This window comes from Xenopus laevis, chromosome 6S (genome assembly GCF_017654675.1).
Source record: "Xenopus laevis strain J_2021 chromosome 6S, Xenopus_laevis_v10.1, whole genome shotgun sequence".
Taxonomy (NCBI): Eukaryota; Metazoa; Chordata; class Amphibia; order Anura; family Pipidae; genus Xenopus; species Xenopus laevis.
Genome location: NC_054382.1, coordinates 74,767,371 through 74,899,659, shown reverse-complemented (window position 1 = coordinate 74,899,659; position 132,289 = coordinate 74,767,371). Strand labels below are relative to the sequence as shown.

The 132,289-nt window shown below is 36.9% G+C and overlaps 2 protein-coding genes and 1 long non-coding RNA gene across 3 annotated transcripts; 2 read left to right on the top strand and 1 right to left on the bottom strand.

Annotated features, from left to right (window-relative positions):
- Positions 1-18,471: 18,471 nt before the first annotated feature.
- On the top strand, positions 18,472-20,252 carry LOC108720064 (protein phosphatase 1 regulatory subunit 3G). The gene has a single exon (XM_018269440.2). The coding sequence runs from the start codon at positions 18,687-18,689 to the stop codon at positions 19,758-19,760; it is 1,074 nt and encodes a 357-aa protein (XP_018124929.1). The 5' UTR covers positions 18,472-18,686; the 3' UTR covers positions 19,761-20,252.
- A 9,378-nt stretch (positions 20,253-29,630) lies between these two features.
- On the bottom strand, positions 29,631-80,596 carry lyrm4.S (LYR motif containing 4 S homeolog). Its single transcript, XM_018223631.2, has 3 exons — positions 80,511-80,596; positions 67,837-67,957; positions 29,631-30,829 (listed from the first exon to the last, which is right to left on the bottom strand). Exons 1-3 carry the CDS (start codon positions 80,594-80,596, stop codon positions 30,767-30,769), a joined length of 270 nt encoding a protein of 89 aa, XP_018079120.1. The 3' UTR covers positions 29,631-30,766.
- On the top strand, positions 71,702-81,806 carry LOC121395108. Its single transcript, XR_005962249.1, has 3 exons — positions 71,702-71,751; positions 80,295-80,365; positions 81,722-81,806. It is a non-coding gene; the product is annotated as an uncharacterized LOC121395108 (long non-coding RNA).
- Positions 81,807-132,289: the final 50,483 nt, after the last annotated feature.

The following is a 132,289-nucleotide window of genomic DNA, read 5'->3' as shown; positions in this document are numbered from 1 at the left end:
ATATATATCTGTAGAGTGTATATAGATGGATGAATATATATCTGTAGAGTGTATATAGATGGATGAATATATATCTGTAGAGTGTATATAGATGAATGAATATATATATATATCTGTAGAGTGTATATAGATGGATGAATATATATCTGTAGAGTGTATATAGATGGATGAATATATATCTGTAGAGTGTATATAGATGGATGAATATATATCTGTAGAGTGTATATAGATGGATGAATATATATATCTGTAGAGTGTATATAGATGGATGAATATATATATATCTGTAGAGTGTATATAGATGGATGAATATATATCTGTAGAGTGTATATAGATGGATGAATATATATTATATAGATGTATATATATATATATATATATATCTGTAGAGTGTATATAGATGGATGAATATATATCTGTAGAGTGTATATAGATGGATGAATATATATCTGTAGAGTGTATATAGATGGATGAATATATATCTGTAGAGTGTATATAGATGGATGAATATATATATCTGTAGAGTGTATATAGATGGATGAATATATATCTGTAGAGTGTATATAGATGGATGAATATATATCTGTAGATGTATATAGATATATATATATATCTGTAGAGTGTATATAGATGGATGAATATATATCTGTAGAGTGTATATAGATGGATGAATATATATCTGTAGAGTGTATATAGATGGATGAATATATATCTGTAGAGTGTATATAGATAGATGAATATATATATATCTGTAGAGTGTATATAGATGAATGAATGAATATATATATATCTGTAGAGTGTATATAGATGAATGAATATATATATATATATATATCTGTAGAGTGTATATAGATGGATGAATATATATCTGTAGAGTGTATATAGATGGATGAATATATATCTGTAGAGTGTATATAGATGGATGAATATATATCTGTAGAGTGTATATAGATGGATGAATATATATATCTGTAGAGTGTATATAGATGGATGAATATATATCTGTAGAGTGTATATAGATGGATGAATATATATCTGTAGAGTGTATATAGATGGATGAATATATATCTGTAGAGTGTATATAGATGGATGAATATATATCTGTAGAGTGTATATAGATGGATGAATATATATATCTGTAGAGTGTATATAGATGAATGAATATATATCTGTAGAGTGTATATAGATGGATGAATATATATCTGTAGAGTGTATATAGATGGATGAATATATATCTGTAGAGTGTATATAGATGGATGAATATATATCTGTAGAGTGTATATAGATGAATATATATCTATAGAGTGTATATAGATGGATGAATATATATATGTATCTGTAGAGTGTATATAGATGGATGAATATATATCTAATGAGTGTATATAGATGGATGAATATATATCTGTAGAGTGTATATAGATGTTTGAATATGAATCTGTAGAGTGTATATAGAATGATGAATATATATCTGTAGTGTATATAGATGAATGAATATATATCTGTATAGTGTATATAGATGGATGAATATATATATGTAGAGTGTATATAGATTGATGAATGTATATATTTAGAGTGTATATAGATGGATGAATATATATATATATCTGTAGAGTGTATATAGATGGATGAATATATATATATATCTGTAGTGTATATAGATGGATGAATATATATATATCTGTAGAGTGTATATAGATGGATGAATATATATCTGTAGAGTGTATATAGATGGATGAATATATATCTGTAGAGTGTATATAGATGGATGAATATATATCTGTAGAGTGTATATAGATGGATGAATATTTATTATATCTGTAGAGTGTATATAGATGGAGATGATATATGTAGATGTATATAAATGATGGATATATATATCTGTAGAGTGTATATAGATGGATGAATATATATCTGTAGATGTATATAGATGGATGAATAATATATATCTGTAGAGTGTATATAGATGGATGATATATATATCTGTAGAGTATGATATATAGATGGATGAATATATATCTGTAGAGTGTATATAGATGGATAATATAATATATAGTAGAGTGTATATAGATGGAATGTATATATCTGTAGAGTGTATATAGATGATGAATAATATATATATTGTAGAGTGTATATAGATGATGATATGAATATATATCTGTAGAGTGTATATAGATGGATGAATATATTTATATTATATATATATATGGATGAATATATATCTGTAGAGTGTATATAGATGGATGAATATATATCTGTAGAGTGTATATAGATGGATGAATATATATCTGTAGAGTGTATATAGATGGATGAATATATATCTGTAGAGTGTATATAGATGGATGAATATATATCTGTAGAGTGTATATAGATGGATGAATATATATCTGTAGAGTGTATATAGATGGATGAATATATATCTGTAGAGTGTATATAGATGGATGAATATATATCTGTAGAGTGTATATAGATGGATGAATATATATCTGTAGAGTGTATATAGATGGATGAATATATATCTGTAGAGTGTATATAGATGGATGAATATATATATCTGTAGAGTGTATATAGATGGATGAATATATATCTGTAGAGTGTATATAGATGGATGAATATATATCTGTAGAGTGTATATAGATGGAATATATATCTGTAGAGTGTATATAGATGGATGAATATATATCTGTAGAGTGTATATAGATGGATGAATATATATCTGTAGAGTGTATATAGATGGATGAATATATATCTGTAGAGTGTATATAGATGGATGAATATATATCTGTAGAGTGTATATAGATGGATGGATATATATCTGTAGAGTGTATATAGATGGATGGATATATCTGTAGAGTGTATATAGATGGATGAATATATATCTGTAGAGTGTATATAGATGGATGAATATATATCTGTAGAGTGTATATAGATGGATGAATATATATCTGTAGAGTGTATATAGATGGATGAATATATATCTGTAGAGTGTATATAGATGGATGTATATATCTGTAGAGTGTATATAGATGGATGAATATATCTGTAGAGTGTATATAGATGGATGAATATATATCTGTAGAGTGTATATAGATGGATGAATATATATCTGTAGAGTGTATATAGATGGATGAATATATATCTGTAGAGTGTATATAGATGGATGAATATATATTATATATATATCTGTAGAGTGTATATAGATGGATGAATATATATCTGTAGAGTGTATATAGATGGATGAATATATATCTGTAGAGTGTATATAGATGGATGAATATATATATTATATATATATCTGTAGAGTGTATATAGATGGATAATATATATATATATCTGTAGAGTGTATATAGATGGATGATATATATATCTGTAGAGTGTATATAGATGGATGAATATATATCTGTAGAGTGTATATAGATGGATGAATATATATCTGTAGAGTGTATATAGATGGATGAATATATATCTGTAGAGTGTATATAGATGGATGAATATATATATGTAGAGTGTATATAGATGGATGAATATATATCTGTAGAGTGTATATAGATGGATGAATATATATCTGTAGAGTGTATATAGATGGATGAATATATATCTGTAGAGTGTATATAGATGGATGAATATATATCTGTAGAGTGTATATAGATGGATGAATATATATCTGTAGAGTGTATATAGATGGATGAATATATATCTGTAGAGTGTATATAGATGGATGAATATATATCTGTAGAGTGTATATAGATGGATGAATATATATATCTGTAGAGTGTATATAGATGGATGAATATATATCTGTAGAGTGTATATAGATGGATGAATATATATCTGTAGAGTGTATATAGATGGATGAATATATATCTGTAGAGTGTATATAGATGGATGAATATATATCTGTAGAGTGTATATAGATGAATGAATATATATATATATATATCTGTAGAGTGTATATAGATGAATGAATATATATCTGTAGAGTGTATATAGATGGATGAATATATATCTGTAGAGTGTATATAGATGGATGAATATATATCTGTAGAGTGTATATAGATGAATATATATCTGTAGAGTGTATATAGATGAATGAATATATATATATCTGTAGAGTGTATATAGATGGATGAATATATATCTGTAGAGTGTATATAGATGGATGAATATATATCTGTAGAGTGTATATAGATGGATGAATATATATCTGTAGAGTGTATATAGATGGATGAATATATATCTGTAGAGTGTATATAGATGGATGAATATATATCTGTAGAGTGTATATAGATGGATGAATATATATCTGTAGAGTGTATATAGATGGATGAATATATATATCTGTAGAGTGTATATAGATGGATGAATATATATCTGTAGAGTGTATATAGATGGATGAATATATATCTGTAGAGTGTATATAGATGGATGAATATATATCTGTAGAGTGTATATAGATGGATGAATATATATCTGTAGAGTGTATATAGATGGATGAATATATATATCTGTAGAGTGTATATAGATGGATGAATATATATCTGTAGAGTGTATATAGATGGATGAATATATATCTGTAGAGTGTATATAGATGGATGAATATATATCTGTAGAGTGTATATAGATGGATGAATATATATCTGTAGAGTGTATATAGATGGATGAATATATATCTGTAGAGTGTATATAGATGGATGAATATATATCTGTAGAGTGTATATAGATGGATGAATATATATCTGTAGAGTGTATATAGATGGATGAATATATATCTGTAGAGTGTATATAGATGGATGAATATATATATCTGTAGAGTGTATATAGATGGATGAATATATATCTGTAGAGTGTATATAGATGGATGAATATATATCTGTAGAGTGTATATAGATGGATGAATATATATCTGTAGAGTGTATATAGATGGATGAATATATATATATATATATATATATATATATATATATATCTGTAGAGTGTATATAGATGGATGAATATATATATCTGTAGAGTGTATATAGATGGATGAATATATATCTGTAGAGTGTATATAGATGGATGAATATATATCTGTAGAGTGTATATAGATGGATGAATATATATCTGTAGAGTGTATATAGATGGATGAATATATATATATCTGTAGAGTGTATATAGATGGATGAATATATATATATATCTGTAGAGTGTATATAGATGGATGAATATATATATATATATATATATATATATATATATATATATCTGTAGAGTGTATATAGATGGATGAATATATATCTGTAGAGTGTATATAGATGGATGAATATATATCTGTAGAGTGTATATAGATGGATGAATATATATCTGTAGAGTGTATATAGATGGATGAATATATATCTGTAGAGTGTATATAGATGGATGAATATATATCTGTAGAGTGTATATAGATGGATGAATATATATCTGTAGAGTGTATATAGATGGATGAATATATATCTGTAGAGTGTATATAGATGGATGAATATATATCTGTAGAGTGTATATAGATGGATGAATATATATCTGTAGAGTGTATATAGATGGATGAATATATATATCTGTAGAGTGTATATAGATGGATGAATATATATCTGTAGAGTGTATATAGATGGATGAATATATATCTGTAGAGTGTATATAGATGGATGAATATATATCTGTAGAGTGTATATAGATGGATGAATATATATCTGTAGAGTGTATATAGATGGATGAATATATATCTGTAGAGTGTATATAGATGGATGAATATATATCTGTAGAGTGTATATAGATGGATGAATATATATCTGTAGAGTGTATATAGATGGATGAATATATATCTGTAGAGTGTATATAGATGGATGAATATATATATCTGTAGAGTGTATATAGATGGATGAATATATATCTGTAGAGTGTATATAGATGGATGAATATATATCTGTAGAGTGTATATAGATGGATGAATATATATCTGTAGAGTGTATATAGATGGATGAATATATATCTGTAGAGTGTATATAGATGGATGTATATATCTGTAGAGTGTATATAGATGGATGAATATATATCTGTAGAGTGTATATAGATGGATGAATATATATCTGTAGAGTGTATATAGATGGATGAATATATATCTGTAGAGTGTATATAGATGGATGAATATATATCTGTAGAGTGTATATAGATGGATGAATATATATATATATATATATATCTGTAGAGTGTATATAGATGGATGAATATATATCTGTAGAGTGTATATAGATGGATGAATATATATCTGTAGAGTGTATATAGATGGATGAATATATATATGTATATATATATATATATATATATATCTGTAGAGTGTATATAGATGAATGAATATATATATATCTGTAGAGTGTATATAGATGGATGAATATATATATCTGTAGAGTGTATATAGATGGATGAATATATATATCTGTAGAGTGTATATAGATGGATGAATATATATCTGTAGAGTGTATATAGATGGATGAATATATATCTGTAGAGTGTATATAGATGGATGAATATATATCTGTAGAGTGTATATAGATGGATGAATATATATCTGTAGAGTGTATATAGATGGATGAATATATATCTGTAGAGTGTATATAGATGGATGAATATATATCTGTAGAGTGTATATAGATGGATGAATATATATCTGTAGAGTGTATATAGATGGATGAATATATATCTGTAGAGTGTATATAGATGGATGAATATATATCTGTAGAGTGTATATAGATGGATGAATATATATCTGTAGAGTGTATATAGATGGATGAATATATATATCTGTAGAGTGTATATAGATGGATGAATATATATCTGTAGAGTGTATATAGATGGATGAATATATATCTGTAGAGTGTATATAGATGGATGAATATATATCTGTAGAGTGTATATAGATGGATGAATATATATCTGTAGAGTGTATATAGATGAATGAATATATATATATATATCTGTAGAGTGTATATAGATGGATGAATATATATCTGTAGAGTGTATATAGATGGATGAATATATATCTGTAGAGTGTATATAGATGGATGAATATATATCTGTAGAGTGTATATAGATGGATGAATATATATATCTGTAGAGTGTATATAGATGAATGAATATATATATATATCTGTAGAGTGTATATAGATGGATGAATATATATCTGTAGAGTGTATATAGATGGATGAATATATATCTGTAGAGTGTATATAGATGGATGAATATATATCTGTAGAGTGTATATAGATGGATGAATATATATCTGTAGAGTGTATATAGATGGATGAATATATATCTGTAGAGTGTATATAGATGGATGAATATATATCTGTAGAGTGTATATAGATGGATGAATATATATATCTGTAGAGTGTATATAGATGGATGAATATATATCTGTAGAGTGTATATAGATGGATGAATATATATCTGTAGAGTGTATATAGATGGATGAATATATATCTGTAGAGTGTATATAGATGGATGAATATATATCTGTAGAGTGTATATAGATGAATGAATATATATATCTGTAGAGTGTATATAGATGGATGAATATATATCTGTAGAGTGTATATAGATGGATGAATATATATCTGTAGAGTGTATATAGATGGATGAATATATATCTGTAGAGTGTATATAGATGGATGAATATATATATCTGTAGAGTGTATATAGATGGATGAATATATATCTGTAGAGTGTATATAGATGGATGAATATATATCTGTAGAGTGTATATAGATGGATGAATATATATCTGTAGAGTGTATATAGATGGATGAATATATATCTGTAGAGTGTATATAGATGGATGAATATATATATCTGTAGAGTGTATATAGATGGATGAATATATATCTGTAGAGTGTATATAGATGGATGAATATATATCTGTAGAGTGTATATAGATGGATGAATATATATCTGTAGAGTGTATATAGATGGATGAATATATATCTGTAGAGTGTATATAGATGGATGAATATATATCTGTAGAGTGTATATAGATGGATGAATATATATATCTGTAGAGTGTATATAGATGGATGAATATATATCTGTAGAGTGTATATAGATGGATGTATATATCTGTAGAGTGTATATAGATGGATGAATATATATCTGTAGAGTGTATATAGATGGATGAATATATATATCTGTAGAGTGTATATAGATGAATGAATATATATATATATCTGTAGAGTGTATATAGATGGATGAATATATATCTGTAGAGTGTATATAGATGGATGAATATATATCTGTAGAGTGTATATAGATGGATGAATATATATATCTGTAGAGTGTATATAGATAGGTGAATATATATATATCTAGAGTACATATAGATGAATGAATATATATATATATCTGTAGAGTGTATATAGATGGATGAATATATATCTGTAGAGTGTATATAGATGGATGAATATATATCTGTAGAGTGTATATAGATGGATGAATATATATATATATATCTGTAGAGTGTATATAGATGAATGAATATATATATATATCTGTAGAGTGTATATAGATGGATGAATATATATCTGTAGAGTGTATATAGATGGATGAATATATATATATGTAGATATATATATATATATATATATATCTGTAGAGTGTATATAGATGGATGAATATATATCTGTAGAGTGTATATAGATGGATGAATATATATCTGTAGAGTGTATATAGATGGATGAATATATATCTGTAGAGTGTATATAGATGGATGAATATATATCTGTAGAGTGTATATAGATGGATGAATATATATCTGTAGAGTGTATATAGATGGATGAATATATATCTGTAGAGTGTATATAGATGGATGAATATATATCTGTAGAGTGTATATAGATGGATGAATATATATCTGTAGAGTGTATATAGATGGATGAATATATATCTGTAGAGTGTATAAAATGGATGAATATATATCTGTAGAGTGTATATAGATGGATGAATATATATCTGTAGAGTGTATATAGATGGATGAATATATATCTGTAGAGTGTATATAGATGGATGAATATATATCTGTAGAGTGTATATAGATGGATGAATATATATCTGTAGAGTGTATATAGATGGATGAATATATATCTGTAGAGTGTATATAGATGGATGAATATATATCTGTAGAGTGTATATAGATGGATGAATATATATATATATCTGTAGAGTGTATATAGATGGATGAATATATATCTGTAGAGTGTATATAGATGGATGAATATATATCTGTAGAGTGTATATAGATGGATGAATATATATCTGTAGAGTGTATATAGATGGATGAATATATATATCTGTAGAGTGTATATAGATGAATGAATATATATCTGTAGAGTGTATATAGATGGATGAATATATATCTGTAGAGTGTATATAGATGAATGAATATATATCTGTAGAGTGTATATAGATGGATGAATATATATCTGTAGAGTGTATATAGATGGATGAATATATATCTGTAGAGTGTATATAGATGGATGAATATATATCTGTAGAGTGTATATAGATGGATGAATATATATCTGTAGAGTGTATATAGATGGATGAATATATATCTGTAGAGTGTATAAAGATAGATGAATATATATATCTGTAGAGTGTATATAGATGGATGAATATATATCTGTAGAGTGTATATAGATGGATGAATACATATCTGTAGAGTGTATAAAGATGGATAAATACATATCTGTAGAGTGTATATAGATGGATGAATATATATCTGTAGAGTGTATATAGATGAATATATATATCTGTAGAGTGTATATAGATGGATGAATATATATCTGTAGAGTGTATATAGATGGATGAATATATATCTGTAGAGTGTATAAAGATGGATGAATATATATCTGTAGAGTGTATAAAGATGGATGAATATATATCTGTAGAGTGTATATAGAGGGATGAATATATATCTGTAGAGTGTATATAGATGAATATATATCTGTAGAGTGTATATAGATGAATATATATCTGTAGAGTGTATATAGATGGATGAATATATATCTGTAGAGTGTATATAGATGGATGAATATATATCTGTAGAGTGTATATAGATGGATGAATATATATCTGTAGAGTGTATAAAGATGGATGAATATATATCTGTAGAGTGTATATAGATAGATGAATATATATATCTGTAGAGTGTATATAGATGGATGAATATATATCTGTAGAGTGTATATAGATGGATGAATATATATCTGTAGAGTGTATAAAGATGGATGAATATATGTGTCTAGAGTGTATATAGATGGATGAATATATATCTGTAGAGTGTATATAGATGAATATATATATCTGTAGAGTGTATATAGATGGATGAATATATATCTGTAGAGTGTATAAAGATGGATGAATATATATGTAGAGTGTATATAGATGGATGAATATATATCTGTAGAGTGTATAAAGATGGATGAATATATATCTGTAGAGTGTATAAAGATGGATGAATATATATCTGTAGAGTGTATATAGAGGGATGAATATATATCTGTAGAGTGTATATAGATGAATATATATCTGTAGAGTGTATATAGATGTATATATATCTGTAGAGTGTATATAGATGGATGAATATATATCTGTAGAGTGTATAAAGATGGATGAATATATATCTGTAGAGTGTATATAGATGGATGAATATATATCTGTAGAGTGTATATAGATGGATGAATATATATCTGTAGAGTGTATATAGATGAATATATATCTGTAGAGTGTATATAGATGAATATATATCTGTAGAGTGTATATAGATGGATGAATATATATCTGTAGAGTGTATAAAGATGGATGAATATATATCTGTAGAGTGTATATAGATGGATGAATATATATCTGTAGAGTGTATTAAGATGGATGAATATATATCTGTAGAGTGTATATAGATGGATGAATATATATCTGTAGAGTGTATATAGAGGGATGAATATATATCTGTAGAGTGTATATAGATGAATATATATCTGTAGAGTGTATATAGATGAATATATATCTGTAGAGTGTATATAGATGGATGAATATATATCTGTAGAGTGTATATAGATTGATGAATATATATCTGTAGAGTGTATATAGATGGATGAATATATATCTGTAGAGTGTATATAGATGGATGAATATATATCTGTAGAGTGTATATAGATGGATGAATATATATCTGTAGAGTGTATATATAGATGGATGAATATATATCTGTAGAGTGTATATAGATGAATATATATCTGTAGAGTGTATATAGATAGATGAATATATATCTGTAGAGTGTATATAGATGGATGAATATATATCTGTAGAGTGTATATAGATGGATGAATATATATCTGTAGAGTGTATATAGATGAATATATATCTGTAGAGTGTATATAGATGGATGAATATATATCTGTAGAGTGTATAAAGATGGATGAATATATATGTAGAGTGTATATAGATGGATGAATATATATCTGTAGAGTGTATAAAGATGGATGAATATATATCTGTAGAGTGTATATAGATGGATGAATATATATCTGTAGAGTGTATATAGATGGATGAATATATATCTGTAGAGTGTATATAGATGAATATATATCTGTAGAGTGTATATAGATGAATATATATCTGTAGAGTGTATATAGATGGATGAATATATATATCTGTAGAGTGTATAAAGATGGATGAATATATATCTGTAGAGTGTATATAGATGGATGAATATATATCTGTAGAGTGTATATAGATGGATGAATATATATCTGTAGAGTGTATATAGATGGATGAATATATATCTGTAGAGTGTATATAGATGAATATATATCTGTAGAGTGTATATAGATGTATATATATCTGTAGAGTGTATATAGATGGATGAATATATATCTGTAGAGTGTATAAAGATGGATGAATATATATCTGTAGAGTGTATATAGATGGATGAATATATATCTGTAGAGTGTATATAGATGGATGAATATATATCTGTAGAGTGTATATAGATGGATGAATATATATCTGTAGAGTGTATATAGATGAATATATATCTGTAGAGTGTATATAGATGAATATATTTCTGTAGAGTGTATATAGATGGATGAATACATATCTGTAGAGTGTATAAAGATGGATGAATATATATCTGTAGAGTGTATATAGATGGATGAATATATATCTGTAGAGTGTATAAAGATGGATGAATATATATCTGTAGAGTGTATAAAGATGGATGAATATATATCTGTAGAGTGTATATAGATGGATGAATATATATCTGTAGAGTGTATATAGATGAATATATATCTGTAGAGTGTATATAGATGAATATATATCTGTAGAGTGTATATAGATGGATGAATATATATCTGTAGAGTGTATATAGATGGATGAATATATATCTGTAGAGTGTATATAGATGGATGAATATATATCTGTAGAGTGTATATAGATGGATGAATATATATCTGTAGAGTGTATATAGATGGATGAATATATATCTGTAGAGTGTATATATAGATGGATGAATATATATCTGTAGAGTGTATATAGATGAATATATATCTGTAGAGTGTATATAGATAGATGAATATATATCTGTAGAGTGTATAAAGATGGATGAATATATATGTAGAGTGTATATAGATGGATGAATATATATCTGTAGAGTGTATATAGATGAATATATATCTGTAGAGTGTATATAGATGGATGAATATATATCTGTAGAGTGTATATAGATGGATGAATATATATGTAGAGTGTATATAGATGGATGAATATATATCTGTAGAGTGTATAAAGATGGATGAATATATATCTGTAGAGTGTATATAGATGGATGAATATATATCTGTAGAGTGTATATAGATGGATGAATATATATCTGTAGAGTGTATATAGATGAATATATATCTGTAGAGTGTATATATAGATGAATATATATCTGTAGAGTGTGTATATAGATGGATGAATATATATCTGTAGAGTGTATATAGATGGATGAATATATATCTGTAGAGTGTATATGAATGGATGAATATATATCTGTAGAGTGTATAAAGATGGATGAATATATATCTGTAGAGTGTAATAAGATGGATGAATATATATCTGTAGAGTGTATATAGAGGGATGAATATATATCTGTAGAGTGTATATAGATGAATATATATCTGTAGAGTGTATATAGATGAATAAATATATCTGTAGAGTGTTATAGATGGATGAATATATATCTGTAGAGTGTATATAGATGATGAATATATATCTGTAGAGTGTATAAGATGGATGAATATATATCTGTAGAGTGTATATAGATGATGAATATATATCTGTAGAGTGTATATAGATGGATGAATATTATATCTGTAGAGTGTATATAATAGATGGATGAATATATATCTGTAGAGTGTATATAGATGAATATATATCTGTAGAGTGTATATAGATAGATGAATATATATCTGTAGAGTGTATATAGATGGAATGAATATATATGTAGAGTGTATATAGATGGATGAATATATATCTGTAGAGTGTATATAGAAAAGATATATATCTGTAGAGTGTATAAAGATGGATGGAATATATATCTGTAGAGTGTATAAAGATGGATGAATATATATCTGTAGAGTGTATATAGATGGATGAATATATATCTGTAGAGTGTATATAGAGGGATGAATATATATCTGTAGTGTATATAGATGAATATATATCTGTAGAGTGTATATAGATGAATATATATCTGTAGAGTGTATATAGATAGATGAATATATATCTGTAGAGTGTATATAGATGGATGAATATATATGTAGAGTGTATATAGATGGATGAATATATATCTGTAGAGTGTGTATATAGATGGATGAATATATATCTGTAGAGTGTATATAGATGGATGAATATATATCTATGTAGACGGAATACTGGCAGAATACATGGGAAAAAATAGTCTGAATGTGTGACTGTGTACACTAAAATAGATGGTCTGTTAGATTGAATATATATCTGTAGAGTGTATATAGATGAATATATATCTGTAGAGTGTATATAGATGGATTGAAATACATATCTGTAGAGTGTATATAGATGGATGAATACATATCTGTAGAGTGTATAAAGATGGATGAATATATATCTGTAGAGTGTATATAGATGGATGAATATATATCTGTAGAGTGTACAAAGATGGATGAATATATATCTGTAGAGTGTATATAGATGGATGAATATATATCTGTAGAGTGTATAAAGATAGATGAATATATATATCTGTAGAGTGTATATAGATGGATGAATATATATCTGTAGAGTGTATATAGATGAATATATATCTGTAGAGTGTATATAGATGGATGAATATATATCTGTAGAGTGTATAATAGATGGATGAATATATATCTGTAGAGTGTATATAGATGATGATATATATCTGTAGAGTGTATATAGATGGATGAATATATATCTGTAGAGTGTATAAAGATGAATGAATACATATCTGTAGAGTGTATATAGATGGATGAATATATATCTGTAGAGTGTATATAGATGGATGAATATATATCTGTAGAGTGTATATAGATGGATGAATATATATCTCTAGAGTGTATATAGATGAATATATATCTGTAGAGTGTATATAGATGAATATATATCTGTAGAGTGTATAAAGATGGATGAATATATATCTGTAGAGTGTATAATAGATGGATGAATATATATCTGTAGAGTGTATAAAGATGGATGAATATATATCTGTAGAGTGTATAAAGATGGAATGAATATATATCTGTAGAGTGTATAAAGATAGATAAATATATATTATCTGTAGAGTGTATATAGATGAATATATATCTGTAGAGTGTATATAGATGGATGAATATATATCTGTAGAGTGTATATAGATGGATGAATATATATCTGTAGAGTGTATATAGATGGATGAATATATATCTGTAGAGTGTATATAGATGAATATATATATCTGTAGAGTGTATATAGATGGATGAATATATATCTGTAGAGTGTATATAGATGGATGAATGTATATCTATAGAGTGTATATAGATGGATGAATATATATCTGTAGAGTGTATATAGATGGATGAATACATATCTGTAGAGTGTATATAGATGGATGAATATATATCTGTAGAGTGTATATAGATGGATGAATATATATCTGTAGAGTGTATATAGATGGATGATATATTCTGTAGAGTGTATATAGATGGATGAATATATATCTGTAGAGTGTATATAGATGGATGGAATATATATCTGTAGAGTGTATATAGATGGATGAATATATATCTGTAGAGTGTATATAGATGATATATATATCTGTAGAGTGTATATATAGATGGAGAGTGTATATAGATGGATGAATATATATCTGTAGAGTGTATAAAGATGGATGAATATATATCTGTAGAGTGTATAAAGATGGATGAATATATATCTGTAGAGTGTATAAAGATGGATGAATATATATCTGTAGAGTGTATATAGAGGGATGAATATATATCTCTAGAGTGTATATAGATGAATATATATCTGTAGAGTGTATATAGATGAATATATATCTGTAGAGTGTATAAAGATGGATGAATATATATCTGTAGAGTGTATATAGATGGATGAATATATATCTGTAGAGTGTATATAGATGGATGAATATATATCTGTAGAGTGTATATAGATGGATGAATATATATATGTAGAGTGTATATAGATGGATGAATATATATATCTGTAGAGTGTATATAGATGGATGAATATATATCTGTAGAGTGTATATAGATGGATGAATATATATCTGTAGAGTGTATATAGATGGATGAATATATATCTGTAGAGTGTATATAGATGGATGAATATATATGTAGAGTGTATATAGATGGATGAATATATATCTGTAGAGTGTATAAAGATGGAATGAATATATATCTGTAGAGTGTATATAGATGGATGAATATATAATCTGTAGAGTGTATATAGATGGATGAATATATATCTGTAGAGTTTATATAGAGGGATGAATATATATCTCTAGAGTGTATATAGATGAATATATATCTGTAGAGTGTATATAGATGAATATATATTTGTAGAGTGTATATAGATGAATATATTTCTGTAGAGTGTATATAGATGGATGAATATATATCTGTAGAGTGTATATAGATGGATGAATACATATCTGTAGAGTGTATAAAGATGGATGAATATATATCTGTAGAGTGTATAAAGATGGATGAATATATATCTGTAGAGTGTATATAGAGGGATGAATATATATCTGTAGAGTGTATATAGATGAATATATATCTGTAGAGTGTATATAGATGAATATATATCTGTAGAGTGTATATAGATGGATGAATACATATCTGTAGAGTGTATATAGATTGATGAATACATATCTGTAGAGTGTATAAAGATGGATGAATACATATCTGTAGAGTGTATATAGAATGGATGAATATATATCTGTAGAGTGTATAAAGATGGATGAATATATATCTGTAGAGTGTATATATAGATGGATGAATATATATCTGTAGAGTGTATATAGATGAATATATATCTGTAGAGTGTATATAGATAGATGAATATATATCTGTAGAGTGTATAAAGATGGATGAATATATATGTAGAGTGTATATAGATGGATGAATATATATCTGTAGAGTGTATATAGATGAATATATATCTGTAGAGTGTATATAGATGGATGAATATATATCTGTAGAGTGTATAAAGATGGATGAATATATATGTAGAGTGTATATAGATGGATGAATATATATCTGTAGAGTGTATAAAGATGGATGAATATATATCTGTAGAGTGTATATAGATGGATGAATATATATCTGTAGAGTGTATATAGAGGGATGAATATATATCTGTAGTGTATATAGATGAATATATATCTGTAGAGTGTATATAGATGAATATATATCTGTAGAGTGTATATAGATGGATGAATATATATGTAGAGTGTATATAGATGAATATATATCTGTAGAGTGTATATAGATGAATATATATCTGTAGAGTGTATATAGATGGATGAATATATATCTGTAGAGTGTATAAAGATGGATGAATATATATGTAGAGTGTATATAGATGGATGAATATATATCTGTAGAGTGTATAAAGATGGATGAATATATATCTGTAGAGTGTATATAGATGGATGAATATATATCTGTAGAGTGTATATAGAGGGATGAATATATATCTGTAGTGTATATAGATGAATATATATCTGTAGTGTATATAGATGAATATATATCTGTAGAGTGTATATAGATGAATATATATCTGTAGAGTGTATATAGATGAATATATATCTGTAGAGTGTATATAGATGAATATATATCTGTAGAGTGTATATAGATGGATGAATATATATCTGTAGAGTGTATATAGATGAATATATATCTGTAGAGTGTATATAGATAGATGAATATATATCTGTAGAGTGTGTATATAGATGGATGAATATATATCTGTAGAGTGTGTATATAGATGGATGAATATATATCTGTAGAGTGTATATAGATGGATGAATATATATGTAGAGTGTATATAGATGGATGAATATATATCTGTAGAGTGTATATAGATGAATATATATCTGTAGAGTGTATATAGATGGATGAATATATATCTGCAGAGTGTATATAGATGGATGAATATATATCTGTAGAGTGTATAAAGATGGATGAATATATATCTGTAGAGTGTATATAGATGGATGAATATATATCTGTAGAGTGTATATAGAGGGATGAATATATATCTGTAGTGTATATAGATGAATATATATCTGTAGAGTGTATATAGATGAATATATATCTGTAGAGTGTATATAGATGGATGAATATATCTGTAGAGTGTATATAGATGAATATATATCTGTAGAGTGTATATAGATGAATATATATCTGTAGAGTGTATATAGATGAATATATATCTGTAGAGTGTATATAGATGGATGAATATATATCTGTAGAGTGTATATAGATGAATATATATCTGTAGAGTGTATATAGATAGATGAATATATATCTGTAGAGTGTGTATATAGATGGATGAATATATATCTGTAGAGTGTATATAGATGGATGAATATATATCTGTAGAGTGTATATAGATGGATGAATATATATCTGTAGAGTGTATATAGATGGATGAATATATATCTATGTAGACGGAATACTGGCAGAATACATGGGAAAAAATAGTCTGAATGTGTGACTGTGTACACTAAAATAGTTGGTCTGTTAGCTTGACTCCTTTCAGAAATAGCCTGATACAGTAGCTTTACTCCAGGATATCATGTTAATTTTTAGTACGTCGCTAGCCATGTATGAGGAACAAAACAAACTTTCTGACTAGGCCAGCTTAAAGTGGGAGGCGCGTAAGATGGGCGGGTCTTTCTGTGGCTGTTGCTGTGTGAATACCGAACGCATACTTTGTGGATATGGTGGCCAGTGTGTCAGTTACTGTGCAATGAGGGGGGTGTGCCTCGAGACACCGACATCACCAGCTGTGCCCAAAACAGCAAGTGAATCTGTTGGCATATAGATCAACCCTGCAGTGTGGAGGGGAGCAGAGTTCCTATGGAGCGGCCCGCACCCCAGCAAATCCAGGAGGAGCTGCATTCTACGTGCTATCTCTTTGACCCGGGAGAGCGTCCCGTTCATCCCATGGGGGCAGAAAGTATAAGTAACGTCCGGCACTCAGAAAGCCTTTCGGAAGGACAGTACATTCCGGGTCTTTATGAGCACAGGCCGGTAATGGTGCCACAGGATACAAGCGCGCACTTACTCGAAGTGCAAATGCACCTGGCGCAACGGGACGATGTGCAAGAGCTACGAGCGCGTATATGTGAACTGCATCTGGCGCGGGATGGTGAGCGTGGAGCGTACCAATGTGAAAATATGTGCGGACACCAGGAATACATTGACACTGATGTACTTGGGAGCGATTGTACACCCGCGGAAGGTTCCGTGCTCCGGAGGGCGCTGTCATTGCCCGTGCAGCAGTGCCACAGGCGGGGGGTGGCGGGAGCGCAGGGGGACGACACGCACTTGTGCTGCTGCAAACTGAAAAAAAAGGTCCAGTTCGCCGATTCACTGGGACTGTGTCTTGCCAGTGTCAAACACTTCCTCCCGTCTGAGGAGCCCTTGGTGCCTCCTTCTGTGCTGGCCCGGCTGCAGAGTTACCCCCCTACTGTATCCCTTCAAAGAGCCCAGTTCAGCCTGAACACAGAGAACGAGCCTGACAAGCCAGTGGCACAGGAGCTACGTGCTAAAGTGGAGGTGCGGGGGGTATGCCTTGAGCAGGCTTCTGACACACAATGGGGGGTTCGCGGGGTTGTTCTGGTGAGGGAGTCTGAGGAGTTTGTGCAGGTTAAAGTCAGGTATACCTTCAACGACTGGCTCTCACACTTAGACTGTCCTGCTTCTGCCCTCCCTGCCCCTGGGCCGCAGCGCTTCCTATTCACTCTGTGCTATCCTCCAGCTACAGCCCGGGTCCAGTTTGCCATTTGCTGCAACTTTGGTAATGGCCAGGAGTTATGGGACAACAATCAGGGTCTCAACTATAGTGTGTGCTGCCATCAGGAACCACTGCCTGATTTGCAGGCCTCCCACATGGAGCAAGAGGAGAGTTGCACTGACCTGCATTGGTAGAGAAATCTTTTGGGATAAAACACCTGCTTGTACTACAATTGCTAACTCTTGCCACATATTGACCTTTTTGCACAGGAAATCCATTGTATATATGTGGAAATACGCTTGCCCTTGATTTCACAGGGGTGCAACGCTTTTTCTTGCATAGAGGCACAGAAATTTCTCTGAATTATGTCACAATGCTGAGGGGGTGACAAAATGCCTTTATCACTAGCATTACTCCTGGTCTGCAACTGCAAACGTTTTTAGAAAAATGCCATGAAAACCATGCTACTGACATATGCTTCATGTTCATAAGGTTCTGCACACTATTTTGCCTTTTGTACAGGGGTATGAATGTAATATTTAGCAATGAATTCTGTTCAGATGTAGTTTAAACAATTTGGTGGTAAGATGTTTAAGCAAAACCCTACATATGATGAAATAATCCTATTGAAATTAAAGATGGGCCTGTAATGAACCAGATGCATACAAATATCATTTATACACGCACTCATGATTTTATCTTTCCATTTTATGGCTCGTTATCTTTTCTGCCATGTAGTCAGTTCCCATACTTGGAAAAAAAAATCTGAGGCAAAACGCCAAGGAATTTTGCGAAAACAGTCTAGGTGAGCATTGGTTATGTCACCTACTAGAGATTATCCACTCAAAATGTAATGCCAGCGTTTTGATTTCCAAGCTAATTGTTGTAGACTTTTCCCAGAGATACTTCCTTCTTTTTTTGTGTTTATTGTATTTTACCTAGTAAAAGTTGCTGAGGTGAAATGGCTTAAAAAATCTCTGTGACATAAGCCTAGGGCCAATGCCACACGCAGTGCTTTGTATTTGGCATGTTTAAATTGGGTGAAAGCACCCATGACCACCTTCCATGGTTTACAGTGATTTCAATAGAAAACACATGGAAGAAAATGTTGTTTGCATTTTGGCCTTAAAATGCTGTGTGGTAAGGCTTAGGTCATACAGAACACTTATACACAGGATGAGAAGCAGCCACTCTGCTGGCATCCACTTACTTGTGTATCTGAACCCAGAGGCACCGCATCAACCTGGAGCAGACACACAGGTGGATTTATACAAAAAAAATGCATACTCGCTCAATTCAGCAGAAATGTTTTCGGTCAGCACCCGTGCTGATGCAGTGCCTCTGGATGCAGACACACAAGTGAGAGGGTGCCAGCAGAGGAGCAGACAGAACGGATTTATGTGTAGCCATGGAGCATGCACCTAAACTAGCCACGTGGCCAGAATAAACGGGATGAGGTGGCAACCCTCGTGGAATCACTGAGCAGTCACGGGCATTTTTCTGTTGCCTGAATCATAAAGAATGTATACACACCATATTATCTATAACTGAAAACAAAATAATTCATGAGTGTTCAATAAGGTGAAAAAAATATCCAAAGTGAAAGGTGAAGCAATAAAAAAGGCCATGACATGAAGGTAGGTAAGTCAGATTTTGTACAAATTGGCCTCATGTATTGATTATTTTGGTCAGCTGATGTCTAAATACTTGTGCTGCTGTTGGCCTGGCCCTGGTATGTCTGATAGATAGTACAGGGATGGGATCCATTATCCAGAAACTCATTATCCAGAAGGCTCCGAATTACGGAAAGGCTGTCTCCCATAGACTCCATTATTATCAAATAATCCACATTTTTAGGTAAATCCACACTGTGCGTTTTGGGGAGATTTGGTCGCCTGGCGACTAATGGCCTCGTTTTTGTGTCGGCCAATTTCCACAAACGCCTTCCCTGACTCAGCGCCAGCTTAAAATGAAAAAAACGCCGGCGCTAATCACACTCGGCGGTTAGTTTTCCGTAGTTGCCTCACGAGGAAACTTCAGGCGACTTCGGAAAACAAGGCGATTAGTCGCAAGGCGTCCAAATCTCTCCAAAACGCCCCGGGGTGGCCTGAGCCTTAAAGTGAGTTCCCTTTTCTCTGTAATAATAAAACAGTAGCTTGTAGTTGATCCAAACTAAGATATTATGAATCCTAACTGGTAAAACAGTCCTATTGGGTTTATTTAATGTTTAGATAATTATCTAGTACACTTAAGGTGGCCATACACGGGCCGATAAAAGCTGCCGACAGACTGTGTCGGCAGCTTATTGGCCCGTGTATGGGGGCCCCCGACGGGCTTCCCTGATCGAGATCTGGCCGAAAGTCGGCCAGATCTCGATCGTATGGGTTTAAAAATCCCGTCGGATCGCGGCCGCATCTGTACGTTGATGCGGTCCCGCGATCCGACCGCCCGTTTGAGAATGCTAGGATCCGATCGTTGGGCCCTAGGGCCCACGATCGGATCTGCCCGATATTGCCCACCTCAAGGTGGGCATATCGGAGGGATATCCGCTCGTTTGGCGACATCGCCAAACGAGCGGATCTATCCATGTATGGAGACCTTAAAGGTATGAAAACTCATAGTACAGAAAGTTCTATTCAACAAGTCCCATACCTGTAATGTGATAGTGTGATAGGTCAAAATACTTTTCAGGACAGACAGAGGGTTTACGGCTTTTGGAAAAACAACCACGTGTGGGCATTTTAACAGTTTAGCCGGAATAATATCTATAATTTAGGAAAAAATGTGGATCATTCATTTATTTTGTTCTAGGAGCACTCTATGTTAAATATTTTATATGTTAATAGACCTTTAACTGCACTGCATATTAATGGCACGGTTGATCAGATTAAAGCCAGCTGCTCAGAAAATCCACAAACACACTGCTAATTTGCAATCGTTAGATTTGTAGCCATGCATCTAAATTAAAGGTCTGCTTAGGCTCTAAATATTACCCATAGATGTCATAATGCTGCTCTCTGAAGCAAGCTGTATATCAGACCTCTGGCTAGTGATAACTAGCCCTCTGAATTTTTGTCATCCTGTGTTTTTTTTTTTTTTTTTGCGCCGTAAATCAACAATGGATGGGTGATTTCACATCAATCACCAGAGGGTCTGGGCAGAACTCCTGGAGGTATGGTGGGTTTGTCTGTGGTCATAGGGACTGAACCTGGTTAGGGGGAGATGGGCTAAAAGGAGCCAAAAAGCCCTTCACAAGCAATTACATGCAAAGTGAAACCTTCTGAAAGAAGGTATTTACTTTTCTCATGCCACACACATAGCATTGCCTAAATACCAAAAATGAGTTTTTTAACTCTCCCATAAAGCACCATGGGCCCGAGACATGCAAATCACTCCTTACAGACATATCTAACTAATTCTGTATCATGGAGGTGATTGTGGTAACATGGATTATCATTTTAGGGAATCCTGTTCTCTTTAAATCTTGAAGTTGACTGATACATCTGCACAAAGCAGTCGTTTTTCCTACTGAACCTTAATAAAAGTTTGGTAAGAGTGGCTTGCTCAGGGTCAGAATTCAATGCCATACCTGTTTGCGCTGCAGTTGTTTGCATGATTATCACACTATTTACATTTTGGTTATCAGTTGATTCCTGTTCTGTTGCTAATCCTTTTTATTTACATGTTCATCACAGAAAACCTTTTAAATGTGATGAAGGGTACTCCCTTTCTGCTTTAGGCTAACGCCAGATGGGGCCAAAAATCAGCCCCTACTCAGGCATTTGCCTCCAGTCCAGCCTGCACCTGGAACTGTAGTGTCAGCCAAATTGCAGGCGCACACAGACTGCTGATTTTGGAGCAAGAATGCAAACTCTGGTTTACTGTGCCGAAATCTGCCCAGTATGCCTGTACCCAGGCCAACACAGTGGATCCGGTTGCAGGCAGGACAGGAGGATAATGCCAGTGTAGGAGCCAGTGTATGTTATGGAGAAAAATTATTATAGGAGCAGGTCCAACATGGCCTGACACTTTGAGGCACATTTATAAAAGGTTGAATTTCGAATTCATGTGAGTTTTTAAAAACTCCCATAAACTTCCTTGGACTGGAAATTCGACCAATTGAAATTGATTTAAAAAAAAAAAAATTATTAAAATTCAGGTAAAAAGTATCAACCGGAAAACTCGAATCAAATTAGATTTGAGTTTTAAAAACTTGATTCGAGTTTTTTCCCCTGGAAAAAACTCAAATGTCGGGAAGGCTGCAAACAACTCCAAATTAATCCAAGGACATCTCCCAATTGATCCAAAGACATCTCCCATAGACTAAAACAGCAATTCGGCATTTTTTAAGTGGGAGTTCTTAAAGGGGTTGTTCACCTTCAAACAACTAGTTGTTTTCAGATAGATCACCTGAAATAACTTTTTCCAACTATATTATTTGTGACCGTTTTGCTAATATTGAAGTGTAAAGTGTCATTCTGCACCTTCTAAAGCAGCTGTGTGAAAGGGGGGTCGTCAACCCCCCAAAACTGTTCTAAATTGATACATTTAATGGCTACATTTCTTATCTTTGTCCATACTGAGGGAATTGATACAATAGTTGCTAATACTCCAGAGATGCTTCTCAGAAATGTATCAACTGAATGTTACAAAATTGTAACAGTTCAGCATCTGCCCTGAATTACTGAGCTGCCAGACTGAAACACCAGAGACAGGAATATTAAATTTTAAACTTAGATTAAAAGTAATTGTAAAAAGTCTTTATTTCTGGGCAACAATCTGAAAACAACTGAACTGAAAAAAGTGTTTGGAAGGTGAACAACGTCTTTAAAGGGCCAGAGTATGATAGAATCGAATTTGAATTTTTAAAATAACTCAAATCGAATTTGAACAATTCCCTAGTTGATTTTGACAGTTTTGGCCATAAAAAAATTCGGAAATTCAAAATTCGAATTTTCAATTGGACCCTTGATAAATCTGCCCCTTTGAGTTAAAAATATGTAGTAATTTAGTAATTAACACTGGACTAGTGGCACACAAATATTTTTGCTCCAGAGTTTACCCTTTTTCTGTCTTCCCTTCATTTTTTATATTGTCCAGTATTATGGTAGACAATGTCCAGAATCCTACAGAGCTGTAGTGTTGCAGCAGGTTGGATATTTTTAGAGCTATTTATTGTGCAGGTCATTGGGTTTTTCATGAAGCCTAACTTTATTATATTTTTATATATAAAAATGAATGAAATATCTGGCTTAGTTTATTAATTTTGCAGTCTTCATGTGTGCAAATATAAGCCATAGCTAGTTTACATTTTATTTCTCCTTGCTTCTAAACTGCCAGCCATTCAATGCTGCATTATGAATTGTATGTGGTTGCACTTGGCTAATAGAAGCATTTGAGTCTTGAAAGGTGAGTTCTACTTCTATGTTAGGTTGTTGCAGAAACATAGCATTTAACGCTGTGGCACAGTATGACTTTTGGCAGAAAACGTTCAGGGGATGTTAATTTTTGTGATAAAAGGGAATAAATAGATTGGTTTCATAAATAAAAATGAACTGCTTTCGATATATCTACCTGAAAAGGTAGTGTTGCATAGATCTTTAGCTTCCCACTATTTGAAAAAACAAGGGGGTCCCAGGTCTGGTGATGTCACAGGAAATTGCAGATCTTATTTCCTGTGTACCAAAGCAAAGTATAGGGGGCTTCAGTATGCAGCAGTATTGTTGCTAGCTATACATGGTCAGATTTGGCTGAGTACTTTGGATGATTTCTATAATATTGCCCAACCATCTAGATGCCATCTGGAAGGTTGAAAGTTTGCATTTTGATGGTGGGTGGCAGATGAGAATATGTAAAAATAGTACTGTATTTAGCTCTAGTATGGCTACATTGTATGATATTCATCAGTTTGGTGTACTGGGCAATTATTTGGATACATTAAGGCAGGGGTACCCAATCTTTGAACTCGCGAGCCACATTAAAGAGGGAGTGCCGAATAAGGGTTGTGTTTGGCTATTTGGTAGAACCCATGTGTGCTGGCAGCCTACAGGAGACTCTCTTTGGCTCGCAGGCAAGTTTTTATGCAAACTTGCCCCCAAGCCAAGAATTTTCTCCAAAAAAAAATAGAATGTCAGGAAGGCTGCAAACAACTCCAAATTGATCCCTGGACCTCTCCCATTGACTTAAACAGCAATTTGGCAGGTTTTAGGTGGCGAATAGTCTAATTTAAATTCTTAAAGGGCCAGAGTATGATAAATCTCTGAAATCGAATTAGAACTTTTTAAGAAACTCGAATCGGAATTGAATAACTCCCAAATCGAATTTGACAGTTTAGACCATAAAAAAATTAGAATTTCGAATTCTCAATTCGACCCATGTACTTTGCCCCAAAAAAACCCCCAAAATAATATTTAGAAGAGCATGGTGTTTCCAAACTCACTTTGGGAGAGCTAGCAGGTAATGGTTGGCAAGTGTTGGCTTGACTCATGACTCTATACCTGCAGTCATTCATGTCACCAGTCTTATAATACTGATCCAAAAGTACTAGAGATTAAAAAAAAGGAGGGCCCACATAGCAATGATCATATTTCAGCCCTGGACCAGAATCAGGCAAAAGCAGAACAAGCATGTGCCTAGGGTGCTATATATATCTTGTGTCTTCCTTTCTACCCCTAGTTTGGGCCCCACTCCAGTGGCCAGGAGATCAGCAATTGAGTATCACTGATGGAGCATCAGGGCGGAGGGTTACATGAGTTGCTGACCGAGGGATGCAAGTGCAGGGCCAGGCGAGTGTTTTGGTCACAAATATTGTTTCTCTCCTAGCACTAGTTATGTCTAATACGAACTTAATGCTTTTCAAAATCTGCATCTGTGCTGCTAGCATTAAATGCAGTGTGATCGCTTATGGTTGTCTGACAAACCCTGCTAATCATATTTTTAAATAAAATACTTTGTGTTAGTTGGAGGGCAGCAGAAAATATTGTATAAATATGTTCTGCAATTATCTCTACTATTATGGGCATATTTGTCAAGAATCGAATTTCGAAGTAAAAAATTGGACCATCGAATTTGAGTACTTTGATAGTCAAAGTATTTTTTGATTGAAAACGTCCGTGTTCAATTGAAGTAAAATCGTTTGATCGAACGATTCGAAGGATTTTACAAAAAAACATTTTGACTTCTCAAAACTTGCCCAAAAGCCTCAGGTTCTAGGAGGTCCCCCATAGGCTAAACAGCAATTCCGCAGGTTTAAGGTGGCGAAGTGTCGAAGTTGAAGTTTTTTAAAGAGACAGTACCTCGATATTTGAGTGGTAACGTTTTTTACTTAGAAAATTCACTTCGACCCTTGATAAATCTGCCCCTTAGTATCTCAAAATTTAAAGGAAAAAGCAGTAATTATTTTTTTTTTTAATTGTATTTCATTTTTTTGCTTCTTCTTACAACCTGGAGTTTGTAATGATATGTTTGTTAGGGTCCTGGCCACCATAAAGCGAATTGTGAGGCTTTAAACTCCTGCCTGCTTGCTAGGTTCAGTGGGCCACATGGGGCCCAAATTAGACTTTGTTATTGAATATTATGACAACGGCCTAAGGCTGGTCATACACATACTAATAATCTGTTTCATAAGAACTTTGCTGGCCTGAATAGATATCCCACCTGAGCCAGGCTTGAATCTGCTAATGCACATTCTGGCTGCCATTGCTGTAGCATCTCTTCATTTCCTGGACTACTCATTTTTGGGGTTGCCGTAGGGCAACTTAGCCAATTCATTTCATTTAGCCCATCGCCAATAAGCTGGATACCAATACAGGATCAGTCAGTGAATGGTCACTTTAAGGACTTCTTTTAAATGTGATTAATCTTATTTGTTGCACTTTATATACTAACATACTGTTGTTCTGTTAAATTGTATAAGTTAAAATGTATATTGATGAATTAGCTTACATTGTTGCTTTAAAGGGGTTGTTCACCTTCCAATTTCCAGTTCAGTTGTTTTTAGATAATGTGCCAGAAATGAAGACTATTTTTAAAAGTGATTTCTATTTTTATGTATGTTTATGTAATTTACTTGAGGCTATTACAGGTATGGGACCTGTTATCCAGAATGCTCGGGACCTGGGGTTTTCCGGATAACGGATCTTTCCGTAATTTGGGTCTTCATGCCTTAAGTCTATTAGAAATTCATTTAAACATTAAATAACCCCAATAGGCTGGTTTTGCTTCCAATAAGGATTAATTATATCTCAGTTGGGATCAAGTACAAGCTACTATTTTATTATTACAGAGAAAAAGGAAATCATTTTTTAAAATTTGGATAGAATGGAGTCTATGGGAGACAGCCATTCCGTAATTTGGAGCTTTCTGGATATTGGGTTTCCGGATAAGGGATCCTATACCTGTACAATGATAGCAAAGGGCATGGCATTTTCAGGGAAATTTCTCACTTGCAGTAGCAAATTATTATGGTGCCCATATCTCCCTGTGTGTCAATGGCCTTAGAAAACGGTAAAAACTATTCTGGTTTCTGGTGTAAAAACTGAAACAAGTGTTTGGAAGATGAACAACCCATTTCAACCTATTCTGTCCCACATTAAAATGGTGGCGGGAGATTTGTTTTCTCTGCTTTTAAAGCACAAGATAAATGTCCATGGGGATGATATGATCTTTGTAATACTCTGCATAAGATAACATTGTCGTATAACACTGAAGTCTGAGCCTTATGAGTAAAATAAAAAATGCGTAAACATTTCTGGGACCAGAAGTTAAAAAGTAATGTCAGAGCTTCCAGTTTTATTGGCACTTTATTCTCATTCCAAAATATTAACTTTAAGGGAAAATGTTCACTGTTGCTGTTGAAAAATAAAACCATAAACACTTTTCAATCTTTCCATGCTTGTTTGGCATTTTTACAAAACCATCTTTGATGTTAAGGAAGGAATGAGTAAATGCCATTATTCAAATGTCTTACTACTCTAGTGGAGCTTACATTCTAAGGGTCCTATCACATTCATACACACTAGGGTCCATTTATATCATCATATGCTTTCATATTAGTTATGTAATTTAGATTAAAGAGAACCACTTAGGTTAAATATAAGGAAATAGTAGCCAATTACCCCACACATGTAATTAAAGGCACAGTGTTTTCCCAATAACATGTTTGCATTTAATAGGGTTATGTAATAAAGTCTGCAACATTTTTTAACTTTTAGCCTTGTCCTATATAAATGCAAATAAAACAATTGAATAGCTGAGCTCAGCTTTTTAGGTCAGTGGCTCATTGACTGATTACAGGTGTTTGCCTGCTGCGTTTTCCTGTAGCCAAATACCAGGACTAAAACACTTGCCCTCCGTTGTCCCTTCCCAGTGCTTCTCAGAAGGTTCTTGCCTGAAAATGTGCATTAGCATGTTCGGCAATCTTAACTAAAAAGTACAAATAAATCAATCTCAGAAGTTTAATATGTGTCAATGTGGCTATTTTTAATTTGAAAAAAATGGATATTTTAACATTTCCCCCACTGTTTAATTAAATGAATGTCCGTTTCGATCTAATATAACTTACGGGGGCTTCCTTTTCTAGCATATGAAACTGGAGAGCCGCTGAATAGTGATGAGCGAAATTTTGCCAGGTTTTGCCGCAAAAAAAATGGTTGCATGCCAAGTTTGTCGTCCATAGACTTCAGATTTGCTCATCACTACTGCTGAATAAAAAGCTTAAATAACTCAAAAACCATGATTAATAAAATATGGAAACCAATTGCAAATTGTCTCAGAATATCATTCTCTACATCAGTGATCCACAACCAGTAGCTCGTGAGCAACATGTTGCTCTCCAACCCCTTGGATGTTGCTCCTAGTGGCCTCAAAGCAGGTGCTTATTTTTGAATTCCAGGCTTGAAGGCAAGTTTTGGTTGTATAAAAAGCAGGTGTACTGCCAAACAGAACCTCAATGTAGGTTGACAATCCACATAGGGGCTACTAATTGGTCAATCACAGAACTTATCTGGCACCCCAGGAACATTTTTAATGCTTGTGTTGCTCCCCAACTCCTTTTACTTCTGAATGTTGCTCACGGGTTCTAAAGGTTGGGGATCCCTGCTCTACATCATAGCAAGAGTTAACTTAACGATGAAGAACCCCTTATTTAGTGTGTTATGGGATAGCCACACAGAAAGGCATTTACCCATGTGTATTATTTTAAAAAGTTATCTCTCCTGTTAAGGATCTTTGTTGAGTATTGTAGGTACATCTCTACCTATCAGGCATTTTGAGTTAGGTTCCTTCACCTCTGGAGGCAGGACTGAAGAAATGCTCCTCTATCACTTATAAACTGGTGCTCCACCTGAAATCCCCAGTATTTCTTCTTCTGTCCTTGTTTTGGCCTTAACCTTTTTTACACATCACTGGTCAGTATGTCAACCCTGAAAATGAAATTGCATTTACCCCGCCTTGCACACTTGAGGTCACAAGTAGGCCAAGTCCCCACCTTTATATAGTTTACATTACTTCCTCACGACTTTTAACATTCTTAAGGATTGAGTGAGTGTGCATAGAGCAGCAAAGACAAACAAAACCAATCATCAGAGCACTTCTATTAACCATAGATGGGTAAATGAATTCAGTAGCCCATTGTGTGAATGAATGGGTGCATTTCATCTGCTTCCAATGCTACCACAATACTTGCTACCTAGTATAACAGTCTGACCTAGGCATTCCATATTGCCTCTACAGACACACAGTGATGACATCAAAAGAGATCACTCCGAACATCAATTCCAATAGGATTTTTTACTACCAATATTGATTCATGCAAACTTAACAATAAGATTGCAATGAAAGAACTGAGAAATTTTAAAAAGGGTATACACAGTTTAATATATTATATTTCCATAACTTGATGCAAGGTTTTCAAAATCTTCCATTTAAGGGTAGGGGCACACCTACCTAATCAGTGTAGGACAAGCTGCAATTAGCCACCCACTTTTGATGCGAAAGATGGCTATATGCTGGGTCCTGTCTGCTGGCATATGTGTATCACTCAAAAATGCAAACTCCTGATGGTGCAACAAAACACCAGAAATTGCTTAGTGTGCCATTACCTTAAAGGGTTATGCTAAATAAAACAACACCAACATGTAACATTTATGAAGTTCTTCAATGAAGGCTCATTAATTTGGCTTCCAGAGCTCTTGTCCAAGTATCATTGGTGTTCTGAAGATTCAATGACCAGTTTGTGTGTGGCATACATCTGGCCAATGATAACCTGAAATCAGCACTGGGCAAATTTTCTGTCTTGGAAGATCATGCTGAAAATCTCACAGACTTAATATGTAGTGCCTCAGGACGTATATATATGTATGTTTCTATTCACATAGCGCCACTTGTGCTCGCAGTGCTGTATATTATCGCCCTAGTTTCTGAACTATATGATTCTAGGAAAAATACATTATTATCCCTAATACAGTGTCAGCATTGGAAGCAGAAATACCTCTGGTGCTTGTGTATGTATAGATAGACTTGCCCAAGAAATAAGAACAGTGTTCATACAATTCCTAAAGCAGTATGTTGAGTGGTCAGAAAAAATGTCAATATAATGCCCTTCAGTATGTTTATATAAATTTCTAGCCACATCAGGAAGTAAACTTTTTAAATAAATAATATGAGAAAAAAAACTCCAGTATAAATACTCCATATAAGTCCAGTACGATGCAAAAGTTAAACCAGGTCTGCAGGGCCAATTTACATAGCGGGCACCCCTAGGCCCACTGCTATTCGTCGCCCCCTCCCCTTTATTCGGGCAAATTTTTGTCATTGGGACTGGAGCATTGGTATTGGCGCATGGTAAATTTAAAAAACTATCATATCACCTGCGCATTCCCAGTGTTTCATAACCAATGTTGGTGTGGTTGCGCAACATGCCGCCCCCCCTAAAATCCTACCATCCTAGGCCTTGGTGGCCTTTCCACAAATCCGGGCCTGCAGGTCTGACATGCACTGTGCTATTTTGTGTACTTAATATATGTATAAACCCAGTTCAGAACATATATTTGGCGGTCTGCCTCAATTCAGGGAATCAATTTTCAAAGCAGTTAATCTGACAAAACACCACACAGTGCCTAATACAAGGCATGAGACAGTTGGTTTTGCATTAAATTAAGGGTGTAAACCTAAAAGCTTTCCAACACACAGTCATTGATTTTCAGGTTGTGTATAATAAAGTTATTTGGAATTGCTACTGAAAAAGAGTATTTAATGCTTCCCCTTGCTACACTGTTGGTTCTAACTACTGAAACAATGTAGCAGAAGCCAGTTAGCCAGGCTAACCGACTGCTGAAGAAGCATGTGAGGCACTGTTGGAGCTGGAGTTTTGGCTGAGGGACAGCTGGCTTCTACTACATTGTTCCAATAGCCAGAACAAGCTGTAAGGACAGAAAATAGCAATTGCTTTCAATAGAAATTACATTTGCAACTACATTTTAAAGAAGAACTTAAACTTAAGTAAAGATGTGGAGATATTGTAGAAATGCTATACAATATGTTTTGTGATTCTGTACCAGCCCAAGGCAACCACAGCCCTTTAGCAGTAAAGTATAATATGGTGTACACAGATACAAAGCCAAAAGATATAGAGGCTGAACGAAGTGTCACTGTATTTTTACTATTAGTAACACAAAAAGTATTTTCCTAATAGCAAATGGGTTATACTGGTTCACATACAGTGCAACCTCAATTTTACATCCCCTGATTTTAAGTTTTCCCTCATATTACATTATTTTGTGTTCCCACCTATATATTATGCATAATATATTTCCCGGATTTTACATTTTCCTGGATTTTACACCATTTATTTCTGGTCCCCTGTAAAAACTTAAAATGGGGGTTCTACTGTATATAGGAGTACTTTATTCTTATTGTTTGCACACCATACAATATATACATGTGCATCCATTAACTTGGTTTGCACTTATTATTTATAGTCTTGCAGATAAATGTTTAGCATTACTGGCTTGCACTACTGGAGTACACACGCAGAAGTGATGTATGGAGCGGGAAGATGCAAGTACGGGTGCTACAATGGCAAATTTCAGCAGATTAGGGTTGACTGTGATTTGAGTTTTTTCTGACCTGAATATCACTACTAGTCAGGACACTATGGGGAATATTTATCAATGATCGAATTTCTAATTGAAAAAGCTTTGAAATTCAAAAAGACCAACCGAAATTAAGTTGAAGGTTTTTTTTGGTCGAATAGGTCCGTTTTCGATCTAATAGTTCCATATTCATCCGAATTTGAATCGTTCCAATCGAAGGAATAGCACATTCGATCGAATTTGATTTGAAGTTTTTCCCAAAAAAAACTTAGATTTTTCAAAGTCCACCAATTGACTCCAAATTCAGTTTCCCTCCACCTCCATTGCAAAAACATACAAGTAAGTTGAAATCGACCCTAGTATGTGTGAATGTGAAAGAGACAAAACTGTAAACTCCACTTGGATATGGGCTGATGTAAATGATACATTTATTTGTAAAGCGCTGCTCAATATGTCAATGCAATATTCATTAAGGGTAAGGGCACACGGGGAGATTAGTCGCGACAATCTCCCCTATCTGCCTTCCCCTACCTTCCCGCTGGTTTCTTTTTCCGAGGCAACTTCGGGCGATTTAGGAAAACGAAGCAGCACAAAGGTAGGGGAAGGCAGATCGGATACAGATAATTACTACAGGGCAGCACAGAAATCAGTGCAACTAACCAACCCCAGCCCCACCTACAGGTCTGCCCTCCACACCCCACAGGTCCACCCAACACCACTAAAAAAAAAAAAAATGATTCCCACATGTTCATAAAAAAATATTGGTGGTCATGGCCTCCCCATTGAAAAAAACATTTGTGGTCAGGACCCCACATGGGAAAAAAAATTGGTGGCCAGGGCCCCCTACTTTATAAGAAAATTGGTGGCCCCCTTAAACGTCCATGTAAAAAAACTCCCCCCCCAGAAGTATAAAAAAATTTGGTGCCCAGGGACCACAAAGGGTTACCTTTAGGGGGGCCCTGCCATGTTACACTTCATTAGTGTGGCCCACCTGCTGTCAGTGAGCTGCCAACTACAGAAGGGAGGAGGGGAGCACAGGTGGCTGCATCTTCTTCCAGTGTCAGCATTTTATTCCACTATTGGTTATAGAATTTCAAGTCCTGGTAAAGCTGTATGGTGATTGGATGAGCTGGAGGAGAAATTCAAACCTCAGCTATCCAATCCCTGAGCAGCTCAACCGGGACTTAAACTCAGTGACCAATAAGAGGAAGTAATGGACAGAAGATACCTCCCCTTGTGCTCCTGCCCTGCCTTCCCGAAGTCAGCAGTTCTCAGAAAGAAGGGGTGCCCCCCTTACCCTCGGGCCCCCTACAACTCTCCCCCCTGTCCCCCCCAGATGGCTGCCCTGCTTGTAGCATCATCTTATATTACGGGCCAACCTCATCTTGATAATTTGTGATGACTCCTAAGCTTCTCAACAGCTGCTCAGAGCCCACTGAGCATGTGAGTGTCACACACACTTTCCAAGATGGTGACCGCATTGACAAGTTTGAAGTCTTGGATCATTGCTGCTATTGAGAAGCTGAAACTTTAGGCTGGTGCAATAAGTTCCGTATATAAAATATGGCATTTTTATCCACAGTAATTTTTAAGGTTTAGTTCTTTAAGAATAAATACTAATAATAGTGAGCTGACTTATTAATAGCAGTGTCAGTGTGCGAATGATATGTAATTAATTAGACTGTCTAGTGTGACAGTGAATAAGCAGCAATTTCAAGCAGAGTCAGACGCAGAATGAGAAATCTTATCTAGTAGGAAAAGTTACCCAAATGTACAAATATAAAATTACTTAACAGATTATTATCTCCGCTTCTCCACCGTCTAGCATTAACTTGGCAGCTCTAACACATACTTATCTCTGGCACTGTTTGCTCCCACTGTTACAAAACACAAGAAACATTTTGTTCGGCGATGCTGTGTTAATAAGTTTTTGGTGGGACTCTTTGTTCTGATGTGCTGTTTACCAGGCATTTAAGGGCATGAATATATGACCAGAGCACAACACAGCATCATCTAAATCATAGAACTATTCAACCAATGACAAAACTGCAGCTGCACCTCTCCTGGGCCAGTGACTGCTAAACAGGAAAGGACGTACTGATACCCAGAACACTTACTTTGCTTCATAAGATCTAAAACAGAATAATATAAAATGTAAATACATGCTTTTAAGTCACGGATGCTAAAGGGACCATATTTACAGATCATGGGTAAACTGTGGAGGGTAATATTCAAACAGGGGTCAGATATCTATGGCTCCCTACATGCCGGCAGGATGAAAACCTTTCAGATATAAAATAGGCCTTGTGTTAATTTGCAAATGACAGGCAGATAAAACGAATCTGTAAATAATATGGTAATTGTATGGTGTTACTGACTGACTCACCTCTTAAAACGTGTGTATAAACCTTCCTTGTTTCTTTGCAAATAGAGATGTGTGGAATTACTAAGGATGAGAAGAGAAATCACTGGCACAACATGGGTTATTTCTAGCAGGGAAAACCCTTGCTCATTTATTGCGGATGCATCCACAATAAATGAGGAAGGGTTTTCCCTGCTAGAAATAACCCATGTTGTGCCAGTGATTTCTCTTCACTTTGAATTTGAGGTTGCCACGCCTCCGTCATTGAGCACCTGGGACTCATACAGATCAGGAAGGCCAGGGTGTGCGAGGGTAATTTCTTCTTTATTTCTTTGGTTGAATTACTAAGGATGCACACACCTGGAGAGACTGAAACATCAATGGCTTGTATAGTTTTTGTTTTCCCTTTTGATGGAAGTGGGAATGGCCAATATCCACCCATCCCCTCATAAATTAAAAAGTGCATCAGCCTGAGTGAAATAGGATTTCGATCATTGGGGGCTGCCTGACATATTGGCATTCCATAATGGATCTGGCTTTCGATGACCTCTAATTCTTCTTGAAAATTTTCTGTTCTAACAAATATGTGAGAATATCATCTATCACTATTTAAACCGAATGCCAGCCTCGGTGTCTCTGTGGTGGCATCAAACAAGACATTTCAGGGTTTGAACAATGTAAATCTATTCCAAGAAACCTGCAGAAGTCAGCCAACCTTTGTCTTTTTGCTCATGCCACACACTGTATCAGACTATTAGTACAATGCCTTATTTCTGCTGAAATAAAGAACACGAGTTCCAAGACTTTGGTTGTTTTCTAAACATTCATACAATAATCATTAGTGGTGCTACTGCAGGAGACATCAGCCTCTATTCATTCCCGTAATAGTACAAGGTGGGTAGTATACACCTATTCTCAATCAGTTGGGCTTAAGTATGGTCATAAACCCTCTACATTTTCACAAAAAGCGTATTTATACGCATTTATTATTTAATATAGGCATACACAATCCCTCTCTGCATGTCTGGAATTGGTTGCAACCCTCAGTTGGCAGGTGGGGCATATACACAAAGGAGCAGCTGTAAATAGACTGGTTAGTCATGCACAGATATAAACACAATAAATGTAGGGAGTAGAAACAAGACTTTACCTAATGAAGGGCAAGGTTCATATTTTTCTCCTCCCACAGATAAAGGCAAAGTGACACATCCTGCAGTAACAAGTATTTTGATCTCTAAAAACGAAACCCTAAAACACATATAACTACATATGTCATATTTTATATACTGCACCAGACAAAAGGTTAAGCACCTCTTTAACAGTATTGATCCAGGCTTTTCAAGTTGTGCACAGGAGCTCACCATCTTGGATTTTGTTTGGAGTGTCAGTGACACGCACATGCTCAGTGTGCTCTGGGCAGCTGTTGAAAAGCTAAGCTTAGGGGTCATCGTTTGGCAGAAAATAATGTTCATATGTTATAGAGTCTGAAGCTACAGGGCTGATTATGTGATTCTGATGCAAATTGCTCTGGTTTCTGTGTTGATGTATAATGATAATTCTATTTATATACATTATATTGTATATTATTAACAGACAGCAGCACAGAGCATGTGCAGTGAATCAGCAGAAAAGAAGATCAAGAGCTACAAGGGCATCTTCAATGCACACTTCTTTCCTATAAAAGGGTTGTTGGGGCCTTGGGCTAGCAGACAAGCCCAAAACATAATGTGCAACATTTCTACCCTACTACATTCTTAACCTTTAGTTCTCCTTTAGGAAAGAGTCACTGATTGATACAAAGATCCCACTTGTGTGCCTGATCTACAGGCCTCTAACTGCAGCTTCATAGCAGGTGTATATTCTTCTGGCAACTCACATGTTAACTTACATTATGTTTCCCTGTCGGCCTATACCCAATTCTAGGCAGTGTCATTTTGTGGCTATAAAGCAAATAAAGTTCTGTCTTGCATAAAAAAGGGCATAAATTCATGGCATGAAAACATAATTATGCCTATTTATAGGTCTTTGGTAAGTCCTCATCTGGAGTATGCAGTGCAGTTTGAGCTCCAGTACTTAAGAGGGATATAAATGAGCTGGAGAGAGTGCAGAGAAGTGCAACTAAACTGGTTAGAGGGATGGAAGACTTAAATTATGAGGGGAGACTGTCAAGGTTGGGGTTGTTTTCCCTGGAAAAAAAAGACACTTGAGAGGGGACATGATTACACTTTACAAGTACATTAGAGGACATTATAGACAAATAGCAGGGGATCTTTTTACCCATAAAGAGGATCACCGTACCAGAGGCCACTCCTTCAGACTGGAAGAAAATAACTTTCATTTGAAGCAACGTAGGTGGTTCTTTACTGTGAGGTTGTGGAATGCACTGCCAGGTGATGTTGTGATGGCTGATTCTGTTAATGCCTTTAAGAATGGCTTGGATGATTTCTTGGACAAACATAATATACACTAACTATAGAGTTTAGTATCATGTATGAGTATATATAGTTTATGTGAGGGTATAGAGTGGTCATTATGTGTATGTATGTATGCTGGGTTTCATTTGGAGGGGTAAAGGTGAAATAACTGGTGGGGGGGGGCTCCAAATCTTAGGCACCTCCCAGTGATTATAATGATTTAACTGATACCCTGGGCCAGTGCTCCTGTTAACAGAAACATGCACCAACCTGGGGGGGTGTATTTTTTTTTGTAGGAGCACCACAAAACAATATTCTTCTTTGCTTCTTCATTCTTCAATAATAGGCATGGGTACTGGAAGCACAGTACAGTGAGAAAGCTGGCTTTTTGTTTAAAGATAGATTTTTACTCTACTGTACATACACTGCCCAGGAAAATGAAGAAATGCAAGAGGATTGCACCTCTTAGGCAACTGATTAAAATCACACCCAGTGTGATTTCACCTTTTCTCTTGCTTTTGAAAAACTCACTGACTAACTCAGAGTTATAGGAAGTTGTATTCTGTTCTGTTAGACATCCAGTCACCCCAGCCTTTATAGATTACATATTTGGCTAACTAACTATATTAGAAACATTTTTTATTTTGCACAGCCTATTTACCCAGTTTTTATTTTTATACTGAACTGTTCCTTTAAAGAACAATTTACTACTATGTAACATTCCTGTTATAGGGAGAGAATTTGTATTTCAGATAAAGCTTCCACGCCTCCAATACACACACACTCTTATCTTTTACAGTAATGACTACTAGATGGGAAAGACACTGCAATAACCGAAATAGCACAATATTTGTTTCTTTCAAGATGAAATCCTATGTAATATCAAACCAGATAACTGTCTTTGTAAGAGAACACAAACTGTTTATTAGGGCTTTCTTTTCAGCATCATAAAGCACAGTGTATAACCTCTGGGTTGAAAAATAGACTTTTTGGGGAAAAACTGTATTCTGGTAAGTTCACATAGGGGCAAATTCACTAACCTGCGAAGTTGCCCTAGCGCAGGCTTCGCCACACTTCGCCAGGGCGCCGCTAATTCACTATAATCCGAAGTTGCGCTCAGGGAGGCGAACGGTAGTGAAGTTGCGCTAGCGTTAATTCGTCACGCAAAGCGAAGTTACCAAGTTAAAGTACAATGGACGTATATGTAGCAGCAAATACATTACACTACACAAGCCTGAGAAACCTTAATAAAATAAAATAGAGTTGTTATTTTGCCCTATACTTGTGCCCACTGTATAGTTTAGGTGCCATATGTTAGGAAATGTAGGGGGGAAGGAGGGTACCCCCAAAAAAAATTTGATCTTTTTCATCCTATCACCCATAAAAAAAGAAAAAACGCCAGCGTTTTTTGGGATTTACAAAAAATTTTAACTTTTTTTTAAGCAATCCCTATCTACTCTATTGCACTTCGCCTGGTCCAAGGTAGCGAAGGAAGTCTGGCGTAAAAGGTAGCATTCAGACAAATTCGCGCGTCAGTGAATTTGCGTAGTTACGTCCGTTGCACAAATTCGCCAGGCGTAAGGGTGCGAAGTAACACTAGCGAATTTACGCCAGCGTCCGTTGCTGACGTGATCAAGAAAGCTTGCCGGACAGTTAGAAATCAAATTGTTGACTCAAGGCTTGCACATGATAAACATTTTCACAAGCACAGCAATGCCAAATGTCAAAAGCAACAATGAAACACAGGCTGTGGCCTCTAGATGGCAGTAATGTTCTGCCAAAACCATTCCCCACAATTTTTTTTAATGACAGGAAAGTCACTTGTTGGAAATTGTAGAACTCCCTCCCATTAGTATTATACTGCTAGGATCCTTTTCACATATTTATGAAGCACCAACATAAACCACAGTGCTGTACAATAAATATAATAATTAAATAATATAATGAATGGCTATGGAACAGGTAAATAGGGCCCTACCCAAAGGAGCTTACAATCTAAAGATATTGTGTTACAGCTGAATCTTTAAACACACTCAGGTTGAAGTCATTATGTACAGTAGTTCAGAAACAGTCCATGTGTTAATTTATTGAAGCAAAGTATCAACCAGTTATTATTAAGCAATCACCCCTTCTTCCTTCTTAGAATGGTTGCATAATATCTGTTTGTGGGTATGCTTATTCGCACGTAGGCATGAGTGATGCTTTTTGCCAGAGGCACTCTCCAAGAGGTGCATGATGCCATGTGAAAGGGAGCAAAGGCACAGAGCATTTAAAGCAATGCATTTCTATTATTCACATCCCATACAAAGAAATGCATATACATGTTTATCAGAAAGACAAAGGAAACAAGGATATTCTTTAAGATGATCCTGGGAATTTCACTTTTGCAATGTGTCAGCATCGCTGTAAATGTTTTGATTCTCCTCGCTCCTGCTTGTTCTTGGCTCAGGCCTTCCTGCTGGAATGGTGGCTGCAGTGATCTAGAGTCTCTACAGCAGGGGGGTGAGTTGGCGCAAGTAGCGCAATTAATTTTTGAACATGCCCATTTTTGTGTTCACACCCCTTAATTACCATTTTACAAAGTTTGGCAGGTTATGAAAGTTTGGACATAATGTATTTCTGTGGGTTTTTTTCAGTTATTACAGTTTTGCTAATGAAGGTGAATTGCCCTTTAAGCGGCGAGTCTAACTTTTCCCAAGGGACCTGTTATCTTATATTGTTACAATTACTTGAAATTGTTAAAAAGTATCTTATCAGCTGCTCTGGCTGTTCTGGGCTCTCTACCAAAAGTCAATTAAGTTAGAAACTTTGTTTCTTTTTCTGGCTGCTCAGTGCAGAGAAAAACGGGACTGTGGGTTGAGCTGTCAAAAGAGGGACTGTCCCTCTAAAAACAGGACAGTTGGGAGGTATGCCCCAGCCCAGCATGGAGGCTGTGAACTCACTGTAGTCACTTAACCTGCAAAAAGACTGCAGTACACACCTGCCGTTATGGAAAAGTTGGACGAAAACAAATTAAATACCAGTATGGGATCCATTATCTGGAAAGCTCAGAATTACCAATAGGTTTCCCATAGACTCCATTTTATCCAAACCCACATTTTTTTACAAGTTTTTCCTTTTTCTCTGTAATAATGAAACAATACCTTGTACTTGATCCAAACTAAGATATAAGTAATCCCTACTGGAAGTAGAACCAGCCTTTTGGGTATTTTATTGTTTACATACAGACGGCAGCACCCCCTGGCTGCCAGGGGCGGCAAAAATGGCGCTCCTGGTAACTAAGAGCCAAATTTCCGGTTTTCAACCCGGAAATTCGGCTCTTCTAGTGCAGAGAGTGCAAATGCGCTCTCTGCACTAGCGTCGTGCAGAGCCTGACCCCCTCCTGCGCAGAAAATGTGAGCGCCGTGAGGAGGGGTGGGGGCGGCATAAAGGCGTGGATCGACGCTGTGTCTTTGAATGCTATTTATAAAATAACTTTTAATGTAGATTCATATTTTGAAAAGAAAATATTTAATGTCAGTATCACTTTAAGGCAGTGGTCCCCAACCAGTAGCTCGCGAGCAACATGTTGCTCACCAACCCCTTGGATGTTGCTCCCAGTGGCATCAAAACAGGTGCAAATTTTTGAATTCCAGGCTTGGAGGCAAGTTTTGGTTGCATAAAGACCAAGTGTACTGCCAAACAGAGCCTCCTGTAGGTTACTAGTCCATATAGGGACTACCACACAGCCAATCACAGCCCTTATTTGACATCCCTATGAACTTTTTCATGCTTGTGTTGCTCTCCAACTCTTTTTTACATTTAAATGTGGCTCACCAGTAAAAAAGGTTGGGGACCCCTGCTTTAAGGTATGAAGCTCCAAATAACGGAAAGATCCATTCTCCGGATAACCGCAGGTCCCATGTCTGAATTAGCACAGGACAGGGTATAAAGTGATAGACACACACATTCCTATAAATATTTAGAAAATATAATCACTTAAAGGAGAACTAAACCCTAAAATGAATATGGTTAAAAATGACATATACTACATACTGAACTTGTAAAATGTATAATGAAGCAATAGAATTCTTAATGAATCAGATGCAATTTGATTGAAGGACTGGCCAGATATGGGATGACTTTGACGTAGTTGGCCAGCTTAAATATATTGCAATATATGGACAAACAATCCCTGTTTTGTTTAAAGGGTAAGGCATTTTGCAATAGCAGTATGCACAAAATGTTTCAATGTCTTAAATATATTGGTAATGGGTTGAGTGCAGAGGACTCTTGTATTTGTCTATATGTATTTTGTGGTCACACCCTCATTGCACCCCCGCCTAATGGTTTTAAAAAATAGTGGTGAGCACAACTTTCCCTTGTTTGTTATAGTTATACATGAGCAGTGACCAGCTCCATGTTGTAGCTCCCACCCCTCCCAGCTATAGTCAGGTGATCCCACTGGTGTCTAATAAAAGGGCAGCCAAGTTTGGGAGTTTTACTTTGAAAGCAGTTAGTAAGTTGCAAGTAAAACTTAGTCCCTTTGTAAAATGCATAATGAAGTAATACAATTCTTAATGAATCAGATGAAAATTGAGCATAGGACTGGCCAGATATGGGATGACTTTGACGTAGTTGGCCAGCTTAAATATATTGCAATATATGGACAAACAATCCCTGTTTTGTTTAAAGGGTAAGGCATTTTTTAGTAGCTGTATGCACAAAATTTCTCAATGTCTTAAATATATTCATAATTGGTTGAGTGCAGACGACATAATACGCAGTCACGGGCCTTTGTTCACAGAAGGCAAATCGGCAGTGGAGAAAATTCATATGCACTATTTTTATTTGGGGTTAGCACATGCTAGCTGATTTTGGTATATCTATGCATATTGGGCATCAAACTGTTCAGTAGACACTTGGCTTCAATATTTAGGGTGTTTGTACAATTGTATGTAAGAAATTGGGTGAGATAAATGCGGCCAATTGCAATATTTTTAGACGATTTTCAGAAATGTTATAAAAACCGCTGCCTTTAGTGTAACTTTGCAGTATGATAGTTTGGAGTAGAAAGACATAATTACCTATTTTTGATTCGACAGAATGTGTACTTTCCAAAAATATATGGTTTTGGGGGTCTTTGTGCTGTTAGGAGGGTCTTGTGGCACATAATACACAGTCACTTTTCTTTGTTCACAGAAGGCAAATTGGCAGTGGAAAAAATATGCATTATTTTTATTAGGGGTCCGTACATGCCAGCTGCTTTGGTTTATCTATGCATATTGGGCATGAAACTGTTCCGTAGACCCTTGGTGTCAATATTTAGGGTATTGTATGTAAGAAATTGGGTGAGATAAATGTGGCCAATTGCAATATTTTTAGGCTAGTTTAAGTAAAAACCGCTGCCAAATTTAGGAAAGGTTTGCAGCTTGATGCTTCGGAGTAGAAGACATGCATACCCAATTTGGATTCAGAGGAATGTGTAGATGTAGTAGATGTTCGCGTTTAGGACAAATTGGCTGCAGGAAAGGGTTAAAGTCATGGTTTTGACCTGGCCATTCCAGAACATTCACTTCATTCTTATTCTTGTGTGTTTAGGATGGTTGTCTAGCTGCATAACCCACTGTCTCTTGAGACTAAGTTCACTGAACAGATGTCCCACCACCATGTTTCACAGATGGAATAAGGTTCTTATGCTGGAATGCAGTGTTTTTCTTTCTTCAAACATAACGCTCCTCATTTTTGCCAACAAAACACTCGCAGTATTCTTCTGGTTTGTGCACATGATTTTTAGCAAACTGTATACTGTCAACAATATTTTTTGGGGGAGGAGATCAGTGGCTTTCTCCTTGCTACCCTGCCATATACACCATTGCTGTTCAGTTTGCTCCTGATGATGGACTCACAAACATCAACATTTGCCAATGTGGGAGAGGCCTTCAATTGCTTAGAAGTTACCCCAAATTCTTTGTAACCTCTGGACTATTTGACACCTTGCAGTTTGAGTTATCTTTGATGGTTAACCACTTCTAGGTACTTCTTCCATTTGTACAAAATCTGTCTGACTGTTGATTGTCCAAACTCTTTAGAGATAGTCTTGTAACCTTTTCCAGCTTTATGGGCATCAAAAACTCTTTTTCTGAGGTCCTCAGACACCTCCTTTGATCAAGCCATGATAGAGATCCACAAATGTGTTGTAGGTGTGATTAGGCTTTGCTTGATCCCTGTTCTTTAAATAAAACATGGTCTCTCACTCACACCTCATTGTCATCCCACTGACTGAAAACACTAGTCTCTGATTTCATTAAATGATAATGCTAATGATTCACTCACTTTTGCTTAGCCAAAATAAGTATCACTTCTACAATACTTTGATATTTATTTGTTCTTTAATTTGTTATTTTTGCTACTTTTGCTACTTTTACAGTGGTACTTTCAAGTACCACTGTAAATATATATATTATATATTGTGGGTCCCTAAGCTCAGTAAGTGACAGCAGCACAGAGCATGTGCCGTGAATCAGCAGAAAAGAAGATGGGGAGCTACTGGGGCATCTTTGGAGACATAGACATAGCTAAAGGGCTGTGGTTGCCGTGGGCTGGTTCAGAAGCCCAAGACATAATGTACAACATTTAAATAATGTCACAATAAATGCTACGGGCAGTTCAGGAGAATGAGCAGCTAAGAGGGGAACAGGAGTTGATATCTAGATCGCAGGACATTTTCCTGCTGAACTCATGCCAAGTTATTCACATTTCAAAATTGATCCCAAGACCTCTGCGGTTACTAATGAATTCAGTCTGCACATACAACCTTCTCTACATAACAGGTAATGGGAATAGTTATTGACAGCATCATACATGCTATCATATGCCACCATTTCCTAACCCTTCTAATTCAGCAAAATCATGTAGTGAGAATTCCATATTTTATTTACTGCAAATTTATCTCAAAGCAGTGGTTGCCAAACTACTAACACCACTTGAGAATTCAACCGTTGGGTTATACAGATATAGGAAAATATTGCTGCTTCAATCAGTCAATTATAGTTATAAGAATATCTAGGACAGCAAATATATATCTTCCTTCAAGGTGGGCTTTCAGGAATTTATAGGAGCTTAAATACCAAAATCCCAAATGTTCACCCTAATTGGCCTTTAGGATAATCACCACCATACCATTGCTACAAGATGCTAGTTTGGCAACAACTGCATTAAAGGCTTCTTTTAGCATTTGCACTTACTGTATGTAACTGCTCTATAGTTATAACGCATATACTGTGTTTAACCACATTACTTGATTCTAATATTAATTTGAATCACTTATTTATCAAAAAAAAAACAGCTGCCACATCTAGAAAGATTAGTGGCCTGGGTGATGGTCTTAACAAATATCCACATCCTTTTATAACTTGTCAGTTCAAACAGACTGCACAAGAAGCAAGATACAGTATCCACTACACTAACCTTCATAATCCTTTCAGCTAACATGACGTAGGCTGTAAAATATGACCCAAAGGTAAAAGTATTTGTTGATTATACTACATATAAACTACATTTTTTCCTGTTGTCTATGAATGTTTATATTGTAAAATCATTTCAGGCTAACAATGTTGTATAAGAGACAGAATCACTAAGGACATTAAATTATGTTCTACATTGAAATACAAGCATCTTATACATTATTTGAATATATACAGCTGTGTTCAGAATAATAGCAGTGTGAATAAAGTGAATAAATCTCCAAATCCTTATAATGGCTTTTATTTCCATACAATGGGAACACTGCACATTCAAATGATCAGATTTGAGTTATTCCTTTACAGAGTGAAGAAAAGGGAATATTAGGCTTTTAAAAAAAATAGTGTCTGTGTGGTGTTTATACAAATGGCCTGTAGATGTCACTGTGCCCAGACTTATATGGGACAAATTCACTAAGATTCGTAGTTGCGCCAGCGTCCGCTTCGCCGCACTTCGCCAGGCGTATTTTTGCCAGCGCTACGCAAATTCACTAAAATCCGAAGGGGAAGCATAAGGTTGCGAAGTTGCAATAGCGTTAATTCGCCAAGCAAAGCGACGTTACGCTAGCGATGCTTAATTTGCATACGGCGCCAAATTGAAGTTACAATGGAGGTATATGTAGCATCACTACACAAGCCTGGGAAACCTTCAAAACAGCAAATACATTTTTTATTTTGCCATACACATGTGCCCACTGTATAGTTAAGGTGCCATGAGTTAGGAAATGTAGGGGGGAAGGAGGGTAGCCCCAAAAAAAATTTTGAACTTTTTCAGCCATAAAAAAAGAAAAAGCGCCAGCATTTTTTGGGACTTAGAAAAATGTTTAACTTTTTTTAAAGCAATCCCTATCTACTCTATTGCACTTCGCCTGGTCTGAGGTGGCGAAGGAAAAAAAAATGCGCGCGTCAGTGAATTTGCGTAGCTACGTCCGTTGTGCAAATTCGCCAGGCGTAAGGGTGCGAAGTAACACTAGTGAATTTACGCCAGTGAATCGGCGAATAAACGAAAATGCGCTACGCTAACAAATTAATGCTAGCGTTAGGCGCTTCGTCCTTTAGTGAATTTGTCCCATACTGTGCATACTTCCTGACAGCTTAAAAGTGAAAGTTACTGTTGTGTAATGGTTGCATGAGTCTCTGCTAATAAAGCACTGTTATACTCTACTCATCCTCGGCTACCCAAAACATAAAATGACGACGAGATGGCTCTTCTACCTCTGCAGCAGCCTGCACCTTTTCTTCCAAACCCTGGTGAGCCTACCATACCTTTTACTGCTTGGATCCGTATGTTTGAAAATTACATTATTGCTGCTGACTAGTTATGGGCAAATTTTACCCGTTTCATTTCGCAAAAAATTTGCCGCTAGCGAAATGTTGCAGACACCCATTAAAGTCTATGGGTGTCAAAAAAATGTTGTTGCGCGGCAAATTTTTTTTGACACGCGGCGAAAATTTTTTGTCACACAACACCATACAAGTCTATGGACGTCATTTCCGTGGTGAAGCAAGGCGAAAAAATTCGCCCATACCTACTGCTGACCAAGGGGAGATTTCTGCTGCTAGAAAGCATGCTTTGTTTATTCACTGCCTTGGAACAGAGGGACAGAGTATTCTATACATTACCATTACCTGATGATACTTATCATCATTATAAAGAATTTTTTCGTGCAAGGGTAAATGTGGTTGCTGAAAGATATCAATTCCTCCAAAGTGGACAACGTAATGGCGAATCCACAGAACAATTTGTAGCAGCTTTGAGAGAGCTGGTTGTTACCTGTGAGCTTGGGACTCTAACAGATGAAATGCTAAGAGACCAAATAGTGGAAAAAACAAACTCACCTCGCATTAGAGAGAGACTGCTCCTAGTGCAGGATTTAACCCTTGCAAAGGCTATTACAGTTGTTAGCCAAATTGAAACAGCAGTGGCAGAGGCTAAAACTCTCAGTCAGGGAACTGCTGGGAATGTACAGATTGTGAATTCAGCACTGTGGCCTAATAATGCACAGTCACAGGCAAAATACAGTGCTAAGGAAAGGGATTCACCTACACTGCAAAACCATACAGCAAATACAAATAGAAAATACTGCTTTCGCTGTGGTTCAACACAACACACAAATCATGTTACATGTCCTGCAAAGGCTATACGGTGCCACAAATGCACAAAGTAGGACATTTTGCTTAGATCTGCCGTAGTTCTGCTAAAGATGTTCATGAAGTCACTACTACAAATGTCACAGTATTAAGTGTGGATAAAGCTGGTACATTTATTCCAGATAAGTTTATATGCAATGTCAGTGTCATTACTGCTTCTGCTGACAAGGGACACTCCATTAACCTGATGCTTGATACAGGTTCAGCTGTTTCTATACTACCAAAGGATATTTTCTTGAAAACTTTGCAAAAGATCCGCTTGTTGCACCGGCCTTGAAACTGGTCAGTTACTTAAAGGATCCAATTCCTGTGCTTGGTTGCTTGTCAGTGACTGTACATTTTGAATCAAATACTGCAAAATGTGACTTTTACATTGTGAATAAGGGTACTGCTATACTTGGAAGGGATCTTTTTGCTGCATTAAACCTACAATTAATTGATGGTCTCATTACTACAACACCAGTGCCTGCCACACAGCCAGTGTCTAAAATTTCACCACAAAGCAAGACTTCACTGGGTTGTGCAAAGAACTTTGTACACAAAGTTAAGTTGAGACCAGATGTAAAACCAGTACCATTTTCCTGATTTAGCATGTCGGTCCTTTTACAGATGATCCTAGAGACTGCAGATTTGCTATAACCTTGACTATTACAGTAATGGCCTGAAATTGCATTTGTTTCTCAAATAACATCAGCTACAGTAATAACTTTTCTGTCTACAGTCTTCAACAGGAAAGGTAATCCAAAGGAATTAATATCAGACAACAGACCACAGTTTGTCTCATATGAGTTTGAATTCTTTCTGAGAGAGAGGAATATTGTGCATAGGAAATCTTCAGTATATTACCCACAAGCAAATGGAGAAATCGAACGATTCAACAGTCTGAAAGAAGCACTACAGACAGCAAATCTTACTGGGAAATCTTGGAAAGTATTTACAACAGAGTTCCTACATAACTACAGAGCAACGCGCCATGCAACGACCCAATCATCTCCTGCTGAATTATTACATGGCAGACAGATGTGCACTAAGTTACATGTTGCAGACATCAAACTTTAGTCAGAATTAAGAAACCAGAAATACTGAAACAAGGACAATCTAAATTTACTACACCACTTGAAGTGAGATACCAGCAAGGACCATACACATATGAACTGTCTGATGGACGCATATGGAATGTAAGTCGTCTTGCTCCTGTTAGATATGACTTTGGAGAAGCTCCATTTGATGAAGGACATTTTCCTACTCATACTGATGTCAACTGCAATAGGCCTGAAGAAAGTGAACCTATAAGGTGTACTAAGAGAATCAGAAAACTACCTGCATGGACCCAGGACTATGTTATGTGAATAATGTATATTATTGCTTTAAGATACATTGTTGTTGTTTATTACATTTGCCCAAATGCTTTCCTACTATAAAGGGAATATGTGGTGTTTATACAAATGGCCTGTAGATGTCACTGTGCCCGGACTTATACTGTGCATACTTCCTGACAGATTAAAAGTGAAAGCTACTCTTGGGTAATGGCTGCATGAGAGCCAGCTAATATAGCACTGTTATACTCTACTCATCAGGCAGATGTTATTAGACTCATCCCTACACCAGGTTTATCTAAATACTTTCACTAATTTTTAATAGTTTATTTTGCTGTGTTTTGAGAAAATTCAGCATCTAAGCAAAGTGTCTGTATGCTTTAGTATCCTATATTCACAAGGCACATTTATCTTTCCTAGTTATATTCCAGATGTAATCAATCTTCAGGTTACACTGGGAGCAATGAGTTCATGCCTTGGGCATAATTTGGTTCTGCAGTTACAGCTTTTGAGCCATGTTAGGCAGATTGGGGCTGCTGGCCCATTATTCATTGCTCACTGCTGTGTGACTATATTGGTGCAAAGCCCCAGAGGACTCCTGCATTATGGAATTATAGCTCCTGTTTTGGGATTTTCGTATGTCTGAACAAGAAATAGCTCTTCTCCATTTATTGCACTGCCTTTGGGACAGAATATTAAACAACAAGTACGGATAATTGTGAACCAAAAGAACCAAAAAAAGCATCACAGCAGGACTGTGGCACAGCCTGGGTATAAAATGCAAAAAAATAGGTGCAATCCGCCATGATTTTGGAAATTGCACCATTTCCCAGCTGCCCCAAGTCATGTGTCTCGTGCTCTGATAAACTTCAATCACTCTTTACTGCTGTACTGCAAGTCGGAGTGATATCACCCCTCCCTATCCCCCCCCTGCAGCCAAACAAAAGAACAATGGGAAGGTAACCAGATAACAGCTCCCTAATACAAGATAACAGCTGCCTGGTAGATCTCAGAACAGCACTCAATAGTAAAAACCCATGTCTCACTGAGACACATTCAGTTACATTGAGAAGGAAAAACAGCAGCCTGCCAGAAAGCATTTCTCTCCTAAAGTCCAGGCACAAGTCGCATGACCAGGGGTAGCTGGGAAATTGACAAAATGTCTAGCCCCATGTCAGATTTCAAAATTGAATATAAAAAAATCTGTTTGCTCTTTTGAGAAATGGATTTCAGTGCAGAATTCTGCTGGAGCAGCACTATTAAATGATTCATTTTGAAAAAAAAAATGTTCCCCATGACAGTATCCCTTTAACTCTATAGTTGTACAAACTACTATTTTTGATATTTTCGAATACAGTAGAACCCTGATTTTATGTAACTGAATTTTAAAGGGGACCTGTCCCTCAGACATAAAAAGCTGAATAACAAAAGTCTTTTTTAAATTATACATGAAATCCCAATTATTTGTTTTTTTATTAAAACATCCATGCATTATAAGCTTGTTTAAAGATCTCAGCTGTCAATCATATATCGCCTGCCCCTCCTCCATGCATTAGGCAGGCAATTACTTTTACTATCCATTCTATACTTCCTAAATGTCACTGCACTCCTCACATTCCCCCTCCCTCTTCACCATCTAACTGTGAAGCCAATGCATGGACATGGGGTATCAGGGACCCATATTAAGATTTTGGCATGATGCAAAGCTTGCCTTAGTAATAGGGGCCACAAAATGGCACCTGTCTGCTTGATGCTAATAGAAATGACACTTAAATAATTTATATAGTTTAAGTGAAGTTTATTTTGCTTGACTAACATCATAAAAGAAAAGAATTTGGAATGATTTCTAGGGCGACAGGTCCCCTTTACGTATTTCTGGAATTTATACTATTTTTTTACGCGCCATGAAGGCAAGCAACATCTTTTTTACCCTGGAATTTACACTATTTTGAACCCTGCTCCTTGTGAAAATTTAATCTAGGTTCTACCGTAATAGGAAATGAAAGATGAAAATATTTCCTTTCATTCAGGTGAGACGTTGTACAACAGCTAAGTGTTCATTTTCCCTAAGGCAGTAACCTTTCTCGGCATGTTGCAATGAAAGCTGGAGCCTGCTCATCAGTCTTAGCTTTCTACAAAAAAAAAAAATACATGGTCTCATTTGTATTGTTCTGATATCAGGTTAGTCTATGAAGAACACAAAACACATGCATATTTGTTATCTAATGGAACTTAAATGGCAGCTAAACACCAATACTGCTACTCAGGGAACACTTTGAGGGATTTTTACTAAAGTCCAGTCGGCTTTTTGGTGGAAAACTCAAAATCTTTCATTTTTTTGTATAAAACCTGAATTTTTTGGGATTTATTAAAGTTCGATACTGCAAAAAGAAAATCTGAAAATCCGCCATCTCAGATCTTGTTGTATATAAGTCAATTGGAGAGATCACTATCCTATTTGTATTTCTGTGGTCTGCGCTGGAAAATCCGACTATTTCAGGCAAAAATCCGAAAAATCGTGCTTTTCAGGAAAAAGCCCAAAAACAAATCATACGATTCAGGAAAAACCTCTTAAAAAATCGTACGATTCAGGTTTTCTCTCTATTTATAGAATTTTCCCCCGATCCGATTAAATCGTGCTTTTTTAATAAGTAAGGTCACATTGTGGATTCTAGTTTGGTCTGACTTTAACTTAAATAATCAGAAAAATTTGGATTTTAGTAATTAACCTTTTAATATTTGTTGGTGTACAAACACACATGGGTATGGGATCTGTCAACGGTTATCCAGAAAGCTCTAAATTATGGGAAGCCTCCAGGGCCGGAACTAGGGGTAGGCAGAGTAGGCGCGTGCCTAGGGCGCAAAGCTGGGGGGGGCGCCAGGCACATACCTGTTCAGTCGCCTACCCCATGTCTGGTCCCGTCTCTACCCGACTGCCGCTCCTACTCTTTGTGTAAATGTGTTTCTGCGCATGCACACGCAGCTTTGCGCATGCGCACTGGAGAGCAGTTTCGCACATGCGCTATCGAGTGCGCCGGCTCAGTTGCCTAGGGCGCCTGGCCGGGTTGGCCCGGCTCTGGAAGCCTCCCACAGATTCCATTATAATCAGATAATTCAGTATCCTTTTTCTCTGTAATAATGAAACAGTACCTTGTACTTGATCTGAACTAAGGTATAATTAATCCTTATTAGAGGCAAAATAATCCTATTTGAGTTTATTTAATGTTTGAATTAATTTTAAGTAGACATTATATGAAGATTTGAATTACAGAAAGATCCCTTACCCGGAAAACCCCATGTCCTGAGCATTCTGGATAATAGATCACATACCTGTATATTGTTGCAGCTGGATGCTTAAGCAAACAGGCAAGCAAATAATCAAACTCCTAACAATGTGTCACAAAGCAATCATGCCTCAGTCTGTTGATTGATTCATTTTCAAAAAATGTGTTTACAGATGGAAACAACATATGGAGACTATTATAATTCATGCAGGATATATCATCTCTACAAGGCATTCTCAACAAAACTGCCAATGTATATGTAAATGGCTAATGAAATTCAAAGTACACAAAATATGGTTAATAGTAATAGCATTAGTAGTAGAGCATTAAGGGCCACAGTTGTGGGAGGACTTATATTGTACAGAAGTGCTGGTCATGAGATGCAGTACAACAGTCCTTATGCCATAAAATTAGTCATTTTAACCCTTGATTTCATGGGCATTAATTGCCTGAAGGGCCATAAATACTTAAGAAAAACAAACAAGAGTCTGTCTGTGATTGCTTTTAAAGGTATTTTGTGGCCATAAAAATTCATCTTGGGTCAGCACAATTTGCAAGGCATATAAAGGAATGTGCTGGCAGAAGAAGATTGAGATGAAATAATTTGGGAGTTCTAATCTAACACTCAATAATCAAGGTAATAATGGCTGTAGTGTACATATAAATGTTCCTTTAGTCTATCCACATGATAAATTGTGCTTTTAAAAATAAAGGCCATTGTTAAAAGGCAGAATACTACACAGACAGTCACATCAAATCAAAAATGATGCTGAACATTATTATTATACCATCAGAAATAACAGTGCTAAAGAAGCTTAAATAGAAAGTGCACTTTACCCATCTACAGCTTCCTTCAGTAATATTCACCATTCCCCCGATTCAAATACAGTATATTCATCCTATCTAGCTATCTGAATGCATGTCTGTCTAAATTAATACTGTAGCACTTTGCAACTTGCAAAGCTACGATCTTGCAAGATATTAAATAAAGAGTAAGGAAATAGTGAAATAGGCTTTACATGTCCAATAAAACCCCTGCACTACAGATACCCAACTGTAATTTAAAAGGGACAAATACTGTATACACTGCTCGAAAAATACCACTCACATTGGCCTGTAGTGTACAGGTATGGGACCTGTTATTCAGAATGCTTGGGATTTTCCGGATAACTGATCTTTCTATAAATTGGATCTTCATACATTAAGGGGCACGTTTACTATTGGTCGAATATCGAGGGTTAATTAATCCTCGATATTTGACCCTCGAAGTTAAATACTTCGAATATCGAAGTCGAAGGATTTAGCGCAATTCGTTTGTGCGAACGATCGAAGGAATAATCATTCGATCTTACGATTAAATCCTTCGAATCGAACGATTCGAAGGATTTTAATCCATCGATCGAACGATTTTCCTTCTATCAGAAATTGGTTAGAAAGCCTATGGGGACCTTCCCCATAGGCTAACATTGGTGCTCGGTAGGTTTTAGTCGGCGAAGTAGGTGGTCGAAGTTTTTTTTAAAGAGACAGTACTTCGACTATCGAATAGTCGAACGATTTTTAGTTCGAATCGTTCCATTCAAAGTCATGGTCGAAGTAGCCAAAAAAAAAACTTCGAAATTCCAAGTATTTTTTATTCTAATCCTTCACTCGAGCTAAGTAAATGTGCCCCTAAGTCTACTGGAAAATCATGTAAACATTAAATAAACCCAATAGACTGGCTTTGCTTCCAAAAATTATTAATTACAGTATATCTAAGTTGGGATGAAGCTACTGATTTATTATTACGGTACACAGAAAAAGGAAATCAGTTTTAAACATTTGTAATATTTAGATAAAATGAAGTCTATGGAGATGGCCTTTCCGTAATTCGGTGGTTTCTGGATAACGAATCCCATACCATCCCATAATTCAGTTCTCCATATAAGACTGAAATAATACCATACACAAAGCATATAAACATTAGCATTAAGCAATAGTTGCCTAGCAGATTAAATTTAGCAGTTGTAGCCAGCACTGTTTTAATCCCATGAAATCATGAATTACAATGTAATGCTGATGCATTAATAACACCCTCTTTAAATGCCTGTCTTCAGAAACATGTAGTGGAAAATTCTAGCTCTTTTTGGCCATCTATCCTTTTGTCCCAGTGTGTAGCAATATGAATTTTCCAGAGATGTAATGAAATACAGTGTAGTATATGCACCAACACGTTTGCTAATGTCAATATATTAGTTTAACCTATCATCAGTCACAACAGCAATTCCAGCCAGACACCAACCATGCATTGGAATATACAACTGCACTTTAAATGCAGAGATGGTTTTCTCCATAATGTATTACTTCTTGCAAGTCACTGAGAACTGAATTAGGTATAACAAGTAACAAAGCAAATGGAGTGAATATTGTTATACCGGTAAATACTGGCAGTTTAATTTGTATGTTAATCTAAACCAGGACAATGCGTAATCCAAAAACCCACCTGGGAGGATTCCCCCTCTTCTGTTTAATTATTAGACAGCATCCATGCCGTTTTAGAATATTAATCTTATTCACCTCCTGTGGCAACGAAAGTCAGCTACTCATTAACCATTTCCTGGCTATGCTGCAGTTACTGCGTGTACATTATGTTCCCTAATGTATTAGGATTGGAATAATTCTCTCCAAATGAAGCCCTGCAAAACAGAACTTGGTCTTTCAGGTATGAAAACTCGTAACGGTCTAGTTATTGATATACAAAATTCCTCACAACAGGCCTGATCTTGATTTACAACATCATACCACTACTGTAGCACATTGAACAGTATGATTTTTTTTTGTTTTTTACCCCGAATTGATTGATATATTTTTGGTCTTTTTCCCTAGATTTTTTCCTGAAAAGGTCAGCTTTTTAGGCTAATTCCAGTGCAGATCACAGAAACGTCAAAACAGGATGGGGACCTCTGCCACGGACTTATATGCAACCTCAACAGGTCTGAGATGGCGGATTTTCAGATTCGGGCTTTTTGCTGCATCTGGCTTTAATAAATCTCAAAAAATTTGAGTCTTATAAAAAAAAAAAACCAGACCGGAGTTTAGTAAATAACCCTCTCAATATTTAAAAACAAAGCAGATATCAGACACATGCAAATGAAAAACAGTTTTACTTACAAATGGAAGCGAAAACATGCAGTGTTTCAGGGCTCCCAATTAAAGTATGGCTAAGCTATGCACAATAGAATCCAGCGCTAACATTATGTTCTATGCACATTCAACGTTCTAATCATAGTGACTTCAGTATATACCAGGATCTAGAATGGATGGATAATATTAATACCAGCTCAGCTACAGAATCATACAAATAAATGCATATCATACTTGTGATTTAACCCTTTGAGTTACATAATCTGTGCCATGTGTAGCTGAAGCTTCTTGAGCTTCTCTCTCTCTCTCTCTCTCTCTCTCTCTCTCTCTCTCTCTCTCTCTCTCTCTCTCTCTCTCAGCTACTTATAATAGAAGTCTGTGCAAACATTATGTTCTATATATATATATACAATGTGCACATTACAAGTTATAATAATGCTAATTCAAGTAAATATCATGTTTCCATTTAGGCACTAAACATATTTTAGCATTATCACATGCTCAGTTCATTTAGCAAAGGTGTACCTTTTAAGGAGGGTTGTGGACAGTACAGACATGAAATAGAATGCTCGCTGAATGTTTCTTCCGATTTTTTAAAGGGAAAATAAACCCCTGTCTTTGACATGAGCTCTTGAAGTAGCACATATACTGACAAGCAAAAGGTTAAGTTCTCAGTCAGAGTCAAAACCATAAAACAACCCTCTGTTACTTTCCTGCATTGGACTACAATAACTTAATTACCATGGTATTGGAAACAGGCCATGAATACTTTAACGTAGAGCCCAAAAGCTCAACGTCACAGCTGTATGGAAACACACATACTAGTTTCCTTGTCAGCTTATTTTTATCATTTCATTTAATACAGATTTTTCAGAATTTATATTAAATTGAAATGTACCGGGCATATATATATATATATATATATATATATATATATATATATATATATATATATATATATATATATATATGATCCTTTATGGTGGAACATTCAACCCTATGACTTTGCAGGCTCTCGCCATAATTTATTTTGTTGATTCTGTTTAAGAATATAAAGACCTGTTATCCAGAATGCTCGGGACCTGGGGTTTTTCGGATATTGGATCATTCCATAATTTGGATCTTCATACTTTAAATCTACTAGAAAATAATGTAAACATTAAATAGACTCGGTTTTGGTTCCAAAAAGGATTAATTATATTTTAGTTTGGATCAAGAACAAGCTCATGTTTTATTATTAGAGAGGAAAAGGAAATCATTTGCAAAAATGTAGATTATTTGCATTAAATTGAGTCTATGGGAGACAGCCTTTCTGTAATTCAGAGCTTTTTGAATAATCGATCCCATACCTGTACAGGCATTTAGTTCATTAAAATCCTGCGACTTTCCAGGAGGCTGAGAGTTAAACACAACAGCAAGGGAAAACGTGAATACACTAATGCATAATTTATCCTTAAATTGTTTACATGTGACTAACACGCCTCTGTTTACTGCAATTTTTGGCAGTCACTCAATGTCAATAATAACAATTGCTCAGATAGGTGTTGGGAGCGGTATATTGCTATCCAATGACTTGTTGGTACCATTTTGCCTCAAGGATCTATCAACATTAATGGGTGAATGACATTTTATTCATATCCAGCTAATAAACAAAAAGGTGAGCAGGATTTAAACCTGTCTCCTTTAACACCCTGTACTCTTATTTCTGTGGCCAAGGTCAGACAGAGGGGTCCTTGTCTAGGTATTTAAAATTTACAGCACCAAATATGCATTCTACAGCTATAGCCCCTCAAATATATAAATGTCATTTGAGACGCAGTACAGCCTGTTAACATCCCCTTTAGGCCACAGGACTTTTCTGGGCATTTTACAGTGTGAATAATAGGCAGCAATTTGGATGGCACAAATATAAAAAAAATAATCAAAGCCTTGATGTCCCACTGCATAATCCTCTCTACATGTATTAGGCCCACCCCTGCTACTGTAACCTATAGCATCCCTATATACTGTATAAAATAGTCCGCATCAATTGTCTAAGTCAGCAGTTCCCAACCTTTTTTGGCACAGGGACCGGTGTAAGGGTCCTTTTCGGTGCACCACGTTAATTCCGGGCTAGGCTCGGCAGCCCAGTTCAGGATTGGCCCGTGGTCCAACGGTTGGGGACCTCCGGTCTAAGCAAGCTAAATTACTGGTAAATAGGGTCATGTATAGGTCTCCATATCATAAAGGGTCATGGATTGAAATGACTGCAAAGTCCAATTTCAAAAGGTTATTTAATGTTTATAATGATAAACCATGTTTTTTTTTATTTAGTATCCTACAATTAAGATAAAACTTTTATGTATTAACTAGGTCTATATCATGAAAGCTAGACTTGGCACAATTGGTCAATTCATCAGGGTCTGTGCATAAATATTATACAGGTATAGGATCCATTATCCAGAAACCTGTTATCCACAAAGTTTCGAACTACGGAAAGGTCCCCTCCCATAGACTCCATTTAACCAAATAATTAAATCTTTAAAAAGTATTTATTTTTTCTCTGTTGTAATAAAACAGGATCTTGTGCATGATCAGAACTAAGATACAACTAATCCTTATTGAAAACAAAACCAGCCTATTGGGTATATTTAATGTATACATGATTTTCTAGTAAACTTAAGGTATAAAGATCCAAATTATGGAAAGACCCATTATCCGGAAAGCTTCAGGTCCCGTGCATTCTGGATGACAGGTCCCATACCTGTACATGTAAATGTAAAGTATTAGGACATTAAACATCACCTTGGAGTTCCAGCACCTATATAAAAACATATAACCTTTGACCATATGCCTTTATATGATCATGGAGCTCCTCAGTGACTTACAATAGCCTAATATTTTACAATAGGGAGTACATTATTTATACTATAAGGTTCTGGATGGTGCATAGGAAAATACCCGTCTTGTTAATTATAAGGGAATACATTTGAACAAACCACCTTCAGACAAAGGACTCCAACAATTTTACTAAGCAAGAAAACAACTTTTAATCCAATAATAGGCTTCAGTGAGATAGGGAAATAATATTTCTATAGTTTAGGACGTGTTCTTATATCAATAAGTAAACTAAATGGAAATGAAATTTCCTTTGGTCAGTCACACACTCCATGTAATTAAGAAAAATATAATTATGCATAAACTGTGAAACGCCAGGTATAAAATATTGAAAAAATGGATGTTATCTATTGTTAGCTAGTTGCTGCTAAAAAGCATTTCCTTGAGTCTTTCTGCATTGCAGCGTTTTGCATCTGGCTGCTATACTTTAGAGAAAATCAAGGTTGCCTAGCAAACAGCATTGTAATGGAGGAATGGAAACTTCATATTTGCTTGGAGGTTGCAGCATGAGACAACTTTTTGTAAGAAATCTGTTCTGAATGAAAACAAAGTAATTACATATAGCTAGAATAAAACAAGCAAATATTAAGCAATAGTCTTCATGAAACAATGCTCTACAGCACAGCCCTCCTACCCATCCTCAGGATCAGCACATGTGTATAGCGGAAAGATATGTTTGCCATTAGACTTACCGTATATACTCGAGTATAAGCCGTCCCGAGTATAAGCCGAGGTACCTAATTTTACCTCCAAAAACTGGGAAAGCTTATTGACTCGAGTATAAGCCGAGGGTGAGAAATGCAGCAGCTTCTGGTAAGTTTCAATCTCGTTTTTGGATGACTATTCTTAGGCGCCGGCTACTATTCTAAGCGCCGGCGAATATTCTTAGGCGCCGGCGACTATTCTAAGGCGCCGGCGAATATTCGAAGGCGCCGGCGAATATTCTAAGGCGCCGGCGAATATTCTTAGGCGCCGGCGGATATTCTTAGGCGCCGGCGACCGTTTTTTGCGCTTGACCCGAGTATAAGCCGAGGTAGAGTTTTTCAGCATATTTTGGGGGCTGAAAAACTCGGCTTATACTCGAGTATATACGGTAAGAGTTACCGTACTACCAACACAAGTGACATGCAGATCTAATAATTCTGGGACTTATTTTGTTCATACAACCCCAAGCACTGCCAAGCTTTCTACCCCAAAATTTGTTCTAGAGTTATAGTCTCATCACTGACTGTTATCCCAGGCCAGTGATACAGGATGATATGGAGGAGCAGGATCTCTGGACAGCTGAGGAAAATTTAAAGGCAGACAATCATCTAAAATTGCTTCCCCATTTCCCCAGGCTAACAGAGCCCACACTCTGGATGGGGAAAACAAAAGTAATTTTCTGAGTTAAGCCCCTATTGAGTGCACTGGTCACCACAACATGAGAGCATGCCTAGTGCATGCAGCCATGTTGTGACACACGCATTTTCATAATGAGTGAGTATCCAGCTAACGTGTTATACAAGAGCATATGGCATAGGATTTGGGGACGCGGCAAACGATGTATATAAAACACATAAGTAAATAAAGGGCGTGCTGGAGCACTCATTCCTTATGTGCATCATTTACATCAGTAATTTTGTGATTTATAGTTGTTATTGCCATCAAACCCAAAACTAGAGGTGTCAATATCCCTTTAAAGAAATGCATAGTTTTAAGATGGTGATATGTAAAGCACGTATCACTGAATTCAGATTTTAGGATGCATGCAGGATTAAACAAAAAGATATATTTTTTGATAAAAAATATGGCACTTTCTTACTTACCAGATACTAATATCATAGAAATACTGGAAAAGTATATACCTGAAAAATTTGATAACTGCACTTTAGCTCCTACAGTTATTAATGCCATGATTTATTATTGAGTTTTGAATGTTAAAGCCTGACAATTAAGCATTATTGATAAATCTAAACACATTATCGATGCCAAGATTGATTAGCCACCCAGAGGTGCCCTGGGATAAGGAATGACCATCAATAAGGATTTGCAGCTAAAACATACTGGGAGCACTTAGAAAGCAAAGTGAGGAATTTCGAATAAAGACAGGAGAGTTGTGAAATGCAGGTTCAGCATTAATCGTTCTCTTAGTTGTTGGCTGTGAAGGTCACACATATAATGAGAGATAACACGTGAACACACAGCAAAGTGCTAGATAAGTCAGCAATAAAATATACTCTAAGCAGGCCAACAATAGAGAAAGGAATCTGCATGCTCATTCTTGCTAAAATCAGGGTTTTGGACATGTTATATGCTGATCAAACTTAGTACAGGTATGGGATATGGAATGGCCGTCTCCCATAGACTCCATTTTATCCAAATAATACCAAAATCTTTCCTTTTTCTCTGTAATAATAAAACAGTACTTGGTACTTGATCTAAACTAAGATATAGTTGATCTTTATTGGAGGCAAAACCAGCCTATTGGGTTTATTCAATGTTTACATGATTTTTTAGTGGACTTCGAAGATTCAAATTACAGAAAGATCCATTATTCGGAAAACCCCAGGTCCCAAGCATTCTGGATAACAGGTCCCATACCTGTAGTTCATGTAAAATAAATGGAGGTGACATACAGTGGCGAGATTATAGGAATAATTTCTGGCTCTGGTCAGATGTCCAAGAGCACAAAGTCGTTCAAGGGCATGACCCTTGGTGTTCACATTTTTGCCTGGAGTCTGGCTGAGAACTGCATCTCATGCCAGCTAAATAAATCTGGTGCAAGACACAGAACACATCGTTGGCAGACACAGGTCAGCCCTGTCCTTACTACCTGTCATAGGTCAGAAGGTAACTTCTACTATTATCTAAATTTGTCACCAGTCCCTAACTTTTTCATTTGAACGATGTGCAAGTTAGGGAAATGGGAAATTACTGCATCCCCCTCTACTCATGAATACAGTGCATGCTGTATATAAAGGAGAAGGAAAGCTACCAAGGTAGTTTATTGCCAATAGATTAGCAACAAGAGCACAAGCTAGAACTCTATTTATTCTGCAGAATGATTTACCATATACAAGACAACACAAGAAGCTCTCTCTGTTTATTTAGGCTAGCAGCTGACATATTAGCTTGGTGTGACATCACTTCCTGCCTTATTCTCCCCCCTGTTCACTCATAGCTCTGGGCTCAGATTACAGGGAGGGGAGGAGAGAGAAAGGAGCAAACGGAGCATGCTCAAGCCCTAGCCCTGGAGGTTAATGCTGAAAACAGGAAGTCTGATACAGAAGCCCATGTGTACACACTAGGAGCAAAGAAATGCTGCGTTTCTTTTAGACAGAGGACTCAGAGCAACACTACTTTGAGGGTTTACTTGTGTATTTAAATAGACCTTTCTAATAAAGCTTACTTAGTTTTAACCTTTATTTTTCCTTTAAGGGGTTGGCTGCAGGTCTCTGGTATCCAACAGAGAGCACATAGACCTGTGGTGCTTCAAGTAGAGTGGAAGGCCGGATGCAATGTGCAAACTTGTTTTTCTGCACTTGGCACCCTACTGTGACATGCAAGAAGACAACTGTGGGGAGGGGAAAGAAATTTGTATTTCATATTTCCCACAAGTTACTGGAATGCCAGATCACATGCAGTTGGGGATTAGAAATTCCCATAGATTCCCATAAAGAAAAATGTGCATAAAACTGAATGACTGAGTATGACAACAAAAGAATTTCATCTAGCTACAGCAGGGGTCCCCAACTTTTTTTTACTCGTGAGCCACTTTTAAATGTAAGAAACGGTTGGAGAGCAACACAAGCATGAAAAAATGTCATGATGTCAAATAAGGGCTGTGATTGGCTGTTTGGTAGCCCCTATATGGACTGGTAGCCTACAGGAGGCTCTTTTTGGAACTACACCTGTTTATTTATGCAACCAAAACTTGCCTCCAATCCTGAAATTTAAAAATAAGCACCTGCTTTGAGGCCACTGGGAGCAACATCCAAGGGGTTGGTGGGCAACATGTTGCTCGCGAGCTACTGGTTGGGGACCACTGAGCTACAGTATACTGATCAACCCTGTAAGTCTTACAAGACAGATGAATGTCATTGATAGGTATATAGAAATATTAAAACATAATCCGTCTATCAAAACATTAGACTTATATACAGTAGCACTCACCATAAAGGTCAACACTCATGAATGATTAATTCCATGAAGAAAATGGCACAAATATTTGGAAGTGCTGTATATGATGATAAAAATTGATATTTGCCACATTTATTGAGCTCTTTATTAAGTGTCTTATTTCCTTTCCTGCACGTATCAGCAAAATGCAATAGAGCTGCTAAAGCTTGCGGTTTCCAGCTGATGCATAACTCAGTTATGTTATTCAGTTATTTGGTGCATATTGACAGAAACTGGAGAAAACAGCCACCAATTCCATTTTTTTTCTTCTGTAAATTGCTGCATGTTCGCATAACTTCATTACAAGTGTGTATCAACTGATCTGCAGTTTACTGCAGCAGCCCAGTAATTCACTGACAATTCTTAACACTTTCTCTCCCTGCTTGTTCTGCATTGCAGAGGCACTTTAGAATGCAGTATTTTTACATGTGCCGAGTAAAACGCTTGCAAATAGAATTGTGCCGGCTGCACCAAATTGCTAACAGTACTGATGTAGAACAGCTCAGTCTATACAGTACCAACATATGCAAATCATCAGCAGAAGTGATTCATGTACCACACACCATTTCTTTGCTTTCCATTTTTTGTGAAAAACACAGGTGGTTCTCTCTAATAGACCGCTGGAAAAATGTACTGTACTGAAATTATAATACAGGTATGGGACCTGTCACCCAGAATGCTTGGGACCTTTGGCTTTCTGGATAACAGATCTTTCTGTAATTTGGGTTTTCATACCTTAAAGGGATACTGTCATGGGAAAACATGTTTTTTTCCAAAATGCATCAGTTAATAGTGCTGCTCCAACAGAATTCTGTACTTAAATCCGTTTCTCAAATCTTTTTTATATTTAATTTTGAAATCTGACATCTGGCTAGACATATTGGTAATTTCCCAGCTGCCCCATGTCATGTGACTTGTCACTCTTCTGCTGTACTTAAAATTTGAGTGATAGTCCACCCCTCCCTTTCCACCCAGCCACTTAACAACAGAGCAAGATAACAGCTGCCTGGTAGATCTAAGAACAGCACTCAATAGTAAAATCCAGGTCCTACTGAGACACATTAAGTTACATTGAGCAGAAGAAACAACAGACTGCCAGAAAGCAGTTCCATCCTAAAGTGCTGGCTCTTTCTAAAAGCACATGATCAGGCAAATGACCTGAGATGGCTGCCTACACACCAATATTACAAATATATAAAAAAACAATTGCTGGTTCAGGAATGAAATTGTAGAGTGAATTATTTGCCATGTAAACAATGTAATTTAGAAATAAAAACGACATCATAAAAATCATGACAGAATCCCTTTTAAATCTACTAGAAAATTGTGTAAACATTAAATAAACCCCATATGCTGGTTCTGCTTCCAATAAGTTACATAGTTAAATCGGGTTGAAAAAAGAGTAAGACAAAGGGGTATATTTATCAAAGAGTGAAGTTAATAGTGAAGTTCCGCCACTAGAGTGAAATTCCGCCACTTCCCATTCATTTCTATGGGGTTTTTAAAGGCGTATTTATCAAAGGGTGAAATTTCACTTTCACCCATTGATAAATACGCCTTTCAAAATCCCATAGAAATGAATGGAGAGCTGAATTTCACTCTAGTGGCGGAACTTCACTCTTTGATAAATTTACCCCAAAGTCCATCAAGTTCAACCCCTCCAAATGAAAACCCAGCATCCATACACACACACACCTATCCATACTTTCACATAAATTATATATACCCATATTTATACTAACTATATAATTTAGTATCACAATAGCCTTTGATATTATGTCTGTCCAAGAAATCATCCAAGCCATTCTTAAAGGCATTAACTGAATCAGCCATCACAACATCACCCGGCAGTGCATTCCACAACCTCACTGTCCTGACTGTGAAGAACCACCTACGTTGCTTCAAATTAAATTTCTTTTCTTCTAATCTGAAGGGGTGGCCTCTGGTATGGTGATCGTCTTTATGGGTAAAAAGGTCCCCTGCTATTTGTCTATAATGTCCTCCAATGTACTAGTAAAGTGTAATCATGTCCCCTCGCAAGCACCTTTTTTAACAGGGAAAACAACCTCTACCTTGACAGTCTACCCTCATAATTTAAGTCTTCCATCCCACTAACCAGTTTAGTTGCACGTCTCTGCACTCTCTCCAGCTTATTTATATCCCTCTTAAGGACTGGAGTCCAAAACTGCACTGCAGACTCCAGATGAGGCCTTACCAGGGACCTATAAAGAGACAAAATTATGTTTTCATCCCTTGCGTTAATGCCCTTTTTTATGCAAGACAGAACTTTATTTGCTTTAGTAACCACAGAATGACACTGCCCAGAATTGCACAACTTGTTATCTACAAAAACAACAAGATCCTTCTAATTTTACGGAAACTCCCAACACACTGCCATTTAGTGTATAACTTGCATTTATCAACATTGAACCTCATTTTCCAGTTTGCTGCCCAATTTAGACAAATCACTCGGCAAAGTCGCAGCATCCCGCATGGAAACTATAGTTCTGCACAATTTAGTATCATCTGCAAAAATAGAAAAAGTACTTTCAATGCCCACCTCCAGGTCATTAATAAAAAAGTTGAAAAGCAAGGGACCTAGTACAGAGCCCTGCGTTACTCCACTAACAACACTGGTCCAATTAGAAAATGTTCCATTTACCACCGCTCTTTGTAGTCTATCTTTTAGCCAGTTCTCTATCCAGGTACAAATACTATGTTCCAGGCTAACGTTCCTTAATTTAACCAGTAGCCTTCTGTGCTAAACTGTATCAAATGCTTTAGCAAAGTCTAAGTAAATCACATCCACTGCCATCCCAGAATCGAGGTCTCTACTTACCTTCTCATAAAAAGAAATTAAGTTAGTCTGGTTAGTGCTGGATAATTATATTTTAGTTTGGATCAAGTACAAGGTACTGTTTTATTCTTTCTGGATAATGGGTTTCTGTATAACGGATCCCATACCTGAAATCTTATTCTATGAATTATTAACCACTGAACCAATTTTTCTTTGAGTGTTGAAAAGTTGCAAAATAGGTTTGAGGCTAACTATGCTATAGTACTGTAGGAAGCAATCACAATTCAAGTGCTGAGCCAATGCAGTGCTAGGACCATAAGCCAAATGGGTGCATAGATAAAATCACCATCAGGGGGTACTTCAATCATGGACTTCATGGCAAAGTGTGCCCCAAGAAACACAAAGATGTGTATCACAGGTGGCAAAGAGAGGAAGGGCTTGTGGCAGAGTTTTAGGTGGATCATGGATATGGTTTAGCATAACTGGGCATGGTCAGAGCAGATCAGGCATGTTTGTGCAGGACATGTTTTATGGCCCCCATTCTAACTGTTAGCAGAACCCCGGGAGGCAGGGCCCATGTCCCATGATTACTGTTGGTGGCCCTGTTTGCAGATATTATCTTATTGCCTTTTTGCATGAGGCGTGAGCATGTGGTTCTACTTAATTCTTCCATGCTCTAATTTTTATATGCTCATTAGGTGTAGATTCAGTTCTAGATTTGCCCAAATTCTTCATGAAACATTCACGATTTGTCCAAAACCTAAAAAGTGGATTTGTTGCATCCATAATTATAAGATTGTACAGCACTGTGTATCCTAGTAGCACTTCATAAATTTATATACATACGTTATTGATTCTTAAAGTTGCCACACAGCTAAACTGTAGCAGGCTTGTCTATACTACTGTACTACAAATAAAATCTATTTTGCAGCCTTTTTGGCCTCCAAGTAAAGCGTATTTTATTAGTTAATCCGTGTCTTTCACACTTATCCTATCTGTAAATATAGCACATGGTTACACAGCAAGTTTGACATTATTAAAAGTAATAAACCCCTTTATTGTACCATGATTTGGCCTCTAAGCGACTTCTTTAATATTGCTGTGTCTTTTCAGTCTTTCCTGATTACTAATACTATTACTGTTCACTAACTTTTTGTTCTGTTTTTTTTCTGCACTTTTCCAAGCTTCATAATATAACTTTTATACAATTATGTCCAAGCCTGTTTGGAGTTCCAGTTTAATATTTTGAAGAAAAGACCCATTATTCGGAAAGCTCCAAATTACAGAAAGGCTGCCTCCCATAGACACCATTATAATCAAATAATCCAAATTTCCAAAAATTATCCGTAAAATGATCCAGAAAGATCGGTTATATGGAAACCCCCAGTTCCCTAGCATTCTGGATAATAGGTGCCATACCTGTACTATATTTTCCATTAAAGGTTGCCAACTATTAGCATTGGATGATCTGACTTTATAGTACTGTATATTTAGTTCCATCTACCTAGCTTTTCTATTGCAAGACAGCTGAAGGCCCACGTTCAAGAAGTAGGGCTCTCTAGAGTATAGACATTCTTTTGAAATATATACATACATAATGATGTTGTTTGTAAGGATGCATAACAATCAGTAGAGTCAATTTGATGGCCTATTTGATGGACTTTTCTTCAGGACTGCAAACTGTCACCCGCAGTTGCATAGCTTTGCTGTATAGAGCCCTGTTTCTTAACCTTGAGGTCTCAAATGTCGTGATCATTTCTCAACATATATTTAAAGGTTAACATATATTCGAAGTTTTAGCCCAGCAACATATGGCAACTGAAGTTAAAGAAACGGGAAAAGAGAGAAATACAGATTTAGAATAAACCAATTATTAAACATAGTTAATAACCTTCTGTATGACTGCATGGCAACATATACGTTTTACCAAAATGACATCTGAAACATTTGCAGAAAGGCAATTTGCAAAGGACATCTATTACCATAAGCAATTAAAATAAATGAAACTTAATTTCATAAGAAGGTGCGTGAGAGGTTAATTGCACAGGCAGTCATTCAGTTATACTAAAAAATTAGAAAAGTGTAATGAGCGATTGTTAACAGGATTGATCTTCCTTAAACTTAAGGCTTAAACTTCTATGATCTACAGCTCACTTCTGAACGTTTATGCTCTATTGTATATCAATGGAACATTAGCATTCACAGCTCAGTGTCTAATTAAATATATTTAGGAAATATTAAAAAAGCAAAAAGGCAAATTAATAATAGAAAAACACAATCAAGCTATTTGCAATCGATTATGGTTAAAATCATTATAGGAATTCTAGGGCTTTTATTTGTTTAGAGGTTTTATTTCTGTTTGTTGATGTATAGTACATGGTTTGCTTCTGTGTTTTTGTTTTGCCTTCCTCTGGAACAACTAGCAGTTAGGTAGGTTATATATAGACTAAAGAGTTTGACCTTGATGGATGTGTGTCTTTTTTCAACCTAACTTACTATGTTACTACGATTGAGTGCTCTGTCTGTATAAGAACATGAGGTTAATATATTACATTTAATAGTGCATCTAGTACAAGGCAAACATTAGGTGCAAAGCTCCATTTTCAGAATGATTAATTTCACTTTTCCCAGGTAAGAGGCATTCGTGGAGTCACCCATATCTTGCCCCTTTCTCTTGTGCTCAGCACTAAGGCATTCACAGTAAGTTGACCTTTTTTCAAAGATTTGCACCTAATAGAGAAAGATGGGGAAAATTTTGGGAGGAAAAACGTTATACCAATTTTTGTGCACAATATTTTTTGTCTCTTAATGAGCCCTTCATTGTTTCATGTTACGCTACTGTTCAAAACCAGTTGATGGAAGAACCTTATTGGTTTTGAAAAAGGAAATGAAATGTTCTGAAAGCTTAGCACCACTTTTGTTATACCTACATTTTACCTAAATTTTTTATGTTATGGTCATGTTTTTCTTATGGGACCTATTTAATTGCATATGTTCTCCTTATGTGCCTATGTTCAAGTGTTCTTTTTTTAACTGTATATATTTTTCAATGCTTTTTTATGCCTAAACACCTTTTTTTCCCTAATGCTAATAATAGTAAATTCTGGATATCTATTTTTGCAAATGTTAATAAATAAGTCTCTGTCAAAAATGTAATTCTGGTCATCAGTGATTTCAAATTTTGAAGGATCTTACTTGACGCTGAATGACACTCAAGTTTTCTTTTGCATGGTGAAGCGAGGTTTCTATTTCATGAAAATCATCAACATTTTTCTTTTCTCTAAAAGCATCTCTGATTCTTCTTATGGAGTATATCCTGGAGTGAGAAAGATGCAAATATAAATTTAGTTTTGCTAAAATATATTTTACAGTTTATTACTATACATTTGCCATGCAGACAGTGAATTGCAATCAATTCCCCATTTTGGCTTGTTCAGTTATTTTTAATGTAAAAAACGGTGCAAAACACTATGTAAGCTGCACGTCTACATAGGCCCACTGATTGATATGATTGCTGGCCCAGCAGATCAGAACAATTTGGCCCAGTATATAAGAAGCCAAACTGGGCAGAAATCTGCTTGTTAGAAGAGCTCACCGAACAAGGGGATCTCACATGTATGGCCTTATGATTCTTGCAAATTGTCTGAGTATTAACAAATTGTCTGTATATTAAGGAATAAATAGTAACATTAACAAAAATAAATGTGTTTGAGATCAGTCTTTGTGCCTAAAAATATAGCCCTGGTCTCAAGTAATCACAAAATAGACCTGCTTATAAATCAGGATATCAGCAAGCATGCAACAAAATACCCCAGGAAAAAAAGGCATAGACAAACACCATAACATTCTCTGTATAGATTTATGTGTAGTGGAAAAAATTACCCTCTGTAACCACTACCCTGAATAAAAATTGTGCTGCAATCTGCTAAAGTTTTTCTTTCTGTTTTAGTCATTTTGCTGCTAAGCCTGTGAGCAGCACAGAGCACTGTTAAAGGAGAAGCCCTAAAAATGCCAAATTTTAAATACTGCACTTATTTCACCAGTCTAAAGTTTCAGCATCTCAATAGCAGCAATGATCCAGGACTTCAAACTTGTCACAGGGGGTCACCATCTTGGAAAGTATCTGTGACACTCACATGTTCAGTGGGCTCTGAGCAGCTGTTGAGAAGCTAAGCTTAGGGGTCGTTGCTAATTATCAAGCAGAAAATGAGGTTGGCCTCTAATATAAGCTGATGCTACAAGGCTGATTATTAAATTCTCATGCTAGTTGCACTGGTTTCTGTGCTGTCATGTAGTAATGATCTGTATTAATTACTAATTAGCCTTATATTGTGACATTTCTATTCTATGTGTACTGTATATTTTGAGTCGGTCCCTCAACTCAGTAAGTGACAGCAGCACAGAGCATGTGCAGTGAATCAGCAGAAAAGGAGCTACTGGGGCATCTTTGGAGACACAGATCTTTACTGCTAAAGGGCTGTGATTGCCTTGGGCTGGTACAGAAGCACAACACATAATTTACAACATTTCTAGTCTTCTCCTTTAGTTGGACTTTAGTTCTCCTTTAAAGGAATTGAAAACTTTTTTATTTTTTGCATTACTCAATTGGACAGCCCACTATACATATTTTTCTGGATCAAAAATGCACCTCTGACCTTGATTCTCAATATTATTTTCAGAACTCCGATACATTTATAATGTTCCAGATTTACAAATAGAGCACACATGAATGATGCAACTGGTAATATGGTGCACACAACATGCACAGCTCATTTCAAGTTTTTTATTTATATATATATATATATATATATATATATATATATATATATATATATATATATATATTCCAAGAAAGACCAGCAACACCAGGGTTTCTGTGTATCAAAGCAAAAGTGTATTCAAATAATGCATGAATAGCCGACGTGACGTTTCGGTCCACGCAGGGACCTTCCTCATGGCCTTCCCTGCGTGGACCGAAACGTCACGTCGGCTATTCATGCATTATTTGAATACACTTTTGCTTTGATACACAGAAACCCTGGTGTTGCTGGTCTTTCTTGGAATATTCGCATTTCTTACCTTGCACCCAGGTAACATGACGTCAGCAGGGTGCTGTCCTAGTGAGGATATATATATATATATATATATATATATATATATATATACAGTATATATGATTATGCACCGAAAAGCCACAATAATTTCTGTACAAACATATTTTCTGACATTTTGTCTCCCACTCTGGAGTAGATTTATGTGCCCTAAGGAAAAACACAAAATAAGGAAGTTAATAGTTCCATCTAAAAAAAAAAAAAGAAATAAAAAAGAATAACAATAGATGTTTATGTACAATCAATATCATATGCTGCCTGCTTAATAACTGAACAGGCGTGGTCAATCAACAATAATTAATTTTTATTATTATGGTTAATTTTTATTAAAAGCTCAGGAAGCCTTTTCCTCGGTTTATGTATGTAAGCATATCCAAGTCCACCTTTCAGCATCCTACATAGGGATTCTGGGAGTTTCAGTTCACCAATGAGGGTTGTAGCTTCTCACTTGTTGAACAAAGTTTGCAGCTGGGGTCAGGGAGGGAGGTGATGAGAAGAAGTTCAGGGATCTGGTCTGGGCCGGCCCAGTCTGACCCTGAAAGTGTGAATATATAAACATACATGCACTATAGTAAATGATGGGCATTAGTGGAAAATGCAGTAGCTATAAACATGACTGAGCAACAAACAAGATAATAACTTTCACCCACACTATTTCCCTGCATGTCATACTGGTATGATTTGATTTGATTGCATTTAACTGAACATTTAGGGGCAGATGTATCAAGGGTCGAATATCGAGGGTTAATTAACCCTCGATATTCGACTGCCGAATTAAAATCCTTCGACTTCGAATATCGAAGTCGAAGGATTTTGCGCAAGGATCGAAGGATTTTAATCCATCGATCGAAGGATATTCCTTCGATCAGGAAATTGTTAGCAAGCCTATGGGGACCTAACATTGGCCTCGTAGGTTTTAGGTGGCGAACTAGGGGGTCGAAGAAATTTTTAAAGAGACAGTACTTCGACTATAGAATAGTGGAATAGTCGTCCGATTTTTAGTTCGAATCTTTCGATTCAAAGGTCGTAGTCGAAGGTCGAAGTAGCCAATTCGATGGTCGAAGTAGCCAAAAAAAACATTCGAAATTCTAACTATTTTTCCTCTATTCCTTCACTCGAACTTAGTGAATTGGCCCCTTAGCATAGGGCTAATGTTACACACCAGGTGTGTTAGAAGCTGCAGCACACAACGGACACGACATGTAGGCACAAACACCTGGGTAAAATGTACCTTAATACTTGCAATCTAAAATAAATGTATTGCTTTCTTTTTACAATTTTTTTATTTGTAAATGACAAAGCCTAATCACAGCTGTGCCCATTAGATGGTGCTAAGCAGCTTTCAGACATCCTTCCATGGGCTCACTGACATTTTCCAGACACAGCTCATACATAATACATATTCAATCCCAAGGAGTGTGCTGGCTGTGGTGCGCCACCCTGCTGCCATGCTCCAGCAGATGGTGCGTGCTTTTAATTAGGGCCTGTTCACCTAGAATGTGACATGGGGGGTGTATTGTTAATAGAATTTATTAAATATGGAAGCTCACTCATTTAACAGCTGGTACCCTAGGAGGATTTTTTTTATTATTCTTGCGGAGGGAGGAAGTGTTTCGCTTTCAATTATAACTGGTGATGTTAGAAGGCTTACTCTGTTTGTCTTACATTGACTGAAAATTGTGTTGGTTTAAAAGAAGGTAATAGTAATTGACAGTGATAAATAAACATATTGAGAAGAGAAAAAAGAATAAATTACATAAAAAATACTGAAGCATTTTAGTCTATTATCTAAATATGTAACTACACATATTACACTACACTTTGGCTATTGTTTAATATGCATTTTCCTAGCACAAATCACATTTTAGGGTGTGTGATAGAGACCGTAACACATTCTAATATTGATTTGTACTGTACAATTATTTCTGTTTCTAATTTTTTATCTAATTACAGGGTACCTTTCTATAACTGGGTGAACTCGATCTCCTGACCTCTCAAGGTAATCACCAGAGCAAAACCATTGTCAAGTCATTAGGTAATAGGTAATAATCAGATCACAAGTTCCAACTGCATGCAAAAATAGCTCCTTACCTTTTTTGCATGTGGGCAACCCAGATAATGCTAAACATGTAAGGTAAAAGGAGTGTGCATTAGTGATGTTCAGGATGAGAAAACCTCAAAATGCACCCAACCCCTCCTGCACCCGGCTTTCCCCCTCTATTGATAGACCTGTGCCTACCTGCCGATGACATCAAAAAAGGAACAGGGCTCGCACATGGCCATGAAACCAGAAGCCAGCAGTGTAAGGTCACAGCGGGGAAAGCAGCCAGAAGATCTCAACCAGAACCCACTTGTGAACCATAAAAGTTGTGATCCAAATCTACCTGGCCCGCACATCACTAGTGTGCTTCTGAAGGCAAGTTTCTAACCATTTTGCTCAGATACCGGGTACCCAATTTCTTATGTTAATTTTGATTACAGGCATTTTCTGACAATAGCGTTTTTCTAGAGTGCTGAATTGTTGCTATGTTTGCAGCTATACCTAAAGCAAAGAATACATTGCTAATGAGCATATATTTGTCCATTTGGATGCCCAGCCACGTCCTGGTCTAAATTGGGTCCCAGGGCCTATTAAGACCCGTTGGCAGATATCTCTCAGACAGGCCACAGACAGGTGAATACAGTAATGTATGCAGCTAAACCTCTGATCAACTGCTCCGGCAGGCCCCGAGGGGGTGTGGGATTGCACTCTCGCATCCCTGGAAGTTACTCCACTTGGGGAATACGCAGACAACTCTTTATGGGCCAAAACAACAGGTTATATTGGTCCATGTATGGACAGCTTCATTTGTAATGGTGAATTTTACTGGGATATTGCAGACTTAGTAAATTGCTTATAAAAAGTTTACATGCCCTTTGTAGCCCTCTATTATTCAGTATACAGTAGGATGTCGGTTATTATTCTAAACATTTTTTAAAATTCAAGTTTAAAACGTGGCCATACATGGGACAATTTGATCCCATACTGAGTTGGCATCTTACTGGGCCAAGTATGAGGTCCTCTGATGGTCAAGCCCAACGGAAATATGGCCAAAATTCACTAGATATTTATAGAGCAGGTTTAAAAATTCCATCAAAGACCGCATCAGGTCCTTGCCAGAACAGCCTGTATTTACTGTTGCTGTGATATGATCTTTTGGCCCAATATTACAAAGAAAGATCAGCTTTAGTAGCTTTAGCAATTTTGCTACTTCACAATACAAATATTCATCAACAAACACACAACTTACTGATAAGTCATTTTGCTCTAAGGTAAGTATAGACCATAGCAATGACTTCATTAACAGTGAGCTTTTTTTAAGTAAAAATGTTATACAAAACAGAAAAATGAACAGAAAAATGAACTTAAAAGAGGAAAATCATTAGTTCTGTAAACAAAATGCATTTAAAGTCCTCATACCTTGTTGACATAGAGCTTTTAACAACATTTTAAAGGTAGGCAATATGTTTATGTGAGAAAAGAGGAAAGAAAGAACAAAACTCTGTTGATCCAGTGACTAGATTAGAAGTAGATCCATAAAAATAACTACCCTAAAAGGCTAACTACCCTAAATTTGAAATGTTCTAATTATAATCAGTTACATAGCTAAGTTGAGTTGAGGACCAAAGTCCATCAAGTTTAACCCCTCCAAATGATAATGATACCCATACCTACACACACCCACTGAAACGATCCATTTTATGGAAAAACTGATCTTCCTTTAACTGTCTATAGTGCCCTGTAATGTACTTATAAAGAGTAATCATGTCTCCCTGCAAGTGTCTTTTGTGTTCTTGACAATCTACCCTCAACATTTAAATATTCCTTCTCTATAACCAGTTTAATTGTACAACTCTGCACTCTCTCCAGCTCATTGATATCCCGAAGCCCAAAACTGTACTGCATAATCCAAGTGAGGCCTTACCAGGGACCTATAAAGAGTCAAAATTATGTTTCCAGCTGATTGCTTAGTTACTAGTACAGGTACAGTGTTGGCTATTCAGAATGCTTGGGACATGGGGTTGTCCAGATAAGGGATCTTTCTGGAATATGGAACTCCATACCATAAATCTGCTATCACTCCAATCCAAGTAACTCCAATCGACCTAATCTTATTAGTAAAACCTGCATGGGGTCAGAGACCTCATGGATTTAATTGTATTAGCATTGGTTGGAGCTATGAGGTTTGCTTAAACCAAGGTGCTAAAACAGCAGTGTATGTGGCAAACGATAGGTGTCGCACCCCTGACTATGTTCAAACTTGGTTTTTCTTGGCAGTCTTCAAACGTGTCCTTTTTCCTTTAGATGTTGGTACACATCTTGCTCTTTAGTGCTGAGCCATACGTTTGGGAAACGGTTATTTAGTTTCTCCCGCATACAAGTCTGGGCACTCATCACTGCACTGCATACATAATGTTACTCTGAAAAGAATGGTCATCTGAAAAGAGAATAAATTGAATATTCTATTCCACAATCAATGCCAATATTTTCCAATAATTTGTACAGAGCAATATCATAAAACTATGCCCTTATAGGTATTACCCTTAATCCACATTTGCAGTCTATAATGGCCATACAAACAGCTCATAAACTTTTTGCAGACTTGTTTCTTCAAGATATTACTTGGTGAATAACACCAGAATTATTGCAACACTTTTTTGAACATAAACTTCAGTTTCACAATATAATTGTTTAAGGAAGACAACACAAAGGGGCATATTCATCAAAGGTCGAGTGATACAACCTCACATGAATTTGAATGACCTCGAAACTCGAACGGTATCTTATTTAAGAAAAACTTTAACGTCTAAAACTCAAACTAATATTATCAACACGAAAACTCAAATCAAATTCTCAGAAAAAAAGGCAGGCTATTAACATCTTCAAATAGATCACTGTACCTCTGCCATTGACTTCTACATGAACTCGCCAGATTTTAGGTGGCGTACTATCGAATTTGACTTGTTCCCAGGGTTGAGGTATGATGAATCTCGAATTCAAATTTGAGAAATTTGTGAAAATTTGAATTCTAATTTAGCATTCGAAACTTAATAAATCTGCCCCATAATGTTTCACCTGGGGCTTTAGTGCTTTCTACTCAAAGGCAAGATGCTGGCAACACAGCACAATTCACCAGGTGACAGGCAAACTCTTCACAAAAAGCACAATTGAACATATATAATTACGTACTAAACATCATTTCTTACAGTTGCCACAGATGTATAATTAATCTTTAAAATCTAAATTCATTAAAGTGAGCTTTTTATAAGATGTTTTCAAGGAATTTCTGGGAAGTATGCAAGTCAGACAGGACAAAGAGCAATGAAGAATACATAAAAATCACCAGCTACACTACTGGAAAGTATAATGAAGACAATCACAGTGCCGACATTATTGGAAAAGTAGAGGAAAGCTAACAAAAATCATGAGAAGCAGGTGGATATCCAATTTGTTACATGATGGAGAGGGTAAATGAAATCCGCCTGAATCATCAACATGAACTGTAAGAACACAGAGAAAAACAAGTTAATGGTTTTATGGTTCACATTAGAGAGAAATAGTGGAGCACTTGAACAGCAAGAGGACAACGTAAAAAAAAAAAAAGCATTAACACTTGAAAACAGCAGAAGGTGCGCTTATTTATTCATTACTCTTGATCTGTTGAGAATGAGTGGCATAACTGCATATGAAGCATCACTATACAAGCATAGCACAATTCACATTAGATTTGTTCGTTTAGAATATACATCAAAATTGTATTACAAAAATGTAATATATATTTGAAGGGTCACTTGTGAGAAGACTGACTCAGCAAGAGCTTGGTCAATGCAGCTATTGTATGAGTTGAATTGTTAATGTTGTGAAAAGGAGATAAAAACTCTTTCAAAATTGTCATTTTTGTAACATGCAGTGCCCATTAAGCCAGTTGGCTCTAAAGTGTCATCCTGGAGCTTACGTAATTAATTACCCACACCAGCCAAGACAAATTACTTTAAGCTAAATCTCTATCTATTGCAACAACAGTGGAAAATATACAGAACTGCTAACATATTAAAGCTACTGCGACTGTTGATCTTTTACATTATACTCCACCAGAAAAGAAATATACTATGTGCTTAGAATATGCATATTATATCTAAAATTGCTACTCTGAGTTCCTAGGATAACCTACTGCACTGTAGAGAATAGGGAAATCTTGCTGAATGCTACCGTACTAATATGGAAAAACTTCTTTGCTGCAGTTCCCTCAGAGCAACACGCATCATCCGCTAGTGCACCATTTACCTGAAGCTGTTCCTTTCACATCAGGCAATAAGAGGCAGAAAAATAACCGTTTAACAAAAACAAAAAAAGTACAGGTCGGAACATATTACAAACCAAGTCTGACCCTAACTTAGCCAAGCCCATCTGCAAGGTGCAGACATGCTATGGACCCAAGTACAATTCAAATACCTCCTTCTGTGGTATCACAGAAGGGGAGGGAGTAAAAAGGTAAAGCGCTAAAGTCTAGCAATCTTCCATTGTGGTGACACTAAACACTCCACATCCTCCTGAACTCACATGGAACAATTTTATTCAATCTGAACTTGATCATCTGACTGTTAAACTGAGGGTACCATGGCTTTTTGGCTCACCCATGTTCATTAATATTTTGACGCGGTTCAGTAGAAACCTAAACGTAAAAACCTATTCTCCAAAATAACATGTATTTAATAATTTATTAAAGGTTTGTGCTTAGGCAATGAAATGTTATTATATATACCAGTACTAGGTCGGGTTATGCAAGCAGAAATAGTCAGGAAGTAAACAGTGACAAAGAATTATGTGGGTCAGAGGTGGGAAATACCTTACAAAATAATTGAGAGTTTAAGATCTATGGAATAAAAACATGGAGTGAATATATGAAGAAACACACTGATACAGCCTAACCTTTTCATAAAAAGAAAAACAAAAGAAATCAACAACATGCCAATTAATCCAACTTTCTTTTCATGTAAACTGAAAGGTCAAGATACATTTTTGTTTACACTCATGCATTTGCCTATCTGTTATTGTCACACAGTGAAATTTGCTGACATTTTAAGATCCCCTTACAGCAGTTTTCTATATGACTTAATGCTGAATATGAAAACTTGACATTAAGGGGCAGATTCACTAAGGGTCGAATTTCGAAGTTAAAAATACTTCGAAATTCGACCCTCGAATTGAAATCCTTCGACTTCGAATATCGAAGTCGAAGGATTTAGCACTAATCCTGCGATCGATCGATCGAAGGATTTTTCGTTCGATCGAACGATTAAATCGAACGATTCGAACGATTTTAATTCAACGATCGAAGGAAAATCCTTCGATCAAAAAAAAGATTCGCAAACCTATGGGGACCTTCCCCATAGGCTAACATTGACTTCGGTAGGTTTTACCTGCCGAAGTAGGGGGTCGAAGTTTTTTTTAAAGGGCAAGTACTTCGACTATCGAATGGTCGAATAGTCGAACGATTTTTCGTTCGATTCGTTCGATTTCGTTCGAATTCGAACGAATTTAACCAATTCGATGGTCGAAGTACCAAAAAAATACTTCGAAATTCGAAGTATTTTTCATTCGAATCCTTCACTCGAGCTTAGTGAATCGGCCCCTAATTGTATAAAATTGATATACTGTATATATATATATATATATAAAACAATGTCTTAGGACAGCACCTCATGCCATAAAGCTACCACGTAGCTGCCCCTGTGCAAGGAAATGTGTTAGATATCAATGAAAAATAAGCCAGCACCAAGGGTCTTATTATGAGAAAAATGTGTATTAGTTACATGGTATGTATAACCGACATTTTGGTCCCACTTGGGACCTTTTTCAAGGTAAAAAAAAAGTGGGACCGAAACGTCGGTTATACATACCATGTAACTAATACACATTTTTTTCATAATAAGACCCTTGGTGCTGGCTTATTTTTCATTGAGATATATATATATATATATATATATATATATATATATATATATATATATATATATATATATATATATATATATATATATATATATATATATATATATATATATATATATATAAAGCGTCCATGCCTGGGTGCTATCAGCAAAGTAAGTAAGATATCCTGGAAAGAGGCGAGCACTCACAGGTCTTAAAATGCAAAAAAACTGTGAAATTAATTGAAAATAAATAACTGACGTTTCGGTTAATCCTATAGCCTTTCTCAAAGTGCAACACACAGTGAAGACCAAACATTTAAACTCCAAGAGGCGGGAAAACAAACGTGATGACATCATCAGGTGTCAAGGGGCGTGGAAAAGAGTATACAGCACAAAGAAAAATAAAGCCTGAACATACAATAAAGATAGAATAAAGATAGAATAATATAATATTGCCCACATGCAATCAGTAGTCTCATAAAGAAATTATATGGTTCTTAAGTGCAGATAAATGCATAATCTCAAAACACAACATAATAGTTGAGTAATCATTAACATAGTGTGATTGAGAAAGGCTATAGGAGTAGCCGAAACGTCAGTTATTTTCATAAAATTTCACCGATTTTTTGCATCTTAAGACCTGTGAGTGCTCGCCTCTTTCCAGGATATATATATATATATACACCAATCAAAAAAACCGCACCACACAGGACTTGTAAATGCAAAAAGTGCTAAAAGTATTAATTCGACGTTTCGGTTCCAAATACGAGAACCTTCCTCAGGTGGGGTACACAGTGCACAACAAACAAACTGAATTTAAACCCTAAAATGGCGCCAAACACCCAATCAGTGACGTCATACAATCATTAGTGAGTCATAGTCAGAGTGTATATAGTTTAACCACCACTGGGGCCACTTCCCCTTATAGTGTCGTAACACATGTAATTGGTAAGTAGTGAGAACATACTGTCCATGGAAAGAAAAAAGAACTCATAGTATTGAGTTCTTATGTTTTTAATATTTTTTCTTTCTTTCATGGGATGGCTGGTGGAAAACAGGGATGGCTGGTGGAGGAGTAGAAATAGAAGGACGGCCAAAGTCGAGCCAGGCTCACCCATGGTGCTTGGCTCCCCTGATGTAAGTTTGAGCAGCATGTTACCTGGGGTGTGTGCCTCCTAATATCTAGGAGATTGGTGCAGTGTGTTTCCGATACAAGTGATTGCCGAACGGAACCCTTGGGCCTAGCCTTTCCAGCGAGTCCTCCACAGAAGATCGGGAGTTAGGAAGTGGTTATACCACCCGCGCTATGCCGATTGAGTAGGAGGTTCTCTTCGGACAGAGGCAAGAGGAGCCGGATGATTCATGGCTGGGTTCTGGAGCGGTCCTGGGTACTGACAAGGAGACATAAATAGGGGTGATCCGGAGAGGACACGAGCACTCACCTGATGCATGAGCACACTTTCCCCGCAGAGGTATCGGCTAGCCAGTTGCGGTCGGGTTCAGGGGGAGCCTCGCACTAAGATGAAGGGGTAAGGATGCCGGCTTTACATGGCGATAGATGTGTATCCGCCCGCTGCTCCTCTCACTGGCGCCCCTGTGGAGCGGTCGATCGATGGGAGAAGAAAGGTTTTTTAGAAACACGAGATACTTTTTTCTGCTAAACACTATGTGGATTCTATTTTGTTACAGTTTAATTAGCATTGTCACATTCACGGGTGAATATGGACAGTATGTTCTCACTACTTACCAATTACATGTGTTACGACACTATAAGGGGAAGTGGCCCCAGTGGTTAAACTATATACACTCTGACTATGACTCACTAATGATTGTATGACGTCACTGATTGGGTGTTTGGCGCCATTTTAGGGTTTAAATTCAGTTTGTTTGTTGTGCACTGTGTACCCCACCTGAGGAAGGTTCTCGTATTTGGAACCGAAACGTCGAATTAATACTTTTGCACTTTTTGCATTTACAAGTCCTGTGTGGTGCGTTTTTTTTGATTGGTGTATATGTATGGATTTTTAACCAGCACCCAGGCAGTTGATGCGCTTGAATGTTGTGCTCCAGTATAGGACCTAGTATATATATATACAGTATATATATATATATATATATATATATATATATATATTCATGATGAAATATATATATATATATATATACACACATACACACACATTGTATACTGTACTCAGTTGGGTGGGATTAATTACCCACTAAAATGTATTTTAAGTAATGAAATCATTAAATATCCAATATTTCTTTACTGCACAGTTACATAATTAAAATGAGTTGAAAAAAGACCAAAGTCCACTATGTTCAACCCCTCCAAACGAAACCCAGCATCCATACACACACACTCACACTGACCCCTCCATACACCCACATAAACTAAATATACCATATCTATACTAATTGTAGATTTTAGCATCATGATGGCCTTGGTTATTATGCTTGTGTAAGAAAACATCCAAGCCACTCTTAAAGCATTAACAGAATCAGCCATGAAAAAATCATCTGGCAGGGCATTCCACAACCTAACGGATGTTTTTTTATTATTCTCAGATACTTCTTCATGAAAGTTCACTCTTGCATTTTCCAAAACGGAATCTCTTTTTATCACATTAAGCAAATTGGTGAGTTTGTTTAACCCTGCTGAGTCCAACACTTTGCATATTTGATATTTCTTTCCTATGCCCATGCATTTGTTTTAAAAGGAGTCCCATATTTTACCATGTCACAAAGTGTAACTTAATAAGGGAGTATGAGAAGAACATTTACCTGTTATTATAAGAACTGAACCTCTGGCTTTCTCTTAACATAATCTTGTAGAGAGACAATACTTGTGACTGGCTGGAGGCTGCCATTTTTCAAAGATCATGTGATTCTGCTTGAATACAAAAAGTTTTCATTATTGTGAGACTCCTGTATTAAAATTCTCTAATTTAAGGCAAGGAAACAGACAATGCAACTGTAAATCTCCAAAAAAATCATGGTAACAATGTGGCAATTACCAGTTATAATATTTATTTTCTTATATTATATTCATTGCTATAATATTTTTCTTGGTTTTAAGGTTTTATGGTTTTAAGTTTAATATATATGGAAAAAGAAGGCCAGGTATCTTAGTTGATTATTTCAAAATTGTTTGGCCATCACTCAGTTTGGCTTATTTATTCCATTTGTGTTATCCCAAAAAGGTGGCATAAAAAAGGATATTAAAAAGAGAATTTAAAAATATAACTCTCTTTTACAAAACGTCAGCATGTTTCTATTTCCTGTTGCTTATGCTATATGGATGATGTGGAGATGTGCTTGACCTACAGGAAGTGGAGTGGACATGATGATATTTTGAATCATGGCAACATCATGGGCATGTGCATGTCCTGTCATGGGAAATATGTTTTTTTGTGCAACCACAGTCTAATAATTCCAAAACCTGTTAATGCCCCCTTTAAATTGGCTGTTCAACTTTAAACAAAGAACAATTTGTTTTCAATTTTTATTTGAGGTGTTTGAGTTATTTAGCTTTTTATTTAGCAACTCTCCAGTTTGTAGTTTCAGCCATCTGATCGCTAGGGTGCGATTACTCTAGCAACCATGCACTGTTTTTAAGGAAATATTGGAATATAATTAGGAGAGGCCTGAATAGAAAGATGAGTAATAAAAAGTAGCAATTGTAAAATTGTGTAGCCTTACAGAGCATTTGTTTTTAGATGGGATCGGTGACCCCCATTTGAAAGCTGGAAAGGGTCAGAAGAAGACAAAATTCAATTATAAAAATGAAGACCAATTGAAAATTTGCTTAGAATATGCCATTCTATAATAAATTCATACTGAAAGTTAGCTTAAAGGTGAACAACCCCTGCAGCAGTAGATGATGTAAGTTGTAGTGAGGCTTCATTTTACAGTGACAGTTGCTGAATATTGAGACTACTTAGCTTTGACACAATGAACCGAGACAACTTGGTAACTGACTTTCCTTTCCTCAGCTCAAAGACAAAGTTCAATGTCAACGTAATATGGGGTTAACACACACCCCCAAGGTTCAAGCGTGCAGTGGGATTATACATTGGAACATAGGCAAGTTTCCATAATAAATGCTGATTATTGCACTACAAATAGCGCTGAGAAGTAAGGAGATACAATACTGTAATAGAGGAATAGGTAGGCACTCACACTTTATACATTTGGTGATAGCATACCATACCTCCCAACACTTTGGAAATAAAAAGAGGGGCAAAAATGTTTGGCCACGCCCATTTTTGTGACCACACCCCCTAATTACCATGTTCATTTTACAAAATTTGGCAGGTTATGAAAGTTTGAACATATTTCTGTTTTTTTTCCAGTTACAGTTTTGCTGCTGAAGGTGAATTGCCCTTTAAGCTGTGAGTCTAACTTCTCCCAAGGAACTTGTTATTTTATATTGTTACGATTACTTATTTGCTTATCTCAAAATTGTTACAAAAGTATCTTATCTGCAGCTGTGGCTGTTCTGGGCTCTCTGCCAAAAGCCAATTAAGTTAGAAACATTTTTCTGGCTGTTCAGTGCAGAGAAAATCAGGCCTTTCCAGTACAAACGAGGGACTGTGGGTTGAGCTGTCAAAAGAGGGACTGTCCCTCTGAAAATGGGACAGTTGGGAGGTATGTGTGAAGTTAACCAGTGTGAATGTTCCCCACTCACATTGTCAATCTTAGAAATACAATTGATACAATTCTAAAATATTAGAAAAGCTGAAATCAGTGAGCTTTGGAAAATAAAAATATAGTAGTTATGAGCGCTTTAGCTATGCCGGGACTTCCTTTTATTTTCGTTGATTTTTTGTATCAATAATTTTTATTGAGGAAATCGTGCATAACAACAAAGTCGGCAGCATTGTTACAGGTACTACATAAATACAGGTAGTATCGAAAATGTTTCTGTAGCGAACAATAAAACAGCTGTAGCCAACCGTAACAACAAGCATAGTACAGAGCATGAATACTGAACATGTGTCAAGGCTAAATAATACAAAGAATAAACAGTACACGTTTCCCTTTTTACATAGAATGCAAGAGAAAAAGGAAAAGCTACAAAACATAGGGCCGAGAAAAGAAAAGCAAAAAGAAAAGAAAAGAAAGGGAAAAAAAAAAAAAAAAAAGGGGGGGGTGAAAGTCCACTGCCGTAGCAACCCAGGTTATATGAGTGGGAATTAATCAATCAATATCTGCCCACCTAGAAACATTGCAATCTGTACTCAGTAAACTAGTGCCGATCGATTAAGCCCAGTCGGATAGCGGTAGGTGATCCAGGGGGCCGGGACTTCCTTTTAACATTGTTTCTAGATATTGTTGCTGTTACTGTGAGGAAATATAGGAAGTAGAATGCCAGTAGTATTTTTGTCCCAGGTCCCCTCCCATAGCTGTGACACCAAGGGCTTGTGTGATAGGAGCAGCTGAAAGTGCCGAAAGAGGGAGAGAAAAAAATGAGACCTTCACTGTGTCACATAGATTACCTGCTGCTTAGGTCGTGTGAGTGTTTACACTTTTAGCATATTAAGATGTGTAATAACCACATTATAAGATCTCACTGGTTTATATACTGTATCAATATATTTAAGACAGAGACATTTTGTGCATACTGCTACTGAAAAATGCCTTACCCTTTAAACAAAACAGGGATTGTTTGTCCATATATTGCAATATATTTAAGCTGGCCAACTACGTCAAAGTCATCCCATATCTGGCCAGTCCTATGCTCAATTTTCATTTGATTCATTAATGAAACCATAGAATTCTTAATGAATCAAATGAAAATTGAGCATAGGACTGGCCAGATATGGGATGACTTTGACGTAGTTGGCCAGCTTAAATATATTGCAATATATGGACAAACAATCCCTGTTTTGTTTAAAGGGTAAGGCATTTTTCAGTAGCAGTATGCACAAAATGTCTCTGTCTTAAATATATTGATAATGGGTTGAGTGCAGAGGAATCTTGTATTTGTCTATATGTATTTTGTGGTCACCCCCTCATTGCACCCCCGCCTAATGATTTTAAAAACTAGTGGTGAGCACAACTTTCCCTTGTTTGTTATAGTTCTACAGGAGCAGTGACCAGCTCCATGTTGTAGCTCCCACCCCCTCCAACTATAGTCAGGTGATCCCACTGGTGTCTAATAAAAGGGCAGCCAAGTTTGGGAGTTTTACTTTGAAAGCAGCTAGTAAGTTGCAGGTAAAACGTATTTGTCCCTTTTATAAAATGTATAATGAAACCATAGAATTCTTAATGAATCAAATGAAAATTGAGCATAGGACTGGCCAGATATGGGATGACTTTGACGTAGTTGGCCAGCTTAAATATATTGCAATATATGGACAAACAATCCCTGTTTTGTTTAAAGGGTAAGGCATTTTTCAGTAGCAGTATGCACAAAATGTCTCTGTCTTAAATATATTGATAATGGGTTGAGTGCAGAGGAATCTTGTATTTGTCTATATGTATTTTGTGGTCACCCCCTCATTGCACCCCCGCCTAATGATTTTAAAAACTAGTGGTGAGCACAACTTTCCCTTGTTTGTTATATACTGTATCATGTTGACTGTAGCAGACTTAGGGGTCCGTTTACTAAAGCGCGGTAAAAATATTCGCACAAAATATAGACAAATTTGTTGCAGAATATGTTTTCGTCAGTTTACTAACCTGCGGTAAATATAAATTTGCAAATTTTCTTGCGCAAGAATATGTTTTCGCCAGTTATCGCATTCGCTGAAAATAACGTTACCTACACATTAAAGGCTGGTTTGCTAAACAGCGAAATGTGCAAAAGACAAAATTTACGCAAGAATATTCGCAAAATTTTACCGCCACCTATGTAGTGGTGTAAAAGTATTTTTTCGCTAGAAAATTCTCAGGGTGCAGGAAATATTCCATAATACAGTTTTTTTTACCCATCATTCTTTTCTGACAGGAGAGAGATCTGTAGCTATTACTGGCAGGATGTTTTGGCTTCTGCTTCTATCTGTTGCAACAGCAGCAGTTTCAGCTCAGAGTCGTATTATTGGGAGCGGCATCACAGTCCAAGGATTCGTCAGCCTCTACACTTTTTTGGTTTCATTGTGATTGGCTACATTAAACTGTGCATTTCTATGAAGCAAAGAGATTGACTGGTATGATTTCTTGTTCCTATGATTCTATTGGCCGAAGGGTTTATATGATGCAGACATGTTTGATTGGTGTTACTCTGGTGATGTTGTTGGATGGTATAATCATCAGTCAATAAAGTTTATGAGTTTTGAAGATCCATTTCTGGTCATAAATGTCACAGTAAAAATTGCCATAATACTTGCCATAAAACAAGACTATTTTATAGCATAAATATTCGCAAAAACTTAATTTGTCGTCAGAAAACTGGCAACTCGCTAAAATTACCGTAAGCTGGTTCGTTAACATAGTTACTGCGAGTGATCACAATGACTTCTGAGCGCATCGCTGTTTAGTAAACTTAGTCGCTGCGAAAATTCTGGTGGAAAAATATTCTCAGCGATAACATGCGGAAACTTAGGGGCGTATTTATCAAAGGTCGAAGTTAAAAAAACTTCAAACTTTGAATTCAAACAGACCAATCGAATGGAGGTCGAAGTTTTTTTCGGGTCGAATTCGGCCTACTTCGAATCGTACGATCGTACTTCGATTCGAAGTTTTTTTAACTTCGACCTTCGATCTCCCAAACTCCCCCAATTTCCTCCATACAGGTTGTAGGAGGTCCCCCATAGGCTAAAATAGCACTTCAGCAGCTTTTAGGTGGCGAATGGTCGAAGTTATAAAGAGACAGTACTTCAAAAAAATTCGACCTTCGAATTTGGAAGTTTTTTCAAATTTGAATCGAAGTATGACTATTCCCTAGTCGAAGTACACAAAAAATAGCTCAAAATTCAAAGTTTTTCACTTCGAAACTTCACCTCGAGCTTTGATAAATCTGCCCCTTAAAGTCAAATTTACCGCACTTTAGTAAATGGACCCCTTTATCCCTAGCCCAGTGCACTTATCATATTAGATGTCTTTTTAAATGCTTTGTATTACACAATTTACAAGCTGGCTAATCAGTTCCTCCCAATCTTTAAACTGAAATGGTTGTAAATGGTTTAAATAGGCAGTTGTGTACCTAGAAAATCAATTTTACAGTGTTGCTGTAAAATATTACACTACCAATACGGAGAAGTAGGCAACATTCTGCAATTGTAGACTTTCTTCAGATCGGTCCCGGTATTAACTATTTAATGGGAACTCCACCCAAATTTTTTTGCCATAATAAAAAGAAAAGTAACTGATCCATGTTTTTTTTATAAAATACAGACAGTTCATAAATAAAGTGCCACCACAAGCAGGCCAGTTACACCATTACTCAGAAAACTTATTATATCTGCACACATGCATTTAAAAAGTAGGTATATGTATGATCTAGATTCTCTATGTGCTGCTATAAAAACATTTGGCAGCCAAGTAGCCTATACAGGTTTTGTTTATAAATTAAAACCAAGTTTATGATTTACTAATAGAGAGAATTTTTTGGGACCATATTCACGTGCAGCCCATATTGCCATGTGCATTTAGGTAGAAAACTAGATCATACAAGCACCTAGCTTTGGCTCTGTAACAGGTTAATATACCACAGTGTTTTAGATGAGTCAGACATGCCAGTTCTGCTTTCTTTGCCTCTTCATTAAAATTTGGAACCATATTTGCAGGGATTTGAGTATGCCACAGCCAGCTATTTTTGTAACTAATGAATAGGGATCTACAGGATTGGTCCAAATACTGAATCTGGCACAAATTATTTGACTGAATCCCAAACTGAAGCTGAACTCTGATTTCCATATGTAAATGAGCGCACACACCTCCAAAAATTTGAGGAAAGATTCGTCAGATTCAGTTTTCAAGTAGTGTAAGTGTACATATGATTAAGACTTCATATTAGCTTTTGGTGAATCAGAACCCTAAAAAAAGGCTGAAATTTGGTAAACTGATTACATGCCTTGTAATGATGAACTGTTAGCTGTCTCGGTATGTAGTACTTTTAAAAATAACCAGCAGCTGCAAGATATATCTTTTACACTGCTTGAATAATTGAAAATATGTGTGCCATTATAATTTAATGACATTTGTTTGTATTTAGTGCATAAACTCCAATATCATCTGTTTTTCTACAGATTCAGGCAGCAGGAAGCATTTGTGGTCTTGTCATTCAGGAATTGGTGGAGTAAACTTAGGTAAGAAAGTAGTTTTATAAATGCATTGTCTACATATAGTTTGAGATTATAATTGTCTTTCATATTTCTCTACACTACTGACAACACCACTGTGCATAGGATATATATAACTTAATTCTATACAATATTACCTTGCATTAAGATGGATGTTTAAAGAAGTGTTAACACAGATGGTAGTCAACATTAACAGGGCTTTAATTTGCTATAATGGGGCTTTGTACTACTTATTTAAAAAGTCTCTAGCCCCTATTAGCACACTTCCTACCCTGCAAACTAAGTAGAATACAGCCCCTAATTGCAAAGAAAAAAACCTTACTATTATTAAGGCTTGTCCATGCCCCTGATCCACCATGGCCGCAACCTGTAATGATTAACCACAGAGGTGTGAATGGCAGGTAGGAACCTACGTTTTTGCTAACCTGGTATATATTCATAAAAAGCAGGTCTAAGACTGGATGTGTTGATATGGTTAAAAACAATGCTTTAAAGTGGACCTGTCACCCAGACACATAAAGCTGTATAATAAAAGTCCTTTTCAAATTAAACATGAAATCCAATTTCTATTTTTTATTAAAGCATTCATAGCTGTCATACCAGGCTAACTTCCCACAGGCTACAGTGTAGGGCAGTGTAGGGCAGGCAGAGTATGGCACACCCAGGTAGCATAGGGCAGGCAGAGTATGACACACACATGGAGCATAGGACAGGCAGAGTATGACACACACAGGGAGCATAGGGCAGGCAGAGTATGACACACACACAGGGAGCATAAGGCAGGCAGAGTATGGCACACCCAAGGAGCATAGGACAGGCAGAGTATGGCACACCCAAGGAGAGTAAGCAAGCAGAGTATGGCATACCCAGGGAGTGTAGGACAAGCAGAGTATGGCACACACACAGAGCATAGGGCAGGCAGGCAATGACACATAGGGAGCATAGGGCAGACAGAGTATGACACACACACAGGTAGCATAGGGCAGGCAGAGTGTGGCACACTCAAGGAGCATAGGGCAGGCAGAGTATGGCACACCCAAGGAGAGTAGGGCCAGCAGAGTATGGCATACCCAGGGAGTGTAGGACAAGCAGAGTATGGCACACACAGAGCATAGGGCAGGCAGGCTATGGCACATAGGGAGCATAGGGCAGGCAGAGTATGACACACACACAGGTAGCATAGGGCAGACAGAGTGTGGCACACACAGGGAACATAGTGCAGGCACAGTATGGCACACACGGGGAACATAGGGCAGGCAGAGTATGGCACACACAGGGAGCATAGGGCAGGCAGAGTATGGCACACACAGGGAAGACAGAATAGAGCAGGAGAGAGGGAAAACTATCAGGAGTCTAAGATAGACAGTTCATACTGTGCTACATACAGTGACATAATGCTTGTGCCTTTCCAGCTGTTTGTATGAGGCTTTTGTGGTGTGAACAAGGTGTTACACACGTGAACAAGGTTTTGCATGTGTGAACAATTCAGGAATTTACAGTCTGAATTTGAGGTGTAAACAATGCAGGGGCTAGTTAATCTCAGTACTGATACCTTTTAAAGCTCACACAAAATAAGGAATCAGCAGGCAAACTTTCATGTGTGGGGCAACAATAGCACTGGCCTCCAATTGGACAGCCCTGTTCTACCATATGAAAGATTAATTTATGTATGTTTGAGCCAGGATTGCAAGCTGATGGCACTCACATTGAAGTAGCTCCCTGCATTGCATTCTAAAAACTTCCTGCAAATCTTCAGCAGTCTACCAATTTTTAAAAAGCTTGCCAGAATTTGGAATTGCTTCTGGTACACAGTGAACTATGTTCAAACACGTTGATCTTAATGAGCTGAATAGTAGACTTTACCACAACCTGCACATGAAATGGTATGAGAATTACTCCCTCACCAGAGGGTCTGGAAAAAGAACCAGATAATTATGAAACAACTTCATGAGATGTCTGCAAAAGCAGATAATCTTGAGAACCTCGTGCACAAATGAGTAAAACGCGCGTCAGGCGCTACAATTTTTTAAACTTTTAGGCAGGGAGACGGACCAATAATATAATTGCATGGTTAATGGGCGGAAGGGTGGAAGGGTTGGTGTGGGTGGAATTGGGTAGCACATGCACTGATCGGTAGCATAATTTCTATCTACCTAGAATCTGTAACTTCACTCCTTAAGCATTGGTGACTCTGTACGAATCAATCCGTTTGGCTGCATTTTACAGCGCATTAGGAGAGTGGTGCAGGTGGCTCCACTGGTGTAAAACCCCAAAGCGGCAACACCCGCTGAATTGCGTACACCTTAAATATTGTACGGATCGGCCAGTTGGCTGTATTGAACAGTACATTAAGGCTGCTGTGTTGCACAGCGTAATGGGAGATCGGTGCGGGTGGAAACTGCTGTGTGTTATTTTGTAGCACAGCACTGGGATGGACATGCCGCAGGTAGGCCGACGAGATTAACTCTCAGCGCTTGTGGCACGGGTATGTTTAAGGCATTGTTCGAATGTAATGTGAGTGGCTTGGACAGAGTGCATTCAGATAAAGGGGTGTGTGGAAACGACAGGGCACATTTTGAAGTGCACTAAATGCAATATGCGGGCTGTATATATATATATATATATCTTCCAAAGTAAATGAGTGCACACTGGGAACCTATCGGCAGTTTAGTTTAAAAGCATAGTTTTATTTAAATAATTAAAAAACAGGCCTGTTTTTTAATTATTTAAATAAAACTATGCTTTTAAACTAAACTGCCGATATGTTCCCAGTGTGCACTCATTTACTTTGGAAGATATTGATTATGCGGATTCTGAGTAGCACCTGGGTTGCTTGCTGAATACAGTGGAGTGCGGATAACCAACGTTTTTCTATATATATATATATATATATATAATACACAAAAGCCATGAATATCCTGTAAATTATATCCTTATAAACGGTGAGTTCTGATGTCATCAGTTATAAACGGTGAGTTCTGATGTCATTTCTGTCACATGACTCACTGAAATTTGTGTATTATAATAAATAAAGTACCCCCAGTTGTAAAATATGAGGATATTAGAAGTAACCTCGGAGTTCCATGACCTGTATAAAAACACTCGGCCTTCGGCCTCGTGTTTTTATATGGTCATGAAACTCCTCGGTAACTTATAATATCCTTATATTTTACAAGAGGGGGTACTTTATTCACTATATATATATATATATATATATATATATATATATATATATATATATATATATATATATATATATATAAAATATCAAACAGAATGGAATGCACAATCATAAGTATGCAGAAACCTGGGTGCTAGTCTGAGAAGTATGTAGACAAAATGCAGGGATTGACATCAATACATCAAGGAAATACATCAAGTCAATAGTCAACGAGTGACTGGTGAAAACTAATGGTGTTGAATTTAGGGAGCCGTGTGGGTTAAACTCATGGTGCTGAAATTCAAGCACATTAAGGAGACTATATGTGGGAGGGAACCAGCACTGAAGGGACACTAGCACGCATCATAAAATAATAGAGGTGTGCGGGTGCCAGGCCCGGACACCTCTGTGTACCTGAAGTGCCAGGGCCTATTTTGAATCTCAGTCCAGACCTGGTGGGTGCTGATTCTTGGATCTACCAAACACAAGGTTAATATCCTCATAAATATCACGTTTGATTCCACCTCGCATACACATCGCCATTACTGCATGACATAACCGCAATTAATCTATTTAACGGGAGAACAAGTTGTATCTATTGAGACTACTAATCAAGATACAATTTAACTCAATGTCCTCCTTCTATGAGCTGATCACCTTGGGTCGAGACAGCTCTTCCCTCCTAATCTCTTTTTAAATTTATTACGGTTTTGACATCTATTTTAAGTATTATAAATAAAGGTTAAGTTTTACCTTATTTCTAAGTGGGAACTCAGATTCATACAATGGGAGCCTGCAAATCTATGGGTCATACTTTTTCCTCTTTTGATCTACTTAATCTTGAGAACCTACTGCACCAGAGCAAACCACAACACATTGGGCTCCCAGTGGTTTTGGAAGGTGGAGATCCAGAGAATTTTGCCAAGGACTGGCTAAAGCAGGTGCTTGTGCTTATTGAAAGAGTACACAGCATACTAACAACCAATCCATTTATTTCCAGAAAATTTACAGAGTTTTTTAAAAAAGGTGATGCAACACAGTGGGGAGCATTCCCATGTCCCAACCTTTTTTAAAGTTGAAACATTCACATATTTTTAGAAAATAATAAAGTGTTTTATTTTCTAAATTTTATATGCTGACTTTTTTGTTCTTTTTACTTATGAGGTTTAAATGATTTGCAAATCATCCAAATATCTTTTTAGTTAAATTTTTTACACAGTGTCCCAATTTTTTTGGAAACAGGTGGTACATTGTTTTACTCAAGCCCTTGATTTATAATACATTTTCCTGTACAATGTGTAAAAGTACTCTACACAATGAGAGTAAACTTTATTTGTCTAAGGAATACAATAAGTTCTCAGTACTCAGTATATCAAGCCCTGGCAAATGTTAAATTGATTACAATGTTATTTACTTGACTCCTCCTTTATGTTTCTAGTATTTTAAATGTAAAAACAACAAGAAGAAACTTAGAGTAATCCATGTGATGTAGTGTTTTTATTTTTTGAATTAACTCTCTTTCCCTAGAAGAGCAATTGACATAGAAATATGCTGTTATTTTGTTAGATCATAGACTTTGAAACGGGTAGGGTTGGATGGGACAAATTTACACCAGTTCTGAGTCATTGCCGGAGAGCAGGTAGCAGCGACTTAGGGCCCTTACTCACGGGCATTTGAAGGCTGAGCTCCTCTGCGTTTCAGTATCATACGTTCAGCTGCAGGGAAGTGCAGGAGTAGATGCACTGAATTCATTTCAATGCGCATGTAAGCGCAGAACGCAGGTAAAATGCAACATGCTGCATCCCAACCTGCGTTCGGCGCTTACATTCGTCTGTGTAAGATGTTCATCATGTTTCATAAAACTGATCAAGTGTCATTCCTGTCCTCTAACTTATTACTTCTCCTGTATTGTGGATTTCTAGAATAATACAGGGAAACTGTGGTATACCAGAAGGCTAATTTAAATATATTTGAAATGCTACTGATGCACGTCTTACACAGACGAATGTAAGCGCCGAACGCAGGTTGGGATGCAGCATGTTGCATTTTACCTGCGTTCTGCGCTTACATGCGCATTGAAATGAATTCAGTGCGTCTACTCCTGCACTTCCCTGCAGCTGAACGCATAATACTGAAACTTTGGGCAAGCGATCAATATCTGAATGGACATAATTTGATATCAATAAAAGCAATCATTTTTGTCCTGTAGATGGTTGGCAATTGGGCAACATAATCCATATTGACATAAAGGGGCAGCTTTATCAGGGGTCAAAGTGAATTTGAGGGAATTTTCGAAGTAAAAAAATTCGAAATGCAAAGTAATTTTTTTGGATACTTCGACTAGGGTACTACGACTTCAACTTCGAATTCGATTCAAAGTAAAATTGTTTGAATATTCGACCATTCGATATTCAAAGAACTGTCTCTTTAAAAAAACTTTGACTTCAATACATCGTTAAATTAAATCTGCCGAAGTGCTATGTTAGCCTATGGGGACCTTCTAGAGAAGTTTTCTAAGTTTTTTGAAGTCGAAGAAAAATCGTTCATTCGATCACTTAAATCCTTTGAATCGTTCGATTTGAAAGACTTAATCGTTCGATCGAACGATTTTACTTCAACTGCAAATTACTTAGAAAACTGCTCTAGAAGGTCCCCATAGGCTAACATAGCACTTCGGCAGATTTAATTTAGCGAAGTATTGAAGTCGAAGTTTTTTTAAAGACAAATTTCGATGAAAAATTCAATTCGATGGTCGAATTTCGAAGTATTTTCAACTTCGAAATTTGACCCTTGATAAATCTGCCCCAAAGTATCATTTTGTCTATGGGAACGTTTAAATATTCCATTAACTCGGTGCTATTACTAGAGGCCAATGTTTCCCCCATCACTCCACTTGCAAGTGCTCACTTGTACATTTAGCATTGCCTTGGAATTGCCTCTGTGGGTTATTGATCCTAGGTGCAGTCAACCACCCTCGTCCCCTATGGTAGTTACGCTGATGCATTAACTTTACCAAACTCCAAAAACGTACAAGGATGTTACTTGGCAGTGGATAAAATAGCCAGTAATATGTATGCAAGAGTTTGGGAATTTAGAATGTAAGCTTGACTAGGGCACTGACTGGTAAGAATGATATGTAATCTCTGTAAATATGCTAGTGCTGAATGGAATCTAATCTAATCTAAATCTTAGCCATAAAACAGTCTCATGTTAAATTTACAACACAAGGAACAAGCAGTTCACTCAATTCAGTCATTTTTAACTAAATTGGCATACTTTAGATCTAATTAAAGTGTAAGTACAGCTGAATTTATTGCTGAAAATAAAATGCTTGATTGGCAGTAGGGATGTCGCGGACTGTTCGCCCGCGAACTAATTCGCGCGAACATCGGCCGTTCGCGTCCGCCGAATGTTCGCGAACGTCACGCGACGTTCGCCAATTTGGGTTCGCCTTAGCTGGCGCTTATTTTTGCCCTCTCACCCCAGACCAGCAGATACATGGCAGCCAATCAGGAAGCTCTCCCTCCTGGACCACCCCCACACCCCCTGGACCACTCCCCTAACATATATGAACTGAAGCCCTGCAGCGTTTTTTCATTCTGCCTGTGTATGCTTGGAAGAGCTAGTGTAGGGAGAGAGCTGTTTAGTGATTTGAGGGACAGTTGATAGTAACTTTGCTGGCTAGTAATCTACTTGATACTGCTCTGTATTGTAGGGACAGAACTCTGCAGGGATTTGAGGGACAGTGAGTTTAGGTTAGTTAGCTTTTCTGACTAGTAATCTACCTTCTACTGCAGTGCTCTGTATGTAGCTGCTTTGGGCACTGCTTCTGATCTCATCTGCTGACTGCTGTAATAACCCAATAGTCCTTGTAAGGACTGCTTTTATTTTCTTTTTTGTTTTTTTACTTTGCTACTATAAGAGCCCAGTGCTATTAGTCTAGCTGTGTTAGGGAGTGGGACTGGTGTGCTGCTCCTCCTAGTAGTTCACCACCACCAGCACCAACCAGAGTCAAAATTGTTACAAAGTATCTTATTTGCACCTGTTAGCTGTTCTGAGCTCTCTGCCAAAAACTAATTAAGTTAGAAACTGTTTTTTTTCTGGCTGTTCAGTTCAGAGAAAAGAGGGACTGGTGTGCTGCTCCTCCTAGTAGTTCACCACCACCAGCACCAACCAGTGTCAAAATTGTTACAAAGTATCTTATTTGCACCTGTTAGCTGTTCTGAGCTCTCTGCCAAAAGCCAATTAAGTTAGAAACTGGTTTTTTTCTGGCTGTTCAGTGCAGAGAAAAGAGGGGATTTCCAGTACAAAAGAGGGACAGGGGGTTGAGTGGTCAAAAGAGGGACAGTTGGGAGGTATGCAAGTGCCACCTAGCTGTGTGAGCTTTTTCACATTCTGTCTAAATAACAATAATAATTCCGTGTCCGTAAACATCACCTGAGTGATGTTTTTACAGCAGCAATAATATATTCCGTATCCACTACTGTATACGTTGCCCTTGCAGGCATTGTTTGCCCAGTCTTTAACCAAGTGCCACCTAGCTGTGTGAGCTTTTTCACATTCCGTGTCCAGAAACATCACCTGAGTGACGTAGTGTGATTTCTGCCCTTTACAGCACAAAACTCAGCGCTGTGTCAACAATGTATTTTTCAGATACATTTTTGCCCTTGATCCCCCTCTGGCATGCCACTGTCCAGGTCGTTGCACCCTTTAAACAACTTTAAAATCATTTTTCTGGCCAGAAATGTCTTTTCCAGCTTTTAAAATTCGCCTTCCCATTGAAGTCTATGGGGTTCACGACGTTTGCGAACCGTTCGCATTTTTGGACGCAAGTTCGCGAATATGTTCGCGAACATTTTTTCCACCGTTCGCTACATCCCTAATTGGCAGATACCCAACCTTTAGGCCTGTCTTATTGCAATTAAGCTATCCTCATGCACAGGCCAAACTATCCTGTCTATAAAATCAGCTTCGGTATACCCAGGTTTCCTCTTTCACCAAATAGCTAATGGGAAATAACAAGCGCAGAAATCCTACATCAAAAGAGCCATACTGCCCTTTGCTCCCTGTATGTCCATACTCTGCCTACCCTATGCTCCCTGTGTGTGCTATATTCTGCCTGCCCTATGCTCTCTGTGTGTGTCATACTCTGGCTGCCCTAAGCTCCCTGTGTGTGCCATAACCTGCCTCCCCTATGCTCTGTGTGTGATCCATACTCTGGCTTCCTTATGCTTCCTGTGTGTGTGTGTGTCATACTTTGCCTTCCCTGCGCTCCATGTGTGTGCTATACTCTGTCTGCCTTATGCTCCCTGTATGTGCAATACTCTGTCTGCCCTATGCTCCATGTGTGTGCCATACTCTGCTCTGTACCCTGTGGAATGTGAGCCTGGTAGGGTTTTTTCTGGGGGTTTGTTAGCATTTGGAAATTGTTGTTAGGGGCCCCTAAGGTTTTTAATCATGTGCTGGGGGGGGGGGCTGTGTTATCCACAAGGGAGGAGGTGGCATATGGATTAAAGGGTATTTTATGGTATATATAAGGGTATTTGAGTGATGAGTGATATCCATGTAGTGAGCACCAAAGTTTTGATTTTTTTGGTGTGGACATGGTCTTGTCAAGTCTTGTGATACCATGGGTGTGGTTTAAATGAGGGAATGGTCATTGCTGGCTTCCATTATTGACCCTCCACCACGTAGCCCAGACATGCCCCATAAGTCTAATTAACTTTCATGATGACATTTCACCTTGAAATTTAAAGGTCTAATCCCAGAAGCCAGTACCTTTTTCCAAACATTTCTTTATTGCAGTTTTGTTTTGAAGTGGACTGCAGATTTTACTGGAGGAGTCTTTTTATGGAGTAATCTGCAGTGGTAGAAAAGTATCAGTAAACTGAACAAATGTGTCCCGAATTGTTGGATAAAAAAATCATTAGTGTTCATGGCGAGCAGAATCGATCACATGCCTTAAAATTTCTGTTTCATTTGAAAAAAATAATGTTGTGCCATTGATTTCCTATTCAAGGCCTCATTAGTGTTTGACATTATTAGTCAGCTGCTTAGTAACAGATTATAGTGTGTCATTAAAATCCCTTTTGAGATTTGTGTGATTTAATGAAAGGCCAGAAGTTTGATAGCAAAGCGATACAATGCATTTGTAGGACAGCCAACCCATACATTTATGAAAGTAATAGCGTGTGAATACCAAAGCATTAGCATTTTTATCATAATAAATGTCCCCCAACATTTGATACTAGATATTATCCGAGGAAGAAGTAATGGCTTTAGCAGGAGGTTATACTGTTCTGTATAACCTTCTGTATACTGTTCTGGGTATGGTAGATATATTAGTTTGTTCACAGCCTTTATGCTTGTATACCTATTTGTATGGCTTACCTTCCAGTTTAAAAATGGATGGCATTTCTCGGGATGATAAATAAAATAAACTATAAAAATTGAGTTTTAGTAAAAACTATGACTTTTTCGGATTAATTCCATTCAGAGATATGCAGAGAAGTAATTCACAAAGTCTGGACTGTCTTGAGTCTGGGACTAGACAATGTCCTTTTAAAGACTTTTTCTTCTGCAAACATTTTAAAGTGTTATTGAAATGTCCCTATTAAAAACCAAAGGAACATGTCAGTATTAGCGAAGAGTTGTGGCACAATAAGTGTTGTAGCTAGAAGCCTCCGAAAGCTGTCCCCAGCCCAGCGACACTTCCCAAAGGCGACACTCAGATATAGCTAAAGTCTTTTCCACAAATGTTTCATTTACCCTGGGCTGGGGGGGAGGGGCAGCAGCGCTATTGTAAATACATTTACAGGAAATTATTAAGAAATTTTGGCTATATTAGGTATGTGATGCCGTGGAAATAAATTTTCCAGAAAGCTCCAAATTACAGGATGTCCATCTCCCATAGAGTCTTTTTTAAATAAATAATTGTAGTGTTTAAAATGATTCCCTTTTTTCTGTAGTAATAAAACAGCATCTTGTACTTAATGGTAACCAAGCTGTGTAAATCCAAATACGAGCCTATTGGGTATAAAGGGTTCATCTAAAAACAATTCTTTCAGTTCATCTGTTTTCAGATATTTCACCAGAAAAAACTTTTTCCAATTACTTTCTATGTTCTATTAGTGACCATTTTTTTAAGTCTAAAATTTCATTTTTTAAATTTCTCAGGGGGGAGGGGTCATTGCTAACTCTAAGGGGCAGATTTATTAAAATGTGCGATTAGAACTCACCACAGAAAAACTCCCCCATGTTTTATTCATTCCTATGGGATTTTTAGAACGGAATGGAGTTCACCATTCGATAAATATGCTTTTAAAAATTCCATGGAAATGAATAGAAAATTAGTGAGTTTTAGGGGGTTATTTACTAAACTTCGAATATAAAAATCATGAGAAATTTGATTTTTTTTAATAAAATTGGACTTTTAAAAAAAACCCGAATTTTTCGGAATTTATTAAACCCCAACGATGGAAAAGTCAGAATCTGAAAATCCGGCATCTCAGACCTGTCAAAGTTGCATATAAGTCAATAGGAGAAGTCTCAATGATTTTTGATGTGTGCTGGGTTATCAGAGTTTTCGGCCAAAATTCTGAGTTTTCGATTGAAAAATCCGAAAAAATCTTGAAAATCGGATGAAAATTCCAAAAAAATAGTGAAAATCTGTTTTTCAAGTTTTTTTCAGATTTTTTCCCGCAAACAAGATTTTCAGGAAAGTGTATAATTAAATAAGCCCTGTGCGAATTTGATCGCAGTTTTTTTCAGAAAATATTGAGATAAATTTGGACTTTGATAAATAACCTCCTTATTGTTTTGAGTTCACAAGCTGCCCCTAACTGTTCTAAATTGATACATGTGGAGGCTTATTTATTAAACGTTGGATTTTGTGGTTTTTGAGGTTTTTAAAACCACGACTAAATTCATGAACCACAATAGTCATTGAATTTATTAAAAGATCCGAATATAAAAAGTACAAACAAAAAAGGTGCTGGAGGATTCACTAAATAATATGAATACCTCAAAAACCTCTAAAAATTTAGTTTTTGGACAATTCCTAGTTAAAAAAAAATCAGAAAACTTCAAAAAGTCTGACTTGATCTGAAGCGAACCGATAAGATCAGCACAGCTCCCATTGACTTCTATAGGACCTTGACAAACTTTACTTGGTGAAGTTTGGCATTAGAGGTTTTTGTGGTTTTTACACTTAATACATTTCAGATTTCTAGAACTTTTAAGAAATATAGGAAAACCACAAATTTTTCGAGATTCATGCCAAAATAACACAATTCGATTGTTAGTAAATGGGCCCCTTAGTTGATACATTTCTTATCTTTGTCTCTGCTGAGCTGAATACTGAGCTGAGTTTCATTAATGGCAGCTGTTAGAACTGAACAATCTTTCTTCTACGTCCCTCCATGTCAGTACACATGGGGCATTGCCCCTCCCAGACCTGGAGGTAGGACCTATAACATAGCCAATCAAAATGAATCATGACCTATAAGACCACGACTTCCTCCTCACCACAGTTTTTTTTTTTTTTGTCCTACTGGACAGGGAGGTAGGATCTCCCTCCTCACTTTTTATTTTTTGTTGAATTTTGAGAGAAATCAAACACAGTTTTTGTTTTTCTTTTGTATTTTCTTTTTGTTTATTTATTTTTTACCTCTGTGTAGACACAGAGGGATGATTCCCAGGTAATGGAGAAGATTTTACCTGATGCCTCAAGATGCATAATCTGTAAATTATCGCTTATTGGGAGGAAATGCAGGTGTGGGCATATCCATGGTCCTAGCCCTGTGCTAAAATAGCCCCCCTGCTATATGCCCAGCGAGGCACAAGATTCAATCTAGTGCTTTTTGGGAAGAGACACAGCTGTGGGCTTCCCATATTATTATCTGTGAGCCTTTTGTTTTTTCTTCTGTATTTTTATTTATTTATTTTTGCTTATTTTTTACCTCTGTGTGGACACAGAGGGATGATTCCCAGGTAATGGAGAAGAATTTACCTGAGGCCTCAAGACGCATAATCTGTAAATTATCGCTTATTGGGAAGAAGTGCAGGTGTGGGCATACCCATGGTCCTAGCCCTGTGCTAAAACAGCCCTCCTGCTATATGCCCAGCGCGGCACAAGATTCAATCTAGTGCTTTTTTGGGAACAGACACAGGGGTGGGCTTCCCACATTGTTACCTGTGAGCTTTTTGGACTCCCCTTTTCTTTTGAGTTATGTGAGACTTTACAGAAATCTACAGAACTTCTGCAAAAGGGCCGTGGGTATGCATATGGGCTAGTTATAACTGCCTGAAGCTGGTGAGTATGATTCTTCATTATCTACTGTGTGTAGTGCACTGGGAAGTCTGCATGCTAATTGGCTAATTATGTTCCTCAGCTGAGAGCTATTGGGGCTTTGGCTGGAGTTTCCATCCAGCTAATTAGCCACTCTGATAAGGTGCAGGTGTGCCTTCGCCCCGTTGCTATAATTCATTTTAGGGCCCCTAACATATCCAGAGGTTGTGCTTTTTTTACCAATACGTATTGAAATTGCTCTTTATTTGGGCCTCATGGGTCCCTATACCTTTTGGGCCCACCTGCAGCCGCAGGGTCTGCTTCCTCTTTAGTTACGCCCCTGAGTCTGCTCCTTAGAAGCAGTCTGCCACCAAGGATCTGTCTGGATTATTCCTACTGTATAGCGCATATTATCTGGTTAGGTGCCTGTATTCCTCTGACTTCTTGTATAGTTGTCATCTGGGGTCTTAGGTTTGTGAGCCCGAGTTCTCTGTGCAGACACAGTAGGGAAGTGTGCTCTTATTACACCTGGTATTTCCAGGACCGGCTAGGGGTTTGTTCTGCTGTAGCAGCATTGTGCCCCGTTTTTTCCTATGATGTTTCCACACTTAACAGGCAGTGTTCCGAGTTATATGGTGTCTTTTTGTGTGATGTAGGCCTTCTCTTAGATATTCTATTACCATCTGGTGGCTTTTGTTGGGAGCTCAGTTGTAGTTATACTATATCTACTGAGTTTTTGTGACTGTAGGTTTCCCTTCTTTAATTGTTGGTAGATTAAAGGGCACTTACTGTTATGTCTATTGGCACCTTAACAAGCCAGCTTGTAGTCTATGGCCCTTTGTGTGGCCTCGGACATCTCGCCAGGGAGCTGGGTTTGTGTGGCCTCTGGCTTTCATTATGGCCCTTGGCTTGGGTTAGAGCCCTTGTTTTGGTCCATGGCTTTTACCATGGTCCTCGGCTCCTGGGTCTGCTGGCCTTTTACAAGGGCCCTTGTTTGGCTGGCCTGTTGCATGAGCCTTTGGCTCATGTGGTCTTTTACCCTTGGCACATTTGTTTGGTTGTCCTTTTACCTGGGTTATTATGGCTACGGGCCTGTTTTCATGGCCCTTAATTTAGGTGCTTGCTTGCCTTTTACCAGGGTTCTTGGGCTGTTGGCCTTTTCTGTGGCCCCTGGCTAAGGTGGCCGCTAGTTTTTATTATAGTCCTTGTGTGCTTGTGGCTGCCAGTCTTGGCTGTGACCTATGGTGCATAGGTCACCAGCCAGGCTGTGGCGGCTGATAGGCATGGTTACTATTCTTGCTGTGTCCCTTGGTGGGCATGTCTGTTTGCCTTGCGGCAATCCTTGGCAGGACAACAGCCATTGGTTTTGTCTTGTCTGCAATCCTTGCAGGTATGGTTCTGGTTACACCAGCAGTAGGCATGATTGACTATTTGGTTGGATCTAGCATGGGTTGTACCATCAGCTGGTGTTTGCTCTGAGTTTCACAGCCCATAGCTAATTTTGTTGCTGATTGGTATTCAGCAGCTGATGTTGGTCATATGTTGGCTTACAGCTAACCTTTTCTTCTGCCTTACATGCATTGTTTTTGGTCTTGTATGCCACTGCTTATTATCAATAAGGCTGGCTTGTGGACCAGGGTTTTGCAAGTTCAACAACTGACGTGCTCCGTTGTTGCATGTATGGAAATTGACTTTTGTGTCAGGTGCCAGTGCAGTTGGTTACCTTGTCCCTAAGGGTGGCATTCACAATAGCTGGCTTATTTACTATTGCTTGTGTATTCGAATTCCACTCTGGTTTTTTTGCAAACACTTCAGCTGACGGGCATCTTGGCCTGCTAGTGTGACAATGGCCTTGCACATCTATGTTGGAATACATAATAGCTCGCTGGTCCACCATTGGTTGCATGTATGGTGGCTGGCTCTCTGCCAGTGGATTGTGCATCATTGCTGGTTGGTACCAGTTTTTGTAGGCTATAAGCTTCTGGCATGCCTGATTTTGGATTGTGATCCCAGCTGTTGGCTGGTTCAGTAGCTTCTATGTATGGTCACAGGTTTGGTTCAGTTTTTGCATAAACTGTAGCATTGTGCAGCTTGAGCTGTAGTGGCCTCGGCTTTTGTGGGTGTTTTCTAGAACTGTAATTGGCTTGGGTCCCATTGCTTGCTTGTGTAGCAGTTGGCTGGGGCAACAGCATAGCTTACTGGTAGATGGCTTTAAGTCACATTGGTTGGTTCAGCAGCTTATCCTTGTGCTGTTGTATACCCAGTTTAGATTTGGTGGTTGGTGGAGCTACTGGGCTGTACCAGCTTGGCTCTACAATGGTTACAATGATATGCTGATTTATGATAACCCAGAGTTGGTGTTCATTTAGTTAAGTCTTCATTAGGTATTATTAGCATGGAGTTAGTGGATCTTGGACTGATCTCTGGTGTAGAGGTGACTCCGGTCAGCACTGGTTCGAACTGCTAACATTAAGATGCAGGACCAGGCTAATGTGGGCCAAGTCTTTTTAGGGCCACTTGCTATTGCTGAGGATCGTGTATTTCTCCAGCACTGGTGATAGATGCATTCAAGTTGTGTTTAGTTTCTGATCTGATTGATTTCCTGGTGGTTTCTAGGGTGTTTTTTAGTTCTGAGATGGCTATTGCCATCATTCTGGTTTTGTCCTAAGGCACCTTTTTTGTTTTAATAGTTGCAGGATTTTTGTTCTTCCCCAGGTGGGGTTTTGTCAGATAACCATATTGCAGGTATCCCTCTAGTCACTGAGGGAACCTTTTTAAACAGAATATGTTTATTCTTAATCTGCAATGCTTGATCCTCAAGTACCGGTCTCTGTAATTTTGTGGTTGATTTTGTAGCTCTTGTTAATTGTTTACCATGTCCTAGGACATGTTCTTGTGCCTTTTATCTACCCTTTTCAGGAGATATACATTTTATCAGCTCCCCTGTTGGATGGATGTGATGCTGGCCTTTTCTCAGGGCCTCCTTAGCATCAGTTTGGTTTTTGCATTATGTTGGTTATTCCCACCCCTTGTTTTCGGTGCATGGCTTGGTAGATCCCATGTGTACTGACATGGAGGGACGTAGAAGAAATAGAGAATTTTACTTACCTTCTTGACGTAAATTCCTTTTCTTCTAGTCCCGACATGTCAGTACAGGGTTTCCCATCCCAATTATTTATTTTGGTTACTGTACTGCTATGGCAAAAGTATAACTGTGGTGAGGAGGAAGTCGTGGTCTTATAGGTCATGATTCATTTTGATTGGCTATGTTATAGGTCCTACCTCCAGGTCTGGGAGGGGCAATGCCCCATGTGTACTGACATGTCGGGACTAGAAGAAAAGGAATTTACGTCAAGAAGGTAAGTAAAATTCTCTATTTTACTCTCTTAATCGGAAAACCACAGGTCTGATGAATTCTGGATGATAGTATTTGGTTGATGACTTTTCTTAAAACCCTTAGGACGGGAATGTACATCATCCCAAGGAGCGACTTGGGAAATGAAAAATCATTAGCTTTTTGGTCTGCCAGGTTGTTACATGTGTGGAAGTAGACAATGGGAGTAATTCACTAAAGGGCGAATTTTTGCCTTGGAAGGCTATGCCACACCTCACCAGCATTAATTTGCAGACCATACACTCATTTATCAAAATTTGGGATGCACCGAATCCAGGATTCGGTTCGGGATTTGGCCAGAATTCAGCCTTTTTCAGTAGGATTTGGATTCGGCTGAATCCTTCTTCCTGGCCGAACTGAATCCGAATTTGCATATGCAAATTAGGGGCCGGGAAGGAAATTGCGTGACTTTTTGTCACAAAACAAGGTAAAAATGCAAATGCGAATTTGGATTCGGTTCGGTGTATCCCTAATCAAAATGCAATCAAAATGCTAAGTTACATCTCTGCAGACCAACGCTGGCAAAGTAGCTTGAGCGTAGCAAACTTTCGCTACCATTAATTTCTGCCTAGTGAAACTTTGTTAACACACTTATGCTTAGGTCAATTTAAATAGGCCGGGTACAAATATTTCATATATGTGTCTTTATTAGAGATGTTGTTGCAAATGCTTGAAGTGGCCACTTATTTAAAATGTCCAAGGAAGCAAAATAAAGACAAAATATATCTTCTGTTGTTCTAGACATGAGCCTACCCTAAAACAAATGTGGCATGACCTTCAAATAGTTAAAAGGGAACTCCACAAAACATAACTTTTTGAAAAGTAAACATAATTTCAAGCAACTTTGCAATATACATCAATTAAAAAATATGCAGACTTTTCATGATTTTAATGGTTTCTGACAGTTCCCTAAGCCTAGCCCCCTGCTCTCCTGCTGATCTGTCTGACTACTTTGCTGAGCTGGCTGACTACTGTTACTTTGTATCAACAGCCAGCTGTCCCTAGACTGCATACTCCAAACCCCACTATTCCCTGCACACCTGATTTCAATAAGGAAAGGAACATCACAGTGCAATGCATTGTGCGTTATGTAGTTCCTGCATGTTGTCTGTAAGCTGTGGAGAAGTTGTAGCACTAGTGTTTTAGTCCCTCCTTCCCTGCCAGGATTTCAAATGATGCAGAATGAGAACTGTTAAACAGCTGGATTTCAGCATAGAAAATGGCATGTATTCATACTTTTTGAAGAAACTGGTAACTATGATGGGTATATTAGGGGTTTCTGTGTTATGTGGGCCTCTTTATCAAAATTTGGTTTTGGAACCCGGAGTTCCCCTTTAAAAAAAATTTAAATATATATATATATAGATTTAATAGTTACAACGTTTTAACATAATCCCACTATTATGACTTTTCAGCATACAGTTTATGATGTCACTGACATAAGATTGTGGAGGATGTAGCTTCATATTATTAGTTTGCCAGGAATAACCTGGTGAAGCAGACTCTGGCAAAAGGGATAACATAATGGAAAATTCGCACTTTAGTGAATTTATATAATTTATAAATTATATAATTTGTTCAGAATATATATTTAGACATACAGTTATTTATGGTGAATGTGCATCTTTAACAGATAGGAAATCGTCCTGCAGGTGTTCTCCAAACAGTTTGCTTGTGGCGAGACATGCTGTAAGCTGATCATAAATCTTCTCATTTGATTTTAAACAGACTAAAGACTGCAAAGGCTGAAGGTCAAGAAAATGATTAATTAGATGGTTACAATCCCTCTTTAAACAAATTAAGGACAGAAGATATGCCAGGGGCGAAAGGAACAGCACTGAGCGGAATCTCATCAGCATATAAAACTGGTTAGATCATCAAAAAGAAATTGAACAGGAACTTTTAATTATGCTGAATGTCAAATTAACTATGTTTAATTGTCACTGGCAAAGATTCTAGTTCGACCAATGCATATATATAGATACAAATCTCATTTGTACATTTTCATGAAATCCTTACAACTGCCCATAGAGGATTCTGTAATGCTATTGTATTCTAAGACTGCACTTTAAAGGTACTATATCATTAAACAAATATTTATTATACATAATAAATATTTATTACTGAGACATAATCGTATTATTATCGAATTAGATTTGGAGATATTTATTAACAAGCTGCTCTGTTTTTCACGGTGCAGACTGCATACCCTTAAACAGGTGAGCATTAATGGGAAATATCTGTAAGATGAAATCGTGATTGAATGTCCCTTCAGACATTCACAATGTTCTAAATAAAACGTTTATTGCCAGCATTTTGGCAAATATGAGGGGGTCATTTACAATTCCAGAGGGGTGCAAGTGCTCGAGCACTAAGGGGCTCACTTAATAGCACTTTAACTCCCTGGGGGATTTTGCCCTCTGCATGGAGAGCTGAATTGAATCTGGTGCTCTGTGCAGAGAGCAGCACCGGAAGACTGCACCTCCTTCAGCTCCCCAACTTGCGTGTACAAATGAATAGCTTTTCCAAGTGGTTTAAAGAACAATTCATGCACGGCTATAAATAAAGATAGCCATAGATGCACCCATATTAAGATCTTTCATATGATAACCGGTGCGGTGCATGTGTGGTAGGAGACAAGACAACCGATATCGGTAAAAAGCCTTGGATTTCGTCGTGGGGCAGGACTGAAAATTTTGATTGGACACCTTTTGAAGGTTCCCGAGCATCGTAACATTAATGCTGAATCATCAGATAGAGATAAAGAATTATTTTTGTTTTTAACTGCATATCTGACAATTCAGCTCTTAACGTTAGTAGAGTGGACGAAAGGTATTTCGTACAACCAATGGTCATGGGATAGATCGTAATTGTAGCATGTATGGCCACCTTTACTCTCTAGGCCCTGATGGGGACTGTGTCTCCTGCCACTCATTAACATGCACATCATAAGCAGATGGGTGGGGGATGCCTGCCTGCCTCCCTCTGCTCAGCCATCTTGTATTGAGCACTGCCTAAAGCAGGCAGCACTAAGGGGCAAATTTCTTGAAAAGGAGTGAAAATGTTCAATTGCAGTCTTTTTTTACTGCTTGGTGCAAAGTAAATAACCCCTAGAGTCTCATACTCAACAATGCACTTTGTGCCTCCATCAGGGAATAAGACAAAAACTTCTTGTGATATGAAGCATGTGTCCTCAATGTCAGAAAGCTTCTGTACCAAAGGACAACTGAATTACATTACTACCACCAAATGGGGAATATGTAATATTTAGACAAAGATAGCCTTTCCAATACATGTATGGGACCTGTTATCCAGAATACTTGGGACCTGGGGTTTTCTATATAATAGATCCTTCCTGTAATTTGGATCTTCATACCTTAAGTCTACCAAGAAATCATTTAAATATTGAATACACCCAATATGCTGGTTTTGCTTCCTATATGGATTCATTATAGCTTAGTTTGGATCAAGTACAAGGTATTGATTCATCATAACAGAGAAAGGAAATTATTTTTAAAAATTTGTATTGTTTGGATAAAATGGGTTTTATGGCAGACAGCCTTTCTGCAATTCAGAGGTTTCTGGATAATGAGTTTCTTGATAACAGATCCCATACCTGCAATAAAAGTAAATACATATAGAAATACATGGTGCATAGCCCATCATCCATGTTTTGCAGTTGTGTGTCCAATATGGAATAGAGGGCCCTGCACCCTAAAAGGGATTTGATGTCCTGAATGTACATTATAATGTGTTGCACTGGAAACATCTTTGTTCATTTCATAATTGCAGCAAAATGTAGATGCCACCATTCTTTGATGCATGTGTGTAACCTCTGAAAAGACTGAGGCCCATTTGTATTTGTATAGACTACTGCAAATTAAGCCTTTTATTTCCGCTTTACTACCTTAAAAACTGTTTAGGAAAGAGTTAATTTAGGATTCAGTAACATTCTACACAGCGTTGTGTTTCTGAAATTTTGTGTGAATATTATACTGGCTTCTGTCAGAAGTTTCATTTTAAAGGTGTCTTGTTGGTAATTGGCTTAGCAAACCAAACAATTCTGTTGACTGCATTATTAAAAGGAAATGGAAGTGGAAAAAGCTAACTTTTTCTTTTTATAGCTATCTAACACTCACACAGATCCAACAGGATGATCATGATTTTGAAATAACGTTCTGTGTCCTAGAAACTTGCTACTGACCACACCAATACCCAGATAGACTGCCAGGTAAACTGTCAAGAAGGGGTTGCTGAATGCTAAGGTCAGCTTTTGACCATAAGCCACAGCAATATCTGAGACACCAGGGAAGCTTCAATGGGACACTCATAGGGAACATGAGGAGTTTTCAAGTGGTGTAGCACTATTAGTGTACTCACAGACTGCTTGATACACATAGTTGAGAATTGATTATGTAACTACCAGCAGATGTAGATCAATACTGTAGATTTCTTCTTCTCACAATGCATTTATGAGCTAGAAATATAATGTGGTACGTGTTTTAGAAGCTATGGGTTGTTACATTGCCCTGAAAATATACCCTACAGTATAATGCAAATGATAGGTAACAGAAGAGATGTATATTTTTTTTATTTTAAATTGCTAGCAAGAATTTAAGACATGGGTCTAGGGCTATACATACATGGCTGTGTTTTAAAAAAAGGAAAGATTCTGAATTCCATGACAGTATTGCACTGTAAAAATACTGAATTTAAAACAATTATTTGTTGGTCTGTCCAGCTTGTAGAGAAAGTAATCTCAGAGGAATTATTATCAGAGGAATAATTGAAGCTATGGGAAAGCTCTAGGGAAATGCAGACTGCAGGGACATTTCATAATAAATCAGTACCCCTGCAACCTCACACTGTGTATACGAGTAAAGGGACAAGAAGGTGCTTGGAAATTCAATACAGTATTTCTTCATTACACAGTACGAAATCTTAATGATGTATCATTGCAGAGCACTGCCTGAGACATGCAGACTTCTTAAGTATTCCCAGCCTTTACTACCATAACATTGCAGTAAAATACCAATACATTATACATTTTTGAAAACAGCATCGTGTATGTTTTTATTCTGTTTTAAAGTCTTTATCAAAAATGTCTTATATACATTTTACAGTCAATCTGGAAAAAAATTGCTAAAAAACAAGCCAGAAGTAGATTTTTACTTTAAGTTCACCTGTCCACCAAAGACAACCTACTGTAAGGAGCGCCCGCTGGTGCTCCTTTTCTCTTCAGCGCCGCCACCAAGATGGTGTCGGCCAGCGGACACACATAGCACGTCTCAATGTTTCAACACCAGTGCGTCAAAATGCGTGCGGCGTCATGGTGCTTATGTGTTAAAAATTACCCATAAATGGACGCCATAGCCCTGCAACCATTGCACGATTATAGGTTCAACTAAGTGTGTTCCTGGGTGTGTTATTCTACAGATTCTGACTCTGATTTCCTGATATTGACCTCAGCCTGTTTATTGACTAAGAACCTTGCTGCCTGAACTGACTTTGCCTGGATTTGACTTTGCCAATTCTCAGCCCCTTTGATACCGTGATCTGTGTTGGTGCCTGTTGCTTCCTGCTCGGTCCGTAATTCCCTGACACTGTAATGCCACCTACACATGGTTAATAGCTGGCCCTACTTCTCTACAAACTAAGCAAGTAAAATCAGATATGCTGAGTCAGTAACGTAACTTGGTGGGGACGGGCCCTGGTGCGAGCCGTGCAGAAGGCCCTCGTGTGCGTGATTATATTGTGCCGCTGCAGTCGACTCCAGCCGGCTGCAGCGCGCACGATCTTCCGGGGGGGGCCCTGCGGGGGTGCGGGCCCTGGCCCATTTGCACCCCCTGGTAGTTACGCCCCTGTGCTGAGTAGCAAAACATTGGAAATACTGTATGTCATTGTCTAATATTGTGAACATTGTGCACTAATTAAAAAATACATAAATATTTATATATTGGTGGTTGGAGAAACTTAGGGGGTTATTTATTAAAATCTGAAAAGTTCTCACTATTTTCTGAAAACGACTCCGACCAAATCTGCACAGACTTATCCTTCCTATTTAACAATACATTTTTTCGAAAATGTATTGTGCGGGAAGAACGATAACATCATGAATAAATCAGAATCGTACGTTTTTTTTTACTTTGACGCCAAAAACTTCGAATTTAACCATCTTCAGATTATTGCACGAAACCCAGCGCAGATCAGGATCTCAACAGGACATCTGCCATCGACTTCTACATGAAGTTAGCAGGTCTGAGTTTGAGTACTTTTTTATTTGGACTTTTAAAAGTACATCAGACTTTGAGTTTTTTTTCTATGAAAAAATTGGGGTTTTCCAAACAGAAAAAATCTGACTTTGATTAATAACCCCCTTAAAGTTTGAGTTTACAATAAGTAGTTTTGCCCCTGTGGAGAGAGACCTCCACAAGTTTAGAGCTGAAACATTTGATAACCTTCTTACATTGCCTTTTAAATGTAAATGCTTCTACTGTCTCTTACAGTGGCAAATGTATGTGGCAGATGTGAATATATAGAAGTCCTGGAATTTAACTTTGCTAAGTTGCTGTGTCTTTTTAGTGTATTCTAGAATCTGAATATGGATTTAGTGCTCACGTGCCAGGAGAATCAATATATCATACAAATCAACATTTTTTAAATGCAATCATTTTAAATTATATAATATGGCCATTTTACAGTTTAGTGTGTGTATATAGGTTTACAGTTGTCATTTGTTAAGAATGTTTAGCACTAATTCAAGTAACAGCTTCCCATTGCTTTTTTACATATTCCTCTCTGTAATTTTGTAGTGCCATAACAAAGCTTTTGATACGTGAGATATATTGACTGTCAAAATATTCCCAGAACATATTTGGTCATATTTTCTGGCATGAAGCATTTACTATCTATCTATCGATTTATCGATCTATATTGTTATTGTGATACCCTCGCAAACCATGACTCAAAAACCTAGATTAAAAATCGAATTTGATTTTTTTTTTCCGCGATTCGAAATTTTTTTGCACCCAAACTCACACATTTTCCAAATGTCTGATATTTATTATGCTAAAAAAACCTTGACAATTTGAATGTAAAAATTTGCCATCTAAAAGCTGGTATGGTCATGTAGAAGTCAATGGGCATTGTCCTAGGCAAAGCTCTAGGACAAAGTTTTTGGGTTGATTTGGCTGTTTTTATCCGAAAACGCAACCAATTTGAGTTTTTCAATACATAAACCCATTCAATTCGAGCAATTCAAATTTTTTTGGACATGAACTCGGTCATTAGATTTTTTTCCCCATCATTTTTCATTCGAGTTTTTGACATTCGGATATTTTCATAAGTACCCAAACATTTGAAATTCGAATTTACGCAACTCACATATTTGATTCCTGATAATTATAAGTTTGTCAAAAATGTGTATTACCTTATGAAAAATGCTAGAAGAGTTAACACTGTGATAATCATGTTCAACAATCATATAAGACTACCTAGTGTTTAATACTAAGTGAAGTAGTTTGTCATTATATGCTCTCTTCTAATGAAGAATTTCTATTGTGTCTGTAATTCTCTGTAAGTTCTTTATGGAAAGGAAATTAAAATATTGCAATGACAAAATGGGATGGTGCATTGTAAAGCAAACATGCTGGTGAGCAGTCCATCATTTCCATAAATCATGTAGAAACTTTCCTTACATTCACCCCAAAAGAAATTTGTAATAAATTATTTATTCATATTCATAAAATGTATTTATACTGCTTCAAAAAGGTGCTGTTAGTTAATGAGGCCAGCCTTGGGAATTTATATAATAAATGATAATTAAGCAATTGGGATCTACATGTAGATCCTGTGTAAGATAAATGTGTATAGAGATACTTGTTAGATACTTTCATAGCTGCATCTTCAGTACTGCAGATAGGTAAAAAGGGCCCGGAGTCCTGCCTGCATAAGTAAAGTAGTGTTTGGGGGACATTGTAGTTTCAATATAACCAAAAAGTGTGTCTTTTAAAATAATGTTAATGTATTCCTATGAAAAGATGGAATATAAAAGTATAATTTATTGTTATAGCCCTGTGCTGGCCAGTGCTGCACACTGCTTTCCCCCCCCCAGCTTTTTATTCTTTATTTGTGCCAATATGGGCAGTTTAAATGGAAAGGAAAGGCAATTTATACTTGGGGGTGCCAAAAGTTAGGCACCCCCAAGTGGTTATATTTACTTACCTGACACTCCAGGCTGGTGCTCCTATCAGCAGAAAACTGCACCGGCCTGGGTTCTGCCAGCGAGCACCACTGAGTGATCATCTTTTCTTATTTGCTTTTCAAATTTCCCAGGACAGAAACATGCGCAGTAGAACAAAATACTCATTAAAGTTAATTTAATATTCATTAAAGTTTGACTTTTCTCACACAAAAGAAAGAAGAAGCAGGAAGTGGATTGCTCTGTGGTGCTGGCTGGAAGAACCCCACGGCTGGTGCAGTTTTTTATGCTGCCGAGCAACAGCCCAGGTTGTCAGGTAAGTAAATACAATCACCCAAGTATGAATTTCCTTTCTTTTTCCTTTAAAGACAGATTTAGTTATGCCGCTTTGTGTTTTTCATTTAGAACAGCAATGCTGTTTATCTACCAGTGGTTTGGAGTTGATTCTATACAAAGCTACGGTGTGATACTATTTCCATGTTAAAGGTCATGTAAACACCCATAAAAGATTTTTTATCACTGAACAGCTTCTTTGAAATCTCTAAATATCTGACACTCGGATTGTTAAAAGATTTATAGTAAGGCTGCAGCATCCCCTGAATCACTTAGGATTCCTTTTCCTCCTTTAACATACTCAGCCCACTCCCTTAAGAATTTACTTTGGCTTCTGGCATCTGAGCATGCTCAGTTCTTCTCAGCTCAGATTTCTAAACATGCCCTCCTGCATTGCTGGTTCCCATAGAAACTCTGCTCTAGCTGTCTGCTCATGTTTTTTCTCCTTATCTCTGCTCAGCTTAAATATTATAGTGATCAATCCAAGCAGAACTTTTTATCAAAGCAGGTTCTGCCTGTGTCTGCATTCTTTATTGCATGAACTTTAAGCTTCATGTGCTGTTTGCATAGGTAAATGTCACAGACTATGTGTCAGATAGAAAATGGCCCCCAGGTGAAAGCTGCTATTTGTTTTAGCTAAATGTGGTGGTGTTGGAGAACGGAGGATATATATGCAGTACAAATGATACTGTTCAGGTGGGAGAAATGTGCCCAACTGAAATACATGGAAGGCGAATGAAGGGGTTATTTGTCATTTAACAAGTGAATTGAAGACCCTCTTATACAGTATTTGCATCAGTGCAGAAACCAATAGCAACCAGTATGACATTTGCTTTCATTATTATGCACTAAACCAAGTGTCACTATGAACCATACTCCATCACATATATTTTATTATATACATTTGTATTTAATTGAGATATCACTAAAGCAATTCTCTCATTTCCATTTACTGTTGTTGAGAAGACGCATAATAATGATATTATTGTACATATTTTGGTTCAATACGAACGCTAAATAATTTGACATATTTGGTTAGAAAGAAATCATTACTGCATAACTGCAGCATTATATTAATTACTTTGAAGTCACTAGCCCTTCACTTTGCTTCTTATTAAAATCACATATCCGGCTTGATGAGTATGTCTCTGCAGTAGGCTCAATAATTAATTGAACCTGCTGGGGTTCTTCTGATTCAAAACTGACAAGTGTGCTGTATGGAATCTATTATTAACCTTCGTCAGTATGTCCGACACCAAGCATATTATTCATGAAATATTCTTGAATAACATGTTTAATTGCAAGGGTTTTATAATCTGGTTACTGGTTATTTTGCTTTTTAATATTCGTGCACAATGACCCCAGGTATACTGTAGTTCTAAATGAAGCCCTTCTCTAGTAGTATCTTGGATGGGCCATAAATAATGACAAGCTAATTTGATTTCCTTTTATTAATCCAAATGCAGTAAGCTTTTATAAGGTTACTGTTAATTACCAAGGGTTACAGGATAAGATAAAAAGTCTCATATTGTTATTATATATTTGCTTAGTGGCAAAATCTTATCAATACATTAAAGGAAAAGTAACACCAAAAAATTTAAGTGTTTTAAAGTAATGAAAATATCATGTACTGTTGCCCTGCACCAGTAAAACTGATCTGTTTGCTTTAGAAACACTACTATAGTTCATATAAACAAGCTGCTGTGGAGCAATGGCGGAAATTGAAAAACGGCTTTATGGAACAGGTTAACTAATGGATAACAGATAACACCATTAGACAGAAAGAGCTTATTTGCTATCTGCTGTGTAACCTGAGCCTTTCTCCTTTGAATGGCTGCCCCCATTGCTACACAGCAGCTTATTTATATAAACAATAGTAGTGTTTCTTAAGCAAACACATCAGTTTTACCAGTGCAGGGCAACACTGCATTATATTTTCATTGCTTTAAAACACTTTCATTTTTTGATGTTACTGTTCCTTTAAGGCAGAATAAGAACAAAACAACAAACAGAAACAGACCATGACAAGAAACACTATAATAAACAGAAACAAACTGATACATGAAGACAGCAGGCTTTGCTTGTCATATCTTATGGTGTGAGGGATCCATGATTACTATATAACTCACAATTAGTCATATGAAAAAGGCCTAGATATTGAAAAAACTAGACATTGTGCCCTATTCACTGACTGGAGGGCTTAAAAGAGAAACAAACCCTTAACTAAAAACCCCTACCCCCTCACCCTACATAGACCCCCCTCCCTCCTCCCCCCCCCTGCCTAGCTGTTACCCCGGACAAATACCCCTAACTCTTTACTTACCCCTCCGTGCAGATTCTGTCCAGCGGCGTTCACTGGTGCCCAGTTTTAGGCCCAAGCATTGCATTTTTATTCTGCTGGACAACTTGTCCCTGCTTGAGCTGCCTAGCATTTAAAGGGGTTGTTCACCTTTGAGTTATATTTTATGTATGATGTAGAGAGTTATATTCTGAGACAATTTGCAATTGGTTTACATTTTTTATTATTTTGAGTTATTTGGATTTTTATCCAGCAGCTCCAGTTTCAATTTCAGCAATCTCGTTTCCTGGGTCCGAATTAACCTAGCAACCATGCACTGATTTATATAAGAGACTGGAAAATGAATAGGCGATGGCCTGAATATAAATATGAGCAATAAAAAGTAGAAATAACAATAAAGGTGTAGCTTTACAGAGCATTTGTTTTTAGATGAGATCAGTGACCCCCATCTGAAAGCTGGAAATAGTTAGAAGGCAAATGTTAAAAAAAATAGATAATGAAGGTCAATTGAAAAGTTTATTAGACTTGGCCACTCTTTAACATACTAAAAGTTAACTTAAAGGTGAACTACCTTCTAAAGTACCAGTTCAGTGTAAAGATAAAAACTGGATAAATAGATAGGCTGCGCAAAATAAAAAATTTTTCTAATATAGTTAGTTTGCCAAAAATGTAATCATTAGCATGCAGCTCACATTCAAAAACAAATAGTTATGACCCACATGGCACCCCCTCAAGTCACTGATTGCTTACTGCCTGGTCACCAATCAGTGGAAACCAAGCGAGCTGAAAATTAGGAAGTAGTGTTCTTGCTATTATAATAAATATAATAGTCTCTCCAGCCTTATACATTACATTTTGGAAACATTTGTTATTTTGCACAACCTACCTATTTACCTAGTTTTTTTTTTATACTGAACAATTCCTTTAAGCGAATGGTAACCTACCATCACCAATGGTATCTGTTTTGGATTCTGGAAATGTATTATTTTTTTTTTGGACTGATATCTGCCTGTTACCACTGTTGACGGGTAGTTGCTGTTTAAGGCCATCTGCTGTCTTCTGTTTTGCTACTTTTCTCTTGTTATAACATATATAATATGCAGTAGACTATTGTGCACCACATACAGATTTTTATGACAATTACAATGTTAACACCTAAAGATATAAAATCCCTGTTTATAGCTGTTACTGTAATGAAATAATTTGACATACTTGTTTAGAACTAAGAATATAATAATTGTGCTTTTGAATTAATTATTCCTAAATCGTTGGTTTCTCACATTTGTGCTTCTTAAAATAACATTTCTGGCTTGATGGGTTTGTGTATGTTGTGGCTTTAAAGGCTGCAATTAATTTAACTTGCTTGCATATTACCGCTTTCTAGCTGAAATGTTCATGCTGCAGAAATAATTAGTGACATCTTTTAATGTCTAATAATGGAAGTAATTCACTAACACAGATTTAGTTTTGGATGTGTTTTTAGTGTTCGTTTCTCCTGGAGCTGTCTTGTGTTACTAACTTATTTGTGTTATAATAGTGTATCTTCATGAAACATTATTACTTCCTTTGCAGCATGCTTGCTTATTCTTCCTATTTAAATAATGATTAAAATGTGTGCTTCTTTTCTTCCAATGGGATCCAACATACTTTTCAAATATATACTGTGTTAACATTCAACCCAACATTTTAAGATTATCCAGAAGCTCTGAATTGCATGATGCCCATGTCCCTTAGAGTAATTTTTAAGCAAATCTAATTTTTGAAAAGTATTTCCTTATTCTCTGTAATATTAAAACAATACCTTGTACTTGATGGTAACTAAGATGCATGAATCCATATTTGTGCCAAAATAATCCCAATGGGTTAGTTTAATGTTTGTGATTTTTAGCAGATGTTAGGTATAGTAAGCCAAATTACAGAAAGATCCTTTATCCAATTTTGTACTAATGAACACCTTGTTTGCCTTTACTTCATTTTCTTTTATTTTCGTTTTTTTTGTTAAACCTGCCCGAACCTTGTAGCCTGGTAACCATTAAGAGTATAAGCTGAACTTGAATCATGAAATGTTTAAGATAAACAAATGGTACAATTTTTACATTACTTATTGTAACAATCATAATGTAAAAGAACTGGGAAACTATGCATAATGCATGCACATTAAATTTTTGCCCTAATGAAGTATTCATATTTAATTATTATTTTATGAGAGTTCATTGAACCTAGGTAAGCTACATTTTCCCCTTTATAACAATTAAAAGGAAAAAATGCTCCCCTACCTTTTAGCATTCAGCTGGCCTTATGTAAAAAAGATTCATAAATACTATATCAAAAGTAATTTTTGGACAGTCAAATTCTACATGCTCCTAAGTCAAAAGCAGGATATTCTTCTTTATTCTTACTCTGTATATTCATAAGCTAAGCTTAGGGGTATTTGCAAATTCTGGTGCTAGTTGCACTGGTTTCTGTGCTGCCATGTGGTAATTATCTGTATTAATTACTAATCAGCCTTATATTAAGACTTTTATGTTCTATGTGTACTGTATATTTTTAGTTGGTCCCTAGGTTTAGTGAATTACAGCAGCACAGAGCATGTGCAGTGAATCGGCAGAAAAGAGGATAGGGAGCTTCTGGGGCATCTTTAGAGGTGCAGGTCTTCGCTGCTAAAGGGTTACGGTTGCCTTGGGCTGTTATTGAACCCCAAAACATTATGTACAGTATTTCTAGTCTATTACTTTAGTTAAGCTTTTGTCCTCTTTTAAGTCCTACTTTTAATTTAAATGCTCAAATTAAAACTAATGATCTTATATTCAATATGTGTTGGTTGAACTCATGCACATATGGAAAGTGTTCCTACATTTTTTTATTTTTGGAATTTTTTGTCTAATGCAAACAAAATTAGACAGTCTCATCTAAACTATTGATCATTATTTTGCAGACCTTTCTTCTTCAGGGTCAAGAAGTGAACTTTAAATTTAAAGCAATCAGCCAATGTTCAATTCAATTTAATGTCTATATTCTGCTTCCTCGTTAAAGACAGAGAATAGAACTCAAGAAAAGGAAGGATTTACTAGAGAAGTCACTTTGTATGCAAACTCTGAAATGCAGTAAATTAAATGCCAAAAAAGATGCCAGAAATTTGACATAACCTTTTAGCATCTATTCAGCTATCACAAACTGCTCTCCGCTCCCTCCCTATGCTATTACACTATCTAATTTGTCACAATTATGTAAGATACATCTGAATTTACCATGATGGGTCATTTTTTCCACCTGTCCTAAAACTGTCAAGGAAATAATTACTATTGCATCTTGTTATGTGTCAGTTAAGTATGTTTAGCAAATTATTGTAAAAGGGAGTATTTTACAAAATTGTTGTACATATCTTAAAGCAAAATAAAATATTGGGATAGTCATATCATAATCACCTAAAACTTCACTGGTGAGTGAGGGACACCACTAAGAGAATGGCTTTAGTCAGCTCTAGCTAGAATAAATAGGGGTGGATGGGAACAATGGATGAGTTAATTGCTGTCATTTCTTTAAAAGCAAACCTATTGTAATTGAGAATTTTTATGCATAGACAGCTGTGTCATCTTTTAGATTAAGGAACCCTCTAAGAGTAAAGAAAACAATATAATGACTTGTTCTAGTATTAAGTCCCATAAATTCATCAGTTACTGTATGCTCCCTCTGCATAAAAATGCCCCATAGCCTTTTTTACATCCTCATGGGGCCTCTGTAAAGGCAAATATACTTTTTAATGTATAGCAAATCCTAATAGTCTCAGTAAAATTGTTTAAAGCAACTCCATCTGAAGTAGACTGAAGTTACAGGTTGCTGCAACTTCTTTCAGAACTCTGATGCACCTATCAGGAATGCATTGTAACGCAAAAATCCAATTAGTTATAACTACCACATTCCATGTTTTTGGCTTTGTGGAGCTTTGATCCCTGCTGTAGTTGGAGTTTATCAAAGCTGCAACTCCTTCCAACACTTTGAAACCATGGTATCTATGGTCATCTGTTTTAATCCCAGAAATGCACTGCAGTGCAGTCTGACTAAATTGACCACACCTCTTTGGATTAGATATTCTCCACTTTTAGCACACCACTACAAACATTTTTTTACTTAAGTCACAATATAGGATTAATTTAATGCAGAAAAAGGGACACAACACCCCAATATAGCCTTGTTTTAATGAACACTGTGTTGGTGAAGGGGGGGGGACATAGGCACACCCTCCACCGCATCTTCTACTCACCCCCTACCCATCTTCCACCCATATTTTGGCTTGTGTGTGATTTAGATGGCATAGGTCTGTGGTTCACCTGATACTGCTCTCTGCCCTGAACATCAAATTGTTGATCTGGCGCTCGCTGCAGAGAGTGGAATTGCCTAGAGTGCAAGTGCTTCTTCAAGGAGAAAAAAAGGTACGTTTTTGTGTCCCTTAGTACTCTAGCAATTGCCTCAAGGGCAATAGAAGAAGCCCTTCTAACTTGACACACTTTTAATAAAATACTGTAATCATTGTTTTTTAAAATACACATTGGAATTAGTCAGTGCACATGGTACAAGTGCCCCCCCCCCCCAGCAGTACTAGGGACTTCGGTAGAGATGGGGCCAGCTGGCATGCCGCCCAAGGCCCAACCCTTTGTGGTTTCTCACAAAACCTGAACATTTTTTCCTTTAACCACAAAATTGAAACCTCCGTGAAAAAAACTCAAACATTCAATCTGGCTGTGTTAAACATATTTTTCTATTTGCCACCTTATTGAAACAATTTTAATTTTGAGTAAGGTGCTCTTTCAAGAAATATATTAGTAATGACAGATCAGGATTACATTTCAAACTGTTATAAAATATGTATCAAATGACTTTATTCTTGTAATATAAGTGGAAAATATGTGACAAGGCAGTCCATTTTAGATGAAATATTCTTGCCATTCCTAGTACATTCAAAAAACCTCAGTTCTTGAAGTATTGAACAAATGGGGAAAAGCTTAAGGGCAATTTCTACGATATTGCCAAGAATAGCATTCAGCATCTGTGACCTAGCTGGCCTGTGTCTGGTAGATGCAGCGGATCCAGTCGCAACCTTACCACCAGACCAGCAATCACAAGTCTGCAATAACACAGCATTTCAACTTAAAGTGGCAACATTGCATAATGGTGTCTATCTTCTATCCCTGGCATCCCCTACCTTTTTTTTTAATACCTGTAAGGCACATTCAAATGTAAAAAGTGTTGGAGAGCAACACAAGTTCCTGGAGGTGAAAAATAATGGCTCTGGTTGGCTATTTTATAGCCCCTATGTGGAATGGCGACCTATAGCAGGCTCTGGTTGGCAGTACTCCTAGTTTTTATTAGGGATGCACCAAATCCAGAATTCGCCTCAATATTTCAGCCATTTTCAGCAGGATTTGGATTTGGCCAATCCTTGTGCCTGCCCAAAACGAATCCTTTAAATCATGTGACTTTTTGTCACAAAACAAAGAAATACAAAGTTTTTTCGCCACACGCAACTTTCTTTTTGCCTCCTACTCACTGATTTCAATATGCAAATTAGGGTTCAGATTCAGTTCGGTATTTGGGGGTTGGGCTGAATCCAAAATAATGGATTAGCTGCATCCCTAGTATTTATGCAACCAAAGCTTGCCTCCAAGCCTGGAATTCAAAATTAAGAACTTGCTTTGAGACCAGTGGAAGCAACATCCAAGGGTCTTCTCACTAGCCGCTGGTTGGGAATCGCTGTTCTAACCGCACCAGTACTTGTAGGGGTCCCAAGTATAACCTTACAACCAGACACAGCCCTTCTTTAACTAGCAGCTGTTTTTTATTTAAAACAGAATTATCAGCTAAATTATTTAACATGCTTCAGCATTACAGTAAAGATATTTCACAGCTCTTGTGACTTTCCCAGTTCCTTTCTTCTCCAGTCTTGTGCCCCATCCCTATCTCTGCCTTCCCAGGCTGCTTCTTTCCCCCAACTTCTTTTACACAGAACCCTCTTGGTTTGTCAAGATCTTGCTCCCTCTCCCTTCAGCCTCCCTCTACAGACAGCTTTTCCCCAACCCCTCCTTTTCCAAAACAGTAGCGCCTACTCACAATTTTGTGCCTGAGGTCCCTTTCTCCAACTTTAGCCAGCCTGTCATCCCAAACGGCTTCTAACAGTTTCTTCCTTTTGTCTCTCTCCCCTGCCCCCTCCTTCTTCAAACAAGCTGCTACTTCCCTTTCCTTGCAAAGTTTTTGTGCCCCGGTCCCCTTATGCTCCTACAGCACCTCCCTCTCAGAGTGTCAGGACACACATGTGGCCGCATCCAGAAGAAACTGTACAAGTATGTATAAAATACAACAGTTTGCAAGGGACAGGGCTGATTTACTAGTGTAAATGTGGGAAAACAGTAAGTAAAACCCGGGAATAGACCCTATAGATATGCACATAGAAATGAAGGGACCACAGGAAAAAAACTTAAAATGTGGGACAACGTTAAATCTGGGGACGTAGATTGTGGGTTATACTGTAGGTCAGCCTTTCACTGGCTAAAAGATAGACTACAAAGAGTGGTGGCAAATGGAACATTTTGTAATTGGACCAGTGCTGTTAGTGGAGTACCGCAGGGCTCTGTACTAGGTCCCTTGCTTTTCAACTTGTTTATTAATGACCTGGAGGTGGGCATTGAAAGTACTGTTTCTATTTTTGCAGATGATACTAAGTTGAGCAGAACTATAGGTTCCATGCAGGATGCTGCCACTTTGCAGAGTGATTTGTCTAAATTGGGAAACTGGGCAGCAAACTGGAAAATGAGGTTCAATGTTGATAAATGCAAGGTTATGCACTTTGGCAAAAATAATATAAATGCAAGTTATACACTAAATGGCAGTGTGTTTGGAGTTTCCGTAAATGAGAAGGATCTAGGGGTCTTTGTAGATAGCACGTTGTCTAATTCTGGGCAGTGTCATTCTGTGGCTACTAAAGCAAATAGAGTTCTGTCTTGCCTAAAAAAGGGCATAAACTAAAGGGATGGAAACATAATTATGCCTCTTTATAGGTCCCTGGTAAGGCCCCATCTGGAGTATGCAGTGCAGTTTTGGACTCCAGTCCTTAAGAGGGATATAAATGAGCTGGAGAGAGTGTAGAGATGTGCAACTAAACTGGTTAGAGGGATGGAAGACTTAAATTATGAGGGTAGACTGTCAAGGTTGGGGTTGTTTTCTCTGGGAATGCGAGGGGACATGATACACTTAACAAGTACATTAGAGGACATTATAGACAAATAGCAGGGGACCTTTTTACCCATAAAGAGGATCACTGTACCAGAGGCCACCCCTTCAGACTAGAAGAAAAGAACTTTCATTTGAAACAAAGTAGGTGGTTCTTTACAGTGAGGACAGTGAGGTTGTGGAATGCACTGCCGGGTGATGTTGTGATGGCTGATTCAGTTAATGCCTTTAAGAATGGCTTGGATGATTTCTTGGACAGACATAATATCAAAGGTTATTGTGATAGTAAATTCTATAGTAAGTATAGATATGGGTATCTATAATTTATCTGAGAGTAGAGAGGGATGTGTGTATGGATATTGGGTTTTCATTTGGAGGGGTTGAACTTGATGAACTTGGTCTTTTTTCAACCCGATTTAACTATGTAACTATGTGGACCTCTGGTTGTGCTAAAAACACGAGCAAGTTAAAACAGATCAGCTTGGATGAGTAATGTTGCAATGCAGGCCAGTCCCTGCAAGTTCACAAGTGAAGCCTAGAGCCTGCCACATTTAACTGGAGGAACATATACTATCCTAAGGTTGTGAGTCAATTGTTTCCACCGTTGGAGGTAGGGGCCCTATCCAGTGCAGGGCTATGTTTTTCCTTGCATAAAATAGTAATGAACGGTATCTACAGTATTTCTAGCATATTTCGACATTACAATATCATCTAGAACTCCCAGGAGGCAAGTAAGAGGAGAGACAATTATTAGGAAGTCAAAATTCTCATTTAGTACCCTGAGAATTTTGATCATGTGGTAGAAGGTTGCTGGGGATGTGTTGCACCTGGGACAAGAAGGGTCAGGTGGTCTTCCCAAGGCGTGTAACTTGCTTGGGGTTATAAATAGTTGATGAATTATCTTGTATTGGACCATCCTATCTCTTGTTTAGATTAAGTAGTTATAGCTGTGGCTTCATCCCAGTCCTCTTGAGTTACTTTAGGAATATCTGTTAGCCAATGGGCTTTTGATGTCTCAAAGAGCTTGGATCCCGTGGCTAGAATGGTTTGATATAATTGTGAAACTAGTTTGGGGGTGTCAGGTGTATGCAGGGTGTGCTCTTTGCTTAGGGAACGTATGTGTGGAGTCAAAGTTGTAAATTGTGCCTGGAATGCATGTCGGAGCTGGAAATACTTGGAAAAAATGTGGTTTATCATCTTGGCATTTAGGAGATAGTTGTTCCTAAGTAAGGAAGGTGGAGTCTATAAGGAGGTCACCTCGGTATTTCAGGCAGTGAGTTGGCCAGTATGTGAAGTCTTGGAGCTGTCTGAAGTGTGGGAGGTATGAATTGACCCATAAAGGAAGCCTAGGTGATCGTAGTAGGGGTAATATATTGTGTAGTTTGAGAGTTGATAACCAGAGTTTATGTGGGACTGTGAGTGTGGATGGAAGATTTGGCTTTTATGTTTAAAATCTACTGTGCATTTTTCTGCTAACAGGAGCACCGGGCAAGGGTATCAGGTAAGTCATTACAATCCTTGGGAGGTTCCCTAACATTTGGCACCCCCTTGGATTGGAGCTTTCCTTCTCTTTTAAAGGTCTGTCATTCAGTGATCATACCTTGAATTGTGTAAAAATTTCTGTGTTCAGAATTAGATTGTTAGAGCAAAGTGTCAAGGACCCCCAGTCTGGAAACCATTACACGTAAATTGATATGTAAATACACCATGGGAAACACATTTCTAGTATTCAAAATGTTTACTTTTTTAAAGGAATATGAGAAAAATTGTGTTTTCTATAATATGTGTTTCCATTCATGAAAAGAACATTTCTTCTTTAACTGAACTGTGGTGGAAGATAATGTTTTACCATGAATGGTTGAGCCTTTTCCCCAAATGTAAATAAGTCTGCATATATATATATATAAAGATTAAGGCAATTATTTAATGATTGATCAGCAAATGGTTAAAAATCTTGTGGTTTTAATTATCTGTTTGCATTGATATCAAGTTGGTATTTTACACCATTTACATATAAAAAATGTAAGGGCCCATTTACTAAGGGTCGAAGTGAATTTTCGAATTCAAAGACTTCGAATTTCAAAGTAATTGTTGGGTACTTCGACCATCAAATAGGCCAAAATTTGATCTGAATTGATAAAACTTCACAAATTCGACCATTCAAAAATCGAAATACTGTCTCTTTAAAAAACTTCGACACTTCGTCACCTTAAACCTGCCGAATTGCTGTTTAGGCTAAGGCCACACTAGGCGATAGCGCCGCGATTTGACTCGCGGCGACTTTTCGCCGCGACTTTTAATCCGCAATCGCTGGGGAAACTTTTGCGCTGGCGTCTATGGGGAATCGCGTAAAATCGCCAGCGTAAAAACACACGCGGCGATCTTTTCTCTACTGTCGCTCGAAATTGCCTCGCTAGGCGATTTCGAGCGACAATAGAAAAAAGATCGCCGCGTGTGTTTTTACGCTGGCGATTTTACGCGATTCCCCATAGACGCCAGCGCAAAAGTTTCCCCAGCGATTGCGGATTAAAAGTCGCGGCGAAAAGTCGCTGCGAGTCAAATCGCGGCGCTATCGCCTAGTGTGGCCTTAGCCTATTGGGGACCTCCTAGAACCTCTCTGAGTCTTTGACTACGTTTTTAGAATTCAAAGTTTTTTTTTTGTACTATCCTTTGAATCGTTGGATTCGAAGGATTAAATTGTTTTGATCGAACGATTTTTACTTCGCTCAAAAATGGCAGTTTTCGAAGTACTATCGAATTATCAAATTCGATGGTAGCATTTTGAAGTTTTTTAACTTCGAAATTCGACCCTTAGTAAATGTGCCCCCTAGTCTATTTTTTTATGTTCTGCAATTATCTTCATCCTTTTTCACGAACAATCAAACATATAATGGGCCATTTCACTACTGGTTTAAGAACAAAAGCAACAGCGTATTTCTTACATTAATTAAAGATGTCACATTCTAAAGTTGTTGCCTAGATTAATTTTTCCTCCTTTTTTTCACAGAATAAAAAGACTGCATTGGTCTAAGCAAGTTCATGGTATTTTTCTCAATATCATTTTATCAATGAATAGATTTTTGTTTTGTGCTGCTCTGTCCTTAAATAATTAACTAGGCAGTAAATAGGAAGATCAAATACTTTCGCTGATCACAATATGCAGACATTTTATTGAAGTTCATTGGTTTATTACACAGCAGAAGCGGAGTCCAAAATTCAAGGTGATTTCTGCATGTAACTTATATCTTAAAAAGCTTAATGCTGGTTGTAACTGGTTTATAAATAAATGAAGTATTGAAAAATATTGTCAAAGCCAGTAGCCTACTACAAAGTCTAGTATGCCACATAGCTTTTAACGTTTTATCAAAGCTCTCAAATCACAATTGCCTTGGCACGGTATAATATTTAGTTGATTCCTTTGTGCAACCACCAAGCTTTCTTGCATAATTTCCCTGACAAATAGTTCACTCATTAATATTTCACCCATTCTCTTACAAGCCTTAGACACAGCATGCCCCAGGCAGAGAGTTATAGTACCATCTACAGGAGAATAATCTTAGCTTTTAACTGCTTTGTCAGGACCAATAACATCTCATGTTCAGCTACATAAGGAAGTATTTGCTGTACCCTACCCTCAGTGTAGCTGAGCTTTCTATTGTACTCATATATTCTGTTCTCCGACTTTTAAATCAGCAGCGATAAAGTTATCATACTAAAGTATGTGAATTATCTGTCCCTACAGAGCCTGCTGTGTTTATTGCAAGATTTTGTGCTTCTTCAGCAAAACTGTAAAGCCATCTCACTATTTTATTTCCATCAGATTAGCAGTGTTCATCATAAAAGTAAAAGAAGTGATATTTAATCAGGGCCCAACGCTGTGTAATCACATAAACATTGACTCTGCCATTATTGGGTGCCCTTGTATAATTTCCCCTAGGATCAATAAAGCAATCTATATAAGGGACTCCTCTACTTGCAACCATAAAACACTGCTACTTGCCCTAGATAACTCCTCAACAGTTGTTTTCAAGTTGAGCGGGCATAACTACCTTGGGACTTCGCATGGTACTACCCATTAAATATAGCTGTGCTTTGATGGGAACTACAAGTTTTGCCATAACCCAAAGTGACAGAAAAGAATACAACAGAAATTGAATAGTTGAACATTTTTATTTTCACTGGGTTTTTTGTATGGTTGTGGGGGATTTAAAGGAGAACTAAAGCCTAACTAAAGTAAGCTAGAAATGTTGTACATTATGTTTTGGGCTTCTGTTCAAGCCCAAGGGAGCCATTTAGCAGGGAAGATCTGTGTCTCCAAAGATGCCCCAGTAGCTCCCCATCTTCTTTTCTGCTGATTTACTGTACATGTTCTGTGTTGCCATCAGTTACCTGAGCTTAGGGACCAACTCTTGCGGTGTATGCAGAATAGAAATGTCATAATATAATGCTGATTAGTACTTAATACAGATAATTACTACGTCAGCTCAGAAATCAGTGCAATTAGCATCCGAATTTAATAGCCCGCCTTGAAACATCAGCTCCAATACAGACAAATTTCATTTTCCACTTGTAAATTTGCGACAACCCCTAAGCTTAGCTTCTCAACAGCTGCTCAGAGCCCACTGAGTATGTGAGTGACCCCCTGTGACAAGTTAGAAATCTTGAGAAGCTGAAACATTAGGCTCATACAATAAACCATATTAATTTTTAGGTTTTAGTTCACCTTTAACGCACCACACTAAAATCAGCTGGAAATTGTGTGCAAGTAATCTTGCAGAAACCAATGCAACACAATTAAAGCTAAGGCTTATGGAGATTGCATTGTTGCTTTAAATATTGTACTAACACTTTATATTTGGAATCATTATTATTCATTGGTGGAATCCACAATGTGGTCCTTTCATTACCACCTGTCATATGGCCTTCTGGTGCTGTGCTTTGCTTCTCTCACTGGATTTTCAATTGAGCATGAGGCACAGAGGCTAGCTTTCCATGTAGCACAAGTGTATAAGGGGCACATTACAGTGGTATTGAGCAGAATTTCAGGATAGAAGTTATTCTGGCAACTTGCGGGATCAGGTTAATTTGTCTCAAAATATAATACACTCAGTTACTGAAGAAACACTTTGTTAAGAGATAACTTGCCCTATATGACAACTTTGAAAATACCTGTTTTAATATCCTATAAAAATAGGATCTTAAATGTAGTTCTCTCATAAGTAATGGTATCTTGAAAAAGGGCCACAGCATTTTTGCTGTGCAGTTATGTGGCTTTAGTACGTACTTTCTATTACCCTTGAATTCTAGGATATCTGCATTGTAGGAAAAATTGACATTGCAAATTATATAAGAAATGTGCAATTTGCACTATACATTTGTTTCAAATTGAGCCATTAGGTGTAGCATTTCTAGAGCTTTCTTTTTTTGGCAATACTGCTGATCCTATTTTATAATCTAATAAACCCCCCGTTAGAAGGATAAGTTACACACTTGTGATGAACATGCTGTCCTTTGATTCAATAGCACTGAATAATTTTTAAAGTTACTGTAAAATAAGGAAAACATTGTTATGAATTTCCTGCCCAGGTTTGTATATTGTTTGATTTTTACTTAAACTGATTCTGCTTCTTATTGCTGAAGTTATTTTTTTTAAAAAACATTTATATTACATTACGCTAGATTTTCAAAGCATGGAAATCATGTGGAATTGCTTGGTATTCTTTACCCTTGGAATGACTATACAAATGCCACAAGTAAAATCCTTTCAAAATTTGGAAAAAATTTGCACAACTAAAAGTATCATCCATTGTGGCTTATAAAAGAAAGGATAAAGGACCATTTTGGAGATCCCCTCTTCTCCTTCTTTGATAATCTATGTCCTGTTATTACAACAGAACTTTGACAGATTGCTTATCCCATTGGACCATCCCAGTAAGAAAAAGGTAGACAATTACTAAATTGCTATCAAATGCTTCGTGCTCACACATCAGCCCATCCATTCAGGCTTGGATGCTTTCTTGGCTGTGGGAGACGTTTATTGTCGTGATGAGATTGACAGAAGTCATTACCCTGCATGTCATCAGATGGAAGGGGTGTGCCTTTTTTTAAACCATGCGGTAAATTATGTGTGTGTTTGTTGGCACTTCATATATATAAATATATGTATGTGTTAATAATTAGGGGTGCACCAAATCTACTATTTGGTGAATCCTTGGTGCATATGCATATTAGGGTCAGGAAAGGAAAAAGTGGAAAAAACTCTTCTTTTGAATCATATGATTTACGTACCTGCCCCTAATTTACATATGCAATTTAAGATTATGATTCGGTTCGGCCAGGCACAATCCTGGATTCGCTGCATCCCTATTAATAATAATAATAATAATATACAGTTAAAAGCAAACTACTCTTTTTTGTCACCTGCTTCTATTATGCCCTTTTTCAGACTTAAAGGAGAACTAAACCCACCCCTACCAAAAGCCCCTTAATCTTGCAGGCACTCTCTGCAATGTACAATTTTACAGCAGAAAATTCCATAGGCTCTATGTCTTTTGCTGTTAAAGGAGAACTAAACCCCCCTCAACCAAAAAGCCCCCCCCATAAACTTGCAGGCATTGCCCCCCCTCCCGGCCTGCAATGTGCTTTGCTGTAAAAAAAAAACCTTTAAAATGATGACCCTTAAATTGCAAGAAGCGTAGCGGAGCTCCCGGTCTCCATTTTCCGGACCTTTGTGTAGTCTTTGGGTCTCTTCCCAGTTACAAAATCTGCCGGCACATGCGCATTTGGGCCAAGTCAAGAATCGGCTTCAACTGCGCATTTGCAAGTCGGCGTTGAAACCTGAAGACTACATGAAGATCCTGAAGACGGTGACTGGGATCTCCACTGCACTTCTCTGCATTTAAGGGTCATCATTTTTGAAAGGGTTTTTTAACACTAATGCACATCGCAGGGAGGGAGAAGGGAGAGGGGAAATGCCTGCAAGATGGGGGGGGGGCTTTTGGTGGGGGGTTTAGTTCTCCTGTAATGGCTGCCCCCAATGCTACACAGCAGCTTGTTTATATAAACTAAAGTAGTCTTTCTGAGGCAAACACAACAGTTTTGCCAGTGCAAGGTGACAATATATTATATTTCCATCACCTTAAAACACCCAAATTTTTTAGTATTATTATTCCTCAAATTTAGTTACAGTTTGTGGGAAATTGTCTATACATGGTCACTTTATACTTGGGGGTGCCAATAGTTAAGCACCCCCAAGTGATTGCATTTAACTACCTGAAACTCCAGGTCAGTCCTCCTATCAGCAGAAAACTGCACTGGCCTGGGATTCTTCTAGCGAGTGCCATGGATCAATTCTCGAAAAGCCGAACTTAAACGAAAAATCAGGCAATTTCGTTCTACTGCACATGCGTCTGCCCCTGGAAATTTGAAAAACATAGAAGCAGGAAGATGAATGCTCCGTGGTGCAGTTTTCTCCTGATAGGAACAAAAGCCCAGGGTGTCAGGTAAGTAGATACAATCACTTGGGGCTGCCCTAACTTTTGGCACCCCCAAGTAAAAATGCCTTTCCTTCTCCTTTAAAAGAGCAGAAATCCCATAAAGCATGTTGATATTAGATTTTGTGGAGGATGTGGCAATCTATGTGTCTTAGCTGGTTTTGCGTACTTGTTTATAATTAATATTATGTCTAATAAATATTTAATGATGAACATTATCAATCATCAAAAAGCTGCTGACTGTATGAAGTTAATGTGAATTTAATATCTTGGAAAGGTGAGAGGGTGAAAGACTTTAGTTGATCTAATTTTTCTCACTCCACTGTTCTATCTAACCATTTATTACATTCATTAGCTTTAACATATTTCTTTGTCAGCAAAAGGATAGTTATCACCACTCTGTGTATTGTTATGATGCCAGCAAGGAATGCTGAGGCCCACTTCTCAGGTTGATGGCACACCAGGAGATTAGTCGCTGTGATAAATCATAAGTAGCGTTCTGTATTTCCGAAATCGACCAAAGTTTCCTCTTGGAGCAACTTTGGATGATCGAAGCTCCGCACATGTTTTACCACCAGCTATTTACCTTATTGCCTGCAGGAAAGCATTTACAGGAGATTAGTCCATCAGGAGAGGAGATTATACCATGGGCTCCTGGTGGCGCTGAAGTCAGAGGGGTAACATTAAATTCTGCTAGAAAAAAAAAGCAAACCTATCCATTGTATCTGTGTAATATGAAACCCCCACCCTGAGTTTTTTCTACTGTTCGCCACACCCCCTTCCCCTGCAAGATTCCTTCTTTCACCTAACAAACCGCATTTATGCATGCACATCGGAAGCTGATCTCATTTTGGCTTTGCAAGGTTGTAGTTGGCAATTAGTGATCAGGAGAAATAAACTGCAGTTACTGTGCCCATTCAGGACTTGCACTAATGCATTTTGAGTGGGTCAGGGAGGACTCTGTGGGGCTATCGAACCAAGGATGGGGATGTTGTCCTCCTTGATGTTCTGTAATATATTTTTAAATATTCAACTATACCTTTAATGAGAAATAGTCACATTCCGACTTGGCATACAGTACTTATACAGGTATGGCATGTGTTATCCAGAATCTTAGGGACCTGGGATTTTCTGGATAACAGATCTTTCCATAATTTGGATCTTCATGCCTTAAGGCTATTAGAAAATCATGTAAACATTTAATAAACCCAACAGCCTGATTTAATTATACAGTATATTAGTTTGGATCAACTACAAGGTACCTTTTCTTTTTTACAGAGAAAAGGAACTAATTTTTAAAAATGTGTATTACTCTGATAAAATGGAGTCTATGGGATACAGCTTTTCTATAATTCGGGTACTTTCTGGATAACTGATCCACAATGGAGTATAGAACATACACAGCAGCATAAAGGAAGCATATACTCACAGCACGTATAGGCTGAATCCCCACAGGCTAGGGAATATACAGCAGAGAGTAAGTTGACAGCATGTGATGGGTATTGCCCAGTTTTCAGGATATCTTCCAGTGGCAGACTAGGGGAACTCCTGACATCCCTATCTCAACACTTGGTTCCTTACTCTGGGTCAGTAATACCCTGGGATCTTAATCCCTCTAATCTCCTCGGCGGAGCCTTGAGCTGCTCAACTAATTAACCTCTCTATCACTCCTAGAGCAATCTATAAAACGAGTATAGCTGTCTAATTACTAGGGCCAAGGCGCCTAGGGTCAGCACTACCCATTCCCTTCCAGCCTGCTTGGTTGGGCTAAAGCAATGGACCCAGAGCACATGGTTCCTAAACCTTTTATACTCTGGCACAGTGCCCTAGAGTACACTGTGTGAACTGCAGGGGTTACATAAGCACAAGGTCCCCATAAGGACCCACTAAGGTGTCCATATTACTAGGGATGTGCCTGTCTGTAAAGTGTAAGGGTGTCGAAGATTTTCACATCCCTAGAACTACAAAAAGCTATGTCAGAGGTTTAAAACTGTCAGTTTCAACTGTAAGGAATGTAATCAGGAAATGTAAGGCCACAGGCACAGAATAACAGCAAAAGTCAGGAAGATGGTTTAGTGATTTAGCATTTAGTAAGGTCTCAGCCTAAAGTTTAATTCAGATTTTTTTCTGTACTTCCTACTCACACGATTAGAGCACAGGTAATTTGTTTGAACCTGGGCTCCTTAAGAAGAACTCACCCCTATTTTTAGGATCATGACACAGGAATATATAAGTTGGATACTGTATTGGCATTAGAAGTTAAAAAGTGCCTGGTGGGAAGCTTAATTCCTCTTTAAAGGAGAAGGAAAGGTTAAAACTAAGTAAGCCTTATCAGAAAAGTCCATCTAAATATACCAGTAAACCCCCCCAAAGTAATGTTGCACTGAGTCCCCTGTCAAAAGAAACACTGCATTTCTTTCCTTCTATTGTGTACTCATGGGCTTCTGTATCAGACTTCCTGCCTTCAGCTTAAACCTCATTGCCCTGGGCAAGAGCATGCTCAGTTTGCTCCTCTCACCCCACCCCTCCCTTCTCTACTGTAATCTGAGCCCAGAGCAGGGAGAGAATCAGGCAGGAAGTGATGTCACACCACATTAATACTGCAGCTCCTATCCTAAACAAACAGAGTTTCTAGAGCTTTTTACTCAGGTATGGTAAAATATTCTACAGAATAAATATAGCATTCTAGCTTGCACTATTGCAGCTAATCTATTGACAATAAAATGCCTCCGTAGCTTTCCTTCTCCTTTAAGTTACTGCACTTGCATAATTGTTTTAAAATTACCATGCGGTTTGATGTGACAAATGATAAACAATATAACAATATAAATTGGTATATATATAATATTGGTCTAAAATAAAACATTTGTCTGTTTTAATACTTTGGTCCTAAGTGAGCAAATAGCCATGTTTGCTCAACAAGAAAAGACTTTAGAAAAGTTTGTAATTATTATTATAATGCAAATATTTCGATAAGTGAATCTAACAGTGACTTTTCTTTGGTTATTCCATGTTGAAGTAATATTAGCTAGATTTAATGAGCGTTCTCCAAGCCTTGATCTCCACATATTTATGAATTACCTCAGAAACAAAAAAAAAATCTAAGGCTTTTCATTAACATTTTTATTGTTGCTCTGGCTGTGAGATGTTACTTTTCCATATTTGCCTCAGGGAGTATAGAAACTGGCTTAGATGCAGGATAGGCTTGTTCACGTTTTTAGATTCAGCTGCTTTGACCTTCAGTAAGTCACTCTTTCTCTGAATGCCATTAGCTTAAAAGTAAAGGTTAAATGCTGTTGTGTTAGAAGATATGGTACAGTTATTCAATACTGTGCAATCATTCAAATTGTATTAGTAAAATACTTGTTAATATCATGGTGATATATATATATATATATATATATATATATATATATATATATCACCATGATATATAAGAGTCCTTGAGTGCAGAGGACTCTTGTATTTGTCTATATGTATTTTGTGGTCACAGCCTCGTTGCACCCCCGCCTAATGGTTTTAAAAATTAGTGGTGAGCACAACTTTCCCTTTTTTGTTATAGTTATACAGGAGCAGTGACCAGCTCCATGTTGTAGATCCCACCCTTCCCAGCTATAGTCAGGTGATCCCACTGGTGTCTAATAAAAGGGCAGCCAAGTTTGGGAGTTTTACTTTGAAAGCAGCAAGTAAGTTGCAGGTAAAATGTATAATGAAGCAATAGAATTCTTAATGAATCAGATGAAAATTGAGCATAGGACTGGCCAGATATGGGATGACTTTGACGTAGTTGGGGGGGGGCCAGTTGAATTTTTGGTGGCTTTATTGGACTTTATCTTGTCACACAATTACTTTTTGTTTCAGGATACCTTCTTTCTGCAGACCTCGGGGACGTCGATGGGATTGAATGTGGCTCCCTCCTTTGCCAA

Excerpts from the sequence above, each read along its gene's own strand:
- LOC108720064 (XM_018269440.2), top strand. The coding sequence starts at position 18,687 with ATGGAGCGGCCCGCACCCCAGCAAATCCAGGAGGAGCTGCATTCTACG.
- lyrm4.S (XM_018223631.2), bottom strand. The coding sequence starts at position 80,596 with ATGGCAGCCTCCAGCCAGTCACAAGTATTGTCTCTCTACAAGATTATG. Across the intron at positions 67,958-80,510 it reads TTCAGTTCTTATAATAACAG|GATATACTCCATAAGAAGAA; the intron begins GTAAATGTTCTT and ends TTCTCACTCCAG. Across the intron at positions 30,830-67,836 it reads TGAGTGTCATTCAGCGTCAA|GTTATCATTGGCCAGATGTA; the intron begins GTAAGATCCTTC and ends TGCTGATTTCAG.